The sequence below is a fragment of the Callorhinus ursinus genome, unplaced genomic scaffold, assembly GCF_003265705.2.
Source record: "Callorhinus ursinus isolate GAN/ISIS: 27379988/994484 unplaced genomic scaffold, GSC_fseal_2.0 scaffold1, whole genome shotgun sequence".
NCBI classification, from domain to species: domain Eukaryota; kingdom Metazoa; phylum Chordata; class Mammalia; order Carnivora; family Otariidae; genus Callorhinus; species Callorhinus ursinus.
This window is the reverse complement of record NW_027397063.1, coordinates 145,674,934-145,801,705: the sequence shown is the minus strand read 5'-3', so window position 1 is coordinate 145,801,705 and position 126,772 is coordinate 145,674,934. Positions and strand designations below refer to the sequence as shown.

Sequence of the window (126,772 nt, the reverse complement as noted above, 5' to 3'; positions counted from 1 at the left end):
CCGCTGCTTGTACTCTCTCTCTCTCAAACAAATAAATAAAATATTTAAATCTTAAAAACAAAAAAAAAGACTTCAAGTGTCCACCTGGGGAGTAAGTCATTTCTGGCAGGCTCCCCCCCCAGACCTAGACACAAACTCCCACATTCATGCTGCCAGAGGTCTCTGTCAAACCACACTGCAGGAATTGTATACGTGTCTGTCTCCCATATAAAAGGGCCAGCTCCTTGGAGGTGAGGGCTAAGGCACAAGCTCTGGTCTGGACACCAGTGGCCCTAGTGACTTTTCATTGAATGATGGCCTCTGGATGCACAGATGACCATGTGTTTTCAGTGACTACAGGAAGCAAGTACCTTAGGTCTTCCCAGTCTGGTCACAGACCTCTCTCTTCGGGGGATTCCTAATTCCTGAGCAGAGGATTGGCACCTCCTGCGGTGTTATCAGGCAGAAGGAAACCAATAAATGTCCTCAGATATGAGCATTTTGTTTATTTCCCTATATACCACCCCCTTTCTTTCTCTCTTTTTTTAGCTTTTATCTCTTCTTAAGCTTATTTAGCTTTACTTATTTTTATTTTTCTTTACTCTGCATTTTGAAATAATTTTAAATGTAGAGAAAAACTATAATAATAACCCAAAGAATTCCCATATATCCTCACCCAGAGTCCCTAAATTTGTATTATTTGCTTATTTGTATTCTCTCTCCCTCTCTCCCTGCCTCCTCTATGTGCCTATATATAGATTTATTTTTTTTTTAAGATTTTACTTATTTGACACAGAGAGAGCACAAGCAGGGAGAGCAGCAGAGGAAGAGGGAGAAGCAAACTCCCCGCTCAGCAGGGAGCCCAATGTGGGGCTCGATCCCAGGACCCCAGGATCATGACCTGAAGCTGAAGGGAGCCATTCAACCGACTGAGTCACCCAGGTGCCTGATTGATTTTTTTTTTTTTTAAGTAACCTCCAGACCCGGTGTGGGGCTCGAGCCCATGACCCTAAGATCAAGAATCACATGCCCCACTGAGCCCAGGTGCCCCTATACATTAATATTTATACGTTACATGTACATAATATGTATTATACACATCCTTGAACAACATGGGGGTCAGGGGCATCGCCCCCTGTGCAGTCGAAAATCCACGTACAACATTTTTTTTTTTTAAAGATTTTATTTATTTATTTGACAGAGAGAGACAGTGAGAGCAGGAACACAAGCAGGGGGAGTGGGAGAGGGAGAAGCAGGCTTCCCGCTGAGCAGGGAGCCCGATGTGGGACTCGATCCCAGGACCCTGGGATCATGACCTGAGCCGAAAGCAGACGCTTAACGACTGAGCCACCCAGGCGCCCCCACGTACAACATTTGATTTCCGCCAGAATGTAACTACTCAGCCTGCTGTTGACCAGAAGCCTTACCGATAACATACACAGTCGATTAGCACATATTTGGTAGGTTATATGGATTATAAACTGTATTCTTACAATAAAGTAAGCTAGAGAAAAGAAAATGTCATTAAGAAGAGAAATACATAATAAAAAAATAGAAAAGACATTTGTAGTACTGTACTGTATTAACGGGAAAAAATCCGCACAGAGGTAAGCGGACCGGCACAGTTCAAACTCGTGTTGTTCAAGGCCCAACAATATGCTTGTGTTATGTGTGTGTGTGTATATAATTATATATATATAAAATAATTTTATATATGTGATTGTTTTTCTGAACCATTTGGGAGGAGATAGGATACCCTTCTATTTCTAATCACTTCCTTGTGCATTTCCTAAACATACAAATATTATCCTACCGAGCCAAAGTATAGTTATCAAAATCAGGAAATTTAGCATTGATCCAGTCCGATTACCTAATCTGCAGACCGTATCCACATTTCACCGGTTGTCCTAATAATGTCCTTTCTAGGCACGTTTGTTTTTGCCTTCTCGGGCCCTGCCAGGGCACATGCTGCCTTCGGCGTCCCTGGCTCTCCTGTCCCCGTTAACCTGGGACAGACCCCCTCACCCTTTTCGTCTTTCAGGCCAGTTGTTTTGTTTCCTCACAGGGTTCAAATGCCCCCCGAAGATCTTACCTCTTGCCACCCTGTTACCAAACTCTTCTCGTCCAGACCCAGGGGAGGGGCTCCTTTCAGGGCCTTGTAAAACCTTAAATAAACGACATGAACAAATTCCACTTTGACCACTATCTTGTTAAAATTCCTTAAAAAAGTTAACTCGTTGGGCCCAAAGTACCTTAACAAAAGCCAGGCTGTACTTCTCCTACTATTCACTGTTCCTCAAAGGGTTTTATGTGCTGTTTAATGATTTTTCACAAATAGTTTTTCTTGCCCTTAAAGTTGGATTAATTGAATTTTAATTCAGTAGGATCACCCTCTAAAAAAAGAAAACACTGGCTAGGCAGGTTAAGACTGCTAGACTAATGAAGACCTTTTCCGAGCAGAGTAGGATTTGGAAGGGTGGAAAATCTAGCCACGCAGCACCCTGAACTCACCTTTACTTTGGACTATAATGAAAACATCCCCTTCTTCTCAGAAGGGAAACCCACCACTGCGGCCTTTTTGGCTATCTCTACTCATCCTTTCGGTGGGTAGCCCTCCACCACTCCTGTGGCCCAAGTCAGCCATTTGTGACCCTTTCAGAAAGCCACTCTCATTTAAAGCAAGCAAGGGGCGCCTGGGTGGCTCAGTCGTTAAGCGTCTGCCTTCGGCTCACGTCATGATCCCAGGGTCCTGGGATCGAGCCCCCCATCGGGGTCCCCACTCTGCCGGAAGCCTGCTTCTCCCTCTCCCACTCTCCCTGCTTGTGTTCCCTCTCTTGCTGTGTCTCTCTCTGTGAAATAAATAAAAATCTTTCTCATTCAAAGCAAGCAAACAAAACCTTTTTATTTTTATTTAAAAAAAATCTTTGAACAGGGACTCCTGGGTGACTCAGTCTGTTAAGCATCTGCCTTCAGCTAAGGTCATGATCCCAGCATCCTGGGATCAAGCCCCATGTCAGGCTCTCTGCTCAGTGGGGAGCCTGCTTCTCCTTCTGCCTGCTGCTCCTCCTGCTTGTAGTCTCTCTCACTGTCAAATAAATAATAAAATCTTGGGGCGCCTGGGTGGCTCAGTTGGTTAAGCGACTGCCTTCGGCTCAGGTCATGATCCTGGAGTCCCGGGATCGAGTCCCGCATCGGGCTCCCTGCTGAGCGGGGAGTCTGCTTCTCCCTCTGACCCTCTTCCCTCTCGTGCTCTCTATCTCTCATTCTCTCTCTCTCAAATAAATAAATAAAATCTTTAAAAAAAAAAAATAAAATAAAATCTTTTAAAAAATCTTTGAACAGCTAAAACATAGTTGAAATTCCCCAAATACAAAAGACTATACCTAGAAAAATCTAGACCATCCTTAGCTTTTTCTGCTGGCTTAGGCAGGTTTCCAGGGGCCTTGAATCCCATTGTGGTATGAATTTTACGTGATGAATCAGTGGATGAGGGACCAAAGTTTGTCATTTCCTCCCAGAATCCTGCTCTCTGTTTTCATGACCAGCCTAGTCTGGACTTGAGTTAAAGATGATAGATGGACAGACAGATAGATAAATAGATAAAACAACCCATACTCAGAGCTCTATAAAACATTCCAACTTGAAGTGGAGAGGACAATTATCACAGAAGTACCAGGCTAGCCATTAGCCACTCCACTTCTCTGGCCTCTGAGGGGCTGACAGAGGTCAAATGAGGGGCTGCTAGTGACCTCTGATACCTGATCCATGAAGCCACTGTTGGGTTTTTCAGGGGTTTTCACACTGTTTTTATGAAAGACCAGAAAGGAAGAAAAAGCCCATTTCCTTCTCTAGGAGGGAAAACATGGAAAAGTCAGAGGCCCAGGCAAGGATCAGGCCAGGGGAGGCCCCTTCTGACTATTCCTTCCACAGGCAGAAATCAGAATTTTTTAACAAGCAGAAATCAGAAACTCAAAGAACCACTCCTAAAATGACTAGAGGTCATTTACTGAGCTGCATTTGCTAGGGAAGCACCCCTTCTTAACACTGCCCTACAAAGGGAGCCTTCTTTCATGTTATAGACATGGAAGCTGAGGTCCAGAGAGGGCAAGCAGCCTGCACACAGCCACGAAGTGGCAGAGCTGGGATTTGAACCCAAGAGTGTCTAGTTCCAACGCTCAAGACTTTCTCATGAGTCCATCCTTCTTCCTTTCCCACACTGTCTCGGAGGGCTGGACCCATGATCTCCATGTGGCATGGATAGCAGCCGTGCATTGACTTCCTTCATCTTCACTGACCTGGTACTTCAGAAATGCCGGGCACTGTTCCCAGAGCTTTACAAATATTACCTCACATAAGCTTCCGAACAGGCCTCTGAGGTTCCTATTATTATAATCCCATTTTACAAAGAAGGAAACTATAGCAAGAGAGGAGAGTAAGTTTCCCAAGGTCACACAGGAAGTAGCGCACCTGGGACTTGGACCTGGGTAATTAGTCTCTAGAGTCTGTACGTTTCCTACCTTCCCAGCTCCGGGAAGAGAGGGCAGACAAGTGGATGCATCCCATACAAATTAGAAAGAAAGCAGAGTGGGACACCTCCCAAAAGAAACCTGTTTCTTGCCCAGTTTGAGTGATGAGCCTCTCATTGGGAGTCATGCCTAGGCAATGTCTTCACTGGGCCCTTGCCAGCTCCGCCCTTCCCGGGGAGCCCTTTCCCACTGGGACAGCAGGAATCCCACAAGAGCAGGCTCCTTGGTCCTACTACTGACCATGGCAACAGGGGCCAGGGGGTCCAAGGATTGGAGGGAGGCTTCTTTCTTTATATCCCCACCCATCCCTGACCATTTGCAGACTCATAAAGCCCTAATGGGAGCTAGAGGCCCCCGAAGATCTGCCCCCACCCACAGATGGGATAATCCTAACTCAAGACTGCTGTCCACCCAGTGTTTCGCCAGATGTGGGCTGAGCATGAAAAGCCACGGCTAGCGGCTACTCACCGCCATGTATTTCCCCTGATCCCAGCAGCATTTTGGCTGTCGCCTGCGCCCACCTCCCCTTTCTCCCAGACTGTTCCCTTGCCAGGGTTCAGGGCTAATGAAAGCCACAGTAATTAAATGGCAATAGAAAATTGAGTTTCTCAACCTGGAAAATGTACCAGTTTCAGACAGGGAAATTTGGTCATCTTGGTGCTTTCCTATTGGGGTGTTTTGAGCGTGGTGTGGAGATAGGGCTGCTGGAATCTAGACAGGAAAGCAAGAGGAGAAAGCTTTGTAAGAAACCACAGTCCTGGCTTCTGAGCAGAGGTACTTCAGCTTGGGGGACAGACGGGTATCAGGCATCAAAACAATGGGCTTCCAACTCAAAAATGCATGTCCGATCATCAAGAAATAATCAGATGAATCCAGGTAGAGGAAAACTTCTCCAAGACCACTGGCCTGGAGCCCTCAAAACTATCAATGTCATGAGTGACCAAAAAGGCTTAGGGAATGTTCTGAATTAAAGAGGACCTATGACAACCAAATGCAGTGCAGGATCCTGAAGTGGTTCCTGGACCAAGGGGTAAAATGGCAATAAAGGGCATTGTGGGGGCAACTGGGAAAATTTAAATATGGATTATGTATTAGTAAATAGAATTATCTTATCGATATTAAATTTCTTGGGAACTATAATTGAGTTTTGTTATGTAGAGAATGGCCCTGTTCTTAGAGATACAGGCTGAGGCGTTCAGTGATGATTGTGTGTGCAACTTACTCTCAAAAGTTCACTAGATAGATAGTTAAATAACTGGAGGCATGTATTTGTTGAAGCATCCTAAAGCAAATGTTAGCCAAGTGTTAATTGGTGGATCTAGGACATAAAGGTGTTCATTAAACAGCTTTTTCATTTTTTTCTACATGTTTAATCTTTCTTAAAAGTGGGGAAGGTGGAAATTTAGAACTGCAATTCATAAAGCCTTCTAGAGAATCGATAGCAAATAGTGACTTATTCTCCCCTTCCCCAGAATAACACAGGACACACACGGTAATGTACACGGTCTTTCAGGGGACTCAAAAGCACTAAGGCCCTCTATGGAACCCACAGGACCACAGGGTCTAAGAACTGAGACTTCCCTGACAAAAGACCCCTCGCCTACCTCCTAATACAAACCACCCTTCCTCCAGCACCTGACACTCTCTGCAGTGTGACAGAGACCTTCTTTTCTGGTTTTCTTTATCTGGAATGTGCTCCCTATGGTCCAGTCATCTGCAGCAGTCTCCTGCCCCTCCCTATCTGCCCACCTGAAATGAGACTTTCTCCATGAAGCCTTGTTGCAATTCTTGGGTCCTTGTCTCTATTTGGCTTGGATCTCTTGAGGCTAGGACTATGTGCTCCAAACTTGACTTCTCCCCTGTATACTTGGCAGTATGTCTTGCTGAGAGCAGGTGCCTTGGCGTTTAGAAATCAGATTGTCAGGACTCACGATGAGTGTTTTACACTGTGCCAATGGGAGAAATATGTATTAATGACTTTCAGCCAATGAACACATTTCTCTGGCCCAATTATGATATCAAACCTTTCCTCGGACTTTTAGGTGTTTCAGATTTGGTTGTGGAGATGAGACAAACATCCTGAGTAGTTAGCTAAGGTAGTATTTTTTTTTTAAGATTTTATTTATTTATTTATTTGTCAGAGAGAGAGCACAAGCAGGGGGAGTGGCAGGCAGAGGGAGAGGGAGAAGCGGGCTCCCCACTGAGCAAAGAGCCTCAATGTGGTACTTGATCTCAGGACCCTGGATCATGATCAGAGCCAAAGGAAGATACTTACCCAACTGAGCCACCCAGGCATCCCCTAACGTAGTATTTGTTTTCACTATTTCTCAAAACTCAGATGCAGGAGACTACATAAGCCTCACAAAAGGATGAAAAAGGTATTCACTTTTTTCTTTCACCCACAAATAAAAAAAAATGAAACAAATGAGATTAAATTAAATGACATAAAATGTATAAAATTAAAATTAAATTAAGTAATGGACTAAAGAGAAATTAAAATAGACGGAATTAATGAAATAAAATTAGTAAAATGAAATGGATGTAATAAACCAAAATAACGAAATGGAATAAACAAAATAAAGGAAATAAAAAGAAAAATAAACAAAAAAAACCTAAATGAAAAACCAAATAAACATAAGAAAGTAAGTAAAATGAAAAAAATGAAATTAATCAGATAAACATCGCAATCATTGAAGGAAACTGTGTGTTAGGCAGGATGCCGTTCTGCCGCCCGCATCTTCGGGCTCCCCGGTGTCGGCCAGAGCTAAAGCTCGGCTCTGGGAAATGCGGGGTCCTGTCGGGTGGGGGGTGGGTTTCGAGCCGGGGAACGCGATTGCGCCGGGTGGCGGAGAAGGTGCCCTCTGGGCGTGACAGCATCCCTACTCTTCGGGGGCTCGCTCGCCGCGTTGACCAGGACGCCGGCAGGTGGCGCCCTGGGCTCCGAGGATCGAGTCCGCCTGGCTCTGCCGGGGCTTCCCGGGGCCTCCCGGACGGCGTCTGCGCTGGGTGCGCCGGTGCTGCGGGAGCTCCGGCCTCCTCTACAACCTGTGGGCTGTGTCCCCCTCCGTAAAAACTCTCTCTCACACACACCCCGCGGCTACCTGAGGTCCCTCGGTTGCTCACTCTGAGGAGGAAACGCGAAATGGAGCCCTTGCTAAACGTCACATGGAATGCAGGGTTCCTGCCACAAGGGTACAGATGTGAATGGTTCATCCAATAAGTTGTTTTATTGGAAATGATTGAAAGTGCTAAATAAAATGGAAGTCGGAGTAAAAAAAATAATTAACCTGCCCGGTGCCAGGGAAAAAGATATTCGTTCAGAAATTTCCAGAATAGCTACCTGTGGCCTGGTCGGGGATTAAGAGATGGCAGAGGACATTTGCAGGCGGCCTTTCTGCAGTCCCATAAGTCCTCAGCCCAGCCGTGCTGGGGGGATGGGAGGGATGGGGGTGGGGATGGGGACAAGGGGCCGCTCACATGCAAATGCAGCTGTGACAATCCGGCCGGGCGCCTCCGCGCCTCCGGGAGGCCGAGGCTGGAACAAAGCATTAGCATTTTCTACATGTGAAAAGCCCGCATTCCTGGGCAGGGAGGCCGCGAGGGCGCCGGCCCCCCCACCCCATTCACACTCCGGACCACACAGAGAGCCTCCCGCGCCAAATGCTCGAAGGTTCGTTTCAGCTTTTCTTTTGACCCGAGCGATGCATACGAAATGTAGATATTTCCCTAAACGCCAGGCTTTGACATTTAATGCGATCCTAAGTAGTCTGAAATGTGGACGGGATTAGGAGGAGGCTTGGGGCCCACAGGGACACTTGGCCAAATCCTCCTAAATCCTCCAGGACAATTGTTTGTCACCACACGGATCCCCTTGCCCCAAATGAGGGGGCTAATGAACTTCGCTGCCTCCTCCCGTGGCACCCCCACTCCTACCGCAGAGCCTGTATTTCTGTCTTGTTCTTCCCATGGAGAAAGGGAAGCTGAATGTGTAAATTGCTTGCTTTGTGTATGTCTGGGTTTGGTTACTTTAGGCTGCGCCAGCTGAGTTTGACCACTAACCCATCCATCCTGGGCCACTATTTAAATCTCACTTGATAAGGCTCAGAGGGTCAAGGATGCTGGGGCCCTGTGAACCTTGGGGTTATGTTAATAGGCCACTCCCACCTTGAAAGAAGTGGGTCCAGTGACACTGCCAGGCCTAAAAAGAAAAAACATCACCAAAAATTCTGTTCAGTGGACTTTGTTCGTTTAGAACAATCCACACACTGTATAATGTACAGCCCCGTCTTCAAAGTACTCGCAATCCCAGAGGGGGGAGAAAATAGCTGACCAAGAAGAGAAGGTAGAGTGTGCCTGAAGATTTGCCAAGTTACTGTGGGGCTCAACAAAAAAGCTCAGCAGCCCATAACACACCCTTGGTAAGCATGGCTGGCATGAACGAAGAGCTGGGGTTTAAGAGAAATGAATCTCCTTGGGGGTTAGGGCTGCGGAGAGGTAGTGTGGGATGGCTAGGATGTTGACATGTTGAGCTGAAAGAGGAATTTCTAGGGAGTGGGAAAAGGTGACTCCTTCGGGGCGATGGCAGAGAATCCAGTTTGGGTGACACCTGGGATGTAAGGGAGAAGTCAACAGAAACTAGGGAGGATGGAGCAGGTACCATGAAGAGCCCTTGCAGGTCTTCCTGAACGCTGGGCAAGAATCAGCACTGCCCTGGCGGGCGCCTGGTCATCTCACTTGGTTAAGCGACTGCCTTTGGCTCAGGTCATGATCCTGGAGTCCTGGGATCGAGTCCCACATCGGGATCCCTGCTCAGCAGGGAGTCTGCTTCTCCCTCTGACCTTCTTCCCTCTCGTGCTCTCTATCTCTCATTCTCTCTCTCTCAAATAAATAATATCTTTAAAAAAGAAAAAAAAAAAGAAAAAAGAAATAAATCTTAAAAAAAAAAAAATCACTGCCCTGTAGGCAGTCACAGGCTGGGCTGAGGAGGGACCTGAGGCGGGGAGACTTGTGAGCCCTTCTCACCCGAGGGCAAGGGCCTGGGCAAGGTAGGAAAGAATGGGATGAGAACACAACCACTACACCCCAGATACTGTATTAAAAACAAGACAACAGGGGCACCTGGGTGGCTCAGTTGGTTAAGCGACTGCCTTTGGCTCAGGTCATGATCCCAGGGTCCTGGGATCGAGCCCCGCTTTGGGCTCCCTGCTCAGTGGGGAGCCTGATCTCCCTCTCCCACTCCCCCTGCTTGTGTTCCCTCTCTTGCTCTCTGTCAAATAAATCTTTAAAAAAAAATAAAAAAACAAAACAAAACAAAAACCAGACAACAGGCTCCTAATAGAGTCACTTATGCTAAGCCCCTCATCACCAAACTGAGCCTCAACTTAGTTTTGTGTCTCCCAGAAATGGAAACTTAAACCAGTTAATCAGGAATCACCTGATCAGCCCTAGTTAAGTAATCTGCCTGATAGATCCCTAGCATCCCTAAAGTAACTTTACAATAACTTTTTTTGCCAGCATAACTTCCTTGTTCCCATTCCCTTCTGCCGTAAGTCTTTCATTCTGTACAGCTCCTCAGAGCTCCTTTCTGTTAGGTTGAATGCTGCCCAATTGAATCAATTTTTGCTCAAATAAACTTAAAATTTTTAATATGCCTCAGTTTATCTTTTAACATTGGACATATCCAAAGTGAAGATAATTTACCTACAGAGCCCTCCTGCCCCTACCAGCCACCTGCAGGGATACCTCAATAATGTAATAATGTATAACGTTTCCTTAAAGCAGGAAAACAGTTTCTGCTTTTATACCCTTTATATCACACAGTGAAAATCATGGAGCTCCCATTTGGGAGTTCAAGGTACTTCCAGAAATAACAAGGGCCAGGCCCTTAAAACTCATTCCAGCCCATTGAGGGTACTATTAGTATCCTTTTACAGATGAAAAAACTGAGGCACAAAGCAAAACAACTTGTTCCGGATTAAACTTGTCCCGGTATGTGAGAGAACAAGATTTGAAGCCAGTCAGAGTCTGGCTTCGGGTCCATGAAGTCATGAGTCACTTTTCTCCAGAAGGCTTCCAAAAAGGGGAATGGGTGGGAGACAGAACAGTCAGGGGAAGGAAGTGTGGAGGATGGCTGGACTGAGCAGGGTGCAGGCACCAGGAAGGGCACGTGAACTCACTGGTAGTCAATGTCCACCAAGTGCACTTTGCATTCATCACCTCGTTTTAATCTTCACACTGGGTCCTGAGGAAAGGCACCCTCATTTTGCAAACTGGTTAAAAACCTCAAGAGATCAAGTCATTGTCTTGGTCACTTGGGTTGAGTAAGGGGCAGAGCTCTAGCTAACTATCAGTCAGTGGAGTGTGAGTGGGGGAAAGATCAGGGTATGTTGTTATGAAAGGGTGGCACGGTTACAAGCTGGCGGAATGGGTGTGGTGCCCATGCACAGGCAGGCGGAAGTGGGCCAGGATGCCTGTAAAGGACTTGGGAGTGTGGAGCTCTGCAGGGGGCCATCCTATGGCATGAGGGCCAGGGGCATAATGCTCCAGCTCTTCTGAGGGTGAATGCCTTACAGTTCGGGGGACACTTGCAATCACATTCTCATTGGGTCTGTGAATTTTGCCCCTTTTAGAAGCTGAATGGGTAGTGGAGTTTGAACAGAAGCTGATGAGGCTCTTCTCAAAATTTACCACCTTAAGGGCACCTGGCTGGCTTAGTCCGTAGAGCGTGTGACTCCTGAGTTTGAGCCCCATGTTGGATGTAGAGATTATTATCTTATTTAAAAATAAGATCTTGGGACACCAGGGGTGCCTGGGTGGCTCAGTCATTGAGTGTCTGCCTTCAGCTCGGGTCATGATCTCGGGGTCCTGGGATCAAGCCCCATATTAGGCTTCCTGCTCCACGGGAAGCCTGCTTCTCCCACTCCCCCTGCTTGTCTCCCTGTCAAATAAATAAATAAAATCTTTAAAAAAAAAGATCTGGGGCACCTGGGTGGCTCAGTTGTTAAGCGTTTGCCTTCGGCTCAGGTCATGATCCCAGGGTCCTGGGATCGAGCTGCACATTGGGCTCCCTGCTCAGCAGTAGTGCTTGTCCCTCTCCCTCTGCCCCTTCCCCACTTGCGCTTGCACTAATAATAAAAGATCTTAAAAAAAAAAAGTTATGTATCAAGAGAGACCCAAACGGGGAAGAAATGGAAATACCTGGGAAAAATTTCAGGGAAGTGGCATTTACAGTCTTTTAGCACATTAGGATTACCTCACTTAACAAAGGTGGCATTAACAAATTGGGGCAGGAATAGGTGGGAAGGTGGCTTCCTGGCTGATGCAACTAGTATGAACAGTCATGGAAATGAGTTTACATTTAATGTGCTGGGATCTGCCCAGGGCAGGCTATGGAAGGCAAAGCTGGGCTGATGGAACATTCATTTGACAAGGCATCAGAAGGAGTTCGTAGGTTGGGAAAACACTTACCTGGCCTCCCTTTAAGATGTGCAGGGCTATCCTAGCCAACTGCAGCCGGCACTGTTAGTGACTTCTTTTCCAGCCTTCCCTGCAGCTAAGGATGGCTACCTGACTTGATCTGACAAAGGACGTGAAGCTGGGAGTTTGTTCCTGACAGTCTCCTATGAGAATAGGCTGCCTTTACCCTCTTCTTGCCTTCAATGCAGATGCAATGCTGGAACATCCTGTGACTGGGGACAAAAACCCAAATGCTAAGGACAGTGACATGGAAAATGGGAGCTGAGTCCCTAAGGGCATCCCTGAGCACTAGAACCAAGGCCAGCAGCTGCCTATGTGCCCACCTCTTAAGTGAGAGAAAAAAATCTTCGTTTATATCATGAATCCATTGTTTACTACTAGCAGCCAAATGTATTTTTTTTTTTAAAGATTTGAGAGAAAGCATGCGAGTGAGTGGGGGGAGAGAATCCCAAGCAGACTCTGTGCAGAGCCTGATGTGGGGCTCGATCCCATGACCCTGAGATCATGACCTGAGCAGAAACCAAGAGTCAGACACTTAACCTACTGCACCACTCAGACGCCCCAAATGTATTATTTAACACAGCAACATGGGGCCTGACCTGCCTCATAGCTATTCCTACTTTCCCATAAACCAATCAGCAAGCAAGGAAAGTTCTCATTTCTTGAAATTTCTCCAAAGATGTATTGTCCTAAGTACAAATACCAGGCCTTTTCCCACTTCACACTAACAAGACCCTGTGGGGTCCTCCAATTTATGAGGTCTGTGGACTCACTCTCCAAAAACTGTCCAGGCCAAGCAATTCTGTTACCATCTTGCAGCATATGAATGGGTCCCCCAGTGCTGCTGCTTGTCTGGGACTTGGGAATGCAGAGGCTACAGACTTGGACCAACACCAGTGAAGCTTAAGGGTCTTCCTCTCATCTGGAAACCGCTTTGAGAGGCCCATGGAAGCTAGGCCACTGTTCTCAGTATCTACCTAGAAAAAATTTACTCTGTAAAGATAAATTTTAAGAGTAATGTGGCTCTTAAAAGAGCAACAGAACCCCTATGTGCCCACCCATCCCATGTTTAATTGGAAAAAGAGGGCCTCTGGGTAGCACAGTTGGTTAAGTGTCTGCCTTTGACTTGGGTCATGATCTCAGGGTCCCAGGATCGAGCCCCACATCGGGCTCCCTGCTCAGCGAGGAGCCTGCTTCTCCCTCTCCCTCTGCTTGAGGCTTGTGTTCTCTGTCAAATGAATAAATAAAATCTTTAAAAAGTGGAAAAAGAAACTCCCCCCTTCTCTGAGTCCTTTGTGTGCAATGTCTATTACATCACAGATACCCTGTTCTAGTAGATATACCTATCTGAAGTGATTTCAGCAAGAGAATAAGATCAAGTCTGGGTAAATTATGTGCTTTGTTATCAAATACTTTCCTCTCCAGGCACGAAAGTGAGGAAGCATTCAGAGTCAGCTGGTGTCAGACTTCCCTAGCTGGTCTCCAAACTAGGGAACTGAAGAGATGTAGACAGCAGGACCCTCCTAAATAGCAAGCTTTGATGAACCTACCAAACATGATCTCAACCAGGAGGTCACCCATTTTTTCTTTCATTTTTCTTTTCTTTTTATTTTTTTTTTAAGATTTTATTTATTTATTTGACAGAGAGAGACACAGTGAGAGAGGGAACACAAGCAGGGGGAGTGGGAGAGGGAGAAGCAGGCTTCCCACGGAGCAGGGAGCCTGATGCGGGGCCCAATCCCAGGACCCTAGGATCATGACCTGAGCCGAAGGCAGACGCTTAATGACTGAGCCACCCAGGTGCCCCTTTTCTTTCTTTTTTTAAAAAAAGATTTATTTAGGGGCTCCTGGGTGGCTCAGTCAGTTAAGCATCTGCCTTCAGCTCAGATCATGATCCTGGGGTCCTGGGATCAAGGCCTGCATCAGTTTCTCCCTCTCTCCCTCTGTTTCCCCCCCCCCATGCTCTAATAAATAAATCTTTTTTAAAAAATGAAATAAAATTTGAGAGAGAGAACCTCAAGCAGACTCCCTGCTGAACACAGGGCCCAACCCCACTACCCTGAGATCATGACCTGAGCTGAAATCGAGTCAGACACCCAACCAAGTGACCCAGGTGCCCCTTTTTTCCAGAAAAAAATTTTTGGGGGTGCCTGGGTGGCTCAGTTGTTAAGTGTCTGCCTTTGGCTCAGGTTATGGGATTGGGCCCTGTGTGGGGCTCCCTGCTCACCAGGAAGTGGGCTTCTCCCTCTCCCACTGCCCCTCCCCCCAACTCATGCTCTCTACCTATCTCACATAAAATCTTTTTTTTTTTTTTTAAGATTTTATTTATTTATTCATGAGAGACACACACACAGAGAGAGAGAGGCAGAGGGAGAAGCAGGCTCCCAGGGAGCCCGATGCAGGACTCAATCCCAGGACTCTGGGATCATGACCTGAGCCGAAGGCAGACGCTTAACCATCTGAGCCACCCAGGCACCCTCACGTAAATAAAATCTTAAAAAAAATTTTTTTTATTTTTTATTTTTTATTTTTTAAGGAATCTGTACACCCAACGTGGGGCTTGAACTCAAAACCCTGAGATCAAGAGTTGATTGCTCCTCCAACTGTGCTAGCCAGGTGCCCCGAACCAATTTTTGCAAAGAAAGTGTGTATTACGACTTTTCCCCCCTAAAGTTAATGTATCAACCCTATGGACAAATTTTGGCCATGTTAATCCCACAACATATGTCTGTCTGTTCGAAAGAAGCTTTTTTTTTTTTTTAATTCTTTAAGTAATCTCCACACCCAGCGTGGGGCTCAAAGTCACAACCCCAAGATCAAGAGTCATGTGTTCTACCAACTGAGTCAGCCAGGCACCTGGGAAAGAAACAGTTTTAAATTTTTGTTTACATCTGCAAAGAGGTTAACAATGAACCTTGAGCTCCTTGCTAACAGACTCTAGAACCAGTGCCTCTGCCTAGGGGTACAGGAGGATGAACATGACCACTGCCCTGAACCTGGTTTGTCTTCATTTGTAATCTTGAAGCAAGTGATTCCTATCAGACCAGTCATCTCTTCTTAAGCCATTTGAATGGCCCTATGGGTTCTATTATGCATTTTCTGGTCCTTTTAGTCATAACCAGGCAGAAAACACATCAACTTCCCCTCCTCTCTGCCCCCAGACCAGCTTCTGGAATGGCTACTCATCTACTACTAACAGGTCTCTCAGGTTTTAAAACTTTAACACTAAACCTCAGATGCTAAAATTGTCCAACAGTTGCAAGAAAGACAAAATGTATTATACAAGACTGTTCTGATAAGACCATGTTTTAATTGCCTATGACATGGATACACCACATAATGGCTCAAAATGTAAGATTAAAGAAAAACAGATGAAAATGAGTTTGTGAATCCTTAATTTTAAGTAAGCTTCTGGCAAAAACAAAACAAAACAAAAAAACCCCAAAAAGCCAGGGGTTAGAATCATTTCAAAATTGTGTCTTCAAAACTAGCACCTTTCACAATCTGCTTTTATTCATTTTGCTGTGATACAACTAAAAAGGCCCGTAAATACTCCCCTGGGTCTCAAGTAACAGTTTTCCGAGAGCAAAAATGTCACTTTCTCTGTGCAGTGAAAGCTGGCATTTGGATGGGCTGGATCGGGTGGACAGGCTGGAACACTGGCTTCTTTCTCATCTCAGACAGTGTTTTCACTGTGGGGAGCAGTTGATTCCTTTTGATGATCTGTAAGGCCAGCTGGGTATTACCTATAAAAACACTTCCCATTAAAAAAAAAAAAGCATAAACAATACCATGTGCAAAGCAAGCCATCAGCATCATGCAAGGGAAGTAAAAGATGGTCTGGGAGAGCAGTGGTCTGCAACCTTTGCTATACACTGAAGCCACATCATGCTTCCGTCCCATCCCCAGAAATTCTAATTTAAGAGACCTGGGGTGTGACCTGGGCAAAGGGATTTTTAGGGGCACCTGGGTGGCTCAGTCGTTAAGCATCTGCCTTCGGCTCAGGTCATGATCCCAGGGTGCTGGGATCGAGCCCCACATCGGGCTCCCTGCTCGGCGGGAAGCCTGCTTCTCCCTCTCCCACTCCCTTGCTGTGCTGTCAAATAAATAAATAAAATCCTTAAAAAAAAAAAAAGGGATTTTTAAAAGCCCTAAGGTTTTTCTAAGGTATAACCCAGCTTGCGAACTTGTCTCCAGGTAGACTACATGGAAGAAGGGCACTAGGACCAGGGCACTAACCCTATTTACACCTTTCAGGAGGCCGAGGCCAAATGGGTACCAGGCACTTAATGCTATAAAAAAGCTATCAAAAGAGGGAACCATGTAAAGATTCCCATGATCAAAAGGAGGCATGACTTAGAACTCTTACTGTTTCTGTTTAATTTCTTCCATTCATGTCTCTTCTCTACTTCATGCTCTCTTATATAGGGCCCACAGTCATTTTTCTCAGAAGCCACGACCTTAAAGGTTGTATGTGCCCCAGAGGTCTAACCTGGATTTAGGTCTGGATAACTGTCAGCAAGAACTGGTTTACCGTAAAACTCATTAATGACACCTATGTTCAAAATACTACAGTGTACAACTCTTAGCAACTGGCATTCTGCCTCATGTTCTCAATTCAAGTCATTTGGCTGCCTAAGAGAAAGGTTAATTAGTAGGGATTAATTATAATTGCCAGAAGTTATGCTTTCCCATATTTTCACAGATAAAAGGAAATACGGTTAAGTCACAAGAAGCAGGAATTTGTAAGATACCAAAAACTCCCTAGCTACATTTTTTTCTAGAAGAACTTGATGGGTAATATCTTCAAGGAAGGCAAAGTTTCAAATTCGAAGAGATAAATCAGACACCCAAAACCTTGGGCTCTTTGAAAGGATACAGTCCTTTTGTTTTTGCTTTTAAACTTCTATTTAAGTAATCTCTACACCCAACGTGGGGCTCGAACTCACAACCCCAAGATCAAGAGTTGCATGCTCTTCCAACTGAGCCAGTCATCTCTGAAGGGATACAGTCCTGACTAAAGAGAATTACTTACCATTTTGCAGTTCAAGGTAGACTGCCAGTAGGATGGCTTCAGGGGGCACCTCTTTAGGATGGATCATCGAAGCCGCCTTTGCTCAAAACAAAAAACACCCATGAAAAACCAAAAGCTTAAGACACAAACTCCAAGTAATGCTGGGGGTGAGGGTGGGGGGAAGCCTACCAATGACAAGTTAGCAAACTCATTCCCACATGACCTCCTAGCAACTACTATCATTCTGTTCTGATGTCCCTCAGCTACCTTTGTCCTCAGCCCTACTGATTAAACTAGACATGTAATTTTTTGTTAAATGATTCACTATTTTCTCTTACCTAGTCCATAATGAGTTTTTAATAGGGGAAAGCTTTTCTTCCCTCTTGTTTTCACCTGCTTGGGGTTCTTCTTCCATGTTTTGGCTCTATTTGGTTTTGAGAAGGGTGACCAGACACTCTTGATTCTGCACTCCAGTCATTGGTCCAGGTCTGTTGGTGGCTCTTCACCACAGACATGGTTGCACTTATATTAAAATCTGCATGTCCATTTGTTTTCCTAAGTAACAACTCAGTATTGCAGGTCTCAAGTTCCCAAAGTTAGCAATAAGAATTCAAACTTAAAAAGTTGGTAACACAGGGGCGCCTGGGTGGCTCAGATGGTTAAGCGTCTGCCTTCGGCTCAGGTCATGATCCCAGGGTCCGGGGATCGAGTCCCGCATTGGGTTCCCTGCTCCTTGGGAGCCTGCTTCTCCCTCTGCCTCTCTCTCTCTCTCTCTCTGTCTCTCATGACTAAATAAATAAAATCTTAAAAAAAAAAAAAAAAGTTGGTAACACAGAAAAAAAAAATACCACTAAGCATGTTCAATGTCCCCATTTTTAAGGACTGAAACAGTACAATTTTGTCAAATAAAATAATTTAATTGTTTAAGCAACATGCTGTTCTTTCCTGGATCTGAGAGTCACTTCCCTAGCTAGCAACTTCTCTCTGACCTAGTCGTGAAAAAGGAAGCCTGGCCTGCTCTGGTCAATGGTGCTGAGATCATAGGTTTATTTCCTCAGTCTGGGCCTCTTTGGGCTGCAGCCTTTTCTCACACCTTACTATCAACGTATTCCCCCATCCAGTCTCAGGTACTCTGGCTTCCAGGCTGCCCTGCTTCTTCCCTTCATCTTATCAAAAAGTGTACTTGTATAAACATTTACTGATCAGAGGTGAGTGTGTGGGTAAGACGGACTCATCCTGACAATAAACAGGCATGCAAACAACTAACAATAATCCAAACAAATTTACCCAAATGCTAGGGAGAGAAGGGAATGAATGTACTGTGAATATGAAGAGAGAAAAATGTTTCTTTTGAATGGAGAGCTTCAGGGCAAGGGGCACCTGCCTTAGTCCTTGCAGGGTGGATACTGGGTAACAGAAAATGGGGAGAAAGGCCTTGGAGGCCAAGCTGTGAAGATGGGAGATGTGTGGTGGACCAGAAGCTTGCACAAGGTCAAGTTTCCAGCAGCCTCAGAAGAGATCTTGGATGAGCAGGTACGCTCTCATCCAGGGCACACCCTTAAGCTCTTCATGAATGAAATAGGGAGGCTTTTATTTCTCTCACCACATCATGGAGGTATAATGACTCCATTCAGAAAATGAGATTTTACACTTCTAGGCCAAGCTTCATACAGGCAAGATCATCTTTACAGCATTTTGTGGGTATTAAAATCTCCATTTTGGGGCACCTGGGTGGCTCAGTCATTAAGCGTCTGCCTTCGGCTCAGGTCATGATCCCTGGGATCGAGCCCCGCATCGGGCTTCTTGCTCGGCAGGAAGCCTGCTTCTCCCTCTCCCACTCCCCCTGCTTGTACTCCTACTCTCGCTGTCTCTCTCTGTCAAATAAATAAATTAAAAAATCTTAAAAAAAAAAAAAATCTCCATTTTGCCTTCAAGTGGCTGGTTAACACAGGTCATTTATTGTTCTTTGCATTGATCACAGTCTACAGCTTTCTCTAAAATACAGGCATTCACAACAGCAACTTTATGAGACTTGATGGTGCTCTGCTTACTGGCTGTTCAGAATGGCTACTGGCAGGCAGGCAACCTCGGAAACATCTCCGTGGAGCCCTTTCCAACTCTTCACGTCACTGTCCTGCCCTCCCAGGCAGGGTGGGCCTCCCAATTAACAAAGATCCAGCCAATGGATTAACCTAAAAACCAAGGGACCAAAACAAAACCCCCTTCAGACCCTGAGCCAGGCCTGAGCCCATCTGTCTCTCCCAGCGTGGCAGCCACCACGGCCACCTGCTGTACGAGAACCTGAGCCAGACCGTGCATACTGCAACTTTAGATCAAAAGTCCTATTTGTTGGGTGCCTGGGAGGTTCAGATGGTTGAGCGTCTGCCTTCAGCTCAGGTCATGGTCCCAGGGTCCTGGGATTGAGCCCCGCATTGGGCTCACTGCTTGGTGGGGAGCCTGCTTCTCCCTCTCCCTCTACTGTTCCCCCTACTTGTGCTCTCTCGTTCTGTCAAATAAATAAATAAAATCTTAAAAAAAAAAAAAAAAGTCCTCTTTGCGGTAGTCAACTCCTTCCCAATCAACTGGTGTAACTCAACTGCAAGATAATAGCAAACATGTTTCCTTGGATAGTCCATCACTTAAAATTTCTGATTTTGGATCGGAAGTGCCGACCAGATGCCACTTTAACTAAATATCACTCGTGGTTATTTTGCACATGGTAAGATTCTTCATAGCTCTACACGACAAGTGGTCTTCATAGGAAGAACATTTCCAGAAGCCACCAAATCTCTTGAGAATAGGTGTAATTTCAATGTTAGCTACTCTGATAAGCATACAGGGACATGGGCTCTCTCCTGTGCTGCTGGTGACTATACCATTTAACACAAACTTTCCATATTAGAAGTCTTGAAATTCTGCATACTCTCTGACCTCGCAATTCCATTTATAGGCAGGGTTGCATCACGCCTACCTATTTTTACTGTTTTATTCCCATGGCTTACCAAAAAGTAGTGCTCACATGCTTGCTGAATTAATATCTTTTTGAGGAATTACCCCTTTCTGAGTTTTTGACCCAGCCTCTGGAGCTGCCACTGGTGCTATCTGGTCACCTGGTCCCCTACTGCAAGTAAGGGTCCATGTACATGACTGCTCCAGGGATGCGCAGGAAACCTAAAGAGACTCAATCAGAATCTTCCCAGAGACCTACTGATGATACATCATATCAGTGGTAGAATTCAGAGGTGTATTTTAGTTATATGTTGCCAGTAATTTTCTTTAGCGTATGTGGAATTTCTTTGGCACCAGCTTTCTTCTGAAGTCTCCCGTATTAGTGCTCCAGCCACACAGTACTTATCCTGCTGCCCCATAACCAGTGTTGGTGGTTTCTAGTCTGTCCTTTCAGAGCTCTTGTATGCATATACACAACCGTAAAGCAACAGTTTCAAATCCTGGTCTTTTCACTTAGTGTATCTTGGATACCTCATCATTTCAGTACAGAGTTTATAGCAGCACTGTGTTCGGCTGTGTGGGTGCACCATTATTTAGATAGTTCCCAATCTTCTGAAATTTTAATTATTAAAACCATTGGGAAAAATCCTCCATTAAGTGCCTAGGTTCATTTGTAATAGCTGATCAGTTGTTTACCTTGCAAGAATATTTCTAAGCTTGGAAAAGTAATATTCCAATTTTTAACAAATTGACCAGAACCTCAAACAAAATAACAAAACCCAGAAACTCCAAACCCTTTGCTGGCTGCCTTACAAGAGGGCTTAGCCCCACCACTTCTAGCCTCACCTGGTGGAGACACTTTCGGGCTTTGTCGTATTCGCTCCTCAGGCAGTAGGCGCTGCCAAGATTGAATAGCATCACGGTCCTGGCAGAGGTGACTGAACTGGGGTAGCACTGAGGGGCCCGCTTCCCAGCTGGGGAAAAAGAACGTGGACCCTGGTGAAGAGGCCGCGTCAAGGGCAAGGGGGCAACCCAATCCACCGCCCCTGCAGCTGCTCAGACTAAAGCACAGCGCTACTTCTTAGGTTGACAAATGGACACAAAAGGCTTGAGCCTACATCTCTGGGATGCAAAGCCAGGCTATTTGAAGTATTTACAAAACTTCTTACTCACAGGATTCCATTGCTTCATTTTCACCTTTGTCTGAGCCTACAAAAACATGAAAATAAACCTGAGGGAGAAGGACAACAGAGAATATTTTCTAGAAACCTAATTTTGTTTATGAAATGGAAAATCTAGTATCAAAGCAATCTGTCATGTCACAGTGTTTACTTTTCATGTAGTGGAGGTTCTATTAGAGGACACCAGAAGGTACCACCCACCACCACCCCATTCCTGCATAATATCTTAAATAAAGTAAATGCCAGTCTTACTTTCTTAAAAACTTAGGCATGATTTAAAACTAACTTTTGAGGGGCGCCTGGGTGGCTCAGTTGTTAAGCGTCTGCCTTAGGCTCAGGTCATGATCCCAGGCTCCAGGGATCCAGCCCCACATCCGGCTCCCTACTCAGCAGGAAGCCTGCTTCTCCCTCTCCCAATCCCCCTGCTTGTGTTCCCTCTCTCGCTGTGTCTCTCTCTGTCAAATAAATAAAATCTTTAAAAATAATAATAATAATAAAAAATAAAACTGACTTTTGAATGCTTATTTCTACTTTCCCCTAGACTGCAGAGTCCCTTTAAGGAGAAAAATACAGTATGATAATCAAAACAAATTTTTCTACTACCAGCCTTTCAAAAGTGAGAGTCTATTTATTTCTTTAAAATAGTTTTTCTTGGGGCACCTGGGTGGCTCAGTTGTTAAGCATTTGCCTTCAGCTCAGGTCATGGTCCCGGGGTCCTGGGATTGAGCCCAGCACTGGGCTCCCTGCTCCACAGGGAGTCTGCTTCTCCCTCTCCCACTCCCCCTGCTTGTGTTCCCTCTCGCTGTGTCTCTCTCTCTGTCACATAAATAAAATAAAATCTTTAAAAAAAATAGTCTTTCTTGGGGCGCCTATGTGGCTCAGTCAGTTGGGTGTCTGCCTTCAGTTCAGGTCATGATCCCGGGGTCCTGGGATTGGGCCCCACATCAGGCTCCCTGCTCAATGGGGAGTCTGCTTCTCCCTCTGCCCCTCAACCTGGCTCATGCTGTCTCTCTCTCAAATAAATAAAAATCTTAAAAAAAAAAAAGTTAAAAAAAGAAAATAGTCTTTCTTTTCTTTCTTCTTCTTCTTTGGTCTATAAACTCTACAGCCAATGTGCTGCTTGAACTCACACCCTGAGATCAGAGTTTCATGCTCTTCTGACTGAACCAGCCAGGCGCCCCTCTAAAGTAAGCATTTAGACCATGTGATTATCAACTCTTAGGTCTACTCTACTCTACAAAATATGTACAGCCAAAAATGTAGAGAGCCAATCCAAAACTTCTTTCCCTTCACAACTGTGCCTTTAAATTTCCACACATCCAGGAAGGCAGTGGAAATGATGACCAATTCTGATCAAATGTGCCCTCACTAACCTTGGTCCTGCTCATTTGAAGAGATTCCTAAGGAAACATCAGTGACATTCTCTGGGTTCAAGTGAGTAATGGCATCAGATATTCTGTCCAGAGAGATGAGGGCTTCTGCAGCATATAAATGGCCCAAAAACCTAAGATGAAAAGAACAGATTCCAAACTGGTAAGTAGGTCATCACAAAACACCCAATGTACAACAAGATTTGGTGTACACATGCTTCACATATTTCTGATCTTTGATTTGAAATAGAAGTTTATAAATGGATCAATTAAAGGTCACTTAACTCTTACCTCTTTATATAAAAGTATCTTAAAATATACAATAATTTTTATATCAGCTAAGCTGGAACAAATGACACCTATCAATTAAGAAAAAAGTTCAAAATTGGTACATTTACTATTCTGTTTATGCAGAAAATAACATTAACATAAGGAAAGGAATGAAGTTCTAAAATAAGAGACAGGTCCGAGGATGAATCCTCCAGTATCTGCTGCTGGAATAGTCAGAACACATCAGGGTGCCAAATGGGACTGAGACCAGATTTGGGTTAGATCAACTTTACTTTCTATCCCAAAGGTTTCCTGCTTTTCAAATCATCTATTTTATGCCCACTGATGTTTTTAGGACAGATACGCATCCTCCCGGCTTATAAGAGCCTGCTTCTTCCGGTCTTTTACTTACAGGCCATTTTTCTCTATGATCACCTGATTGATTTTTCCAAAATTAAAACAGGATTAGGTATATTCCACCCTTGCTGAAAATCTTAATGACTTTTCCTACCTGAGAACAAAACTTTTTATCAACTTAAAGCTCTCCAAGTTTGGTCCCACTTTTCTATATCCAGTCAATATTCCCAACCCCTCAAAAATTGCTCTGGTCCTAACAGACAGTGTCCTGGGCAGGGTGTACCCGCTGTTCCCCCATGGCCTGGCCTTCTTGGGCAAGCCTGGCCTCATCTCCACAAGCCAACATCTATTCCTCCTTTTATTTTATTTTTTAAGATTTTATTTTCAAGTAACAACTTCACTTATATTTTGAAATAAGATAATTTAAAAATTTCATTAAAGTAGTATCCACAAGCCAGTAATCATTAAAAAACACAAACACATAAATTCAAAGAACTACTTCAAATTGTCTTCTATGAATTTACTTAAAAACATTTTCCTTTTTTAGCCAAATGAAATGCCTTCATGACACCCAAAGCCAAGAAATCTTTGACCAGGTGTACAGAAAGCAAAAAGCTGCAGGGTAAAGCTGCTGTGGTATGTGAGCTGCCAAATGCAGAATTACCTGCTTGTCTTTGCTGGGAAGACAGAGACTGGCCTTGTTATTAATTAAGAAACCAATATTTAGGAAAGAATAGTTAAGAGAATTAAAAAAGAAATCAAGAGAATTAAAAAAAGAAATTGCCAGACACAGCTTGGCCAATCCCTCGAAAGTTGATAAAGTTAAAAACCCTCCAATGAATGCCAAGTAAAGAATCTACTTGGGATTTGAGAACAGTGACCCCAATGTCAACCAAAGAAGTTGAAAAAGCAGTGGAGATTTGTGTTTCACTTCTGTTAAAAAGCAAAACAAACCGAACACTGCTCTAATCATGGCTGTGGCACCACAGGCCGAGTGTGGACTTCGGCGGCAACTCTGGGCTGCTACTTCACCAAGTTGGACGGTGGTGCCCTCAGAGGCAGCCCTGCTGCCTTGAACTGGAACTCGGGATCCCTCCAGGCCTGAATGTTAGACAAGGCTTTCTTATATTTGATTGTGGCAAAGCCTCTTATGTTACTGGATGTTCTTTTAATTATTATTATTATTTTTTGAAACACAAGGTATGTTTGGGAAACACTGGCCTAAAACAACCGTAATCATTGTTAATTTTAGATGCTTGTATAAAGTAATACTTTTTCTTTTCTTTTTTTTTTTTTTTAAAGATTTTATTTATTTGAGAGAGAGAGAATGAGAGAGAGAGAGAGCACGAGAGTGGTGAGGGTCAGAGGGAGAAGCAGACTCCATGCTGAGCAGGGAGCCCGATGTGGGACTCGATCCCGGGACTCCAGGATCATGACCTGAGCCGAAGGCAGTCGCTCAACCAACTGAGCCACCCAGGCGCCCAAAGTAATACTTTTTCTTAAAGACAAAAATAATTAAACATCAACAGAATTATTCCTCAGAGTATGATCTCCCAATTCTAAGCACTGCACATTATAAACAAAGACCACCTAAAGGCAAGAGTAAGTAATTATTTTTGGAGATTATAGGTATATACCCAAAGGATGAATGAAAAAACAAATGTTCTAATGTTATGCAGAGTATTTGTGGTTCTGAATAAAATTTCTAGCAGAGCATCATACAGAGATTCAAAGAAAGCTGCATCTCACTCAACCTCCATAAAAGGAAAGAGAGGTGCTTTAGCCAATTTTAGAATGATAATGACACTAATACTGAAGAGGCATAAAACTCAGGTAGTCAGAATTGTTATCTATTTAAATTGCATTCCTTGAAGCAGATTTATCATGCTGACTAAACTTATTTTTGTGGGTCTTCTTCCTGAGGACTCATCTTGTTTTGGGGACTAATATGTGAAAATATGCTCCAGTCAGGCCTAGTAGTGGACACTAGACAGTGCAAAGTTTCTGCCTCCTGATACTCCGTACAGCAAATGCTACTTCCCTTAATCCTTGAGGTACAACAAGGGAAAGGAACTACCAAATTAATGTTTCAGTCCGTTGCTCTGTCTAGATAATACATCCCACTGGGGGAGTAAAGAGCAGCAATATGTACCACAAACTAATTGAAAACCTCCAAACAAAATGACCCTGGGACACACAGGGGAAGTCACACTTACTTAAGCGATCCTGACAGCTTGGGCTGCTGAAGAAGTTTATCTGCGTGATTCAAAGCCATAAGGTTATCACCCAAAGCCAGAGCCACGTAAGCACTACAGGCAAGTATGGAGCATCTGGAACACAAAAGGGAAGGGTTGAAAAACCTGAGTTACAAAATTGACAATGGTTGTATTTGTTATTAAATACGAAAGAACGCCCTAATTATAGCTGTGACAATCTGGACACCAGGAAAGAAGAGAGAGGAAGTCACAACAGTAATGGTAAGAATTAGGATGATGTATAAAACTACCATCTGAGGGACAGTGTGGCTATCTATCCAAACCATCTTTAGCTTCCATCCAACTGACCCCCATCTCCAACAAAATAACCAAAAGGAGTTATAATATTTAGCCTGTAAAAAAATATGTAGTTAATGGCCTAGTGAGAATTTACTTCCCATAGAACATTTAACATCCTAGAAATAAAGCTCCAGAAGCAGATTACTATTCTTTCAAACTCATTTTGCCGAGAAACACAATTAACTCACTAAAAAATCCATTTAGCTTACTGTAAAGTGTTCTTCTCTGAACCTGTTAAGTCTATAGTTCTTGCTAAGCAACAATATCAAGAGTAACTAAAAGAATTTCATTCATACACATACTAGTACCCTAAATGAATATTCAAGAAAGAAATCAGGCTGAGTAAATACACGTGAAGATAAGAAAATTTAAGTTACATTGACTTTGCTAAGTTGCGTTGGAAAGCAAATTTGTTTGGTTTTCTACTTAACGGGCAGCTCATTTAAAACAGGTCTAGCTAAAGACTTGACACTAATAGATCACTTGAATGTTAAACAACCGCTCCAAAAAGCAATCTTAAAATAAACCCCTGTCAAATAGAAATGAGGTCTGAACGGCCAACTGCAAATGACCCAACTTAGATCCAGGGTTTTGAGTTATGTTTACAAATTACAGTACATATGTGTATCATTAAGTGCATTTGGGCTGTAATTTCAGTCTAAGGAAGAATGCAACCCCCACAGCCCTGTAGTTTTCTAATAATCTGAAATCCTTAACTAGAAATGGCCCTTCTAAAAGTGCCACAGCTGGGCAAATCAAACAGAAGTAGTTTGCTGTTTCTTCTTCACCGAATGAGTTCTGGTTGTTGGAACCTTGGAAAATTACCCCACTAAAGGCAAAGTAGTCCCCTCAGCTCCTCACAACACAGAAAAGTAGACTGGTCCCAGAGGAGACAAAAGGAAATTGAGATTTATGTCCTTAGGCTACAATGGTAGGGGCTGAAAGAGTGCCTAATGTCATCCTTTGTTTTAAGAAGATAGAGATTGAAATCCAAAGTCATTAAATATATTCTCTAGCTTGGAGTGTGTGATTAGAGTTAGGACTAACATTCAACACCATGGACTCCTAATTCACTGCCCTTCCCATCCTATCATATTGCTTCACTATCGGTTCACAAGATCACCTGAAAATAAAGTAGAAAGAAAAGATTATATTATGATTTCCTCAATGCATTCGTAACTATGCATACAAATGTAGGTACTTAAGCCTGTCTCTTTAAAAGGGAAGAAAACAGAATGTAATCCAAACTTTAAATTTTTTTTAAAGATTTTATTTATTTGAGAGAGAGTGCAAGCAAGAGACCCGACAAGCAGGGGAAGCAGCAGAGAGAGAGGGACAAGCAGACTCCCCACTGAGCAGGAAGCCTGCCATGGGGCTGATCTCAGGACCCCGAGATCATAACCTGAGTGGAAAGCAGCCACCTAACCGACTGAGCCACCCAGGCGCCCCTCCAAAGTTTAAATTTTTTTTTTTTAAAGATTTTATTTATTTATTTGAGAGAGAGAGAATGAGAGACAGAGAGCATGAGAGGGGGGAGGGTCAGAGGGAGAAGCAGACTCCCTGCCGAGCAGGGAGCCCGATGCGGGACTCGATCCCAGGACTTCAGGATCATGACCTGAGACGAAGGCAGTCGCTTAACCAACTGAGCCACCCAGGAACCCCAAAGTTTAAATTTTCTTACTGAGCACATAATTTAAAATCTGAACCCTGTTCACATAAGACAATAGTGCAGGCAAGTAATGTCCTACCCAAAGGGATTTTTTTTTTTTAAAGATTTTATTTATTTATTTGACAGAGAGATAGAGCCAGAGAGCACAAGCAGAGGAAATGGCAGAGGGAGAGGGAGAAGCAGGCTCTGCACTGAGCAGGGAGCCCAATGCGGGACTCGATCCCAGGACCCTGGGATCATGACCTGAGCCGAAGGCAGACGCTCAACCATCTGAGCCACCCAGGAGCCCTCAAAGGGATTTTTTTTGACAAGCTTACTGTCAATATCCCTATGTTTCCAAGAGTTGTCTTTACCAGCCAGGCTGTCCTGTGGCCACAGCCCCTGGGGGGCATCCTCTCTCTGATGGAAGAAGCAAGGGCCCAAAGAAGGGAGGCAATGGCTAGTTATCTACCCCGTGCAGTAGCTCCTCAGTGCTTAGCTCTGTGTCGTGAGATTAGGGTGACTTAATTTCCTCTTTTGGCTTATTTGTACTATTTTATTTATTTTTTAATTTTTTTAAAGATTTTATTTATTTGACAAAGAGAGACACAGCGAGAGAGGGAACACAACCAGGGGGAGTGGGAGAGGGAGAAGCAGGCTTCCTGAGGAGCAGGGAGCCAAATGCGGGGCTCGATCCCAGGACCCTGGGACCATGACCTGAGCCGAAGGCAGATGCTTAACAACTGAGCCACCCAGGTGCCCCTGTACTATTTTAAAATGGCAATGAACACAAATTCATCAGCCAGGTATGTACTGCTTAGGAAGAAAAGAACTTTTAAGGCCTAAGTCTCCAGAGGCCCAAGAAAACCTTCAGCTCAGGGCCTATATGAATGAAAATCACTAAGTTGAATATCCATTTTCGTCCGTAACTTGGCCAAAGATCAGACATAAGCCCCTTAAAAGCAGAAGCCAACCATCTTTTGTTTCCTGCACTAACACTGGAGCAATTCCTCAGCATCTACGCAGTAGGTGTTTAACAGATAATCACTGAAGACCACAGCTTTCAACATTTTTTGACTTACTGCTCCAGGCACGCAGACCTCCACCTGTCTTGTTGGCAGGCTGCCTCACTGATGAAGCCACCTCCTTCCCAGCTCCCACAGACAGGAGAGTCTTCCTGCATGCTTTGGGGCCTAGCGTCTAGGACAGCCACACCTCAGGCAGGCTTGCTGGGAAAAGCCTGCCCTGGCTTCTCCCGACAGTAGGGGGCTATTACTGCTCCAGCCCACTGTCAAGCCCACTTTGGGTCCAGAAATCAGTCATGTAAGATTGCAGCAGGTTTCTGCTGCCCAGGAAGTCCATACTGCAGTTATGAACCAGGTAAAAATCTGGTTTCCTCAACTTTTACCCTTTTCCCCCAGAAGATATCCTATCAAATCACAACAGGGTAGAAGATTCTACTAATAATCTTTCTTTTCAAAAATACTTAAATATGTCAAGCAGAACTCTGTGGCTGGCATTCTGATCAAGAGCTGTCAGGATTAAGCAAGTTTCATTGCTTGCACAAAACTAAAACTAACATTTATGGCCCCTCTTCCCTTAATGCCTCACAATCTATCCCAATCTCTCATCCTCACTCATCCTCCTTTTCCTCTAGGAAACAATACTCTACTCTGCATAATTCCTATAGAGTGGTAACACCAGAAACACATATAGCTCTATCTACTAAGCCCCTAGAGAAATCACTTTACTTTTGAGAATTGCTACTTAAAATACTGAACCCCCCGCCCCCCACTTCCCCGAGTCACTGTCCAATCTGCTTTACCAACCACACAGTGGATCTGACAGTTCATCAGACTGGAAGAACTATACCTCAAGGGAAGAGACACACTAGCTTTCCATCCTCTGCCCCCAGTCTACACCCCCCCCCCAATTGGAGGATCTGACATAACCCCACACTTTCTCTATATGTGGGAGGAACTTGCTCTAGGTCCACAGAATGCCAACCCTTGGAAAGGAAAGAACAGAAAAGAAACAAGAAAAGAAATGGGGGTAGGGACTTTGCTTAAAGCATCAAATTACAGCAACAAGGCATATAAGACTGGGCATTAAAAATCTGTCAAGCCACATATTCTGTGAGTTTAATGAATCTAAACCAAATGTCTGAAATAGTTTAACCCTTATTAAAAGAGGCTAAAATGGGGGTAAATCTAGTCAGTCACCATGTGTCAAAGGAAATTATAAAGAGATCTTACAGCAAACAAGTTTGAAAAATTGACCCAAAAAATCCAATAAAGAATTTCTTCCAGGGGAGATGCCTGGGTGGCTCAGTCAGTTGGGCGTCTGCCTTCGGCTCAGGTCATAGTCCCAGGGTCCTGGGTTCGAGTCCCACGACGAGAGGCTAGATGGGGAGCCTGCTTTTCTCTCTCTCTCTCTCAAATAAGTAAATAAAATCTTCTTTTTTTAAAGATTTTTATTTATTTATTTGACAGAGAGAGGGAACACAAGCAGGGGGAGTGGGAGAGGGAGAAGCAGGCTTCCCGCGGAGCAGGGAGCCCGATGCGGGGCTCAATCCCAGGACCCTGGGATCATGACCTGAGCTGAAGGGAGATGCTTCACGACTTGAGGCACCCAGGCACCTAAATAAATAAAATCTTAAAGAAAGAAAAAGAATTTCTTCCAAGCTGAATAGATTATATAATTTCAAAAAAATAATCAGGCGCCTGGCTGGCTCCGTTGGTACAGCACTCGACTCTTGATCTCAGGGTTGTGAGTTTGAGCCCTACGGTGGGCATGGAGCCTACTTTAAAAAAAAAAGTCTTTCAAGCTATTTCCATTATCTGTGATAATTTTGAAAATGTTAAACTTGTCAACTTTCAAATCTTAAAAGAAAATTTTTAAGTTTTTCACTTCCTGTGTTTTGTAAACATTTTGCTTTTCTAGTAACAGTTCTGTACAAAAAGCTTACTGACAAACACACCCCAAATCCAAAACAAATAGAAGCCCAACACAAAAAAGCTGAACAAAGTTTTTTCAACCAAATCTAGCATCTCAAAGGACCTAGCCCTAGCCTAGGCAGGAAATAAAATTCATAAAGTCACAGACACAGCATTTTATATACAGACGGGACCTGATGATCATCCGACCCAATTCATTTACTTGACAGAAAAGTAAGACCTACAGGGGTTAAAGGATTTGTCCAATGTCAGCAGTGGCCATATGGGGCTTCCACAGAATGGCAGACCACTGAAGAATTACTTGAGCCCTGCCCATATGAACACTGCTGCTAATGTGAAGGAAATGTCACATATGCAGGTTCCTTCTTTGGCAGAACTGATTATAGATGGATACATTTCAACAGGACTACACATTCAGTTGTAAGAGTAATAGGAGATTCAAAAGATTTTCAGCCATAATTTTGTTTTAGGTATGTCTCATGAACTATAATATAACCACTAGGCCAAAACCAAAAGAAACTGGATTCCTTAAGTACACTAGAACTGCCTATATTTATGTCATCAACCATTTGTTTGATTCATCTTCTCTCAAACACTGGGTCATGGGAGGTCCCCTTTAACTGAATGGGATATCATCACTGAGTGTTATATCAAATTCTAAATGAACTAATTAAAGTTTTATAATTTATACTTGTAGAACAACTTAACTGGGCTTAATTAAATGTGACCTGAACACTTCCTTTTATCCATTTTGGGGCCTCTTATTAAAAAAAAAAAAAAAGACAAATTGAAATTTCATTTTTATTCTTTTATTTTTTAAGATTTTATTTATTTGACAGAGACACAGCGAGAAAGGGAATACAAGCAGAGGAAGCAGGAGAGGGAGCCCGATGTGGGGCTTGATCCCAAGACCCTGGGATCATGACCTGAGCTGAAGGCAGAAGCTTAATGACTGAGCCACCCAGGTGCCCCTCATTTTTATTCTATATGTTGTGATTTTAATTTCTCATACAAACATTTCCCATGTGGGCCCCCAAATTACTTCCTGCCCTTTTCCAGTTCTGTTACACTGTTTTCCAAGTTCTAGAGCAGTTCCATTTTTAGTTTCAGAAATTAAAAATCACAATCTCAGAATGAATAACAAAGATGTCCTATAATAGGCAACATGTAAGAATCAGTACATATACCTAAGCTGGTTATTAAACCACTGTGCAACAATGTTAATATGTGACTAATTAGGCCTATGAACTTATTTCTTTCCTGTTAATAAGGTACTAGTATGCGAAAGAATTAAGTTGAGCACTTACTTCATATCATATATAAAAATTAACTGAAAAACAGATAAAAGACCTAAATGTAACAGGTAAAACTATAAAACTCTTAGAAGAAGGGCGCCTGGGTGGCTCAGTCGTTGAGCGTCTGCCTTCAGCTCAGGTCATGATCCCAGGGTCCTGGGATCGAGTCCCACATTGGGTTCCCTGCTCAGCGGGAAGCCTGCTTTTCCCTCTCCCACTCCCCCTGCTTGTGTTCCTGCTCTCGCTGCCTCTGTCAAATAAATAAAATCTTAAAAAAAAAAACAACCTCTTAGAAGAAAACATGGGGTAAACCTTTATGTCTTTGAATTTGGCAAAGGATTCTTAGGACACGAAAGGCATGGTCAATAAAAGAAAAAAGTAACGGGCGCCTCAGTGGCTGAGTGAGTTGGCTGGCTGGCTCTTGGTTTCGGCTCAGGTCATGATCTCAGGGTCCTGGAAATGAACCCATGTCAGGCTCTGTGCTCAGTTGGGGAGTCTGCTTGATTTCTCTCCCTCTCCCTCTGAACCGCCCCCCCATCTCACACTCTCTAAAATAAACCTCTAAAAATAAAAAAAAAAGAGGGTGCTTGGGTGGCTCAGTCGTTAGGTCAGGTCATGGTCCCAGGGTCCAGGGATCAAGCCCCGCATCGGGCTCCCTGCTCCGCGGGAAGCCTGCTTCTCCCTCTCCCACTCCCCTGCTTGTGTTCCCTCTCTCGTTGTGTCTCTGTCAAATAAATAAATAAATCTTAAAAAGAAAAAAGAAAAAAACAGGTAAGTTGAATTTCATCAAGATGAAAAACTTTTACTTCAATTTTGTTTAACCTCAATTAAAATTAAAAACTTTTGTGATTCAAAGGCTACCTTCAAAAAAGTGAGAAAATAACCCATAGAATAGGAAAAAATATTTGTAAATCATGTATTTGATAAGGGTCTTATGTCTAGAATGTATAAAGAACTCTTACAACTCAATAGTAAAAGGGTAATAACCCAATTAAAAAATAAGCAGAGGATTTGAATAAACATTTCTCCAAAGAAGATATATGAATGCCCAATAAGCACATGAAAAGAAACTCAACATCATTAATCTTCAGGAAAATGTAAATCAAAGTAAGAAGAGATACCACTTCACACCTACCACAATGTATAATCCAAAAAGATGGGCAATAACAAATGCTGGTGAGGATGTGAACAAACTGGAATACTCACACACTGCTGGTGGGATTATAAAATAGTACAGCCATTTTAGAAAACAGTCTGGCAATTCCTCAAATGATTAAACAGAATTACTATATGACCCAGCAATTCTACTTCTAGGTATATACCCAGGAAATATAAAAACATATGACTGCACAAACATTAGTACACAAATGTATATCAGCATTATTCATAATAGTGTAAAGAAAAAAACAATCAAAGGGTGTCTGGCCGGCTCAGTCAGTAAAACATGTGACTCTTGATCTCAGGGGTTTAAGTTCAAGCCCCACACTGGATATGGAGATTACATTTAAAAAAAAACCTTAAAAAAATAAAAATTTTTAATTTTTTAAAAAAATTTTATTTATTTGAGAGAGAGAGCAAGCATGCACGCACAAACGGGGAATCGGCAGGCAGAGGGAGAAGCAGACACCCCACTGAGCAGGGAGCCCGATGCGGGACTGAATCCCAGGACTCTGGGATCATGACCTGAGCTGAAGGCAGACAATTTAACTGACTGAGCCACCCAGGCGTCCCGAAAATTTTTTTTTAAAAAAGGCAAATAATCCAAATGTCTATCAATGAATGAAAGGATAAACAAAATGTGGTATATCCATATGATGAAATATTATTCAGCAATTAAAAACAAGTATGATACATGCTACAACTTGGGTAAACCTTGAAAACATTATCCTAAGTGAAAGAGGGCAGTCATAAAAGCCCACAACATTGATTCCATTCATATCAAAGTCCAGAACAGAAAAATCTATAGAGCTAAAAAGTAAATTAGAGCTGGGGAGTAGACTGGAGCAAAGGATGACAGCTAAAGGGTGCATGGTTTCTTTTTAAGGTGATGAAAATTTTTGTTTTTTTTTTTAAGATTTATTTATTTGACAGAGACACAGCGAGAGAGGGAACACAAGCAGGAGGAGTGGGAGAGGGAGAAGCAGAATCCCCTGCTGAGCAGGGAGTCCGATGCAGGGCTCTATCTCAGGATCCTGGGACCATGACCTGAGCTGAAGGCAAGCACTTAACCGACTGAGCCACCCAGGTGCCCCTTGTATCTACTTTCTAAGATTCATTTTTAAAGACAAAAGTTTTTCTGAAGAGATAGCTAAAATACATGGCATGTGAGAACACTGGCATAGTAACAATATTACACATTTGTAGAAACCATGTATCAGCAAACACTTCCAACACAGTTCTAAAAACTCAGAGCAGGGGTGCCTGGGTGCCTCAGTACCTTAAGCAGTTAAGAGTCTGACTCTTGCTTTGGTCTCAGGTCATGATCTCATGGATCATGAGATTCTGCCTGGCACTGGGCTATGCACTCAGCAGGGAGTCTGCCCCTCCCCCCATTCGAGCACAAGTGCACGCTCTCTCATATAAATCTTTTTTTTTTTTTTTAATATTTTATTCATTGGGGCGCCTGGATAGTTGTCATTAAGCGTCTGCCTTTGGCTCAGGTCATGATCCCAGGGTCCTGGGACTGAACCCCGCATTGGGTTCCCTGCTCCATGGGAAGCCTGCTTCTCCCTCTCCTACTCCCCCTGCTTGTGTTCCCTCTCTCGCTGTCAAATAAATAAATAAAATCTTAAAAAAAAATGTGATTAATCACATTTAAAAAATTAATATTTTATTCATTTATTTGACAGAGAGAGAGCACAAGCAGGGGGAGCAGGAGAGGGAGAGGGAGAAGCAGGCTCCCCACTGAGCAGGAAGGCCAACGTGGGGCTCAATCCCAGGACCCCGGGATCATGACCCCAGCTGAAGGCAGATGCTCAACCAACTGAACCACCCAGATGCCCCTCAATAAATAAATCTTTTTAAAGATTAAAAATAAAAACTCAGCAGCACTGTCCAATAGAAATATAATTGGAGCTGTAAGTATAATTTTAAATTTTTTCTTTTTTTTAGAAGATTTTATTTATTTATTTGAGAGAGAGAGACAATGAGAGAGGAAACACAGGCAGGGGGAGTAGGAGAGGGAGAAGGAGGCTTCCCGCAGAGCAGGAAGCCCAACATGGGGTTTGTTCCTGGGACCCTGGGATCATGACTTGAGCCGAAGGCAGATACTCAACAACTGAGCCACCTAGGCGCCTCTAATTTTAAATTTTCTCATAAACACATTAAAGTAAGAGAATCAGGTGAAATTATTTAGTTTTAACATATTTAAAATAATCTACTATATCTATCATTTCAACATATAATCAATATAAAAAATTACTGATACATTTTACATTGTTTTTGGTTTTAAGTTTTGAAATCCCTCGTTGTACCATACACTTAAACAGTGCACCTTTCATGTGCTTAGCAGTGACCTGGTAAGTGGCTCTGGTACTGGATACTGCAACCTTAGGGTCTAAGGAATACATGCTAACTACAAATAGGGGTTTTTTGTTGTTGTTGTTGTTAAGAAACCAAATTTTTCATGTCCTGCCACCTCGTAAGTGATATATAAGGGAAACTGACCATGTATCAGTCATTAGTGGTTAAATTATATTTCCCAAAAGAACATATTATTTTAGTTTTTTACTTGAGAGAGAACAAGAGAGAGAGGGAGAGAGAGCACAGAGGAAGAAGTAGACTCCTGCTGAGCAGAGTCCAATGTGGGGCTCGATCACAGGACCCTGAGATCATGACCTGAGCCAAAGGCAGATGTTTAAATGAGTGAGCCACCTAGGCACCCCTCAAAAGAATATATTTAGAATTATATTAATTTTTGTAAAATTTCAAACTACCTTAAAATTTTTAATTTTTTTTTACTATCTCTACACCCAACATGGGGCTCAAACTCACAACCCCAAGATCAAGAGTCATATGCTCTACTGACTGAGCCACTGAGTCCAACACCTTAAAATTTTAATGATATAATTTATATACACTAAAATGCATCACTTGAAGTGTACAGTTTGATGAGTTTGAATATATATATGTAACCACTAGCCCAGTTAAGATACAGAACATTTCTGGGCGCCTGGGTGGCTCAGTTGGTTGAACGACTGCCTTCGGCTCAGGTTATGATCCTGGAGTCCCGGGATCGAGTCCCGCATCAGGCTCCCTGCTCAGCAGGGAGTCTGCTTCTCCCTCTGACCCTCTTCCCTCTCGTGCTCTCTATCTCTCATTCTCTCTCTCTAATAAATAAATAAAATCCTTAAAAAAAAAGTTTTTAAAAAAAATAAATAAAAAAAGATACAGAACATTTCTATCACTGCAGATTCTTCCAGTCAATTCCTCCCAACCACTGCTGATTTCTATTAACATAAATTAGTTTTGTAGTTTTGCCTGTCATATAAATGGCATAAATGGAATCATACTGTAGATACTGCATATAAGAAACACAAAATGTTTTGAGAATCATTCATATTGACTTGTGCATCAATAATTTGTTGCTTTTTATAACTGAAAAGTATTCCAGTGTATATAGTGGATTATAATTTAGTTATCTGTTCTCTTATTAATGGTTACTGGACTATTTCTAGTTTTTCTCTATCATGAGTAAAATTGCTATATTTATTGTATGTTCAAGTTTTCATTTATCTTGGGTACGTACCTAGAAATAGAATCATCTTTTCTTTGAAAATTTTAAGTCATAGCATTCATTTAAGGCTGTAGAATGTGTGTGTATATATGTGTGTGCTTTCCTAACTGAATGAAACTGATGGCTTTGCAGAGCTCGGAATGATTCAGGAACTGAACAATACTCTAACAGTGTTCATCTGTTCATCTGAGCCTCACAATTAAACTGCTTAGTTGATTTCTGAGACATTTCCTGATGTGAGGTAAATTTCTGTTTTAATTGTGAGAATATTTTTCTGAAATCTATCTTAATTGTAATATAGAACCTCACAATTGCTTCACGTGTCATCTGTCTTCAAAAAACATTCTTGAAACTTGGTTAGAATGAATATTTTTTGGAACCCATCTTCATTTATGTACAAATGAAAAAAATGAAAGTACTCAAGAGGCTGTGAACCCATACCAAAGGAAGTGGCCATTATAACACTCATGATAATTTACTGCATATTAGTTATGCTGGAAATAGGAAATGAGGTTTTACATTGGTGTCTTGGGTATTAAAGGGCACAAGGGATCAAATATAATAGTCCATAAAAACTAAACTATACACTAGTCACACACACATTTCCAATCACATAAAAGAATTCAGGTCAGAAAAAGATGAAATCTCTAAGAATTCCATGATCTTAACAGAAAACCAATGTACTCAGTCTCCTTCCTTCTATAGAAGACAGCTGGCTCCTGCCACAGAACTGCCCTTTAACACGCCCAACTGCATTATGAGCTTTTATAGCTTTGAAAATTACGACACAAATCTTTTACGACTCCTTTCCTGCACCATTTGTCTCCACATTACCATTACTACTGTCTTGCATAGCAGTTCTTTTTATAAATCTACCCTAAGGCTCCTTCCCTCTTATTCCATTTCCTTTCTCCCATCTGCTCCATAAGAAAAATGTTAATATATACCAGCAAACCCATCTTTACCTCACTTTATGATGATGGAATTCCCAATGGAGACCCTTTGCCCCTTTCCACAAAAATAGGGAAGTAATTTTATTTTCTCTGAAAATCACCAATCCTCCTACTAGGGCACATGGAAAGCAAAGAGTTGTGCCTTGTTGGGTACAAAATTCAGAGAGGAAGTATGCCACTCTGCACATACCCTTCTCTTTAATGCCACTTTCAGAAGGCAAAATTAATTTACACAACTCTGCAGCTGTTCAACCATTAGAGAATAATATACTTGTTAAATTGCATAAAGCCATCCTAAGATTAGTACTCAAATAAATTTGTAAAAATTAAAATCAAATTTAAAATTTGTTTAAAATACCTTACTCATTAAGGATTCTCCTTAAAAACTGTGTACAATGATACTCACTGCAGCATTATTTGTAACATAAAGACAAACATTATAAACAACTAAATATAAAGGAATGATAAAGTATGTCATATCCATATAATACAATTCTATGCACCTATTAGAAAGAAAGAAACAGAGCTTTGTACCAATGCAGAGCAATCTCTAAAGATACATTGTCAAATGGGAAAAGTAGGGTATGGAAGAAGATGGGGACACTATCCAATTGCTAGTGTAAAAATTACCATATATACATATGCTGGCACAGGAATGAGAAATCTCACTGGAAGGACATACAAGAAATGTGTAACTGGTCACCCCTCAGGGAAGATCTTAGAAACAGAGGACTGGGTTGGGCCAAATTTTACTTATACTATCCAACTTTTTTTTCTTTTCTTTTTTTTTTTTAAAGATTTTATTTATTTATTTGACAGAGAGAGACACAGCAAGAGAGGGAACACAAGCAGGGGGAGTGGGAGAGGGAGAAGCAGGCTTCCCGCCGAGCAGGGAGCCTGATGCGGGGCTTGATCCCAGGACCCTGGGACCATGACCTGAGCCGAAGGCAGACGCTTAACGACTGAGCCACCCAGGCGCCCCGCAACTTTTTTTTTTCTTTTTAAGATTTTATTTTTAAGTAATCTATACACCTTAACATGGGGCTCAATCTACAAAACCCTGAAATCAAGAGTCGCACATTCTTTGACTGAGCCAGCCAGGCACCCCTACACTATATAATTTTTTGTACTAAGATTTTTATCACACACAATAACCTATTAAAAATAGATGAACCTCTGACCCTCCCCCCTCTCATGTGCTCTCTCTCTCTTTCTGTCTCAAATAAAATCTTTAAAAAAAATATAGATGAACCCTGTAGATAAATATAAAATCCAGGTGGATCCATGGGGCGCCTGGGTGGCTCAGTTGGTTAAGCGACTGCCTTCGGCTCAGGTCATGATCCTGGAGTCCCGGGATCGAGTCCCACATCGGGCTCCCTGCTCAGTGGGGGGTCTGCTTCTCCCTCTGACCCTCTTCCCTCTCGTGCTCTCTGTCTCTCATTCTCTCTCTCTCAAATAAATAAATAAAATCTTTAAAAAAAAAAAAAATAAAAAAAATAAATAAAATCCAGGTGGACCCATAAAGAAATACATCTCTAGAAAACATGAGGAACACTGGGGGAAAACAGTACATTTTTTTTTGGCAAATCAAAGCATTGTCCCAAATATTGTCCTGGCTGAGCACTACAATCCACCTCTTTCCCATGAGCTCATTTTTACCAAATAAAGATTAGCTTTACTTAATTTGCATTGTTTTTATAAATTTCCATTCAGGACAAAAATCTAGCATGGTTTTAGTTGTATGGTTGAAATTTGACTGTTTTTTAAAAAATTAAATTTTACGGGTGCCTGGGTGGCTCAGTTGTTAAGCATCTGCCTTCGGCTCAGGTCATGATCCCAGGGTCCTGGGATGGAGCCCTGCGTCGGGCTCCCTGCTTGGTGGGAAGCCTGATTCTCCCTCTCCTACTCCCCCTGCTTGTGTTCCCTCTCTCACTGTGTCTCTGTTAAATAAATAAAATCTTTTTTTTTTTTAAAGATTTTATTTATTTATTCAAGAGAGAGAGAATGAGAGATAGAGAGCACAAGAGGGAAGAGGGTCAGAGGGAGAAGCAGACTCCCCGCTGAGCAGGGAGCCCGATGTGGGACTCGATCCCGGGACTCCAGGATCATGACCTGAGCCAAAGGCAGTTGCTTAACCAACTGAGCCACCCAGGCGCCCATAAATAAAATCTTTAAAAAATAAATAAAAAATAAATAAAAGTTCAATTTTATTTCACTCAATGGCAACATTCTTCTGTATATTTTGTTATCACTGTTGTTTCACTGGTAATTTGTTTTTTGGGTTATTTTTTTTTAAAGATTTATTTATTTATTTGAGAGAGAGAGAGAAAGAGCATGCACACACCTGTGCGCACGAGGTGGTTGGGCGGGGTGGAGGGAGATAGAGAGAAGCTCCATGCTGAGTGTGGAGCCCAACATGGGGCTCGATCCCACGACCCTAAAATCATGACCTGAACTGAAATCAAGAGTTGTACACCTGGGTGCGTGGGTGGCTCAGTTGGTTAAGCGACTGCCTTCGGCTCAGGTCATGATCCTGGAGTCCTGGGATTGAGTCCCGCATCGGGCTCCCTGCTCAGCAGGGAGTTGGCTTCTCCCTCTGACCCTCCTCCCTCTCATGCTCTCTCTCATTCCCTCTCTCAAATAAATAACTAAAATATTTAAAAAAAAAAAAAAAAAGAGAGTTGGACACTTAACCGACTGAGCCACAGAGGCACCGCTGCACTGGTAATTTGTTACAGTACTTTTATTTCCTTGCTATCTTATGACTCATCTGAAAATTCAAGAAATTTTAATATAAAGATTACTGAAGAAAACATTTATTACTTTTTAAAAAATTTTTTTAAAAAGATTTTATTTGACAGAGAGAGACACAGTGAGAGAGGGAACACAAGCAGGGGGATTGGGAGAGGGAGAAGACGACTCCCCACTGAACAAGGAGCCCAATGCAGGGCTCAATCCCAGGACCCTGGGATCATGACCTGAGCCAAAGGCAGCCACTTAACTGACTGAGCCACCCAGGTGTCCCACTTTTTATTTTTTTTTAAAAGATTTTATTTATTTGAGAAAGAGAAAAACAGACAGCAAGAGAGAGCACGAGCAGGGAGAGAGGGAGAAGCAGGCTCCCCCCACTGAGCAGGGAGCCCGATGCAGGGTTCCACCCCAGGACCCCGGGATCATGACCCAAGTTGAAGGCAGATGCTCAACTGACTGAGCCACCCAGGTGCCCCCAAAAAACATTTAATTAACCTTGTCAAGTTTCAAAAAACCAAAACTCTACATTCAAAATCTTAAATGACCAACTCATTTCTAACTAAATGTGAGATTTAATCCTCCATATAATCAGAGGATTAATTCTTTCCTCAACATAATAAAACCCGGGACAGAGAGGGCATGAATGCAAAGTGGGAATTTATGGTACACTTCAACAGAATAAAATAAAAAAATAAAAAGTTGTTGTCTAGGTGAGAATGGTGCGTGGAGCCCTGTGCTCATGGACAGCAATGCCCTGGCATGAACATGCTGATCTGACAGAGTATGATCAGAAAAGCGCACATCCTGGGGACATCTGGGTGGCTCAGTCGGTTAAGTACCTGACTCTTGATTTTGGCTCAGGTCATGATCTTGGGGTTGTGGGACTGGGCCCTATGTCAGGCTCCGTACTTGGGGTGTAGTCTGCTTGAGATTCTCTCTCCCTCTGCCTCTGCCCCTCCCCCTGCTCTCTCTCTATCTCTCACACACATACATACACACATTCTCTCTCTTTCAAAATAAATGAATAAAAATCTTAAAAAAAAGGGGCACATCTTTATTTAAATGGAAAAAAAAAAAAGAGAGAGAGAAAAGGACATATCCTGCTGGCCAATATTCCTCCAAAAACACTAGGTATGCAAGGAGGAGCTTCACTAACATTAATGAAATAGCTTCCTTTTTAAAGAGTTAGAAAAAACAGATATCCAATAAGAAAATAAAAAACATCAGTTATTCCACCATTCGGGGATAACCACCATGAAGGTTTTGATATAGATCCAATTTTTTCATGCAAATAAACCTATACATTTTATTAAAATGTAATTTTAAACTGTTTAGACATAAAATCTTAACATTTTATAGTTCTGTTGCATGCTTTATTTGAAAGTTAAATGAAGTTAATCAAATGGACTATACTATGAAAAAAATTACACACAGTAAAGATAGATCCCGACCTTATTCATTTCTATAAAATACATTCTAGATGAAACAGGAATTTATATTGGTGGTTGTGACAGTGCTACAACACATAGGTGAATTATTCTCTCATCCTTGGAGGCAAGAAGGCCTTTCTACACATTACACGAATACTTATGGAATTCTGTTTTACAACTAAAATCATAAATCTCAGAAATGATAAAAGGCCAATTTCTGTAACATCAAAAACTCTTACAAAAAGGATGAAAAACCAGATATGAAAATGGTAAATTCTATAAACAGGAGGTTCACAGAAAAAGAAATACAAGCCATCAGTTAACCTTGGCATCAGATTGAGCACCTTGAGCAGACTGAACAAAATGTAAAATTTTAAAATGAGGTCATTTTTTACTTCTCAGGGTAATAAAATATCACACGAAAAAAAGAGACACCCCAAATCTCACGACCTAATAACTAAGATACAAATTAAAATCATTTTGTCTTAAGTGTTTGCCATCTTTTTTTTTTTTTAATATTTATTTATTTGAGTGAGAGCAAGCGTGCAAGCTGGGGGAGGGGCAAAGGGAGAGGGAGACAGAAGCAGACTCCCCACTGAGCGTGGAGCCCCATGTGAGGTTTGATCCTACAATCCTAAGATCAGACTTGAGCTGAAATCAAGAGTCGGACACTCAACCAAATAAGCCACCCATATGCTCCTCGCCATCTGCTTTTGAAGGCAGTGTTTTTTCCTCTATCTCTAATTCCTCTGTACCTTTCACAAGGCTAGCACTGTTTGTCAGAAAAAAATGGGAATAAATGAAATGTTTTCCAAAAGTAATCCATCAATTGACAATGCTACGAGCAACATATATATGTTTAAATGTACTTCTGTCACTCTTTTGCAATAGGCAAAACATAAGAAATCATGGTTCTTAAAAAAATAAAATAAAAAAATAGTAATAATAAAATAATGGCTTTTTTTCATTTTAATTTTCAGTTCTATTATTGAAATCATTCTTAAAAGTAATGCTATATCATTCAGCCTAACTCCAAAAATAATATGAAGAAATTATGGTCAGGGCGCCTGGGTGGCTCAGTCATTAAGCATCTGCCTTCAGTTCAGGTCATGGTCCCAGGTCCTGGGATTGAGCCCCACATGGGGCTCCCTGCTCCACGGGAGGCCTGCTTCTCCCTCTCCCACTCCCCCTGCTTGTGTTCTCTCTCTCGCTGTGTCACTCTCTGTCAAATAAATAAATAAAATCTTAAAAAAAAAAATTATGGTCAAAATATATCAAATTTGTTGAAAGATAAATTTATAGACTTAAAGTCAGCGAACTCCAAGGCAAGAGTAAAAATGAAGAAAATCACACTCAGACTCATCATAGTCTAATTGGTGAAAAACAGAGACAATCTATAGATAGAAAAATGGCACCTCAGTACAATGACTATAAACTTCTAATCAGAAATAACAGAAGTTGAAGTTAATGCAGTGACCTCTTCAAAGAGCTGACTGAAAGGAAAACCAAACTCTACCAATCTAGAGTTCTGTTTTCAGTGAAAATATCCTAAGAATGAAGATGAAATAAAGACAACTGTAGATTTAAACAGATAAAAAAAACCCAAAACCCTAGGAAAATTAAGACCTGTATTGTAAGAAATGTTGAAGGAAGAGCCTCAGAATGAAGGGAATATCTTATGGAAACTAGCATCAGTCAGAAGTGGTAATTATGTGGCTAAATGTAAAAGATGGCCTTTTTTCTTTTAGGATTTTATTTTTAAGTAATCTCTACACCCAACGTGGGGCTCAAACTCACAACCCCAAGATCAAGGGTTGTATGCTCCACCAAGTCAGCCAGCCGGGCAAGCAAGAAGCAAATATTCTTAACAAAATACTAAAAATTTGAATCCAACAATTTATAAGAAAAGATAATACACTGTGACTAGCGGGGTTTATCACAAGATTGAAAGGTTGGTTTAACATTTGACATTCCATCAATATAATTCATAACATTAACAAAATAAAGATTAAAAATAACGTGCAATAGATGCTATACTCATTTTTGTTTTAAAGATTTTATTTATTTATCTGACAAAGAGAGACACAGAGAGAGAGGGAACACAAGCAGGGGGTAGCGGGAGAAGGAGAAGCAGGCCTCCCGCCGAGCAGGGAGCCAAATGCAGAGATCAATCTCAGGATCCTGGGACCATGACCTGAGCCCAAGGCAGAAGCTTAAGGACTGAGCCACCCAGGCACCCCTAATTTTGTTTAGATACTCACTTTAAGTTTTCTAATTCCTGTTTTCTCAATGGAGAAGAAGGTGGAGCTGGAATGAATTTATCTCCATCATGGCTTTTACTGCTAAAATAAAGACAGACTCTAAATTATGAAGAGCAAATAAACAATTAAATATAAAATTGTTTCCCTACCCCCACTCCCATGCAATTTTTTATCCCAAAAATATACAAGAGCCAAAAACAACAAATGCAAAATGCTTAACCACTGTGCTAAAGCTATACTGTATTTCACTTTCTTCCCTCAAGTACATGGTGCTGTTTTTTAAAAATTTCTAATTGTAAACAATATCTCTACAAAGGAAATCACTCCTGTATTTTCACACATTTCTTGGTCTTCTGATTGCTTTTTATCAACTACAGTAAAACATAACCCCAATGGAGGAAAAAACAAAAAAACCCCACAATTTTGTTTCATATTTTCTTTAATACATGTATTTCTATCATAATCAAGAAAAAAACGCTGGGATGAAAGACTTGAATTTAAAGGTGCCATGTGTAAAAACAACTTTATATATAATGGTGTTTTATTATTAGGAGAAGCTCTCTTAATTTCTAGAGACTGGTTAATATTTAACTTATACTAAAAAACTAGAAATTAATAGAAATATTCTGGAGGTTAATAGTTTATGGTATGTTAAGAGAAAAGGCATAGGTTAAGAAAAAAGGAGAAGTTTTAGGATTTAAGTATTTATTTTAATAAACATAAAAACAAAATGCTATCTCTGAGAGAGCAACAGGATTTCTTCACAACTATTCTTCCTATCTATGAAAAGTTGTTTCTTTCTACTTTTCTTAGGTTCTCTCCTCACTTAGTCTTCACAGTATTTCTCTCTTCCAGAAATACTTAACATTCATACTTTCCTTTCTTATTACTCAAAACAGGGGATTTAGGAAAAATTCGGGCTTGAGATTTTAGGAATCATCTAAAGGCCAAAGAGGCTTACTTAAATGAAGTCCTGAGGGGTTTCACCAAAGAGGGCCAAAAGGATTACAAAAGGACCAGAATACCTGCAAGTTTCACTGCTTTCACTGCTCTCCGTGTTCCCACCTAATTGATTACTATTTTTAGACCCATTTTCCTGCTTCGGATCTTGCTGTTCTTCGGGTAACAGCAACAAGGCATTTCTGAGACAAATGGCTGCAAACTCCATACTGGCTACAGGAATGGCTGAAGACTGTCCATCACTTAAAAAATGAAAACAAATTAGCTAAGTAAATAACTTAAAAATAAATAAGGCTTTTCTATTATCAGGAATAAAACCAATATAATTGGAAATGAAAATTTGCTGACAGGTAGAAATTTGAAAATAAGCAGTTATAAGAGAAACGTAAAGAACCTAAATCCTAAATATTACACACAAAAATTTTAAAAGTATGAATAATACATAGCAAGTATACACATCATACAAGATGTATCTCTAGGAATGGGACTAAGGATGGAAACCAACTTGAAGGTTATCTGCAATGTCCTTGTTAATGTAACAGAAGAGTTATAGACAAGGAAAATTATAGCGAGGGCCAGGGTAAGTATAATAAGAATTGAAAAGAAAGAAGATTTTCACATCTGAGCCTTGTTTTGGTTGATCCTTGCTTTTGAAAATGCTTTATTTGTAAATTTGTCTTACAATTTTTTTGAGATTTTATATAACTTTCTATTGGTTCAAAAGGTGAAAAGTAGTAATAATTTTGAAATTGTAGGAAAATGATGCTTTATCTTAAATCTTAAAAAAAAAATCTGCATTACAGTTGAAATAAATTAAGACCAAATATTGTGTGCCAGTTACTATTTTGAAACTTTGGGAGAATTTTTATTTATTTTTTTTAAAAGATTTTATTTCTTTATTTAATTGACAGAGAGAGAGAGACAGCGAGAGAGGGAACACAAGCAGGGGGAGTGGGAGAGGGAGAAGCAGGCTTCCCGCTGAGCAGGGAGCCCGATGCAGGGTTGGATACCAGGACCCCGGGATCACGACCTGAGCTGAAGGCAGTCGCTTAACCAACTGAGCCACCCAGGTGCCCCTGGATTAACTTTTAAATGGTAGTGGAACATTTTTATTTTTTGGAAAAGAAAAAATACAATTTTCTTTTTTCTTTTTTTTTTACAAAGCCTACTACTTTAGAAATAATAGCAACTCCAAATTGGGATCTTTATACAAGATAAAGATGTTCATACTTAAAAGTTACTCAACTGAAGGTTTACATGTGACAGCTTTATAATGCTTTGGTTACTTTATGTATTAGTACTTTTCTCTCTAAATACTAAGAATTAGCTTTAGGGACTATAAGAAAATACCTAAATAAAAAGCATCAGTGATAAATTATATAAAAAAAGAAACATCAAGATGCCCTCTCCTGGACATTTTGAATAATGGTATTGAATAGACCAGGGTCTCAGGCCATCAACAGTTTCAGCACAAATGTAATTAAGTGAAATCTTATGTCAGATAATATTCACTGTGAACCTATATATAGGGATCTATTTGTTGAAGTAGCAATAAAACCTAGTTACAAAATGATTTCTCCTATAAAGTTATGTCTTAAAAATATTTTTATAAATAACATTATGTGAAATATTAAATACCTACAGTTTCTCTTTGCAAAATACTTACTTATATACAGTATTCTGTATGGACTGTGATGCCAGAACTATTTTACGATGATAGCCTTGACCCACAATAGACTGTACAATTCCTTTCTTACTCGGAAGGCCTTTAGTTTCTTGTTCAGCAGTCTACAAAATACAAATAATTTCTAATTAACTTAATGCAATTATAAGATAGGATGTGAAAAATGATCTAATACTTTTCCGGTTACTCCAAGGAAGTTCCTAAGATCCACTGATGTGGAGCGAAATATGCTCCATATTGAAGAGTAGTTAGTTAGTACATGGAGTGGGAAGTCTGTGATGGATGCTGTACTTTAATATGAACTTTGAGGTAATTCTAAGGAAAAAAGGCAATTCAAGAATGACTCAAACATTTATTTAGAATGATTTATTTAGAACATTCTACATCCTAGGGACCATGATGCATATTACAGGCACTTTGACATCAGATTAAGGAAACATATAGAGCCACAAAAACTCATGAAAAAGGGAAGCAGCTCTACTTTCTAAAACACATATCTTGTGCTTCTTCATTGAAAGCATTAAATTGTCAACAACTTATAAACTCGGACAAGCTATATGTTAAAATTTACATGGGCACAATTCTTGCCTTCTAGAAAATTAAAACCCTAAAGCCCTGTAAAACATTACACTGAAAAGAGTAAAAGCTACTTACATATATATAGTATTTTAGGATATTTCACTAAGATGCATCATCTTACTACGGGAACTTGATGATGTCAACTACCTCTATCTTCCCTTTCACTCCAAGTCTCTGAGTTACCTGCAGGTGGATTCCCGAGTAGTCATATAAAGTCAGGCAGATTCTCATATGCAGAATAAACTTGAGCCAATCCATGAACTCACAGAGCTAAACTCTGCCCTGCAAAAAGCCCTTCTCTAAGCACAATGTTTCTGTACTGTTACTTAATTGCTCCTACTATAACTTCTATTTATGACTTCTAATAAAACAAAGATTCACTTGCATATTCATTTTAAACAGAAAATATTACATAGTGCTTAAAAAATACAACATGCCTGGGTGCCTGGGTGGCTTAGTCGTTAAGCGTCTACCTTCGGCTCAGGTCATGGTCCCAGGGTCCTGGGATTGAGCCCCACATCGGGCTCCTCACTCTGTGGGAAGCCTGCTTCTCCCTCTCCCACTCCCCCTGCTTGTGTTCCCTCTCTCGCTTTGTCTGTCAAATAAATAAATAAAACCTTAAAAAAAAAACCACAACATGCTTAAAAAATACAACAGAACTGCTCTGATTGAAAACTTTTTTTTAAAGGTTTTATTTATTTATTTATTTGAGAGAGCGTGAGGGAGAGGGAGAGAATCTGAAGCAGACTCCACACAGAGCACAGAGCCCAATGCAGGCCTTGATTCCACAACCGGGAGATCATGAACTGAGCGGAAAAGAAGAGTTGGACCCTTAACCAACTGAACCACCCAAGCGCCTCTCTGATTGGAAATTTTCTGTCAAGGATGCAGCCAAGCAACATTAATGAAAAATTACAGATAGTGGATATTCTGAACCACTACTGGGAAGGATTTCCATTCTGACTTCTTTTCCTAGTGGTGGTGATAAATTTATAATGATTCATCCATACATTCTTTCCTGATCCTTAAGGTCACGCAAGCCGATCAATCAGATGGCTAGATGTGAAGATGCAACAGATGAAAACAAAAATGGAATGGAACTAAAAACCCACAATAATAAACTAATACTTTCAATAATACACCAATAGCCAGAACGTGTGTCAGATCAGTCATGATGTAGAAGAATCATATGTAATTAAAATATTACTTTATAGTGCCATAACAACAATAGCACTCAACATATTTGAATTTCAGAACTAAGAAAAATAAATGGTACATTTATATACATATATATATTTTTAAAGATTTATGTATTTGACAGAGAGAGACACAGAGAGAGAGGGAACACAAGCAGGGGGAGTGGGAGAGGGAGAAGCAGGCTTCCTGAGGAGCAGGGAGCCCGATGCAGGGCCCCATCCCAGGACCCTGGAACCATGACCTGAGCCGAAGGCAGATGCTTAACGACTGAGCCACCCAGGCGCCCCACATTTATATATTTTAACAGCCTTCTCTTAAAATGCTTAAATACTCTCCCTGCAATTAAGTCTACATTTGATAATTAGGAGATTTCTCACATATTATATCTACCCAAGTAAGCGTAAGCTGTGCTTCTGACAAAAGCGGTCTGAAGCAACGTGCATCAGATAAACAGGACATAAATCATCTCCTTAGCATCACCAATTTAACAATTAAGTTCATTCTTTTTATTAAAAAATGAACTTATTGGGGGCATCTGGGTGGCTCAGTCATTAAGTGTCTGCCTTCGGCTCGGGTCATGATCCCAGGGTCCTAGGATCGAGGCCCACATCAGGCTCCCTGCTCAGCGGGAAGCCTGCTTCTCCCTTCCCACTCCCCCTGCTTGCGTCCCCTCTCTCGCTGTGTCTCTGTCAAATAAATAAAATCTTTAAAAAAAAAAATCTTTAAAAGTAAATACATTCATTTTTTTTTAAAGATTTTGATTTGTTTTTTGACAGAGAGAGACACAGCGAGAGAGGGAACACAAGCAGGGGGAGTGGGAGAGGGAGAAGCAGGCTTCCTGCTGAGCAGGGAGCCCTATGCAGGCCCGATCCCAGGACCCTGGGATCATGACCTGAGCTCAAGGCACCCCAATAAAGAAATAAAATCTTTTTTAAAAAATTAGAAATTTGTACAAGAAAATGGAGGGATGGGGATTTCATAATAAAATCCACAGAATGAAAGACTATCCTAAAGGTACTATTTCTAAAAATAAGTAATTTTAAAAGAAAATATTAAACCTTACTGTATTTCTCTACTCCTAGGAAGATCTAATTCCCTGGTTTCCAATAACTGTCCAAATGAGAGGTCTCCAACACTTAAATTCATGATTGAATTAAAGAGAATAAGCAATTTCTAGAGATTTTTTTTTTTTAAAGATTTTATTTATTTATTTGACAGAGAGAGAGATAGGAAGAGCAGGAACACAAGCAGGGGGAGTGGGAGAGGGAGAAGCAGGCTTCCCGCTGAGCAGGGAGCCCGATATGAGGCTCGATCCCAGGACCCTGGGATCATGACCCAAGCCAATGGCAGAGCCACCCAGGCGCCCCAATTTCTAGAGATTCTTGTTTTAAAAAAGTATAAATACCGCCTAAAATTGTCAGTTAATTTAAGAATTATCCAATAAGGAAGTTCTCTTTTAGGGCACCTGGATGGTTCAGTTGGTTAAGCATCCTTCTAGGCTCAAGTCATGATTCCGGGGTCCTGGGATTGAGTCCCACATCGGGCTCCTTGCTCAGCAGGGAGCCTGCTTCTCCCTCTGCCTGCTATTCCCCCTGCTTGTGCTCTCTCAAATAAATGAAATCTTAAAAAAAAAAAAAAGTTGTCCTTTTTTAAAAGGCAAATTACAATTATATAAATGATTAAAGCCCTTCAAAGATAGCACTTATCTCTTTCCCCAGTGGTATACCCAAATCATGAACAACTTAAGTATCATGTGTGAAAACTGCCAGGCAAACATACTTCTAAATGCTAGTTTTTGCAGCTGCTTCTCAGAAAGTGCTGTTCCACAATAGGAGCAGCAAAAACATCTATATCACCTATGGCAGACAAACCCCAGGTGCCAGGCCTCCCAATCTCCACGCAGCCAAAGAGCGCAGCAAGGGTGGGGGGTGGGTAGGAAATGGGGTGATACAGGCATCTGGTAATTCTGATAGAACCTGTCTTTCTCCTACTCCCACTGAGCACTCCCCACTTGAGATTCCAAAGGCTTCTACCAACGACCACGTGCAGATGTTCTAGGCAAGGACACCCATGTAAACTGGCCTATTTCTCACAGTCACTGTGGACAAAGGTGTGAGAGAGACAGCTTGATAATCCATGAACTCTGAACCATTTACTGAATCAAAAGTAAAGCCCCTCCCCAATGAAGGAAATGCAATGTTGTACAGTTCTTTCCACACTCATGGTCTTAGTCCTTCTCTAACCACTTGGTGCACACACCATTCTCAGGCCAGCAGATGATATGGCCCCTGCCCCAGCAGCTAGCAGACCACTGTTCCAACAGATATGACCCTCTCGTTGGCTTCACCTCTTTAATGTTTACTGCTGATACAGGTTGCTATACTTTAAGAACCAGAATGTTAATAAATGACTTTAAGAAACTAAATCTTTTGTCCAACTGTTAAAGAACAGACTATCTTTATAAATTCTGAGTTATAAAGAATTTGAGGTCTTGTGTGTTTTCAAGTATTTTCTGTTTTCTATGTAACAAGTTGGGGGGGAGTGTATAAGATACCCAAGGAGCACTCACCCCCTTATTTGCAGCAATGCAGCATTCAGCCAACCTTAGCCAGAGACGGGGATTTGCATGATAAACCTGAACAGCTTCAATCAGACACTCAAAGGCAGCAAGAGGTCTTCCAATGTGAAGTAGCTGAATGCCACAGTTATATAGCAACTCATACCTCTTGTTGGTTAGTAATGTACACATGGGTCTTCCCGAAAATTTCTTGCCTAATGATACAAATTAGGTAAGAAAAAAAATTAGATTAAAAATAACAGTTACACTGAAAACATTTATTCCACTAAATACTTAAATACTACTTTGTTTAATACCAAGGACCCCAGTGTGAAGTTTTGTGTTTTTTTAAAGATTTTATTTGACAGAGAGAGCACAAACAAGGGGAGCATCAGAGGGACAGGGAGAAGCAGACTCCCGACACAAAGTTGGATCCCAGGATTCAGGATCTTGACCTGAGCCAAATGCAGATGCTTAACTGACTGAGCCACCCAGGTGCTCCGGCCCAGTGTAAAGCTGTAATAGCTCTCTCCTAGTGATGATCTTCATCCTCAACCCCACAAATATTCTCCAGGTCATCTCAGTTGCTTGTGCTGGTATGGCCAGAGATGTCTCTTCTCATTTGCCAGCTCCCCAGGTAACAATGGTCCAGAAAAGCAAACAAAATAGATAGGACCCACTGACTCCTATGAATCTTTAACCACCTTTCCACCTTTTCAGAAGATTCACTTTTTTAACTTTCATTTTGGTTAGCCATTTTATTGTCATGTGCTTTATTAACCAGAAGTATTCAGCTAATGTTAGCAGAAGTTTGGGAACTTTACTATGAAAATAAAAATTAATATATTATACCTACAAAGACTATGGTTCACTCACTTATTCAAAGTTTCACAGTCTACAATAAGACTACTTATGATTTTGGATACACTTTTCACCAGTTTTTTTATGGTTAAAAAAGCTAAATAATTGCTTGATTTTAAGCATTCCAGGTCAAGGATCCATATCATATGAATATTAAAGTAAGAAACTTCAGGAATTTGCTCCAAGATTGTCAGATGCAAAAAAAATAAAAAAATAAAAAAGATTGTCAGTTGCTGCCTATAACATCCCATGTGAAACCTTGGAAAGAAGCTATAATAAAAACTAGTTTAGGTGCACCTGGCTGGCTCAGTCGGTAAAGCATACAACTCTTAATTTCAGGGTTGTGAGTTCAAGCCCCACATTGGGCATATAGCTTACTTAAAAAACAAAACAAAACAACAAAAAAAAAACACCAAAAAAAACTAGTCGAGAAATCTTAGCAACATACTTTGCTTTGTAACATTACCATGTGTGATTACTGATTTTCAAATCCATGAAAAAGTAAATATAATTTAAATTTCTTTGATAATTATTCCTACCACCTTGCTATTTGAAGTAGCCGTATCTATCAAAAATCCCCAGAGTCAAACCCGTTGGTCAGGGTCAATGTTAATTGTAGGCAGGCACATATGGATGCATTTTGACCAGACACTTGATCACTATCTACCTATTTATTCTTTACCAAAAAAAAAAAAAAAAAAATTACTTTTTAAATTCCAGTATAATTTACCTACCTTGTTATATTAGTGTTAGGTATACAATATAGTGATTCAACAATTTTATACATTACTCAGTGCTCAGATGCTTGCTCTTTAAGATCATGCTCTCAAGTAGTAAAATATGAACTGTCCCCCAGCAATGGGCTCACCTGGATCAGTGCTGCCTGCACTGAGCTGTGCACAAACATTGTCATTCTCCTGTAGAGCCTTTTTAAAGTAGAAAATTCCCAAATTGTGCTTGCTCATGGCAAAATGGATGCAACCAAGATTATTCCAGAACATGCATCTCAAGCATTCACCTGACAAAAACACAAATAAATTTGTCCAAAAATGTTACTGTTGACATACGCCACACAAGAATTGGCAATGCAACAGCAATTCCACCTGGTCCTTACAGAAAAGTTTATAAGGCATCTGAAATTCAGGACATCTGAAAATTTTCTAAGTTCCTTTCCTTTTAAAATCTTTTTTTTTTTTTTAAAGATTTTATTTATTTATTTGAGACAGAGAGAATGAGAGAGAGAGAGCACATGAGAGGGGGGAGGGTCAGAGGGAGAAGCAGACTCCCCGCTGAGCGGGGAGCCCGATGCGGGACTCGATTATTTATTTATTCATGAGAGACAGAGGAGGAGAGAGAGAGAGGGAGAGAGAGAGAGAGAGAGAAGCAGAGGGAGAAGCAGGCTCCCAAGGAGCAGGGAGCCCGATGCGGGACTCGATCCCAGGACCCTGGGATCATGACCTGAGCCAAAGGCAGACGCTTAACCATCTGAGCCACCCAGGCGCCCTAAAATCTTTTATTAAAGGTGATAAACCCTAACCATTGATTTTGTTAGCCTGCTTAATCTTTTCTTCTGATTTTTAAATAATTGTAGACAATATAATAATGCAAAGGACAAAAGTATTTATTAGTAACATTATATGCACCGCATCCACACAACAAAATATTATGTAGAAACTGGAAAGAATCAGTATATATGGAAACATACTAAATGAGTAGCAAGAATACATTAAACAATATATAAAATCCTGCTTTTGCTTGTTTAAAGTCTTCACTGTTAGTTCACACTTCTTTAATTATCACTAAGGCTGAGCATCTATCTTCTCAAGCTTGTTAGCATTTTTTTTTAAAGATTTTATTTATTTATTTGAGAGAGAGAGAATGAGAGACAGAAATAGAAAAGCACGAGAGGGAAGAGGGTTAGAGGGAGAAGCAGACTCCCTGCTGAGCTGGGAACCCAATGTGGGACTCGATCCTGGGACTCCAGGATCATGACCTGAGCCGAAGGCAGTCGCTCAACCAACTGAGCCACCAAGGCGCCCTTGTTAGGCATTTGTATTTCTTATCCTGTAATACACACACTGCTTCTTTCTGTTCTTTACCCATTTTTTTATTTGGTTACAGATGTTTTTCCTATTGGTTACCTGTTATTATGTTATAGAAACCTTCTGTCACATCTGTTTCAAATATTCCCCCCAAAGCCAGTGTGTCATCTGTCTTATGACCTGCTTCAGTGTGTATGTGTGTGAGTTTAATCATAAAAAGTTTTACATTTTTATGTGGTGAAATTTAATCATCTTTTCGGGGCGCCTGGGTGGCTCAGTTGGTTAAGCGACTGCCTTCGGCTCAGGTCATGATCCTGGAGTCCCGGGATCGAGGCCCACATCGGGCTCCCTGCTCAGCAGGGAGTCTGCTTCCCCCTCTCATGTGCTCTCTCTCTCATTCTCTCTCTCTCCAATAAATAAATAAAATCTTAAAAAAAAAAAAAATTAATCATCTTTTCTAAAATCTATGGTTCTTGCATTTTGGATAAAATTTAATCAAGTCTCCCATCCCCCCCAAATTAAAATATTCAAGTTTTCTTTAGCTGCTTTCAACCCTTCATTCCTCTGGGTTTTATTTTGGTGTAATGAAGGAAATCCAAGCTTTAGTTTTCTTCTTCTAAACTGCTTCCCAAATACTCCAAAACAATTCACTGATAGTCTGTCTTTTCCACAATGATATAAAATACCGATCAGACTGACAAAATTAACACTCAGGATATTCAATGCTTAATACTAAAATCTAAAGATTTTCTTCTGATGTGTTTTTAAATTGAGCAATGGTATTTTAAAAAGACAAATAGTAGGCTTCTGGGGAAGACAGTAGGAAATACATTAAAATGTTTATTTAAAGGAGGCTACTTCTGGTAGTGGCATTGTGAACAATTTAAGAAAATTCTATTCCTGAATCTTTTCCAATAAGCATATTTCATCAGCAGCAAAAAATAATTTTACATGAGAAATAAAATATTTTTAAATTAATAACTGTAAAAAATTAGTACATAAAATATATAACTACTATATAAAAATCTTTCCCATTAGATCATCTTAACTGTTGAGTAGTCAACTATATGTCCTGCTCCTCACTCCACTGTAGAGCCTAAAAATATTGATTCTGAAATCTGTATCAAGACAATCCTAAGCAAAATTTTCTCAAAGGATACTGAAGTTTTAGTCCTAAAGATCATTTCAGTGTCTGGGTGTTATGGGACTCTGAGGGGAAATTATGACAATAAAAACAGCAAAAATGAAAATTTAGCACAATTAAAAATGGGTACTCAGAATAAACAGAATATCCAAGAGAACTGTAATGGAACAAATTGCTTTTCTCCATCTTTTACAACCCCACTTAACAGAACAGGTAAAGGGGGGAGGTGAGTATGCCTGCAGGTATGCTTTTTTTTTTTTAATTTTCTTTATTTATTTGACAGGGGGAGAGAGAGAGAGAGAGAGAGAAAGAGCGCATGAGCACAGCAAGGGGGAGCAGCAGGTAGAGGGAGAGGGAGAAGCCAACTTCCTGCTGATCAGAGAGCCTGCCTCCGGGCTTGATCCCAGGAATCTGGGATCACCACCTGAGCCAAAGGCAGCCGTTTAACCGACTAAGCCACCCAGGCGCCCCTGCAGGTGTGTTCTATCTTCGTATCTGGATAGAATCTAAAAGAAAGCATCCCCAAAAAACTTATTCATCCTTTGCATTTTAAGATTTTATTTATTTATTTATGAGTGAGTGAGTGAGTGAGTGCGAGTGCATGTGAAGGGGGGCGAGAAGCAGAGGGGGGAAAAAAATCTTAAGCAGACTCCACGCTGAGTGCAGAGCCCAACCTGGGGCTTAAACTCACAACACTGAGACCATGACCTGAGCTGAAACCGAGAGTCAGAGGCTTAACCAGCTGAGCCACCCAGGTGCCCCCATCTTTGCATTTTAAACTTGGGATAAATCATTTTCAATAGTTTGACTTCATTTCTTGAATAAATGGATTTTCCTCCTTTCTCCCCATAAAATAGCAATGATGTGAACTTAAAAGCCCCAAATTTTACCTTCCATTTTACCAAGAGTATTAAGCAACTCATTAAAACTTAAAAAAAAAACAACTTTCTTTTTTAGACACGGAGAAGAGCAGAGGGAGAGACAGAATCTTAATTAAGCAGACTCCACACCCAGCACTGAGCTCGATGCAGGCCTCGATCTCATTACCCTGAGATCATGATCTGAACCAAAATCAAGAGCTGGATGCTTAAACAGACACTTAAACCTCATTAAAACTTTCTAGGGGCACCTGGGTGGCTCAGTCGTTAAGCGTCTGCCTTCAACTCAGGTCATGATCCTAGGGTCCTCGGATGGAGCCCTCCATCGGGCTCCCTGCTAAGCAGGAAGCCTGCTTCTCCCTCTCCCACTCCCCCTGCTTGTGTTCCCTCTCTGTCAAATAAATAAATAAAATCTTTAAAAAAAATAAAAAATAAAAATAAAAAAATTAGCAAAAATCACACTGAAGAGCACTGTAGGAAATAACAAAAGACAGAAGAACTAGAAAAAATACTAGAATTTCACAATTTTCTTTTACCTGTTTTCATGAATCCTGGATGTTCAGCAATGTTTGAACTATTTAATAGCTTCACAGCTTTTCGATAATTGCCTCTTAAGTACTCAAAATTGCTTTTAAGAAATAGAGAGGGTGCAGACTGTAAAGAAAATATAAGTTGCTTATATTTTGTTTTCAGATGTCTATTGTGAGATCATAATCATACTGCCGTATTGGCATGTATTCAAGAGCATAAATGAATCAAATCATGCTCACAAAAAACTATAGCAATTTTTCATTGCTTTCACGATCTAAAAATATTAAACCTATCAGAGAGCACCTTATCAACTGAATTAAGGGTCTGCCTAAAAAAAAAACACGCAGTACCTATGTATAAGAATATAGTCTGCAGATCATCAACAGACTGTCTTCATCTATTATACTACTACTTGGAAGCCAATTTAACTAGGTCCTTCAGTTCAATGACTAGAGAGACTGGAGGTCTCCCTTATTTTTTAGGGTACAGATGCACCTTCATTAGAACCCAAAGGGACACAAATAATCCAATGACTTTCCAAATAGGAAAAAAAAAGTGTCATTCTATGGATGGAAGAATTGCCTAACAGAATGCCTTATTTTCAAGAGTTAATCTTGCTTGTGACAAAGATCACATTTTCAATGGCAGACCATGTTTCACTTCCCCTAAGAAACCTAGTGGAGGATCATCTGTATCATACCTATTTAGAATGCAAAAGCATGCATAGATCTGCAGACTGAACATCCATCCAAGAGGACATCAGGAATCCTGGTCTCATCATTTATTCACTTTAGCTTAGCTATAGGCTTTTCTTCTAAGTCCTTGTTCATGCTCTGCTCTGCCTCCTGGTCATTGAGGAACAAGGGCTTCCAAAGCTTATTCCGGGTAGCAATACTTCCTCCTGATTTAGGTATTACTACTACCCTGCATTACAATTATCTATTTTCCTGTTTCTCTCTCCGCTGTGAGTATAGCTTCCGTTAAGGCAGGGATCATGTCTTTTATCTCAAAAAAGGTTTGATAATGGTTAGCTGGCTAGTTAGGCTTTTCCCTCTTAGCCTCAAGTCTACCCCCTCAGACTGTGGCTACAATTTGTTCTCCTCAGAAATCACTTGAGTACTGACCCAGTGACTAATCTGGATCCTGCCTAGGATTTCTAGGGTCAATTATCCTGAACCATTCCTACTACAAACTGTAGTACAAACTACTACAATACTTCAAAGCCAAACTATTTCACCCTATGACTTCATACTTAAAATTAAGTTTTCCCAAAAGCATCAAGAATGTTCACAATTCTATCTTTTCCTTCCACAGTCTTAAACGTTATGTATCAGTGGAGGAGTGGAGTGGAGGGAGTGGAAGGAAGGAGTAATTTTATCTCAAATACTCTAGCAACATTACTCAAATTGAGGTACTGTCAAGTCAAAGATCATTTGGAAAGGGTAGGTTTGGGCTATAGCTGAACTGTTAATCTTTAATAAATGTTTTGAGTATAAACTAATAAGATTCTAAAGTGTCTAATAGTAAATGTTTACATGACTTGTGATAAACAATTTCCAGAATACTAGATAGCTATTTAAAATGGTGGTTTTGAGGGCTACACACCAAGGGAAAATGCTTGCTATAATTTTAAGTGAGAAAAGTATTAAATTACAGACACAGTATGATCATCACTTTACAACTCAATGTCAAGGATTATATGTAACAGTATATATATACAATAGACTAAAATAAATTATTTAAGACTCACAAATACCTACTATCCAAACAAGAAAGTTTTAGGACATAAAAGTTACAAACTGGAAAAAAAGAAAAGAAAATCAAGAAGAAACTTACATTTCCAGCTGTGTTCATGACTGACTTGATTTCCCTTTTGCATGCTTTCAGGGACTTCATTTGGATATAAGCTCTTACTTTATACTATCAAAGGAAAATGCTAGTATGTGAGAACTATGATGGATTTACACATGCTGAAGTAGTTTTACTTTCTAGTTAAATGAAATTTCAATCCAATCTGTTTACAACATAGTTATACCAGTTACTTGCAAAACTAAGTTTTAAATTATCTTAATCTATTTTTACTGTATTCTTAGAATGCATTCTAAAAAAAAAATGGTAGAAAATTTATACTTAAATTTCAAGCAAAAATCCTAACAATTCTTTTATTTTTTAAAAAACTAATTTATATTTTAATTCCAGTATAATTAACGTACAGTATTAGTTTCAGGGGCACAATACAGTGATTCAGCAATTCTCTAATTCCTATCATTTTTATCTGTACCTGGCTAATTAAGAATGAATTTTAGTAATCTACAAATGATTTTATCATTCAATACATTCCCAAGCCATTTCTCTCAATCTTTTATCAAGTAATTAAAAGATACTGCATTATCATTTTAAGCAAATATAATTAGAAGGATAAATATGCTTTTAAATTATAATACTTCAAAGCCAAACAAATATACATGCCTTGAATTATTTACTGCTTTCAATGATCTATCACATTCTTCATCATTCATAACTATTAGCAAATATACGTGATGCATAACCTCTCTGAGAATTTATGCTACCTGATGAATCTTTGATTTTGCAGCTTCTATTAGGGCTCCACTTTCAGCTTTATGATTTGATCCATCTTTGTTCGTGTTATTACCAGTCTGTAAGGAGGTAAAACAAAGTTAACGAAAATTAAAAATTTTTTGCCATAATTAAATCAGTGATTTACAAGTGAGCTTATCTGAATCACCTAGAGAACATTTTAAAACTACAGAATCCCAGGTCTCACCCCCAGAGATTCAGGTATAATAGTCTGGAGTGGGTAACAGGAAAAAAAAATTTTTTTTTAAGATTTTATTTATTCGACAGACAGCGAGAGAGGGAACACAAGCAGAGGAGTGAGAGAGGGAGAAGCAGACTCCCCACTGAGCAAGGAACCCAATGTGGGGCTCGATCCCAGGACACTGGGATCATGACCTGAGCCAAAGGCAGATGCTTAACTGAGCCACCAAGGCATCCCTTTTTTAAAGTTTTGATGTCTACATTTAAAAAAAAAAGATTTTTATTTATTTATTTGAGAGAGAGAGAGAGAGAACGAGGGGGGGGTATGGGACAGAGAGGGAGAAGCAGACTCTCCACTGAGCAGGGAGCCTGAAGTCAAGCTCAGTCCCAGGACCCCGAGATCATGACCTGAGCCCAAGGCAGACACTTAACAGACTGAGCCACCCAGGTGCCCCCATGTCATTTCCCTCTTAAAAACTTTCTGTGGTATAAATACTGCCAACATCATATGCTAGATTCCTAGTAATATCCAAAACCCTTCACAATGTGACCAGTATTTGAGTTGCCAATCTCATCTCCTGATCTCCTATACCTACATTTTTCAGGTGTACTATGCATTTCAGGTTACCAGAAATTCCTCCAACATACCACTCTCACACCTTCTGTGATGTTTTCTCTGCCGTGCCAGTTACTCTGCTCCATCCTTCTGCTTCTGACTCATCGAATTATATTACATCTTTCAAGGCCGAAATCAAACATCCAAACTTCTCCAAAAAATCAGTATTTATTTGGAGGGGGAGCAGAGGGAGAGGCAGTGAGAATCTCAAGCCGACTCCACATTGAGCACAGAGCCCTACATGGCGCTTGATCTCATGACCCTAAGATCACAACCTGAGCCGAAATCAAGAGTCGAACATTCAGCCGACTGAGCCACCCAGGCGCCCCTAACTTCTCCAAAATCATCTCTACTCGCCTTCTTCCCAGTCCCTGGACAGATGCTGCCCATCTTTCTCCTCTCTCACAAAGTGTGAACTATAAGGTTTTTATTCTTTAATATCTAGCAGAGGACACAAGCATCTTTTGAACGGAATTATATTTTATCAACTCTTACATACTGAATATAAAAACAAAGTATTTTACCACACAGTGTTTAGGAATAATGCTAAGATGATTTAACTGAATTATTTTCTATCTACACCTGTTAAATTGTAGAAAGTAATGCTAGATGTTTACTTTTATTTTTTTTTTTTTAAAGATTTTATTTGACAGAGAGAGACACAGTAAGAGAGGGAACACAAGCCAAAAGAGTGGGAGAGGGAGAAGCAGACTCCCCACTGAGCAGGGAGCCCAACGCAGGGCTCAATCCCAGGACCCTGGGATCATGACCCCAGCCGAAGGCACTTAATGCCTGAGCCACCCAAGTGCCCTAGATACTTACTTTTAAACTTCGAGAACTTACACAGGTATAAAGGAAGGTATTAACAATCTGTTTTCTACAAATATTCCTTTTTTAACAAAAGGGCCGTAACAGGAAGAGAGAAGGACCATCCCTTGACAACTAGAGAACAAGCAAAACAAAAAACAAGAGGGGCACCTCATGGTGGCCACCTCCACTGGCTAAGTCAGGTGAGTTTGTGACTCTTGAACTCGGGGTTGTGGGTTTGAGTCCCATGTTGGGTGTAGAAATTACTTAAAAATAAAATCTTGGGGCATCTGGGTGGCTCAGTCAGTTAAGCGTCTGCCTTCAGCTCATGTCATGATCTTGGGGTTCTGGGACCAAACCCCATGTTGGGCTCCCTGCTGGGCAGGGAACCTGCTTCTCTCTCTCCCTCTGCCCCACCCCACCACTCACGCATGTGTGTGTGCTCTCTCAAATAAAATCTTCACAAATATAAATAACTAAAAATACGAATAAAATCTTAAAAATAGAAAACCCATGAGGGCGCCTGGGTGGCTCAGTTGGTTGGGCGACTGCCTTCAGCTCAGGTCATGATCCAGGAGTCCTGGGATCGAGTCCTGCATCGGGCTCCCGGCTCAGTGGGGAGCCTGCTTCTCCCTCTGACCCTCTCCCCTCTCATGCTGTTTCTCTCTCTCAAATAAATAAATAAATAAATAAAATCTTTTAAAAAAAAAACAACCATGAGATCTAAGAAGTATTCTTAATGTACAAGTCTCTTATCCCAGAATATGTCATAAATATGCACTCTTTCTGAAGAACTTAAATGATGAAATTTTCTCTAGTGAAAACTGCCCTGGGTGCCTGGGTGGCTCAGTCATTAAGCATCTGCCTTTGGCTCAGGTCATGATCCCAGGGTCCTGGAATGGAGCTCCGCATCAGGCTCCCTGCTCGGCAGGAAGCCTGCTTCTCCCTCTCCCACTCCCCCTGCTTGTGTTCCCTCTCTTGCTGTCCCTCTGTCAAATAAATAAAAAAAATAAAATCTTTAAAAAAAAAAAAAAAGCTGCCCTGTTTATCCAGGTTATGGATTTCTATTGTCTTAATTCTAATCTTTACATTCTATAAAACATTTCACACAGGAAAAGATGCAAACACACACCCTTAGTAAGCACAGAAATTAAGACCACTATGAGATACCACTTTACACCCATTAGGACGGTTACAGTGTAAAAAAAAGGGGGCGCCTGGGTGGCTCAGTCATTGGGCGTCTGCCTTTGGCTCGGGTCATGGTCCCAGGGTCCTGGGACCGAGCCCCGCATCAGGCTACCTGCTCCGCAGGAGGCCTGCTTCTACCTCTCCCTCTCTCCCTGCTTGTGTTCCCTCTCTCGCTGTTATCTCTGTCAAACAAATAAATAAAATCTTTAAAAAAAAGATAACAAGGTTGACAAGAATGTGGAGAACCTGGGATCTTCATGAAAGGCTGGTAGGAATGTAAAATAGTGTAGCTACTCTGGAAAACAGGCTGGTAGTTCCTCCTAAGATTAAACATAGAACTGCCGTATGATCCAGCAATTCCACTCTTAAACATATACCCAAGAAAAATGAAAACATATATGCCTCCACAAAAATATGTACACAAATGTTTACAGCAGCATCATTTATATTAGTCAAATGTGAAAAACAACCCAAATGACCATCAACTGATGGATAAAAAAAAATGTGTCAAAAGCATACAGTGGAGGATTATATGGCCATAAAAAGGAATGAAATACATGAAAAGGTAATGAAGTACATGTTACAACCTGGTAAACTTTGAAGGTATTATGCCAAGTGAAAGAAACCAATCATAAAAGGCCACATACTGTATGATTCCATTTATATAAAATGTCTAGCATAGTCAAATTCATAAAGATAGAAAGTAGATTAGTGGCTGCCAGGGGTTGAGGGAAGGGGAAAAAGTGCTAACAGGTACAGGGTTTCTTTTTGGGGTGATGAAATGTTCTGGAATTTAGATAGTGATGACTATCTAAACTCAGTGAGTATACTAAAAGCCACTGAATTGTACATCTTAAAATGTTAAATTTTGTAGATGTGAATTATATTTGCTTTTTCAGGTCACTGATCAAATTAGTTTTTTAAATAAGTAGGCTCCATGCCCAATGTGGGGCTCGAACTCATGACCCTGACATTAAGAGTCACATGCTCTACCAACTGAGTTGGTAGAGCAACAGTCAGTTGCCCCCATTAATCAAAATTTTAACTCATCTGTCTCTCCCTACCTAGCCTGTGGGCCGCCTGAGGGTAGGCGTAATTCTTCTGATTTTTATTACAAGAATTCTTAAATTGAAGTATAACTGACATAAACACTATTAGGTATACAACATAATAGTATTTGTAAATACTATGAAATAAGTCTAGTTAAAACATCTATCACTATACTATACATAATTACAAAAGGTTTTTATTCTTGTGCTGAGGACTTTAAAGATCTACTCTCTTAGCCATCTTCGAGTATGTAATACTATGGTATGATTAACAATAGCGACCACTCTGTACAGTGAATTATATTTCAATAAAGCTGTTAAAATATTTAATAACTCCAAATATTAACCACAAATTTTAATCTGATCACCTCAGAACACTTACCTCATTCTTCCCATTTTTGTTATTGTTGCCTTGTGAAATCATTTTTTCTAGGACAGCAAGAAGATGCAAAGCTTTCTCAGCTTGATAGGTTAATATATATAGGTCTACAAGCAAAAAACACACTGCTTGGGCAAATTTTTCTTCTGGGGGAAAAAAAACAGGAAAAGAAAAGTTATAATCCAAAGTGAAGCGAACATTTCAGACCACTCCTTCCCAAAAAGTTCTAAAGAGCAAAGACTCAGTCTTTATTTAAATGACTGTTCATCACCTAGAGCCATGAATGGAACAACGTGCAATACCAACAATGCTATTCTCTTCTGCATCTCAAGGCCTCTCATTGCAGGGTTCCTAGTGACAGATCCTCCTTCGACAAAATATCCACCAAACACCAACACATGAAATGAGGAATATTACTTTAGGAAGAAGGAAACCTCAATTCCAGTACTCGCTTAGCTACTTACTAGATATGTGGCCTCTACACATCACTGAGCTAATTTTTAGACCTCAGCTGGCCAACCTGTAAAATGGGGAGAATACTTCACCTGCCTGAAGGCAGGGGGGTGAGCCAGGTGATCTTTTGAGGTTCCTTCCAACTCTAAGAAGGACTTCAAAGGAAGAAGAGCCCAAAAAGAAAGGAAGGGTAACCTGGTATATCATTTTCTTTTCCTTTCAGAAGAAAAAAGGAAAAATAAGGTCTAAAAAAGAATGCTAAAATCAAGAACAGAAATTTCAAAAGCGCTTAAGAGAGCCTCCTAACAAGTCTTCCTGATTCCATTCTTGCTTTTACACAGCAGCCAGAGTGGATTCCATTTAAAGCTAAAATCAAGGTGGTTGATGCGCAAAGGTCACCCACCACTCTTAAAACAGTTAAGTCCTTACCTAGGCCACAGGACTTCACCTATTCTGCCCCTTACTACTTACGACTTCATTTGCTTCTGTTTCCCCCACCTAGTTCCTGTCACAACGACTTCTGCTGTTCCTCTCACTAAACTCAAGCTCACTACAGGTTCTTCACATATACTATCATCTCTGGCTGGAATGCCTTCCTCCTCAAGAGCCATGGCTCACCTCTTAAATTCACTGTCTCTTTTCAAATACTGTCTTATCCCAGGCCTTCCTTGACTGCCTTATCTAAAAATAAGGTTCCCAATCCATCTCTATCCTCTTACCCAATTTTAGCTTTTCTTCATGGCATTCAGCTACCTCACAAAACATATATTTATTGTGTTGTTCTCTCTCCCATTAGAATATAAGCATAATGAGGGTAAAGACTTTATTTCATTCACTGCATTAATCTTCACATCCCAGAACATTTTTTTTTTAAAGATTTATTTATTTATTTGACAGAGAGAGAGATAGCAAGAGCAGGAACACAAGCAGGAGTGAGAGGAGAAGCAGGCTTCCCGCCGAACAGGGACCCTGATGTGGGACTCGATCCCAGGACCCTTGCCTGAGCCGAAGGCAGCCACCTAACGACTGAGCCACCCAGGCGCCCTTTCCCAGGACAGTTCTGGTCCACAGTATATGCTCAATAAATACACGTTGCAGAAGAACCTAGTAGTAATATTTTTATTTTTTTCTAAAGATTTATTTTAGAGAGAGTGAGTGCAAGTGTGCACAAGCTGGGACAACAGGGCAGAGGGAGAGGAAGGGAAGAGAATCCACAAGCAGACTCCCTAGTGAGCATGGAGTCTGACGCAGGGCTAAATTGCAGGACCCTGAGATCATGACCTGAGCTGAAACCAAGGGTTGGACATTCAGTCAACTGAGCTACCCAGGCATCCCTCAAATAGTAACATTTTTTAAAAATAACAATAATGGGGGTGCCTGGCTGGCTCAGTTGGAAGAGCATGTGACTCCTGATCTTGGGGTTCTAAGTTTGAACCCCATGTTGGGTGTAGAGATTACTTATAAATTAAAAGAACAATAATAATTTTCAAAGAAGAAAAAAAATTTGAATTCTACCTAGTTGGTTGTTATATTCCATACTCAGCCACAGTATGGATTAACAGGATTTCATGAACTGTTTCAGAAATTCTAAAAACCAGCTTTTTACAAAGGGGCACCTGGCTGGCTCAGTTGGTAGAGCATGTGACTTTTGATAAGTTCAAGCCCCACTTAGGTGTAGAGATTACTTAACAAAAAACAAACAACCCTCCCCGCTTCATAGAAAAACACATCTGTGTCATCCTAGAAGTATAATTCTGGTTTCCAGCTTTATAAAGAAAGGTCACAATTTACCCCATCTTCACCAGTGGTGTTTCTCCTGCCCAATCTACCCACCTACCATGCCCTCAGCACAGAAGAGGAGCACCTTGAAAATGCCCCCCTGGATCCTCAGCAAGCAGCTGTTAACAGTTGGCAGCAAAAGGGGACCCTGTCATTCTTCCCAAAGCCCCACAGAGGAACCATCACACTCCACCTCTTGTCCTGTGGGGACCACATCAGCAATCAGGCATTTATAAATCAGGAATCGGCATTAGTGTTTTGAATTTAAAGGAGAGTAACATAGATAAAAAGACAAAAATGTGAATCACAACTGAAATCTGACTGCCTGTGGGCTGGAAATAAACAGCCCTCTTTAACAACCATTTCCTGAGTCTGCCTTTGCTGCTTTGTTTGCTCCCTCTTTGTTCCTCTGCCCTCACCTTTCTTACTATACTTATTCAAGGCTAGTAACTGTAAGATAAGTAACTTAAGATACCAAAAAAGCTAGCATAGTCTGTACTATCTATTCTTTGATTACCCACAAAAACATCAGTGAGGCAATGGACAAAATACTTCACTGTCCCTTAAAATCCCCGAACACTCCTTAATACACTGCTCAAGTAAGAATGGATTGGGTACACTAGGCGGTATTTAAAGAGCAGAGAAAGAACAAAAATCACTAAGTCTTTCCAATCAGAAACATCATTTCTAACAATCATATTTAAAAACTGAGGGGTGGGCAGGGGTGCCTGGGTGGCTCAGTCAGTTAGGTGTCTGCCTTCAGCTCAGGTCAGGATCCTGGGGTCTTGGGATCGAGCCCCACATCAGGCTCCCTGCTCAATGAAGAGCCTGCTTCTCCCTCTGCCTCTGCTGCTCCCCCTGCTCGTGTTCTCTCTCTTGCTCATTCTCTCTCTCAAATGAGCAGATGAGATTTAAAAAAAAAAAAAAACATTGAGGAGTGGGGGGGGAAATGCTAAAAGAAAACTTGGGTTCATCTAAAAATGTCATTTTTATCTTTTCTAGCTATTAAGAAAACCTACACAGCTTTTTTTCTTTCTTAAATACTAATAGGCAACTCCCTGATTTAGGTTAACTAGGTAAAAGTACCAGAGGCCACTGCAAATATGAGAATTTTTTTTTTTTTTTTTAGAATGGGGAGGGGCAGAGGGAGAGCGACAGAGAGAATCCCAAACAGGCCCTAAGCCCAGTGCATAGCCCGATGGGGGGCTCGATCTCACAACCCTGAGATCAAGGGCCACTTAATTCACTGAGCCACCCAAGTCCCCTGATGACAGGGAGAATTTTGACAGAACATACCAAAAGGTTCTATGAACTGGTAAAGTTTTTCACCAACTGCTATCGCTTCTGTGTACTGCCGCAGATGATAAAGAATGACTGCCTGATTGTAATACAACATGCTGTTCTCAACATCATCTAATCCATCCATTTCTTCAACAGCCGAATGGACCTATGAAACAATCAACAAAGATCGTTGTTGTTCTCACAACAGTAAGAAAATAAAGAGCAAAAGTGAAAGAATCTATATGAACAAACAGAAACACAGGCCAACATTTCTTACTCTGAATTTTTCCACATTTTCAACAGGACCTCTAGATTTTAATTATTCTCATATATTCAAAATTATTTTATTCATAATAAAATTTCATTAAGTAAAACATTTTCATGGACTTTATGTAGTACTTAGCACAAAGCAAGGCAAGTCTCTTCCTTGCCACTGTGAAGATATCATCAATGTCTTAACTGCCAACATGGCTTCCGAGATGGTTCCCTACTTTCTAGCCTCCCTGGCAGTGGGCAAAACTCAAAAGACCTTTCCCATATGCACTATGTTTTATACACACACACACACATACACATATGTATAAATAACCTTGATTTCATTTTGTAAAAACTAAAGTAAAATTTAAACATTAATAAACAATAGCTAACTACTTAATTATGTGCCAGGTCCACTATGTTAAACCTTTTATAGAGAATACGTCATTTAATCCTCACAATACCTCCAGGACATAGATATTATCATTTCCGTTTTATAAATAGGAGACCAGCACAAAAAATTTAATTATCTTGCCCAAGGCTTTATAACTAGGGAGTATATTTTCTGATATTCCTCTTAATTTCAGGTTTTGTTCATATAACTAAGTTATTTAAAGTAATAAACAACAAAAATAGGCTTTTAATGGCTTTGCTAAAACACTAACATTTACATCTGATACCAGATAAAAAAATCGCTTTGCATTTTAAAGCTAATGACTACCTGCATATCCCCTCCCTAAGCTGTAGCAAAGGCTTGCAAATTTTAATCGTTTTGCAAACATTCTGTAATTTCATTTAACATACAAAACTGGAAATCTATCTGTATTAAAACTAATTTTTCTTTGCCACTATTAAGATTGGAATAAATTTTTTTTTTAAGGATTTGAGAGAGAGAAGAGTGCATGGGGAGGAGGGAGGGAGGGAGGGAGAGTCCTAAGAAGACACTGCACTGAGCTTGGAGCCCTACATGGGGCTCAATCTCATGACCCTGAAACCACAACCTGAGCCAAAACCAAAAGTCGGACTCCCAACCAACTATGGCACCCAGGTGCCTCTAAAGATTGGCACAAATTATTGAGCAATGGTAAATAATTAATTCTAAGACTGACACTTCCCTATATTAAGCAGTGGGACTTTGATATACATGATGAACTTAACCTTGGTTTGGCTGATGGCAAGGAAGCAGAAAGTTCATGACACAGAGTAATTTGTAATCAGACACCTGAGACTTCAGTCATCCACATGGTGAGCTTGACAGGGCGGTTCAAATGTTAACAACTGGTCCTCTCTGATCACAAGCACTTGCATCTCTGTTGAGTTTGCAGGTTCTGTATAATCTTCACTTACCAAGTCATAGTCTTTCTAGTGACTAAGAAAAATAGTACTTCTTGGTAGTAATACAATGAAGAGAGAATGAGCTAAGAAAGGGTTAATTCTTAGCCAGAAAAGGGGGTTTTGGACAAATTAAGGAATTTTGGATTCAAAAATGGTTGAACATTCACCTATACAAAATAGCCAAAGTAGGCAAATAAATAGACAAAGCAAATTACTAGCTGCTGGGCGCTGGGAGTTTGCTGTCAAATGGCAGGGACTGCTATGGGTTTGTTTTTAACACTTGGTTGTTTTTTTTTTTTAAGATTTTATTTAAGTAGGGACACCTGGGCGGCTTAGTCGGTTAGGCATCTGCCTTCAGCTCAGGTCGTAATCCCAAGGCCCTGGAATCGAGTCCCACATTAGGCTCCTTGCTCAGCAGGGAGCCTGCTTCTCTCTGCTTGCCATTCCCCCTGCTGGTGTGTGCGTGTGAGTGCTCTCTTGCTCTCTCTCTCTCTAGCAAATGAAGAATATAAATAAATTCTTTTTTTTTAAAAAAAAAAAAAAAAAAAACGCAAAAATGGTTGAACATGACATAAATAACAGCAACATCTTCTAGGACTTACCAAAAACATCTAGTAATTGCCCCAGCCAGAACAAAAACTACTCATTAAATGAGATAAAACATTAATAAAGGTGAAATAGGTTGTAAAGATATGTAACTACGCCGAGGACAGAAGACTCTGAATGGAAGTGTGATTTAGATAAAGCTAGGAGACACAGGTACAAACACTTCTAGGAAATGCAAGAGAGTTGGATGGCATGAGGGGGATTATTGAGCCAGCCTTATCAAGAATAAAAACAAACAAACAAAAGAATTAGGACTAGCGAAAGGATTTCAAAAAGCAGTTTTCTTGGCTTAATAGGAAGTTTGCAGGAGTCTCTTACTCTAAAAAAGGGTTTTAAGGATGAACTTGTGCTCAAAGACCAAATAAATATTCCCTGGAAGAAACAGTCTATGGGGTCATAGGACATGTGTACTAGATATCCACAAACATCATCTTTCCTTTGATTCTGGAGCTCCAGATAAAGTCACAGTTACTAAGACTAGAGAAATAAAGAAATGTGATATATAAATTTGTGAAGACTGGGGTAGCTATGAAAACAGGCTCAAAAGTCAGATGGTCTGGGGGTGCCTGGAAGGCTCAGTCTGTAGAGCATATAACTCTTGATCTTGGGGTTATGAGTTCAAACCCCACATGTAGAGTTTACTTAAAAAAAAAAACCAAAAACCAAAAAACAACAACTCAGACGGTCTGGTTCAAATCTTGCTACTCCCCTTCCTGGCTATATAAATTAAAATTATTAGGCTCCCTAAATCCCAGTTGTACAACTGAGATAACAAGTACCTATCTTAAGGGTTGAATGTGAGGATTATATGAGATAAAACATAAAAAGCATTTAATGTGGAATTTGGAATCACATAAGCATTTAATAAACGATGGCAATTATTCTCATTTTCTTTTTTTTTTTTTTTATAAGTAATCTCTACACCCAAGGTGGGGCTTGAACTCATGACCCCGAGATCCAAGAACTGCATGCTCCATGGATGGAACTCGAGGGTATTATGCTAAGTGAAATAAATCAATCAGAGAATGACAATTATCATATGATCTCACTGATATGTGGAATTTGAGAAACAAGGCAGAGGATCATAGGGGAAGACAGGAAAAAATGAAACAAGATGAAACTGGAGAGAGACACAAACCATAAGACACTCTTAATCTCAGGAAACAAATGGAGGGCTGCTGGAGCAGAGGGGGGTGGGGGTTGGGGGGCTGGGTGATGGACACTGGGGAGGGTATGTGCTATGGCGAGCGCTGTGTATTGTGTAAGACTGATGAATCACAGACCTGTACCCCTGAAACAAATACATTATATGTTAATAATAAAAAAAAATTGCATGCTCTACCAACTGAGCCAGGCAGGCACCCCTATTATTCTCATTTTCATTGAGAAACTATAATAGGGTTGAAAAATCACTCCTGTAAAGAATTAGGAAGAGCGTGAGCAGGTTACTTATTTCTAACAATACCACGTTTAGGGTGATACTGTAAAGTAGCTTTGCTCCTATAAAAAATTATGAAGACCGTGAAGGGGTCACTTATTTCTTTCTTTTAAGGTTGAAGTGGTTTTTTTTTTTTTGTTTTTAGAAATTTTATTTATTTGAGAGAGAGAGAGAGAGAGAGAGCGAGCACATGAGAGGGGGGAGGGTCAGAGGGAGAAGCAGTCTCCCTGCTGAGCAGGGAGCCCGATGCGGGACTCGATCCAGGGACTCCAGGACCATGACCCGAGCCGAAGGCAGTCGCTTAACCAACTGAGCCACCCAGGCGCCCTGGGGGTCACTTATTTCTAACTATATCACATATTAGGGTGATACTCTACTGTATAGTGGTATTCATGAACAAGGACAGGAGCTCAAAAAGGTCTTAAGACCTTCTACAGCACGAAGCAGTAATCAGAAGCACAGACCCTAAAGTCAAACAGGACTGGGTTGACGGAGCTCTTTTCATTTAAGAGCTTTGTGTCTTTGGACAATTTATACAAGCTATCTGTACCTCAGCTTTCCCATCTGTAAAATGAGAAAAATTATAGTAGCTGTTTCATAGGACTACTGGGAAGAATAAGTGACATGCTGCATACAAGGTTCTCAGCAGGGCCTTGTTCCATAATGCAATAAATGTCTGCTATCTGATACTATCATCATCCTCATCATCAGCCCTTTTGACTACCAAAGCTCTAACTCTGTGATGTGAGAAATGTTGCTGGTATGATCAATGACCAAGACAAGCCCCAAACCATTTATGAATCAGAATATCTTCTACTGAATCAATTAATCATGTCCTGATCCAAAGTGCTAAAACAATTTGACATTATTATAATCAGATCTTTGCAGTTATAAAAAAAGAATCTCAGCGGTTAAGCTTTTTCATATATTTCCACTTTAATTTTTTCTCAACACTCCAAAGCTCATTCAAATTTGGTATATTAATCTATTCTGTTCAATTTAAAAATACAATAGAAAATAAAATTATACAACATACCTTCCATTCCCTGGAATAATAGTTTTATAAAATTAATGCAAGTATTTTAGATACATTAGAAATTGTGCTATCAATACCAGACATGTCCTATTAATTTTCCTTAAGTATTTCTATTGCACAATTGAGAGAATACCACAGTATTTTTACAGCTAAATTCATTTGCGTATCACCTGATTCTTCAGCTGGTTAAGTGTCTGTCTCAAACTATCTGTTGTCATTTGGTTGTTTTTAAAAAACTCAGTCACTGCTGTATTCAAAATTATTTTATAATCATCTTTGTTTACTTCTTGTAGGCAAGCAAGGTGTTGTAGACAGGCATCATAATTTCCAGCCTAAGACAAAAAAACAGACAAAATTATGTATCAGCTTTAAAACCATACATTCATTTCCAAATATATTTCACTCTTCATTGAAAAACTCTTTAAAGGGGTGCCTGGGTGGCTCAGTCGGTTAAGTGTTTGCTTTCGGCTCAGGTCATGATCCCAGGGTGCTGGGATCGAGCCCCACATCAGGCTCCCCTGCTTCTCCCTCTGCCTGCCGCTCCCCCTGCTTGTGCTCTCTCTCTAGCTGACAAATAAAGATTAAAAAAAAAAAAATTTTAAAAAGACCTACAACAAAAAAGGAAAGAAAAATAAAAGGACCTACAATTCCCCTAAATATACTAATTAAAGTGACTAGATGAAGCAATATTCATATCAATTAAGAAACTGGGATATGTCAATTATATCTCAATAAAGCCGGAAAAAAATTGTAGATATTTCCTAAGACTCAAACTCTAACACCAATACTTGTATAAGACACATACATAGACACATAGGTATACCATACATCTCTATATATGTATAAAACAACATGCTATATACACACAAATATATATGTATATAGTTGTCTATTGCTAGTAGGACATAGTAGCTGAGACTGGCCAAGAAAGGTAATATGATTAATTATTCTAATTTTTAATTTCCAGTAAATACACTTGGAATATCCAAGTATCAAATTCTTCTGCTTACATGTAACTTGACAATCAAACAAGGTTTCTTTTCATATTGTTTAATGTCAAAGAGTTAAAGTTTTGACAAGAAACCTTTGGAATTCCATTTTAAAGCATATTCAAGAAAAAGAATTGAATAAAGCAGTGAATTGAAGAGTGACCCACATATTTACAAATCTAAGTTTTAAAGACTTTTTTTTTTTTAAGATTTTATTTATTTACTTGACAGAGAGAGACACAGCGAGAGAGGGAACACAAGCAGGGGGAGTGGGAGAGGGAGAAGCAGGCTTCCTGCCAAGCAGGAACATAATGCGGGGCTCAATCCCAGGACCCTGGGATCATGACCTGAGCCAAAGGCACATGCTGAACCAACCAGGCGACCCTAAGTTTTAAAGACTTAAAAACAACACTGTAAGAGTTAAAACATGTTTATGAAAACACAAAAACTTGGTAATGGCTCAAATTACTCCCATTCCTTTTACCATATTTAAACTCTAATTTTTTTAAATATTAAAACTAAACCTACTCACTAAACTTAATTCTTGAATTATTACAGAACAAAAATTATGTTTAAAAATTCATTGTGGAAAGATTCGTATTAGACAGATTCTAAAAATGGGAGACAAAAGAAAAAAAACCACTGCTTACCGTGAAAGCTTGGAAAGCGCTGGTGGACAACTCCTTCTCTTGATCAGTAATCCCAGAGGACTGACTTGTCCCTTCATGCTTCTCTGCTCCCTGATCTGCAAGCACAAAAGTTTTACGGTTGTTTAGAAATAAAGTTGTACAGTGAACATGCCCTAGTTTTCTTCTGTCTTCTTCCTAATGAAGGTGCCACAGTTAGGGCTTTCTCAACAACAATGGCATATTAGTGTTATAAGTGAGTTAGAAGCCACTCCACCAAAAACTTAAAGAAATGTTTCCCTTAGCCATGGTCAAGCACAATGAAAACCCACCATCACTTATGTAAAGATTACAGCTCTGTCCATCCTGGGCTGAGAATGTTGTGTTCACTTAAAAACATGAGATCTGCCCCCCAGCAATATATCAAAGTCCTACATATTCAAGAAATTATGCCAGACTCTGGAGACAAAAGGAGATTATAAATATATATATAATACCTTCAAAAAGTTTATAACCCAGTTGGAATATAGTAACATTTAACAATTAGAAAACTACTCTGAGGGCGCGTGGGTGGCTCAGTTGGTTGGGTGGCTGCCTTTGGCTCAGGTCATAATCCCAGAATCCCGGGATCGAGTCCCACATTGGGCTCCCTGCTCAGTGGGGAGTCTGCTTCTCCCTCTGACGCTACCCCCCTTTTGTGTTTTCTCTCTCTCTCTCTCAAATAAAATCTTAAAAAAAAAAAGAAAACTACTTTGATAAGAACTCATACTAAATTTCCAGGCCAAGGGGCACCTGGGTGGCTCAATCGTTAAGCATCTGCCTTCAGCTCAGGTCATGATCTCAGGATCCTGGGATGGAGCCCTCCATCGGGCTCCCTGCTCAACGGGAAGCCTGCTTCTCCCACTCCCACTCCCCCTGCTTGTGTTCCCTCTCTCACTGTGTCTCTCCTTGCCAAATAAATAAAATCTTTAAACAAAACAAAAAATTTCCAGGCCAAGAATACTTTCATAGGCTTAGAAATCCAAAAGCCAGAATTAACACATTTAAAAAGCTTCCTTAACATGATTAAGCATCCATATACCTTTTAAGATTAATGATTCCTGCCCCACAACTCAGTATTTCAAAATTAGATTTTTTTTAAAAGATTTATTTGACAGAGAGAGACAGAGAGAGAGAGGGAACACAAGCAGGGGAAGTGAGAGAGGAAGAAACAGGCTTCCCGCGGAGCATGGAGCCAGATGTGGGGCTCAATCCCAGGACCCTGGGATCATGACCTGAGCCGAAGGCAGACGCTTAACGCCTGAGCCACCCAGGTGCCCCGATATTTTTTATTTAAAAACCAAATTCCAAAGTAAACAAAAATCTCTGCTAAATAAAGTCTAAAACTACTCAAGTTCAACACTTTTAACTGTCCTGACAAATGCTTCAAAAAAAAAAAAAACTTTTTCTGGGGTGCCTGGGTGGCTCAGTCAGTTGAGTGTCTCACTCTTGGGTTTTGACTCAGGTCATGAACGCTGGGTGGTGGGACTGAACCCCTCATCCGGCTCTGGATTCAGGGGGGAGTGTGCAGGAGAGGCTCTCCCTTCTCTCAAAATAAATAAATAAATCTTTTTAAAAAATTGTGTATGCAGGGGCGCCTAGGTGGCTCAGTTGTTAGGCATCTGCCTTCGGCTCAGGTCATGATCCCAGGGTCCTGGGATCGAGCCTGCATCAGGCTCTCCACTCGGCGGAAAGCCTGCTTCTCCCTCTCCCACTCCCCCTGCTTATGTTCCCTCTCTCGCTGTGTCTCTCTCTGTCAAATAAATAAATAAAATCTTTTAAAAAAAATTGTATTTGCCAGAAAGCGAGCAAGCGAGCGCACATGCACAAGCAGGGGGAGCAGCAGACAAAGGGAGAAGCAGGCTTCCCGCTGGGCAAGGAACCCCATGAGGGGACTCAATCCCAGGACCCTGAGTCAAAGACAGACGCTCAACCGACTGAGCCACCCAGGCATCCCAAAATAATATTTTTTCTTTCATGAAAGAAGAAGCATCATTGATCCCAACATTTGTGAGCACAATTGCAGTCAAATGATACCATCTCTTTTTGTTCACAAGAGATCTTTCTGGACTAAGCCTCATTTATATACTGTGGTAGATGATTTTTTGGGAGAGGGGCTGGCAGAAATCTTTCTTATTCTTGGGATTTGGGGCCTTGATGTCAGATAACTGACAGGAACCTAAACCATAATATCACACTCTGGAGACAACATCATGCTTATCCAGTTTTCACAAACTTTTAAGTTTCCTCGGTAAAATTACATAGCAGTAGCCACAAAACATAGTTTCCAGTCAACACTAAGAAACATACCTGAGCTTTTATTTATTTATTTAAAGGAAAGGAGACAATAAAGTTATAAAAGTTAGTAAGAATAAAAGGTAAGCACATCTACAGAGCTCATAAAAATGTAGCATCTAGTGTATCAAGGGACCGTAAAAAATGTTAAATCCTTTAAATCTTTCAGCCCTTTTCACATTTATTCAATGCCGCCATCATCATCATTATAAAGACTTCGGGAATAGGAACGCAGGGAGGGGAGGAAGGCACCCTGAGAAGGTATAGCCAGCTATAATGCTATGGATTATTTTAGTTTCATTTAATCTCAAATTAATCATGACATTTCTTGGTTTTTCCTGAGGTACTAAACTCAAAATACAAGTTGTACTTAATCAAGATCAGTCTTTAGAAACAGTCCTCTACAATTTACCAATATTTCCCACTGAGAAAACTTTCTTTTGGGACTCCTCGATGGCTCAGTCGGTTAAGCAGCTGCCTTCGGCTCAGGTCATGATCCCAGGACCCTAGGATTGAGTCCCTCATCAGGCTCCTTGCTCAGCAGGAAGTGTGCTTCTTCTGCCCTGCTCTGCCTGCCGCTCCCCCTGCTTGTGCTCTCTCTCTCTGACAAATAAATAAAATCTTGAAAGCAAGCAAGCTAGCTTTCTTTTGATTTTTTTGGATCTTTTTTTCCTCCAACTTCCTCCCCCAACTTTCAATTTTGAAAATTTTCATACCCACAGAAAAGCTGAAAGAATATACAATGAAAATGAACACCCAGGAGCACCTGGTGGGGTAGTCGGTTGAGCATCCAACTCTTGGTTTTGGCTCAGAATGTGATCTCAGGGTCATGAGACTGAGCCCATCAGGCACCGCACTATATGTAGAGTCTGCTTAAAGTTCTTTCTCTCTCTCCCTCTGCCCCTCCTGCTCATGTTCTTTCTCTCAAATAAATAAATCTTAAAAAAAAAAAAAAAGAAATACAATGAACACCCATACTGTCTTCACCTAGATTCAGTTTTTTACATTAAGCTTTTTATTCTAAGATACTTGTTAATTCATATGCAGCTCTAAAATAATATTGAGGGGCACCTGGGTGGCTCAGTCAGTTGAGCATCCCACTCTTGATTTTGGCTCAGATCATGATCTCAGGGGTTGTGAGATTGAGCCCCACGCCGGTCTGGCCCCGTGCTTAGTGGGGAAGTCTGCTTCTCTCCCTCTGCCCCTTCCCCTGCACATGAACGTGCATTCTTTTTCTCTCTAAAATAAATAAGTCTTAAAAATAAATTGAGAGATTCTTTGTATCCTTTACCCAGTTTCCCCCAATAGTAACATCCTGCAAAACCATACTAGGGTATCACAACCAGGATGCTAACAATGTTATGGCCAAGAAACACAAATTTTCATCAACAGAAGTATCCTTCCTATTTTTTTTTTAAAGATTTTATTTATGTGACAGAGAGAGAGGGAGGGAGAGACCACAAGCAGGGGGAGGGGCAGAAGCAGGCTTCTTACTGAGCAGGGAGTCCGACGTGGAGCTCGATTCCAGGACCCCGGGATCATGACCTGAGCCGAAGGCAGACGCTTAACTGACTGAGCCACTCAGGCGCCCCTAGTATCCTTCCAATTATACTTCATAGCCACACTCACTTCCTCTCTGCCTCCCTACCCCTGGCAACCACTGATAGGTTGCTCTCCGTTTCAACAACTGTCATTTCTAGAACATTAGTTATATAAATGGAGATTCATAATTTTTAACATTTTGCCACATTTGCTTTCTCATTATTCACGTATTTCTTTCATTGAATCATTTGAAAGTAATATGACATTTAACTCCCCTACTTCAGCATGTCTCTCCTATGATTTAAAACATTCTCCTACATAACCAAAATAAAATAATCACACTAAGAAAGGTAATAATAATTCAATAGTATCATCTAACAAATAGTCCACTAATTTCATTCAAATTTCCATGATGGTTCTAAGACATGTCTTTTTTTTTTTTAAGATTTTATTTATTTATTTTGACAAAGACAGACACAATGAGAGAGGGAACACAAGCAGGGGGAGTGGGAGAGGGAGAAGCAGGCTCTCCGCTGAGCAGGGAGCCCAATGCAGGGCTCGATCCCAGGACCCTGGGATCATGACCTGAGCTGAAGGCAGATGCTCAACGACTGAGCCACCCAAGAGCCCCAGTTCTAAGACATGTCTTATAACTTTATTTTTCCTTCCCAATCCAAGGACCAATCAAGGCTCACACCTTTCCTCAGTTAAATAGCTTTTGTTTATTTTAGTCCAGAACACTGCCTTACCATTTTTTGCTTATCAAGCCACTGTTTTTTCCCTAAAGATTTTATTTATTATTTATTTGAGACAGAGAGAGTACAAGCAGGGGGAGCAGCAGGCAGAGGGAGAAGCAGAGGAAGCAGGTTCCCCACTGAGCAGGGAACACAATGCGGGGCTGATCCCAGGACCCTGGGATCATGACCTGAGCCGAAGGCAGACGCTCAACCAATTGATTGAGCCTCCCAGGCGCCCCTAGCTTAGACTCTTTAAAATAATTATTGAGGGCGCCTGGGTGGCTCAGTTGGTTGAGCGACTGCCTTCGGCTCCGGTCATGATCCTGGAGTCCCGGGATCGAGTCCCACATCGGGCTCCCTGCTCAGCGGGGAGTCTGCTTCTCCCTCTGACCCTCTTCCCTCTCGTGCTCTCTCTCTTTCATTCTCTCTCTCTCTCTCTCTCAAATAAAATCTTTAAAAAATAAATAAAATCAAATAATTATTGACTTGGGGCACCTGGGTGGCTCAGTCGGTTGAATGTCTGCCTTCGGCTCAGGTCATGATCCCAGCTGGGGTGCTGGGATCGAGCCCCGCATCAGGCTCCCTGCTCAGCGGGGATTCTGCTTCTTCCTCTGCCCCTCACCCTGCTTATGCTCTCTCTCTCTCTCAAATAAATTAAAAAAAAAAAGAGGGCGCCTGGGTGGCTCAGATGGTTAAGCTTCTGCCTTCGGCTCGGGTCATGATCCCAGGGTCCTGGGATGGAGTCCCGCATCGGGCTCCCTGCTCCTTGGGAGCCTGCTTCTCCCTCTGCTTCTCTCTCTCTCTCTCTCTCTCCCTCTCTCTCTCCCCCTGTCTCTCATGAATAAATAAAATCTTAAAAAAAAAAGAAATATATATTTCAAAAAAAAAATTAAAAAATTAAAAAAAATTAAAAAAAAAAAGAGCCAAAGCTAGTTGCCTTGTAGAATGTTCCAAATTCTGGGTTTATCTGATTGTTTCCTCATGCATACAGTCTAACATTTATGGCAAGAGTATTATGTCAGTGATATAAATATTAGTCATTTTTATTTTTTTGAATATTAATCATTTTAAAAGTTTTTTTAATTTATTAATTGACAGAGAGAGATCACGGCAGAGGGAGAGGGAGAAGCACACTCCCCACCGAGCAGAGAGCCCAATGCAGGGCTCAATCTCAGGACCCTGGGATCAAGACCTGAGCCAAAGGCAGATGCTTAATCAACTGAGCCACCCAGGTACCCCAAATATTAATCATTTTTAATGTTAATACTTTAAATTGCTTTAAAAATCTAACTTTTCTTTTAAAAAGGTGTCTTTTATGTTTCAATATCTCCCAAAGAACATTCTGGTTTTTTAGTTTTACTCACCAACAAAAGCTCCAGGCATCATTAATGGAATACCAATAAAAAGAATATGACCATTGCACGAGTATGATGCAATGGGCTGCAAACATAGACATGTGAGGGTGATGCCACTGTTTATGACTCAGAATAAAGAATTCTTTAAACTATCAAAATCTTGTGATATTTGAATTTTTTTTTTAAAGATTTTATTTATTTGACAGAGACAGACACAGCAAGAGCGGGAACACAAGCAGGGGGAGTGGGAGAGAGAGAAGCAGGCTTCCTGCCGAGCAGAGAGCCCGATGCGGGGCTCAATTCCAGGACCCTGGGATTGTGACCTGAGCCAAAGGCAGACGCTTAACGACTGAGCCACCCAGGCGCCCCGATATTTGAATTTCTTATATAGATTTTTTTTTCCAGATAGAATTGTTGCTTCAGCCTTGAATCCAAAGACCTCCAAAGCTTGAACCCAGGTGCAAAATGGGGATAAGAAAACATTTTTTAGAGTTACTGGGAGGCTTTAAGAATATATGTGAAGTGATTGAAATGTATCTGGCAGACAAAGTCCCCATATGTGGCATGGTAGTACAGACTTTATTACTTTCAACATACAGACAGGACCAGGTAGTACAATGAGGTGGAGACAATACCTGGAAATAAAATACGATGACCAAAACTCTAGTGCCACTTTTGAAATTAAACAGATACAGAAATGGAACTGGGGCAAATGTCAGCTTCCCTATTTACTAAAATGAGCATCTATATTAGATGGCTTTTAGGGTACCCTCCAACTCAGAAATTCAGTCCACCCAAACAAGCTTCTATAAAGAAACATCTATGTTTGTTCACAACGCAACACATATCTAACTAAGGTATCAGTGGAAGACAAATCTCCACATGGGGGGAAATGGCAGATCATCTTGTCCCCCAAATTTACTACTCAATAATTCCTACAACCACTACCATTACCATCAGCCCAAGTTTCTCAGAAGACATTGTTCACTCTTTAACTTTGGCCATGGTGAACACGGAACACTTGCCTGGGAGTTATTTTTTTAACTGTGATAGTTTGGCTTATTGTGATAAATTCAAGCCATGCATTCAATTAATAAATAGCTGAGAGACTACTATAGGTCAAGCATTGTTCTAAGTGCTTGGGATGTAAATGTGAATCACACAGACAAGGTTCCAGCACTTGTGAAACTAAGAGACTCTGTGGGGAGGTAAGATATAAATACATGACTCCAGATGTGAATAATGCTATGACAATAATAGGGGGCTGTGAAAGAGAGGGAGTGGGGATGGGAGGTGAGGCTGGACCTAAATCAGAAGGTAGGCATGGAAGTCCTGAGGAAATAGGGCTCCATGTGTAAACTGCTTGCAGTTCTGAAACAACCATCATTCTTTCCAGCCCCTACTATGCCAAGTTCTATCTTGAGAAACTATTTGCTTCTCCATCTTATACTACCCGCAATTTCTGCCTAACTGTAACAATAGCATCCAGCCTTTATTGAGCACTCACTATGTGTTAGGCATGTAAGCACCTCAAATAGCTTAAACTCATTTAATTTTCAAATCAATCCTTCAGGAGTCTAGTGACTGCAAGATGCATACAGGGAGCTTCTGGGTGTGTGAGGAGTCATTAAACTCTATTTACATTCATGATGTGGGCTTTTTTTTTTTTTTGGTTAACATTCCAAATATATATAAAAATATGGAACACTTCACGAATTTGCCTGTCATCGTCACACAGGGGCCATGCTAATCTTCTCTGTATCACTCCAATTTTAGTGTATGTGCTGCTGAAGCAAGCACGATGTGGACATTTTTGATAACTATCTAGAAACCTATATATTCCAAGAGCATTTCAAAGAACCAGTCCTCCACAGAGCTGACTCCGAGAGCCCTGGCCAGGCACATGTTGGCAGTCAGTAAAGACTCCCAATTTCCCTCTCTCAAGAGGGAAACACAGTGCAATGAAAGCAGTATAAGCCTTGGAATCAGTCACATCTCCGGTACGGTCTCCCCTTGGCTATCTCTCTGCTTGAAGATGCTAAATAAATATTACCTCCCTTCCCCTTTCCTTTTGACAAAACAACTAAAGATTCTTGCAGTTTCTCACCAATGGAGCCAGCACTGGTAGATTGCACACTCTTTTGAGAATCACCACTTAACACCAAGAACAAAATATAACTTGTGCTTAAGTGAACTTATCAAAGACTTAGATCTGCTCTACAAAGAAAAGGTATTCTGGTATTTGGGTTTTTTAGTATTACTTCTGATAATTAAAGTTAGCAGATAAGGGGCACCTGGCTGGCTCAGTCAGAAGAGCATGTGACTCTTGATCTCGGGGGGGTCATGAGTTTGAGTCCCACACTGGGATACTTATATATATACTTAAATATATAAAACTTTCAAAATATATAAGATAAATGAAAAAAAGAGTTAGCAGATAAATTAGTATTTCATTTCCACTTCAGCATACAGATAAGTAAGAATTGAGTCCTAACAGGGAGGAGGAAAATGAATAGTTTATTAGAGAAAGTTTAAAAGGACACTATTAGGGGCACCTGGCTGGCTCCATTGGTGGATCGACTCTTGATCTCAGGGTTTGTGGGTTCAAGCCCCTTGTTGGGTGCAGAGATTACTTGCTTTTTCTTAAGATTTTAACTATTTATTAGAGAGGGAGAGAGTAAGCAAGCACAAGTGGGTGGAGGGGCAGAGGGAGCAGCAGACTCCCCGCTGAGCAGGGAGCCTGACGTGGGGTTCAATCCCAGCACCCTAGGATCATGACCTGAACCAAAGGCAGATGCTTAACCAACTGTGCCACCGAGGCGCTCCAGGTGTAGAGATTACTGAAAACATAAAATCTTAAAAAAAAAAAAAGGATAGCTTTTTCTTTAGAAAGCCGTGACAATGAGTTATTGTTAACCTGTTTACACAATATATCTGTTTTGCAAAACTTTAGGTGCATAATAACAGTAAGGACCAATTACTTTTATTTATTTACTATTATAATTTTTTAAGATTTTATTTTGGGAGCACCTGCTGGCTCAGTTGGTAGACATGTGACTATTGATCTGGGGGTTGTGAATTCGACTCCCAAGCTGGGTGTAGAGATTACTTAAAAATAAAATCTTGGGGCACCTGGGTGGTTCAGTTGTTAGTCATCTGCCTTCGGCTCAGGTCATGATCCCAGGGTCCTGGGATCGAGTCCCGCATAGGGCTTCCTGCTCAGCGGGAAGCCTGCTTCTCCCTCTCCCACTCCCCCTGCTTGTGTTCCCTCTCTCGTTGTGTCTCTGTCAAATAAATAAAATCTCCTTTAAAAAATAAATAAATAAAGGGCGCCTGGGTGGCTCAGTTGGTTAAGCGATTGCCTTTGGCTCAGGTCATGATCCTGGAGTCCCGGGATCGAGTCCCACATCGGGCTGCCTGCTCAGCAGGGAGTCTGCTTCTCCCTCTGACCCTCTTCCCTCTCGTGCTATCTCTCATTCTCTCTCAAATAAATAAATAAAATCTTTAAAAAAAAGATAAAAATAAATAAAATATTTATTTATTTTGGATTTGAAAAAAAAAGATGTTATTTCAGAGAGAAAGAGCACGCATGTGAGCAGGGGGAGGAGCAGAGGGAGAGGGGCAAGCAGACTCTGCACTGAGCCTGGAGCCCTATGTGGAGCTCAATCCCATGATCCTAAGATCATGACCTGAAACGAAATCAAAAGTTGGACATTTAATGGACTGAGCTACACAGGTGCCCCAGATTTTATTTTTAAAGTAATCTCTACACCCAACTTGAACTCACAACCTTGAGATCAAGAGTCGCATGCTCTATTGATTGAGCCAGCCAGGTGCCCCAGAACCAATTACTTGTAAATGTGTAAAAATAGGACACAGGATTTCAGGACTCCAGAAATCAAAGAATGAGTTTAGAGTGAAGCAGAACCCTCAACTGCATGTACATCTGTCATAAAATTTTAACAATGAACACAAACACTTTAAAAAATTTTAGGAAACCCTAAGTGTTTACAACATTTATCTTCCCTCATAAGGAAGTACACAAAATTTAAACCAAATGCCAAAATTTCTTAATGTGCCATCAAGTTATCTCCATAGCTTCTTCTAAAATATACCCTCTCTAGGTTATATTCTTTTATGGGACCTCTGGGCCCAACTGCCAAAGAGTGATTTATATATACTATGAAGCAGGGGGAAATAACCCAATAATTCACCAATGCACTGAAGAGTTTAAGCTTCTACTTTCCTCCAGGAACTGTAAAAGCCTCCTATAATCCTCCAGGTAAAGAGAGAAGCGAACTTTAAGAGAAATAAATAAGCTAGACTCTAAGGCTTACAAGAGACTCTAAAATTCTCATTTCTACAGATATTTTGGAGAACTAAGCCCAAAGAGTAGCCTTTTCTAAGTTAACCAACCATTATTTTATCTGCATTTTTACTTCAAGATAAAACTTTAAAACAAAAATACTCCAATGGGATTACTATTTTTATTTTCCATTATATTCTTGTTTTCTGTAAGGAATGGGTGTTATTTTCATAATCAGTTTTTAAAACAGTATTTGTAACTGCTGAGTTCTTACCAGAAAGAGTCTGCACATAATTCCATAATGTGTCTTTATTTGTCCAAAAGTAGTCTCCATTGCCAATTGTAAGAGTGTATGGCCGTTCATCCATAAGCTTGACTTTCCTTCTACTCTGGCCTAACGAACATGTCTGACCTTCCAGGCGCACAGAGCTCTTAGGAGCAAAAGCCTTGACACCCTTTAAGCCAACAGGCTTCATTTTGAACCAAACAATTGATTTTAGGTTTGAACTAAGTAGAAAAGAAATACACTGCTATTTCAAAACTGAAAGAAGTCAGTTAACTGAAAAAGCACAGTAACATTCTAATACAGAATGTTAACAACTGAAATCTGATTGGAGGAGGGTCTTCCACACAAGCTACACTTTTCAAAATATAACTCCAATGATGTTCAAGAAAAGACATTTTTTTCCAAAGAAATAAGGAATGTTAAAGACTAAGAAAACCTACTAGTATGGTCACAAAGTAGTATTAATGCCTTTGGGAAGACAAGTTTTAAAAAAGGATGCCGTTTCAAAGAAACATCATTCAGGTTTGCCAAAGTCACCATGTAACTGAAGTTCACACACCTCACCTGTGGTTTTCTAACACTTGAACAAGTGTCTCTGACTTACCAAAACCCTACACATATAACAGCTGTGATTACTACACAGCTCAGAGAAATAATATGTGGCCAGCAATGCCTCAGACTTGAGTACCCTGTCCAGCACTACAGAAATAAAGGAAGAGAATATCAAGAATCAATAATAGGGGTGCCTGGGTGGCTCAGGTCATGATCCCAGGGTCCTGGGATGGAGCTCTGCATCGGGCTCCCTGCTCCACGGGAAGCCTGCTCCTCCTCTCCCACTCCCCCTGCTCGTGTTCCCTCTCTCGCTGTCTCTCTGTCAAATAAATAAATCAAATCTTAAAAAAAAAAAAAAAAGACTCTAGGGAGCCTGGGTGGTTCAGTTGTTAAGTGTCTGCCTTTGGCTCAGGTCATGATCCCAGAGTCCTGGGATCAAGCCCCACATTGGGCTCCCTGCTCAGCAGGAAGCCTGCTTCTACCTCTCCAACTCCCCCTGCTTGTTTTCCCTCTTCTGCTTTGTTTCTCTCTGTCAAATAAATAAATCTTTAAAAAAAAAAAAAAAAGAATCAACAATAACATGCTTTGGAAAAGACAAGCAAAGCAGACCTCTACCATGCTGAGTATTTTTTTAAGATTTTAAGGAATCGCTACACCCATTGTGGGGCTCAAAAAACCTCAAGATCAAGATCACACTCCACTGACTGCCAGTCAGGCACCCCTGCTGAGGAGTATTTTAATTTTCATACTGGAGAGTTTTTATGCACAGAAAAGAGATTTACTCTAGTTTTCAAATTATTAATACTTGATTTATTAATGTTATAAATTCAGAAAGCCTAGATTTCCCTTAAGCTTTTACATTCAACTTAGACTTTTTTTAAGATTTTATTTGTGAGAGAGAGAGAGAGTAAGCACGCATAAGCAGAGGGAGAGGGAAAAGCACGCTCCCCGCTGAGCAAAGAGCCGGATGTGGGACTCAATCCCAGGATTCTGGGATTATGACCTGAGCTGAAGGCAGATGCTTAACCAACTGAGCCACCTGTCCCACCTTTTTCTTTTTTAAGATTTTATTTTTAAGTAGTCTCTATGTCCAATGTGGGGCTTGTACTTACAACCCCAAGATCAAGATTTGCATGCTCTACCAACTGAGCCAGCCAGGTACTCCACAACTTAGACATTCTATTTGGGGTTTTAATTTTAAAGGGCTGTGATGAATGTTTGATCTCCCTTACAAAGTTAGACACATTCAGACATAAAATTTTTACTACTTTAATATATTCAATTTAAATACAGTTGACTTGAAAAGAAAATTTTCTGAGAACTTTAAATAACTTATAAATCTAAAAAAATTTAACTTATGAAAATAGTGACTCAGGTACTCTTTAATGTCCATGCAAAAATATATAGTTAAGGTTTCAACTTAAGTTCACAAGTACAAATCAACTATACACTCAATTATATATTTAAAATTGGAATCGTAAGACCAATACATTACTCTAAATTCCTAAACATTAAAGACACTTGAGATATCAAATGTAGGTCACTATTATATCAACTCCTTATCCTGAAAACTAGTAAATGAAAAGGATGAATTTTCAAGTTTTTTAACATTTAACATGCCTTTCTGGGAAGAGTTATAGTTCATTCCCAGTTGATATGAGAGAGCTATTCTTTATATAGTATCAGCAAATAAATGTAAACAGTAACAGAACTAGGAAAAGTGTCACTGTGCAACCCCCAATGATATAACTGATCAATGGTGGATGTTTACATGATTCCAAATTATTACCCCACAGATTACTTCTAATTGCAATTGGAAAAAGATGTTCCTGTCACTACCTTAACAAATTGATGAAATTTAGCATCACTAATGGTGGACAAATGGAAACTGACATTATGCACTTTATATAAAGCATACAGAATCATCTAGAAAGTATCTCAAAAATATGGTAAACCTAAATCTAATCAAGTCTGCAGAGGCAACAACTTTCAGTTCATGGAAAATACAGAAGACAAGGAACTAATTAAAGGATACTGAGAAGAAACAATCAGACAAATCCAGAATGTGGGAATTTTACAAGACAATTGATTCAAAAATCACTGTCATACAACAAAACAAAACATAAAGGAATACTGGGAATTAATACACTGAAGAGACTTAAAAAAATATATATATATATAATGTGTAAACCATGACTGGATCGTAGTTTGAAAAGCACAGCTTTTTTTAATTGAAGTTTAATTAACGTAGTATTATATTACTGTCAGGTGTACAACATGTTGATTAAACAAGTCTATACATTACTGAGCGCTTGCCACAGTATGTGCAGTTAATACATTATTACAGTATTATTAGGGAACTATGCTGTGCTTTTCACCTTTTTAACTTACTATTATCTTTTAACTGATACTTTGCCAGATAAGCACAGCTTCTTTAAGTCTTTAAATAGCATTTTTGGGACAACTGGGAAATTTAATATATTCAAATATTAATTTTCTAAAGTATGACAATGGTTAGGTGAATGGCCTTTTTTTTTTTTTAATTTTATTTACTTATTTGACAGAGACAAAGAGATAGTGAGAGCAGGAACACAAGCAGGGAGAGCGGGAGAGGGAGAAGCAGACTTCCCGCTGAGCAGGGAGCGGGGAGCCTGATGCGGGGCTCCATCTCAGGACCCTGAGATCATGACCTGAGCCAAAGGCAGATGCTTAACGACTAAACCACCCAGCCACCCCAAATGGCTTTATTTAAAAAAAAAAAAAATGCACGGTGAGGGGCGCCTGGGTGGCTCAGTCAGTTAAGCATCTGCCTTCGGCTCAGGTCATGATCTCAGGGTCCTAGGATCAAGCCCTGCGTTGGGCTCCTTGCTCAGTGGGGAGCCTGCTTCTCTCTCGCTCCTGTTCCCCCTGCTTGTGCTCACACACTCTGTCAAATAAATAAAATCTTTTTAAAAAAAAATGCATAGTGAAATATTTAGAGATGAAGTGTCTATAACTTATTTAGAAATGATTCAATACTAAAAGTTGTAGCCAGAGATAGAGGAAGTAAATATGGCAAAATGTAACATTCGTTAAACTAGGTGGTGGGCATATGGATACTCATTTTTTCAATTTTTTGGATGTTTGAAATCCTTTGTAATACAAAGTTGAAAAAATTTCAAATATGCACAGATTCCTTACTGGACCCTGAAGAAAGCAAATGGTAGGACAGTATTACATAATTTCCTCACCAGCACATATATATATATTTATTTATTTTTAAGAGTGAATTTATTTGAGAGAGAGAGAGGGAGAGAGAGAGAGCGTGCGCACGTGCACGCATGCAGAGGAGCAGAGGGAGAGGGAAGGGGCAAAGAATCTCAAGCAGACTCTGCCCTGAGCATGGAGCAGGATTCTATCCCACAACCCATGAGATCATGACCTGAGCCAAAACCAAGAGTCCGAAGCTTAACCAACTGAGCCACCCAAGCGACCCTGCACAAACATATTTATAAGTCAATATGAGCTTGGGTAGGAATAGGAAAAGTCTGGAAGAACACACAAACTCAGTATAAGCTCCCTGGAGGCAGAGGCCGGGTAGAAGCAACAGAGAATTTGATACTTTTTACCTTATACATTTAATAATAATCATCAGTTTTGGGTGTCTTTAATAAAATAGCCTTGGCTTAAATTTTTCCCATTTGTTTGTTGTTCTTATCATTTCTGTGGCCATCCTGGCTCAAAATTTCAAAGCCATTTGTAAGTACTCTTCTCCTGATTTCATATTACCCATCAGGTCCTATCTTTCCCTTATTCATAATATTGTCAACCTTTTCCTATTAAGCCTACTACAGCCAGCCTCACAGTTCAAATTCTCAGATAAATTCAAATCTAGGATTTTGTGTCCGAACTCCAGCCATTTTATCCCTTCAGATAACCATAAAAAAATAAGGTCAAATAAATCATCCTAAAACGCTGTTGGTACTTCCTTAGTCAAAAATGCAACCAGTTTCACATCACTTTTGTATGTCATATAGGGACATGGACCTTGTGAACCTCCCAATGCCCCCCTCAATCTTTGTCTCTGGTTGGTCCCCCATCCACCCCCCTCTACAGTTTGGCTGAAATACAAATCAGAGCATGAGAACCGCTGGCAGATCAGTCACTGAGAAGCCACACAATCCAGAAGCACAGGTCAATTTGTTTCTCAGACAGTAAGTCTTTACCAGTTGGAAACAGGAAATGGGAGGAAACTGGACAGATAAATTATCCCTTTTTTCTCTCTTCATATGAACTATTCTGAAGTGTAGTTTCTCCTCGAAACTCTTTCAGAAAAATCCCTTATGCAAGTGACATGCTCTGTCTCTTAGCTCAAGGTGAAAAAGGAGCCAGGTATTAATGTACTGCACCTTCCTTTGCCTTACTTTTTTCTCTCTCTCACTTTTACTATCTTGAGTTTGCACCTTCCAAATAAAAAGCACTTTGACTTCTGCTTCTCAGAGGATGTGAGCTAAGTAATACACCTTACCTCAGCTGATACGCTTAAGCTACAACCCTATGAGATAAATAAAAATGCTATTAGGGGGGCACCTGGGTTGGCTCAATTGGTTGAATGTCCGTCTCTTGGTTTCAGCTCAGGTCATGATCTTGCAGTTGGGGGACTAAGCCCCGAGTCAGGCAGAGTCTGCTTCAGATTCTTTCTCCCTCTCCTTCTGCCCCTGCTCCCCCTGCTTTCTAATGAATAAATAAAATCTTTTTAAAAAAAAATAAAGGGACACCTGGGTGGCTTAGTCAGTTAAGTGTCTGCCTTTAGCTCAGGTCATGATCCCAGGGTCCTGGGATCAAGCACCACGTCGGGCTCCCTGCTCAGTGGGGAGCCTGCTTCTCCCTCTCCCTCTGCAACTTCTCCTACTTGTGCTCGCTCTCTTTCTCTCTGTGTCAAATAAATGGATGAAATCTTAAAAAATAAAACAAATGAAATAAAATAAAATAAAATGCTATTAGAAGTTAGGGGGCGCCCGGCTGGCTCAGTTGGTAGAGCATGTGACTCTTGGTCTTGGGGTTATTAAGTCCGAGCCCCATGTTGGGTATAGAGATTACTGAAAAATAAAATCTTAAAAAGTTAGAAAACTGTTAGGACACCCATCTTACAAATGAAGAAACTGAGATTCAACGAAGAACCTTTCCTAAGGAACAACGCTTTCTGCTCACTTACTATACCCAATTAGTTCACAAATTCTGCCAGTTTTACTCCCTAAACGTTTCTCATATCTGCCTCTCCTTGCCATCCTACCGCTTAGCCCAAAGTAATATTAGCCCACATTTAAAGAAAAAAATCAGGCCCTGAGATGATGTCATTTTAACCCTTTCTTAATGCGGAGACACAGATACTGTTATCATTCTCATTTTACACAGAGGAAAGCTGACGCTTAAAAAGGGTCTTAACGTTTAACCAAGGGGTGCATGGGTGGCTCAGTTGGTTAAGCATCTGACTCATTTATATATTTATTTGAGAGCGCACAAGCAAGCAAGCAGGGGAGAGGGGCAGAGAGAGAATCTGAAGCAGACGCCCTGCTGAGCACAGAGCCCCACATGGGGTTCGATCTCACAACCCTGAGATCATGACCTGAGCTGAAATTAAGAGTTGGACACTTAACCAACTGAACCACCCAGGCACCCCAAGAATCTGACTCTTGATCTCAGCTCAGGTTTTAATCTCAGGATCACCGAGTTCAAGCTCTCTGTTGGGCTCCATGCTGGGTGTGGAGCCTACTTTACAAAAGAAAAATTGCCCAAGGTCACATGGATACCAAGTGGTAGAGCTAGGAGGAACCCAGGGTGTCTGGTTTCAAACCCCTTGCTTCTATCTCTTCATCAGTTCTCACCTACCTCAGTTAAAACATAAATCAGGTCACATGATGCTCTTGCTGAAATCTCCCAATGGCTTCCCATTAGAATGAACTCAAACTGACATAGGCCAGCCTGACACAACTGAATTCATCTCTTTCACGCTCCTTTGCTCACTATGCTATAAATACGTATCGAGTGCCTCCTATATGCCAGCCATTGTTCTAGGCATTGGAGATAAGAGCAAGACTAACACAGATAAAAGTACCTTTCTTCGAGGTGCTTATATTCGAGGGGTCTTCTCACTCTTTAAACATTTTCCAAGGGGTCTGTACATTTGTTGCTCCTCTTACCTGGATCATTTTTCCCCCACATGGCTGGCTCTTTATATTGAGGGTTCCAATGTTACTTCTAAGAGAGCCCTTCCAATCTATTCAAAACAGGGTCCTTGCTCTCAGTTATCCTCTGTCGTCCTATTCATTTTCTTTTTTGTCACAATATTTATCACAACTTAAAAATCACAATTATTTCTTATTTTGTTTACATGTTTATCTGTCTTTCATACTATAAGCTTCAGGATTACAGAGATTATGTTAGTGCCTGGCAAAGCAGGCCATGGATAAATATTTACGGAATAAATTAATATCACAACATTAGCTGGCTTTAGCTATTCCCTGGGCTTCCAGTCTTGTTTCACTTAAATCTACCCCCTCCCACACTATGATCAGGTCACTTTTTTAAACGCTTTCATGGGTCTCTTTTCTTACCTAATTAAGAATAAGCACACAATACCCTCCGTGACAAGGGCTCTGAGCTCAGGAGCTCAGAGATGAAGCAGCGTATAAACTAGACTTTGAATGAAGAGAATGTTTACCAGATTGAGAAGAGAAAGGAAGATACCACTTTCCCTTCTTTCCTACCCGTCAGAAACTCAAAAGAACACAATGCTTTTCAAGAGAGTCATTTCTGGTGTGAAGAGCTAGGTGTGTTGATATAGAAACATCAGCTGGGAACAGACTGTGAAGTTTCACAAATGACATTAAAGAGTGAGGATCTGATGCACAGAGGATGGTACAATCTTAGAAAGTTTACAGGGGTGGGAATAGTATGTTCCAATTCGTGTTTTAGAATAAAAAGACAGCAGTCAGAAGAATGGACTGGGTAGGAAGAGAAACAAACACCAGTCAGAAGGCTGCTTAATGTGAAACAGACCCCATTAAGAGATGAAGGCTAGAATCACAGCAGGTGAAATGGGGATGGAGAGGAGGAGAGATTCAAAGGAACCACATTAAACACTCATCTACTTAATACAAATTTAACATTATCTAGGTTAAGAATTTCCTACAACATGGCCTATAAACTTCAACCAAAGACAGTCCCAAATCGCCCTGGACCTTACTCCTCCACTACACGTATTACAGAGTTACGTTACGTGGCTATATTACATACGTACTACCAAATGGATGTGCCACTATATTAGGTCTCTCACAGACTGAGCAGTAGGTCTTCAAAGGCAGGGAGTGTGTCATATCCATTTCTTCAATATCCAAGGCAGTGCGTGGTACTCAATCTTTGTGAGTGAATGAACAAGTAGAAGAATGCTTAATGACTGAGGTAGGGCTTGAAAACCAGATGGGCTTTAGGTCTAAAAAGGTCATTCCAGGCAAGCGCAAAAGATATGGGCACGGAGGAATGGTAAACCTGGGAAACAGATAATGGCCATCAATTAAAAAGGAAAATGCTGGTCCCCTTCGTCCAGCCTTGGACAAGTCATGCTTATTTCCTGCCTGGAACATTCTCCCTATCCACACTAACCATTCCATATGGCTCTCTCTTTCATTTCATGTGGGTATCTGCTCAAATATCACTTCACCCGAGTCTTTCTGTGACCAGCCTACCTAAAATTCTACAGCATATTCTATTATCCTCACTTTGTAAACCTTTTCTCTGTTTTTCTTCTCAGTTTACTGAAGAGATTTTTTTCAACAATTTTATTCATCTGTACCTATATTAGGATTGGCTCACTTTCATTTCAAATCAAGTCCATCTGTCCCTTACTGAAATCAAAATCTACAGAATATAGAGACTATCTTTTCTTTTTTTAAAATTTCACTACAAAAAGTCTTAGTGTTGACCACTTCTAAGATCTGTCAGTTAAGCTCTCCCAACATAACTGAGATGCCACAGAGAACATTAATTTCTTAAAAGACACATATGGCAGATCGTCCCAGAGGTAGGCAGGATAGAATTTTACATACCCTAATGGAGAAGATTCTAGGAATGGAGCAGTAATCCATAGAGAAAATAATCGAGATTAAATTAATTAACCTTGAGGAACTACGGGAAAATAGGTTCTAAACGCAAGATATCTGAGAGCACAGAACGAATAGAGACGCTCTAATTTTGTCTACTTAAACACATAGTTTTCACAAAACTAATTACATAGGACATCGCTGACCAGAGGCAGGCTTATGTAGGGCAAAACAGCCCAGGTGAGTCTTATCCTGAGCCAGGGGACTTAAGGCAGCTGTGTGCTCCAGGGTGAACTTTGCTTGTTCTGCCTTCCCCACTGGAAAACCGAAAAGCCTGTGAAGTGGTTAAATAAATTTAAGTTAGATATTCTGGAGAGTGGGGCAAAGGCGGTCAGTAGTGGCTTCATACTGCACTTAGATTAAAAAAAACAAAAACAAAAACTATCGATCTGGGGCCCAAAGACTCACATTTGGGACGGCCGAGGGAGAGGACGGGGGAGAGAAATGCACACTCAAATTAAAGTCGCCCTCGGGTCCCCATCCCCTAGTCCCCACAGACTCAGCGCCAGGGTCGGCCCACCCCCGCGTGTCCCACCGCTTCAGCACACGGGGCGTGGGAGCCTCACCTGCAGGCTTGTCTGCAGCCATCTTCCCACTCCAGCTTAGGTTCTTCCCCGCAGGTGGCGTGGCCTCGACTCCAGCTGCCAAGCTAGCTACGGTCCTGGACCTCGGAAGACGAGCCCACCCCGGCTCCGGGCCCTTGGGTTCCGGCCTGGGGAATGGGGAGGCGGCGGGCTGAGGAAGTGACGAAAGCTAGTTCACGTCGTCTAGCAACAAGAGGCAGCGTCTCAGGCCGGGTAGCCCCACTGTCTCCCGCCAGGCACAGCTTCCGCTCCACGGCATCCTGGTACACACCACTTCCGGGGGCCGCCCCGGGAACTGCGGCTGGCCCCGCCCCACGCAGGCGCCCCCGAGCGCCCCGCCCCCGGCGGCGTGTGCGTGTGCGTATGCGTGCGCGCCCGACTGGACGGATGCTCAGTTGTGGCTGTGGGCGTGTGCTGGGTCGCCCGGGAGGGATCTCCACGCGATTACTTCTTGCTTATCGTGGTTAAAATTCCTGAGTGTCAGAGCTTTCCTCCCGCATTTTACGTAAAATCACAATAACACCTGACACCTGTACGCTTTCACTGATTTCTCCCAATTCTGTGAGAAGACACTGTTGCAGTTCCTGTAAACAAAACATTTTATTTTAGAATAGTTTTATATTTACAGAAAAATTGAAAAGAGATACATAGAGTTCCTGTATACTCCTCACCTAGTTTCCCGTGTTGTGAGCATCATAGATTTTGACTAAATAACTGGTACATCTGTCACATCTAAGAAACGACCTTGATTGGTACATTACCATATATTTTTTGTAATTTCATCAATTTTCCCCACTGTCCCCATTTTGTTCCAGCATTCTGTCAAGGACAACACATTACATTCATTATGTCTTCTTAGGCTAGTCTTGACTGTGATAGTTTCTCAGATTTTTCTTGTCCTTGATGATTTTGACAGCTTTAAGGAGTACTGGTCAGGATTTTTGAAGACTGCACATTTGATTTGATTTATTTTGTTCATGGTTATGAAGCTGGCACCCAGACATTCATCCTGTCAATTCAGAACAGAAGCAGTCAAATTGTCCCCAGGCACAGCTGGACCAAACAAGGAACACATAGGCCTAGCCTCCAGGGATAGGAATGCCTGCTTTATCTTTCAAAGCAACCTGTGGGACAAGTAGTTAATCAGCACTATCCTAGAGATACAATTATCAAATATATCTAATGAAATATTTAGCATAAAGAATAAAGGTATATTTTAGATTCCAAGTCTCTTGAAATGGAAAAGACCAACAGAGGACCAGACAAAGTGGCATCAGGACACCTCCTAACATGACTTCATGGGCCTTCAATCAACGGGGTCTACCTTCTCAGGACACTCCTGCCCCTGTTACCTAGGATGCAGCAGGGAAGTTACTTAGATCAGAGGCTAAAAGCTCTCAGTAGAAGGGAGGAGCAGGAAGGGACAAAAGCAGGGGAGGAATGTGTTTTGTTTTGCAGAACCAGCAGTTCCAGCCAAGGAGACTACCCGGCTAGGTGTTTCACATGATAGCCCCTTACATGAGCCAGTTTGAGCAGGACTAGAGCTGAGGATCTATGCAGAAGCCCCACTGAGTTGTCTTTATTTTTTTTGGAGATTGTATTATTTTATTATTATTTTTGTCATTATTATTAGAGAGGGAGAGGGAGAATCTTAAGCAGGCTCCACGCCCATGTCACAACCCTGAAATCATGACCTGAACCAAAATCAAGAGTCGGACACTTAACTGACTGAACCACCCAGGTGCCCCCAAGAAGATTTTATTTTTAGGTAATCTCTGTACCCAACATAGGGCTTGAACTACAACCCCGAAATCAAGAGCTGCATGCTCTATTAATTGAGCCAGCCGAGAGCCCCTTTATTTATTTATTTATTTATTTATTTATTTATTTATTTATTATTTTCTCCCAAGTTGTCTTAAAGTTGCCTTTAGCTCATTATAATACTAAGATCTCTTCCTATAGGTGGGGTTTTCTGCCATTTTTTGAACATACCTATATGCACTAGCATGTTAATGTGTTAGACAAGCATAGGTGAAGCAAAGAGCATAAGTAATAGAATATGTATAAGTTCCTTAATGTATTTGCAAGCTACCTGCCCTGCCCACTGATACAGTGACTAAAAGCATCCTGTACTAATCCATGGGAAGACAGTGCTTTGAGAACTATCTGTCTCCTTACAAGTAACAAGTAATAAAAAGTTCTTTGCTTTTGGGGCACCTGGGTGCCTCAGTTGGTTAAGTGTCTGCCTTTGGCTCAGGTCATGATCTCAGGGTCCTAGGATTGAGTCCCACATCAGGCTCTCTGGTCAGTGGGGGATCTGCTTCTCCCTCTCACTCTCCCTCTTTGCTCTCCCTTCCTCTCTCTCTCACTATATTAAATAAATGAAATTTTAAAAAAAATTTTTGAAAAAAAAAAGCTCTTTGCTTTCAACACTTCTTTGGGTTATGTTCAATTTGATGCACCCCAAATGCAGCACCCCTTGAGTTCAGTTACAGTTAGACTAGGATTATGGGTTTTTAGGAGGAAAACCAGAGGTGACTTGCCATTCTCATCACATCAAATGAAGATTACATGCTAGCAAATGATGATGTTAACTTTGATCACCTGGCTCAGGTAGGGTCTGCCAGTCTTCTCCACTGTAAAGTTACTTCCACATTCTACTCTTTGGAAGTGAGTCATTAAGTGCAGTTCACACTCAGGTTGGGGAGTGGAGGATGTTTTAAACTCTACCTCCTGCAGTGAGGAGTATGTATGTAGATAACCTTCTCTAAGGGAGATTTGTCTCTTCTCATTTAGTTACTTATTTAATCATAAATTTTATGAGTATGGACTCATGATTGTGTTTACAATTCAATATTAAGTTACTTTGTTGCTGAAATTGTTTCAGCTTTATTAATTGGGAGCTTTTTCAGGTAGGCTCCTATGTCCCTTTTAAGTGGTTGTCCACTTTAAAAAAAAAACTTTTATTCACATTAACGTTCACATAGAAAAGTGCACAAATCATAAGTACGGTTTATCGAATTTTCAACATATCCACCTAACTAGCGCCCAGAGAAAGGACAACAAACTACCTGCAACTAGAGGCCCCCCTAATGCCTCCTCCCATTTCTCCACAAGGGTAGTCACTATATTGATGGCTAACACCATGGATTCAAATTTAATACAAATGGACCATACAGCATATATATATTTATTTTATTTTATTTTATTTTTTTAAAGATTTTATTTATTTGACAGAAAGAGACACAGCGAGAGAAGAACACAAGCAGGGGGAGTGGGAGAGGGAGAAGCAGGCTTCCCACAGACAAGGGACCCCAATGCAAGGCTGCTGGGATCATGACCTGAGCTGAAGGCAGACGCTATCAACTGAGCCACCCAGGGGCCCCTATATATATATTTTTAAAGACTTATTTATTTAATTTAATTTTTAAAGATTTTATTTATTTACCTGAGAGACAGAGCAAGGGAGAGAGAAAGCACGAGTGGAGGAGGGGGTAGACGGAGAGGAAAAAGCAGACTCCCCACTGAGCAGGGAGTCTGATTCAGGGCTTGATCCCAGGACCCTGGGACCATGGCTTGAGCCAAAGGTGACTGAGCCACCCAGGCACACCTTATTTATTTATTTTCGAGTGAGAGAGCATGTAAGAATTGGGGGAAGGACAGAGGGAGAGGAAGAAAATCTCAAGCAGACTCTATGCTGAGCACGGACCTGATTCAGGGCACAGTCCCACAAACCTGAGATAATGACCTGAACTGAAATCAAGAGTTGGACACTTAACCGACTGAGTTACCCAAGCATCCCCATAGAGTATATTTTTCTTGGAGTCTAGCTTCATTTGCTCAACAATATGAGATTCATCCATGTTGTTGAGTTTGTAGCTTGTTTCTCATTGTTATGTAATGTTCCATTATGTTAATTATTATGTAATTTATATGCTTATTTTATTGTCTGTATTGAATAAGGCCAATATGAATATTCTAGTATATATTTTGATGTATATGTTTGAAGGGGCCAAGGGCAGGCTGACCCAAGATGGGTCACTTTGGCATAGGGCAAACATCTTTATTTTCCAAACATCTCTTCCCACCTTCCTGCTAATGGTCTTTTTCTCCCATTGTATCTTCAGACCCCTACCCCTTTCCTTAGCTCATATAAGCCTCATGTGACTCACTGTCTTTGGAATTTCCATGTCTGTGTGGACTCCTCATATGTATGCTATTAAAGTTGATTTTTCCCCACTAATTTGTCTCATCTCAGTTTGATTCTTAGTCCAGCTAGAAGAACTGTGAAGGGCAGAGGAGATTCTTTCTCCCCAACATGTTAGAGCTCACATAAAATGATGCCTGAAGTGCTTACTGATCTTGCTTAAGGAAGGATCCTCTCAAGAAAAGGGAATTAGGCAGAACCTCTTAAATAATCTGGACTTGTGCTGGATGATTTTAAAGAGGGATTAGGCAGGTGGAGGGGGCAATTTAGAATTAGATTCACTCAGGAAACAGGCAGTTCAGTGATTAAGGGTCTTAATCTTTATCTAGGAGGCAGGAGGATTAAAGCAAGGCTAGAGTTGTCATTGGTCAAGGGGCAGCATTACTCATGTTAGAAGAAGGGGGTGTTCCCTCATTTTTACAGTTGTGGAGGGCTTTGTTTTTTGTCTTGTTCCAAACACAGTCATGCTGTAAACTTCTCTGAACATTGTTTATATTCTGTGATTGCTTATGTCCATTTGGGAACATTCTGCTATGAAGAATTATTTTTATTTTCTTAGCAGGACCTAGATGTCAACAGAGTCATTTTTCAGTTTCTCACAGGTGGTCACTTTTCTTGTTCTTGTTCCTCATTTCATAGATAAGGAAACTGAGGCACAGGAGTTAACCCACTTTCCCAAGTCACAAGACAAGTGACTATTATCTTAACCACCACACTCAGCTTTAAACGTTCTAGAATTTCCTACATTGAAGACAATTTAGGTCTCTTCTCTCAACTTGCAGTATTGGCAGCTATCCTTTGTTCACAGATAGGGTGACATCAGTGATGGAAAGGTGTTAATTCAGAAGTGGGGGAGGGGGCACCTGTCTGGCTCAGTCAGTAGAGCATGAGACTCTTGATCTTGAGGTTGTGGATTTGTGCCCCACATTGTGTGTAGAGATTACTTAAAAAAATAAAATCTTTTTTTTAAAGATTTTATTTATTTATTTGACAGAGAGAGAGAGGGAGAGAGAGAACACAAGCAGGGGGAGTGGGAGAGGGAGAAGCAGGCTTCTCGCTGAGCAGGGAGCCCAATGCGAGGCTTGATCCCAGGACCCTGGGATCATGACCTGGGCCAAAGGCAGACGCTTAACGACTGAGCCACCCAGGGACCCCCAAAAATAAAATCTTAAAAAAAAAGTGGGAGGTGGAAAATCTCAGTGGGACTCTGTTGTATCACCAACCTTGGCACTGCACTTCCCCTCCAGCCAGTGAAGAGCGCCTCAAACTGGATGTGGTCCTTGTCACTTGTGCAAGACTGTCTGCAAAGATAGTTGTCAGCAGTTACACCTGTCCCAATAAGCACATGCTGTTCTCCTTCTCCCTGTGAAACTGAGCTGTGACTTGTTCTGACCAACAGGATGCAGAAGTGATGGTGAGCCAGTTTTGGGCTAGTCATTCAAAAGTATTGCAGTTTCCACTTTTCTTCCCTTGTTCTCAGCCACCAAGGTGTAAGGAAGCTCAGGCTGTCCTGCTGGAGAGAGACCACATGAAGGAAACCCAAGATGCGTCAACTGACAGCAAGCACCAAGGTTCCAGACATAAGAATGAAGACTTCTTCTTTTCTTTTTTTTTTAAAGATTTTATTTATTTATTTATTTATTTATTTATTTATTTATTTGAGAGAGAGAGTGAGCATGTGTGAGCTGGGAGAGGGGCAGAGGGGGAGGGAGAGGGAAAGGGACAGAGGGGGAGGCTGAGCATGGAGCCTGACACCGGGCTTGATCCCAGGACACAGAGATCATGACCTGAGCTGAAACCAAGAGTCCGACATTCAACTGACTGAGCCACCCAGACACCCCAAAAATGAAGCCTTCTTGAAACTTCCAGCTCAGCTCAGCTGCCAGCTCAATGTAGTCACATGAATGATCCTATCCAATACCATACGAAATAGAAAAACTGCTCAGTCAACCCCCAGGATGGCAAAAAATGATAAGGCATTGTTGTTGCATTTCTTAAATCTAATTTTAAAAATTAAGATATAATTAACATACCATACAATTCACCCTTGTAAAGTGTGCAATTCTCCCTTTGAAACTGAGCTGTGAAGTCGTACAATCACTACCGATTTCTAATTCTAACATTTTTTTTTTAAGATTTTATTTTTAAGGGACGCCTGGGTGGCTCAGATAGTTAAGCATCTGACTCTTGATTTTAGCTCAGGTCATGATTTCAGGGTCATGAGATCGACTCTTGGGCCCAGCTCTGTGCTGGGCGTGGAGCCTGCTTGAGATTCTCTGTCTCCCTTTCCCCTCTGCCCCTCCCTGCCCCCTCCCTCTCAAACACATGCGCTCTCTCTCTCCAAAAAAAAAAAAAAAATGTTTTTGTTGTTGTTGTTGAGGGGGGAGCAGATAGAGAGGGAGAGAGAGAATCCCAAGCAGGCTTCACACCCAGCTCAGAGCCCCACACGGAGCTCAATCTCATGACCCTGAGATCATGACCTGAGCCAAAATTAAGAGTCAGACCCTTAACCTACTGAGCCACCAAGGCGCTCCCCCCAACCTCATTCTTTTGCATGTGGATGTACAAGTTGTTCTTTTAAACCACTAAATTTGAGGGTGTAGCAATAGATAACTGAAACACCATCTCCCAGTTCTTCATTCCCCATCTGGTTCAACCAGCCAACCGAGGTCTATGGATTCTACCTCCTCCATATGATGGATCCTTCCATTTTCACTGCCACTCTATTCCCAAGTCATTATCGCCTCTGAGACAAGTGCCACAGCAACCTTGTCATCCTGTCTTTTCCCCTTCCAGAATGTCTTCATTTAGCCAGAAATAGGTTTTTTATTTTTACTTTTTTTGAAGATTTTATTTATATATTTGACAGAGAGATAGAGAGCACAAACAAGCAGGCAGAGTGGCGGGCAGAGGCAGAGTGAGAAGCAAGCTCCCTGCTCATGGGGCTAGATCCCAGAATCCTGGGATCCTGACCTGAGCTGAAGGCAGACGCTCAACCAACTGAGCCACCCAGGCGCCCCGAGATAGGTTTTTTAATGCTAATCTGATCCTGTCCACATCCATTTAAAATACTTCATTGCTTTTAGTACCAATTCCAAACTCCTTAAAATGACTTTTAAGACCCTTCATGACCTGCCTATAATCCCTTTTCAGTTTCCATCCCATACACACCCTCCTTTGTAGCTAAAGCCGTTTCCTTCCCAGGAAACATGGGCATCATTTTCTCAAGAAGATGTTCCTGATGGCCAAAGATTATACCAGCAATACGCAAATCTTCTCTTGCACTATGGAAACAATCTCTCGATATGAATCCCCTCTCCATTACCTCAGTTATAATCTCCAAATACTGTTTTTAAATATCATCCTTATATTGATACTTAGTAAGCATGCCAATATCTATGAATGCAACAGGACTTTACGATAATGAGAATTCTGGGGGGCCTGGGGGGCTCAGTTAGTTAAGCATCCGACACTTGATTTCAGCTCAGGCCATGATCTCAGGGTGGTGAGATCGAGCCCCACATTGGGCTCCACACTGGAGCTTAAGATTCTCTCTCCCTCACCCTTTGCCCCTCCCCCCTCCAAGATGAGAATTCTTCAGTGTATCAGGAGTTTTGACACTTCTGAATGGTCTTTTACAATTTCATAATGAGGTTTTGCAATGATTGTTTCTTTTTGTCCTCAACATTGTTGTAATATGGATATTCAAACCCATTTTGAGGGTGAAGAAATTGAGGCTCCAAGAAGTAAATCAATGAATCAACTTGCTCAGCTAGTAAGTGTCACAACTAGAACTTGAAAAGAGTTCTTCGACTCTAGATCTGGCTTTTTTTTTTTTTTTTTTAGGATACAAAGGGTTAAATCAAGTGTTATTTCCATAATCAAATTTCTGGTGGAAACTACAAGTTTTTTTGCAACCAATTCATCTCAGTGAGTAGATAATTACCAAGAAATACTACAAAGATGTGAAAGCATAAATTTCTACCCACTTTGCCAAAGCAGTAACATTCACAGGGATGGACATCAAGCTCCTCTCCCAGCTTCACTTTTCATTCACTGGCTATTCAAATCAAGCTCCAAAGGCAAAACTATTTGCCAACTTAAAAGTTGCCAGTAATCATTCGACCCAAATCTGGCGAATTTTGTGTAACCCTGAAATGGATCCAAACAGTGCTGAACACTCATTTCAGGTGGAAAAATTTAAGGAAGTGCCAAAAAATTCCATAATCAAGACAAATAGTATTTTAAGGCAATATTTTTAGAAATCAGGAGTTAATATATTCATGATGAACAGTACATCAATATTTTAAGTAAAGACAGGTTTAAAGTAAGTAAAGACTGATTTTTCCTTTTTTCTCAGGTTTCAATATGTCTCAGCACACACTGTTACTGATCCTGTCATATTAAAATTTTCAATATTTTGTTCTTTATGGATTTTTTTGTATTCATTTTTATTTAAAAATATTCCATTAACATATTATTTATCTTGATTACTTACTAAGTTTTTTGGCACCCCATTAAATTTTGCACCCAAGGTCAGTGCCTCACTTGCTTTACCCTATGTCTGGCCCTGTATCCAAAGTCTCTGTCACCAGAATGTTTGGAGCACAGTGGCATTATCTAATTTTGTGAAATAGTCTTTCCCACTGTCTTACAGATGTGGAAATTAGGATAAGTTCTGTTTTTTGTATAGTTGGGTGTATAAGTTAGTTTTGTTTTTAAAGCATTTCATTTATACTTGGTATATGGTACACAGTGTGCAAGATACAATTTTAAGGACAGGATGCCCAGTTAAATTTGAATTTCAGATAAATACCAAATATTTTTTGATATAAATATATTCCAAATATTGCATTGTTTATCTGAAATTCAGATTCAACCGGCATCCGTGTCTCTCCTTCCCACTCCCTAAATGTGGCAACTCTGGGTATATAGGAGTTGAGAACCATTTTATCTTATTTTGTTACTATTTTTTAAAGATTTTATTTATTTAAGAGAGAGAGAGCCAGAGAGAGAAAGCATGAGAGGGGGGGAGGTCAGAGGGAGAAGCAGACTCCCCAGTGAGCAGGGAGTCCGATGGAGGACTCGATGCTGGGACTCCTGGATCATGACCTGAGCCAAAGGCAGACGCCCAACCGACTGAGCCACCCAGGCGCCTGAGAACCATTTTGGAAAAGAAATAGGAGAAACAAGAAAATTTAACTATAACTAATTAAGTTTACAACTAGTGGGATGGATCCTCTCTGCCCTCAGATCTCATTTTTACCCTCGCTCCGCTCTGCTGTGCTTTCAGGGGGCTGACTCCTCCTATAGGCTGTTTCCCAGGATCCCAGGTCAGCTGATTTCTGGCTAAGTCCAGCCAATGGGAGGCGTCGTTGGGAAATCAGAAGGCAAGAGGAAGGGAGAAACCAGGGGTATTTCTCCTCTTCTTTCTCTGCCTCAGGTAGTCTTTCTGGGAAAGGCTCATCCCTCAACAGGCTCAGGGTAGTTCTGGTTTTGCTCAATGACCCCAGCCCTTGGACTCCAGGAACACCTCCTGCTTCCTTTCTTTCTCCCCCCTCGCTCCAGCAGGAGGCAGTAATGTTGTCCTGCTATTTTAAGGGCTGGGTTGCCTCACTGCCTTGCCAGGTTTCTCGGCTCCTCTATCCAATTCCCTGTATTAGGTTCCCTCCGGGGTTTTCTCCCCTGTTTTCAATGCTTAGAGTGGTTTCTATTTTCCTGGTTAGACCCTGACCAATAGAAATCTTTTGGCAAAAGTCTTAAAAACAACATATTGAGTCGGGGAGCCTCTTCTCATCCTAAGGTTCTTTATTCCTTCTGGAGGTGTCCTACAAAGTTTGTTGGCTTTTAGATTTGTGTCCTTATCATTATTTCTGAACCACTAATATGCAAATACAAGATATTGTTGATAGAAGTCTTAATAGTATACATGGGATTTTCACAATTATAGCTAGTACCGTTAAGAGAATTAGTCTGTCGCATAGCCTAGTGTTTTTCATGACTCTTTGGCGCCATCTCCAGTGGACATTTCTAATTTGCAAGTGAAAGAAAAAAATGTATGTATGTTAAACATACTTTTATTGTGCTCTAAACTATGACTTTGAGATTGTTTCAGTTATAAACATGGAAAATTTAAGTAACTAGGGTTGTTGTTTTTTTTAATTCTTATTTATTTATTTATTTGACACAGAGAGAGAGAGACAGCTAGAGAGGGAACACAAGCAGGGGGAGTGGGAGAGGGAGAAGCAGGCTTCCCGCTGAGCGGGGAGCCCAATGCAGGGCTCCATCCCAGGACCCTGGGATCATGACCTGAGCCAAGGCACCAAGGTGCCACCCAGGCGCCCCCCCAGTGAGTATCTTTAGCATATCCACTATGCTAAAGATAGTATGTATCCGGGGCGCCTGGGTGGCTCAGTCATTAAGCGTCTGCCTTCGGCTCAGGTCATGATCCCAGGGTCCTGGGATGGAGCCCTGCATTGGGCTCCCCGCTCAGCGGGAAGCCTGCTTCTCCCTCTCCCACTCCCCCTGCTTGCGTTCCTGCTCTCGCTGTGTCTCTCTCTGTCAAATAAATAAATAAATAAAAATTAAAAAAAAAGATAGTATGTATCCTTCTAGTCCATGTTTAAAACATATAAACAACACATTATGAATCATTCAACTTTATATAAGTATTGCACAGATATTATTCTGAAACTTGCTTTTTTTAACTCAACATCATCTTTTTGATATCGAAATATATATTTATAAAATACATAGTATTCATATAAAATATGTTTATATTTATATAAATATATGTTAAAATATAAAAAATATATATTTTATTAAACTTTATAGTATATTTTAAAATGTTCAGTATTCTACTAAATGATTATCACTTCAGTATACTTTTCTAGCATGATTCCTAAGTAAAAGTCTTATAAGTAATATAGGCATTACTTATCTCATTGATGGGAATCTGCAAGTAGAATGTTCCATTGCTAGATGAGTGACTCAGCAATGTCTGGATGCAACTGGACATCCCTGGTATCCTTTTTGTCTCCCCCTGGTGGTCCCAGATAACTGCCACAGCTGTGCCCTTGCCGGACAGTATCCAAAGCAAGAAGGGGAGCAAAAAGAATTTCTATTTTCTCGGTCCTCCATTCGATCCTCCTATTTATTGCGTCGCTGGGGAGACGCCAGGGCCTCGTCCACCCTGTGAAGGCCGGCGGCGCAGGAGCCCCAGCCCTGGGGCCCCCATGATGCAGGGGCCTGTGGAAAGGAGCAGTCCAGGGCGCCCGGGCACCCATTCTGTGTTCGTCTGCATTCGTTTTTCAAGAAACATGATTCATATTGCTGCTTGGAAAAAAAAAAAAGAATTTCTATTTTCTAGCCTTATTCTCTAACAGATAGGTACCACATTCCATCCATCAATGGGAAGGCACATGTTTTTTTAACTATTAAGAAAACCAAAATTCCGACACTTAAACTGACAGTATTTTCTTATCCCTTAGAAGTTTTGTTTTATACTCTTAAAAATAACCCTTTTAAACTTAGACATAACATTTTTAAAATTATATATTACTCTTGAGTATACAAAATAGGAAGGTAGAAATGAAATAAATTGGTTAAGGGTATTTTCAGAATGTCTTCTCACCAGAGTTCCACTCTAAATCACTTTTCAAATCAGATCCTTCCACGTCCATGTTTCCCCCCAAAATGTTACCCTCTGGGCTATAAGGAACTGGCAGTGCAGTATCTCCTCACGGAATGTGCCACTGTGGTCTCAGGAACACCCATTCTGCAAGTTGTAATTCTAGTACTTTCTGGATCTTACCAGATGTCACAAAGGGTAGGTTTTCAGATAATGTTTGTACACACGCAGGGTTGACAAACACACTACACCAGCCGTCCAGCAACATGCTATCAGTTGTGAGAAGCCTGCAAATTTCAGAAATGAAAGAAAGATTGTGTGCCTTGGAATCAATGAAGTATGGTGGAACTTCCCTAGACTCTCACCAAGATTTCCCTTTGTTTTCATTGGCAAAATTGTTGCCTGCCTGCCACCGCATCAATTACTGGTAAGAAGAAATGAGATTCCAAAGCATGCCTTGGATCCATCACACAGTATTCACAAAGTATTTCTGTGAGGGATAAATAAAATCAGGATTTTGTTAACTAGGAGGAATGGGGTATGGCTGTTGACACTTTACCCTATTTATCTCTTCTTTTATTCGCAGACTTTGAACTCATCTCCAATTTTCATTTTACAAAGCACAACTCACTCTTGAACATGTGCACAGCTGTAAGAGTTTCTCTAGGATACATTCTATACAGTGAGATTTAGCTGAATAATGGGGTACCCATATTTTTGGGATTTTTATTGTGAAACTTTCCAAACATGCCCCAAACTAGAAAGTATAACAAACCCCATGTGTTCATCCCTTAGCTTCATTTAACCATAGACTTGTTTCATTTACTCCTTCCCCCTTGTTATGTTTTTTGTTGGAGTAGGAGTATTTTAAAGCAAATCCCAGACATTGTACCATTCAGTTCTAAATACTTCAGTATGCAACTCAAAAAGAAATCTCCAAATATTTTCTTGCATGACCACAATCCATTATCACATCTAACAAAATGCAAATAATTATTTAATATTATTCAATTACCAAGCCATACTCAAATTTCCTTGATTGTATAAAAAATTCTTTTTGTAATTTCTGTTTAAAATCAAGATCAAACAGGATCTGTTTTATTTGGTTGTTACGTCTCTCGTGTTTCTCATAAGTCTTTTAAGTCTTATGTTTCTCTTAATCTAGAACAGTCCCCTCCCCTTTTATTTTTCCTTTCATTGACTTGCTGATGAAATTAGAGTCTAATATAAAGTCCCTCCTTTGAGATCTTGTATATTGCTTCCTTGTGGACTGCGTCCTTTATGCTCAGTGTTTCCTGTGGACTAGGGGTCAGTTTTAAAGGTTTGACTGCATTATTATTTTATTTATTTATTTATTTTTTAAAGATTTTATTTATTTATTTGACAGAGAGAGAGAGATAGTGAGAGCAGGAACACAAGCAGGGGGAGTGGGAAGGGAAGAAGCAGGCTTCCCACCAAGCAGGGAGCCCAACGCAGGGCTCAAACCCCGGGATCATGACCTGAGCCGAAGGCAGATGCTTAACGACTGAGCCACCCAGGTACCCCTATTATTGTTTTTTAAATATTTTAATTTTTAAGTAATCTCTACCTCCAATGTGGGGCTCAAACTCACAACCCCGAGATCAAGAGTCACACGTTCCACTGACTGAGCCAGCCAGGTGCCCGGTTTGATTGTATTATGACTCAAAATTTTTTCCTGAGAATCCTTACTAAGTCGTGCTATGTACTTTCTGTACCCACTCAGGAGGCATGCGATGTTGGTTGTCTCACTTTCTGTAGCATTAAGAGTGATGATTGGGTTTGGATGGTGACAGCCTGATTTTTATATGTTTCCTATCAGTTTTTCTTGTAGTTGTTTTAGCAGCATTAATTACTAGTGCTTGAATCAGTTATTTCACTAATGGTTGAAACGATTTTCTAGTTTGGACACTCCTGCATTTATTAACTAGAATCAGGGCAAGGTGAGTGCCTTCTCAAATTTTCTACCCTAGGCACTTGACTCACCTTACCCTAGTCCCAGCCCTAACTGGAATTCTTCTGTTTTGAAACACTTTCCCTTATCCACGGGGATATTAGGTTATACTGAAATTCTATTTATATTAGAAAAGCAGAAATGTTTAGTTCTTTCCCTATAACTAACAATTTTCAGAGGAATAAGTTGATGGCCTGGCTATCTCCAGGACTATTTGCTTTCTAAAAAATTATTCTGAACTCATGACTTTTTATATATTCAATATGTTTTTTTTTTTTAAGATTTTATTTATTTATTCGACAGAGAGAGAGAGACAGCGAGAGAGGGAACACAAGCAGGGGGAGCGGGAGAGGGAGAAGCAGGCTTCCCGCGGAGTGGGGAGCCCGATGTGGGGCTCGATCCCATGACCCTGGGATCATGACCTGAGCCGAAGGCAGCCGATTAACGACTGAGCCACCCAGGCGCCCCTATATTCAATATGTTTTAATCAACTGCAGTCCTTAACCTTTTTGAAATTAAAATTATCCCATGTGTGCCTGTGGAAGCACACAACCCCAATGATTGTTTGATATTATAATTCTACCATGCTTTTATTATTTATTTATTTTAAAAGATTTTATTTATTTTTTTGACAGAGAGAGACACAGCGAGAGAGGGAACACAAGCAGGGGGAGTGGGAGAGGGAGAAGCAGGCTTCCTGCTGAGCAGGGAGCCGGATGCGGGGCTCGATCCCAGGACCCTGGGATCATGACCTGAGCCGAAGGCAGACGCTTAACGACTGAGCCACCCAGGCGCCCCTCTACTGTGCTTTTAATCCCTTATTTCATTGTTGTTGTGTATGTATTTTAGGTATATCCTCATGTTCGCCAGTTTCTTTGCTCATTCTTGTTTCCTTTTTAAGGAAATAGCTATATTGAGATATAATTCATATTCACGCACTTAAAGTGTACAGTTTGGTGGGTTTTAGTATCTCACAAAGTTGTGCAACCATTACCACAATCTAATTCGAAAATATTTCATCATTCCCCAAAGAAATGCTGCACGCATTACTAGTTCTCTCCTGCTCCTCCCACGTCATGGCTCCCGGTAATCACTAATCTGCTTTCTGTCTCAAATTGACTATTCGAGGATTTGCCTAGTCTGGACATCTCACACAAAAAGAATCATACAATGTATGCTTTCTGTGACTGGCTTTTTCACTTAGCATGTTTTCAAAGTTCATCCATATAGTAGCATATATCAGCACTCCATTCCTTTTCATGGCTGACTAATATTCCATTGTTTGTGACTACCACATTTTGTTTATTAATTCATCAAGTGATGGCCATTTGGGTTATTTCCACTTTGGGGCTATTAAGAATAAAGCTACTTTGCCCATTTTAATTTATTTTATTTTGTTTTTAATTTTTTTTCAAGCAATCTTCACGCCTAACATGGGGCTCTAATTCATGACCCCAACACCAAGAATCACATGTTCCACCAACTAAACTGGTCAGGTTCCCCTCTTTGCCCATTTTAATTAAAAACTTTTTAATATTTAATATTTTATTTTTATTTTATTTATTTATTATTTTTTATGTTAAAGATTTATTTATTATTTTAGAGAGAAAGACAGAGTGTGGGAGGGAGAGGGAGAGAGAGAGAATCTCTAGCTGATTCCCCTCTGAACACAGAGCCCAATGACATGGGGCTAGATCCCATGACCCTGAGATCATGACCTGAGCCTAAACCAATAGTCAGTAACTTAACCAACTGAGACACCCAGGAGTCCCATTTATATTTTATTTTTAAAAATTTCTGCTTTCCTTTTGTCTGGAACTGCCATCTTCCAGTAATTCACTAAAATGATCAAAACAAAGGGAAAGAGGAGAGATACCCACTATATGTTCTCTAGGCCTTTTAGAAAACATGGAGTTGTTCCTTTGGCCACATACATGGGAATCTACAAGAAAGGTGATATTGTGGACATCAAGGGAATGGGCACTGTTCAAAAAGGAATGCCCCACAAATGTCACCATGGCAAAACTGGAAGAGTCTATAATGTTACTGAGCATGCTGTTGGCATTGCTCTAAATAAACAAGGGCAAGATTCTTGCCAAGAGAATTAATGTACACATTGAGCATATTAAACACTCAAAGAGCTGAGATAGCTTCCTGAAGTGTGTGAAGGAAAATGATCAGAAAGAGAAGGAAGCCAAAAAAAAAGGTACTTGGGTTCAACTGAAGTGCCAGCCTGCCCCACCCAGAGAAGCACATTTTATGAGAACCAATTGAAAGGAGCCCAAACTGCTGGAAACCATTCCCTATGAATTCGTGGCATGATAAATGTAAAGAAAATAAAAAACCTCAAGACTGTTAAAAAAATTTTTTTTCTTTAAAGATTTATTTATTTAAGAGAGCACCAGAAAGGGGAAGGTGCAGCGGAAGAGGGAGAGACAGAATCTGAAGCTGACTCCCTGCTGACTTCAGAGCCCAATGCAGGGCTTGATCTCACAACCCCGACATCATGACCTGAGCCAAAACTAAGAGTCAGTTGTTTAACCAACTGAGCCACCCAGGTACCCCTTAAAATTTTTAATGTAATCTCTACCCCCAATGTGGGGCTCAAACTCACAACCTTGAGATCAAGAGTCATATGCTCTTCTCCAAAGAAGACAGCCAAATGGCCAACAGACACATGAAAAAATGTTGAACATCACTTGGCATCAAGGAAATACAAATCAAAACCACAATGAGATGCTACCTCACACCAGTCAGAATGGCTAAAATTAACAAGCCAAGAAATGATAGATGTTGGTGAGGATGTGGAGGAAGGAGAACCCTCCTACACTGTTGGTGGGAATGCAAGCTGGTGCAGCCACTCTGGAAAACAGTATGGAGGTTCTTCAAAGAGTTGAAAATAGAGCTACCCTATGACCCAGCAATTGCACTACTGGGTATTTACCTCAAAGATACAAATGTATTGATCTGAAGGGGCAGTTGCACCCCAATGTTTATAGCAGCAATGTCCACAATAGCCAAACTATGGAAAGAACCCAGATGTCCATTGATAAATGAATGGATAAAGAAGATGTGGTAGGGGCACCTGGGTGGCTCAGCCGGTTAAGCGTCTGCCTTAGGCCCAGGTCATGATCCTGGGGTCCTGGGATCGAGCCCTGTGTCGCGCTCCCTGCTCAGTAAGGAGCCTGCTTCTCCCTCTCCCTCTGCCTGCCATTCCCCCTGCTTGTGCTCTCTCTCTCTGTCAAATAAATAGGTAAAATATATTAAAAAAAAGATGTGGTATACATATACACAATGGAATATTATGCAGCCATCAAAAATGAAATCTTGCCATTTGCAACAATGTGGATGGAACTAGAGGGTATTATGCTAAGTGTAATAAGTCAATCAGAGAAAGACAATTATCATATGATCTCACTGATATGTGGAATTTAAGAAATAAGGCAGAGGATCATAAGGGAAGAGAGAAAAAAATGAAACAAGAAGAAACCAGAGAGAGAGACAAACCATAAGAGTCTCTTTTTTTCTTTTGATTTTTAAAGATCTTATTTATTTATTTGACAGACAGAGATAGCGAGAGCAGGAACACAAGCAGGGCGAGTGGGAGAGGGAGAAGCAGGCTTCCTGCGGAGCAGGGAGCCCGATGCGGGGCTTGATCCCAGGACCCCGGGATCATGACCTGAGCTGAAGGCAGATGCTTAATGACTGAGCCACCCAGGCGCCCCGGGAGACTCTTAATCTCAGGAAACAAACTGAGGGTTGTTGGAGGGGAGGGAGGTAGGGGGATGAGGTGGCTGGGTAATGGACATTGGAGAGGGTATGTGTTATGGTGAGTGCTGTGTATTGTGTAAGACTGATGAATCACAGACCTGTACGCCTGAAAGAAATAATACATTATATATTAGTAATAAAAACAAACAAACAAACAAACAAATAAACAAATAAATAGACCCCAGACACATGGGTTTGTTTCTGGGCTCTCAATTCTATTCATTGATGTTTATGTCTAATCTTAAGCCGGTACGATACTGTCTTGATTACCATTACTTTGTAGTGTATTTTGAAATGAGGAAATGTGTGTCCTCCATGTTTGTTCTTTTTCAAGGTTGTTTTAGGTTTTTTCAGAAGCTCTTGAAATACCATATGTAGTTTAGAATCAGCTTGTAAATTTCTAGAAAGTCAGCTAGGATTCTGATAGATATTGCATTGAATTTGTAGATCAATTTGGGGAGTATTGTCACCTTTATAATATTAAGTCTTCTGATCCATGAATATGGGATTTTTTTCAATTTATTTAGATATCCTTTAATTTCTTTCAACAATATTTTATAATTTTCAGCATATAATGTTATATTTGTTTTGTGAGTGTGTTTCTAAGAATTTTATTCTTTTTGATGCTATTTCAAATGGAGTTATTTTCTTAATTTCATTTTCATATTGTTCATTGAAAGTATATAGAAAAAAATTGATCTTTCATTCTGCAGCCTTGATGAAAATAAAACTGTTTCTCTTAGTTCTAATAGTTTTTCAGGTAATTCCTTAGGGTTTTGTATATACAAGGCCACATCATCTGTGGATAGAGATAATTTTACTTTTTCCTTTCCAATCTGGATGCCTTTTTTTATCCTTGCCCAATTTCCCTGACTAGAATCTTCTATTACAACTTTGAACAGGAATAGCAAGGGTGGACATCCTTGTCTTATTCCTGATTTTAGGGGGAAAACATCCAGTCTTTCACCATTAAATATGTTAGTTGTAAGTTTTTCATAGACGCTCTTTTGTCAGGTTCCCTTCTGTGCCTAGTTTGTTGAAGTTTGTTGAGTGTTTTTGTTTGTTTTTTTTTAATGACAAGTTGTTGAATTTTATCAAATGTTTTTTTGTGTCTATTGAGATGATCATCGGTTCTTTTTTCATTTTAGTGATATGATGCATTAAAATAGTTATTTTTCAGATGTTAAACCAAACTCGCATTCCCAGGATAAATCTCTTTTGGTCATGGTGCATTTTTATACATTGCCGCATGTTTGCTAGTGTTTGAGGGGCCATGTTTTTCTCTTCATGCACTTTAATTCCTACTTTTATGTTTTAAATTCACCAATAAAGAGTGAACCTATAAAACCCTAGGCAACCCACTCCTGACCCCAATAAAGGCAAAACCCCAGGCCCAAGCTCTCTCTGTCTGTACCCCTGATCTCACTGTATGGCCTGGATGTGCCATGTACCCTCCAGGACTTCTCAGTAATAAACCTTGTTTTTTTTCAAGGTTTCCTGATGGTTGTTACTGAGGTGCATCTTGCAATCATAAGAACCACATGGGCTGGTCTGGCCTCAACACTGGGGAAATGGTGTTGTCCCAGGCCTTTCTAGCCAGTAGCTTCACTATCTGTAGGCTGGGACAACACAAAACAAATGGCTACTAGGAGGGTTTTGTTTGTTAACTCTGACATCTGGTTGCTCTCACTTGCAATATCTGTTGCCTGTTTTTTTGTTTTTTATTTTTTTCAATGTTAAGTCATCCTTTGTTTCTTTGCATGTACCATAATTTTTTTTTGTCAGAAACTGGACATTTTAGATAATATCGTAGTAACCCTTCCAATAGGGCTTGTTATTGTTATTTGCTCATTTGTTTGTTTAGTGAATGACTGGATTATTTTAGTGTAGTCTATTCTCTCTCCATCCTCCCCTTTCCCTGTGGTAAACCTCTAATGTTGTCCTGAGGCTGGCAGAAGCCCAATCATCCATAGTCATCCTGGGACGTGGAGGTTTTGACAGGGCTTTCTTTAATATCTCTTCCTCGGACCACACCGCTGTTAGACTCCACCAATTGCCCACTGGTTACTCTATTGTTTTCAGCAAAGCCCTGGTGCAAAAATTGCTCCCCAGAAGAACCCAATCCAATTCAGTCTCCTTTGATGGGATAGATTTTTTTTTTTTAAGATTTTATTTATTTATTTTGAGAGAGAGAGAGGGAGAATGAGCTTGGGAGGAGCAGAGGGAGAGAGAATTTCAAGCTGACTCCACACCAAGCGCGGAGCACTGAGCCCGACACAGGGCTTGATTTCAAGACCCTGAGATCATGACCTGAGCCAAAATCAGGAGCGAGACCCTCAACCTACTGAGCCACCCAGGTGCCCTGATGAAATAGTTTTTTGAGAGCAGTATTTTTTTTTTTTAAGATTTTATTTTTTTGACAAGGAGAGAGAGAATACAAGCAGGGGGAACAGAAGAAAGAGAAACAGGCTCCCCACTGAGCAGGGAGCCCAATGTGGGGCTCGATCCCAGGACCCCGGGATCATGACCTGAGCTGAAGGCAGACGCTTAACCGCCTGAGCCACCCAGGCACCCCTGAGAGAAGTATTTGAGTTTATTCGGATCCCAGGCAGGCTCTTCCCCACTCCCTTTCCCAGGTTTTCTAGCTGGCCTATACTTTGCCTATATATCCAATAAATATGTCATTCTCCTCCCAGTTGCCTTTCACCACCATCTCCACTGTTTCTGAAAGAACCCTCAGGCTTGAACTTCTCCACATTGATAGCAGATGAAATCAGTGTCTTTGGGAAGAAAATAAGAGCTGTCTTTTTCATCCTGCTTCTTCCCTTAGGCAAAACCTCTGAGCCATTACTCTGAAGGGGCTGGGGACTGTGGCACACTTCTCTCGGAGTGACTCTCTTGCCCTAGGAATTGAGTATTCAGTAGAAAGGGGGTGGTAACATCACATCTTGGCTTGCCTCTTCCGGCTTGGAACCACTGCTTGGTGAGCTGGGGCAAGGACAATCAGAGCTTTGTGGACTCTCAGAGGTGCCACATCCAGGGTAGAGAGCCTCAGTCCCATGAGCAGGATCTGGGCAGACGAAAGGAGCCCTCATTTCTCAGCCACACTCACAGGAAGTGAGCCTCTGCAATAGGTTGATGGGGACAAGATGAGAAATGCTGATGTCCTGCTGTTCGCAGGAAATAGCCCTCCAACTGGGAGCTAGAGGGGTGAGAGAGCCCTGTGTTCTTTCTTGGATGTACCAGTCTTGAGTGTTCATCTTGCCGAGTGGGAGTGGGGGAAGGAGGAGTGGGTCTCAGCTTAAATACCATAGACTCAGTGTTTGTACTGAATTTTAGTAGTTTTTGTTTGTTTTGTTTTAGTAAATGTTTCTTTCTTTTCTTTTTTTTTAGAAATTTATATATATATTTTTAAAGATTTTATTTATTTGACAGAGAGAGATGCAGCGAGAGCAGGAACACAAGCAGGGGGAGTGGGAGAGGGAGCAGCAGGCTTCCCGTGGAGCAGGGAGCCCGATGCGGGGCTCGATCCCAGGACCCTGAGATCATGACCTGAGCCGAAGGCAGACGCTTAACAACTGAGCCACCCAGGCGCCCCTTGCTTTCTTTTCTTTTTATAGGCTATATGTCCTTAGGACCATTTCTAGAGATTTTAAATGATTTTGTTGTTTTTTCTTTTTCAACAAGAACCAAGTTTTTCATTTGTTCATTTCTCCCATTTGAAGTATTCCTCGATCAAGTTTTTCATTTGTTCATTTCTCCCATTTGAAGTATTCCTCGATGACATCCTTGGCCTGAGACTCTTTGCCATGGTCCTTAATCACCACACAACTGCAACCAACCACTTGGTGGGGCTTTCCCTCTTTGTCAACTTTACGGAGGCTTACCCATCCCCCTAGTTTCTTGTTGTCACCAGCTTTAATTAGGTTGATTTTGGTGTTCAGCACAAAGGGCCTCCACCAAATTGACATACATAGGCTCATCACAGTTGCATGCAAACGCACAAAGATGGGCTTGGAGCTTGTCTAAGGCTTTGGCCGCTTAGTGAATTCCATGTGCTAGGCCATTGTGGATGAAGGTGGTCTTCAGTACCTCTTGAAAAGCAGCAGTATGAACACCCATTACACCTCCAGCAGTCATGCCTTCCTCAGCAATGGCAGTGGGTTACTGGTAGAGCCGAATCTTGAATGCACCTGAGCCTCCGCGCGACTCGCTGACAGCGGCAGGGAAAAACAAAAACTGGGGCGCCTGGGTGGCTCAGATGGTTAAGCGTCTGCCTTCGGCTCAGGTCATGATCCCAGGGTCCTGGGATCGAGTCCCGCATCGGGCTCCCTGCTCCTTGGGAGCCTGCTTCTCCCTCTGCCTCTCTCTCTCTCTCTGTCTCTCATGAATAAATAAATAAAATCTTTAAAAAAAAAAAACAAAAACTGATTTTATGTTTGTTTTTGAAAAAGGATGTTCACCAATTTCACTGGGGAATGGGTCCACGATGTCTTAATCTTGCTCGTGGAAATCTTCCCCTCCACCATGGTTTCTTGCATTATACCTCTACTTTCTTAGTTTCCTTTCCTTTTTCTAGAAGTCCGGAATATGTTTTTGTTACAACTTTGTTAGATTAACATTTTTGTTGAAGAAATGCAAGATGTGGATGTTGCCATGGTTCAACAAAAGATTATGAGAGAAATTGAAAGAGAGGATTATTACTCACAAGATCTGGAGGAAGGGGACGCCTGGGTGGCTCAGTCGGTTAAGCGTCTGCCTTCGGCTCAGGTCATGATCCCAGGGTCCTGGGATCAAGTCCCACATTGGGCTCCCTGCTCAGCGGGGAGCCTGCTTCTCCCTCTGCCTGCCGCTCCCCCTTCTTGTACTCTTTCTGTCTCTCTCTCTCTCTGACAAATAAATAAATAAAATCTTAAAAAAAAAAAAGATCTGGAGGAAGTACACAGTATGTGTCAAGGGGCCACTTGAGCACTCAGGAAGGTCAAGGTAGGGTGCAGAGAGGGAGAGGACCTGGGGCATATGCCTTCATCATTCTCTGTGGGTGGGGAGGGCTTTGGGGTTCCTGGGCTAAGGCTGGATTGGTCAATTCAAACCCAAAACAGTGTGGTCTGGGGAAGCTCCATGGGGAGTTTTTTTTGTTTTTTGTTTTTTAAGATTTTATTTGTCAGAGAGAGAGAGCACAAGCAGGGGAAGCAGTAGAGGCAGAGGGAGAAGCAGGCTCCCTGCTGAGCAAGGAGCCCGATGTGGGACTCGATCCCAGGACACTGGGATCATGAACCACCAGAACCGAAGGCAGACCCCCAACCGACTGAGCCACCCAGGCATCCCATCCAAGGGGAGTCTTCTCTATGGGGTGTACAAGAGAAAGGCTCTGGGAGAGAGGACAGACAGTTGGTCACAAGGGCTGTTGAGGAAGTCATGTCAGGAATTTACATTTGCTTGTGACTCTGCAGGCCATTACCTAGGTAGGACATGTGCTTGCTTGTATGGGGGGTAATGTCAGTTAAGCCTGCTGGCAGGCTGTTTGGCTAAACAAAATAAATGCTAAGGCAGCAATAGCATGGCTAGCTTAGCTAAACTCCTGACATATTTCTTACTAAAACATAAGGCTGTTACAGGATTTCTTCTCCTCTAAGTGCCCACGGTTCCTGGCCATGCTGCTTTTAAGAACGAAGAGGTAGACCAGACAGACTGGTGGGCAGCAACACAAAGTTTACTGAGTGATAGCAAAGTGATAGTACAAAGCTACCAAAGAGGGAGGGGACCCGAGAGGGTTGCCAATTTGACATTTAGTTCTAGGGGTTTTTATGGGCTTATTGGTGGGCTGTTTTAATCTGATTAACCCTCCCTGTGCCTGGCATCCAATCAGATTTTTGTCATCTATCTATTACGTGGGCAAGGTTGGAGGGCTCCTTCCAAGGTGGTGTAAAATCCTTTAAAGGGTGGTTTCCTCTTAGGGTCGGGGCCCCTTGTCTGCCTGCCTTTCTTCCAACTATCCTTCATCAAAGCAACAATTTTAACCCCTTCCCTTTAAAACAGTATGAAGTATATTTAATAACAACTGTTAGATATAATAAAGTATTCACACCAAAACATGTTTTATTTTTTTACACCACATCTGACATTCACATTCAATTTATTATTTTATTTTATTTTATTTTTTAAGTAAGGTCTAGGCCCAACATGGGGCTGGAACTCATATCCCCAAGATCAAGAGTGGCATGCTCTACAGACTGAGCTAGCCAGGTACCCCAGAATCATACCTTTTAAAAAAAACTTTATTTGGGGCACCTGGGTGGCTCAGTTGGTTAAGCATCTGCCTTTGGCTCAGGTCATGATCCTGGGGTCCCAGATGGAGCCCACTTTTCCCTCTCCCTCTGTCCCTCCCCCCCGCTCATATGAGCGCTTTCTCTCTCTCTCTCAAATAAGTAAATAAAATCTTAAAAAAACCTAAAACTTTATTTTTAACCAATTTTAGATTTACAGAAAAGTTGCAAACATAATTCAGAAAGTTCCCACATATTTTCCACTTAGCTTCATCTAATTCTAACATCTTACATGACCAAAGTACAGTGATTAAAACCAAGAAATTAACCTTAGTATAATACTATTATCTAATATACAGAACTTACTAGAATTTCAGTAGTGATTCACTGATGTCCTTTTCCCGTTTTGGGATTTCACAGAGCATTGAGTTGTTATTTCTCCTTAGTGTCTTCTAATCTATGACGGTATTGTAGTTTTTCCTTATCTTCCAGGACCTTGACATTTTAAGGAGTATTGGTCATGAATGTTGTTAAGATATCCATCAATTTGGGCTTGTTTGATGTTTTCCTGTGATTAGAATGAGGTTATGCATTTTGGACAAATGATTTTTTGTCCTTCTCAGTGCTCCGTAGTAAGGCGTTTATGACATTGTTATGTTATTACACGTTAACCTTGATCATTTGGTTAGGGTGCAGCCTGTGAGGTTTCTCCACTGTAAAGTTACTATCTTTCCCTTGTCTTCATAAATAACTTCGAGTAGATATTCTAAGATTATCTAAATATCCTGTTTCTTTTTTTTTTAAAGATTTTATTTATTTATTTGAGAGAGAGAGAATGAGAGATAGAGAGCATGAGAGGGAAGAGGGTCAGAGGGAGAAGCAGACTCCCCGCTGAGCAGGGAGCCCAATGCGGGACTCGATCCCGGGACTCCAGGATCATGACCTGAGCCCAAGGCAGTCGCTCAACCAACTGAGCCACCCAGGCGTCCTAAATATCCTGTTTCTCCTCAAATTTCTGCCTGCTAATTTTATTTTATTATTTATTTATTTTTAAAAAATTTTACTTATTTATTTGACAGAGAGCATAAGCAGGAGGAGTGGCAGGCAGAGGGAAAGGGAGAAGCAGTATCCCTGAGGAGCAGGGAGCCCAATGCGCGGCTCCATCCCAGGACCCTGGGATCATGACCCAAGCTGAAGGCAGTCACTTAACCAACTGAGCCACCCAGGCTCCCTGCCTGCTAATTTTAGTATCCACCTTTCCTGCAAGGAATTAACACAGTGGTACTTGCTTAATATTGATTTTTTTTTATTTCCCTCTTTCTTTCTACACACTTTAGTTGGAATCCTTCTATAAGAATTCTTTTCCATTTATTTATTTATGTCAGTACAGATTCATAATATTTATCTTATTCTATGGGTTATAATCTAACACCATAATTTATTTATTTTAATGCTCAGATTGTTCTAACTTTGGCCATTTAGAGCTCCTTCAGGTTTGGTTCCTGTGTCTTTTTGACATGTCCCTTCCTTTTTTCAGCACAGCCTTACTCTCTGGCACTGCAAAATATTCTGGATTCATCGTATAATTTCTCTGTCCCAGCCCTTGAATCAACCACTCTCCAAGGAATCCTAGTTCTTTTACTGAAGAATGGTGTATAGAAACCAATATCTGGGTGCTAAGTGTGCTCACTGCTACGAGGTTCCTTCTGTGGAAAAGCTAGGAAATACATGTATCTCTACTAAGCCATGCACACATGCATCTGTATTTTTTTTTAAAGATTTTATTTATTTATTTGAGAGAGAGAGAATGAGAGATAGAGAGCACGAGAGGGAAGAGGGTCAGAGGGAGAAGCAGACTCCCTGCCCAGCAGGGAGCCCGATGCGGGACTCGATCCCGGGACTCCAGGATCATGACCTGAGCCGAAGGCAGTCACTTAACCAACTGAGCCACCCAGGCGCCCTGCATCTGTATTTTTATAGAACTCTATCTGTATATATATTTTAAAACTATGATTTTATGCTGATACCTCTGATTCCAATCCAATATTATGCGGCTTCTTATTTGTAACTTTTTTTCCTATAGTGAGAAACCAGGCTCTCCATTGTATATAATATTCTTACTTATTTATTCATAAAGTACACATAAAGTGGTGTCAGAATTGTTAACCCATAGTCCTTTGAAATACACATTTTTATTATAGATTATAGCATTTATGTAGTTCTTTTTGTCTTTAGCCTCTTTTAAAATTTTTTAAAGATTTTGTTTATTTATTAGAGAGAGAGAGGTACAAGTAGGGAGAGTGGCAGAGGGAGAGGGAGAAGCAGGCTGAGCAGGGAGCCCGATGTGGGGCTGGATCCCAGACCACCGGGGTTATGACCTGAGCTGAAGGCAGATATCTGACTGACTGAGCCACCCAGGCACCCCAACATTTTAATTTTTTTAAAGCTTTTATTATATATATATATATATATATATATATTTGAAGATTTTATTTATTTATTTGAGAGAGAGAGAGAGAATGAGAGAGCATGGTGGGCGAGGGTCAGAGGGAGAAGCAGGCTCCCCACTTGAGCAGGGATCCCAACGCAGGGCTTGATCCCAGGACCCTGAGATCACGACCTGAGCCAAAGGCAGATGCTTAACTAACCCAGGCACCCTGTCTATAAACTTGTGTTATGCAGACAAGATTCTGTTTTTCAAGGTTACTTAGCATAGTTCTTTTCTTCCTCACCCCTTCAGCGAGATTTTGTTTTTTATTATTAGTACAGGTTCATGTGTTACTGTTTGTATTATATCTTGGATTCCCACCACATCTGCATAGGTCTGAATTGCTTGTTTTTTTTTCAGGGGAATGTGAAGGGCATGTGAAACATGACTGTGGTTCTATAACAAAAAGGTATTCTTGAAGAAGTGTAACTTCATCCTCAACTGTATTACTCCATTTCCATTCTCCTCTTTTTTTTACTCCTTTCCAACCACCCCTTGTAACCAATTTCTTAAATTTCTATGCAGTCCCTCCCATTTAAAAAATAGTGTAATATGTGAATCTGTCTGTAATAGAGACTGTTAGCTACCTATCCCAACTTGTCTTCATCTGCCAAAGTCATACAGTCTCTGATTTTAGCTGATCACATAACTGCCTGGATCAAATGCCCCCATTTTTCCAGTGTCCCATGCAGCTTGGTGTAGCCACATGGCTAAATTCTTGCCAATGAGATGCAAGGAATTAAAGTCATATGGCAGTTTTTGGAAAACTGCTTTAAAAGATTGATACATATCTTTTACTCTGTCTCTCACTTTTCACCTAGTATTCCATCCTGCTGCCTAGAATGTAAATGTGATGGCCGGAGCTCCAACAGCCATCTTAGACCATGAAGACAAGAGTTCTAGTGAGGCAGGAACAGAAAGCTTGAAGAGCCTGTGTTCCTGATGATATCTTAGAGTCTCCATATCAATTCCAGACTGGATTTGTGTATATATGTATATGTGTAATGATGAAACCTTATCACATGCAAGACTTATTCATTTTTTTAATTTATTTTTTTTAGTAATCTCTACAGAGTGTGGGGCTCAAACTCATGACACTAGATCCAGAGTCGCATGCTCTTCTGACTGAGCCTGCCAGGCACCCCAAGACTTATTCATAGTTAATTTGGATTTTCTATTATATGCAGCTGATATTAATCCTAACTGAGTCAATATCTAAATCAAATTAAGCAAATAGATCTAGATCTGATTTGATTTTTGCACATATTACTTAAATTTTTTATTTAATTATTTACAGTCCCATGTAAATCCTGTAATAGGTCAGAATGAGAGCAATGTTTATGTTAGGACCCTTAGCATTGTGGGGGTGCGTGGCCGGCTCAGTTGATAGAGCATGCAACTCTGATCTTGGTGTCGTGAGTTCAAGCCCCACATCGGGTGTAGAGATTACTAAAAAAAATAAATAAACTTAAAAAAAAAAACGCTTGGTATTGTAATACAGGCAGGGTTAATATGTAGTTGGCGTTGATATGTATAGTTATGCTGGTTATTTATGGCTATCTCCAGTACTGAATGAGAAGTGTCCGTGCCATATTAGTTGTTAAGTATTTTGAAAATCACCCCAAATAAGAATTGCATTCACTGATATACATATTTAACAAATAGTTATGGAATGTATTGTGCTAGGTGTTGATGCAATAGAGAATGAAAATGAACACAGACCCTGTCTACTTATACACCAATGAGGCTACAGACATTAAACAAAACAATTGTGTGTGTATACATCTATTATGACAAATGAGAGGTAGAAGGATGAGAAAAATGCTCTTCTGAGGGTACATATTTGTAGGAGGGAGTGTGAGAGTACATATTTGTAGGAGTGTGAGAGTACATATTTGTAGGAGTGTGAGAGTACATATTTGTAGGAGTGGAAAGCTTAAAGATTAGGGGTTCCTAGTCAGAAGATCAGGGACAGCCTGAAGAGACTGAGATCTGAAAAGCTGGGTAGAAGCTTTTTTTGTTTTTTGTTTTTAAAGATTTTATTTATTTGACAGAGAGAGATAGCGATAGAGGGAACACAAGCACAGGGAGCTGGAGAGGAAGAAGCAGGTTCCCTGGCTCCATGCGGGACTCGATCCCAGGACCCTGAGATCATGACCTGAGCCGAAGGCAGACGTTTAACGACTGAGCCACTGAGGCGCCCTGCTGTGTAGTAGTTAAAAAAGGTAGAGGGAAGAGCAAATGCAAAGGCCCTGTGGTGAGAGGGATCTTGGTGTGAGGGATGAACACATGTTCAGTGTGGCTTGAGCAGAGAGAACAAAGCACAAGATGAGGTCCGTGAGGCAGGGAGAAGCTAGACTGTGCCTGGCCATATAAGCCATATTAGAGTCCCATAGGGATCACTGTCCTTTATCACCTGATGTCCAATATTTTGAAAAGCATTATTTTTCATGTATTTTTGTCTTTTTGTTTTTGTTTTCTCTACCTTTTCCTTAATGATTACCTAGGATTCTATGTTATGGATGTATCTTGATTTACATAGCCAATCCTCCACAATATTCATTGAGATATTTTCCAATTTTTTGCTATTTCAGTGTTACAATCAACATCTTGATATATTTAACTTTCTCCCACTGCATGACAGCTGTGCAGACATATGTCGGGAGAAGGTGCTGATGGAGGAAAAACCAAATGCAGACACTCTCTGGGTGAATTAAATAGGGTTTCTCTTGTGGTCATTTTTCTTTCCAGAACCTGCTGTCTCTTAGTATAGTCCAGCCTCCTCCGGGAACTACCAGTTCATTAGGCCGGTCTGTACCTGTCCATCTCAATTGTGAATGGTTTTAAGTTCTTTTTGTGTTTAGGACTGCTGAGCCATTGCAAATTAAAAGGTGAGATTATGAGGGATGCCTGCCTGGCTCAGTGGTGGTGCATCCAACTCTTTTTTTTTTTTTTAAGATTTATTTATTTATTTATCTGAGAGAGAGAGAGAGAGAAAACAAGCAGGGGGAGCAGCAGAGGGAGAGGGAGAAGCAGGCTCTCCACTGAGCAGGGAGCCTGATGCGGGGGCTCGTTCCCAGGACCCCAGATCATGACCCGAGCCAAAGGCAGACACCTAACTGACTGAGCCACCCAGGTACCCCCCAACATGAATTTAAAGAACCTTATAGCACGTAACCATATAGTGAAACTGGTTGTGTTCTGTCACTCTGTTCCTCCCCTGTTCATTCTGTATTTATTGTCTACTACAGATTAGCCACTGCCTTTCTGTAGAAATGAGTCTTATGACTTCTTCCTTCTTCTTTTTTTTTTTTTTTTTTGTCATTTCTTATGATTTACTTCTATCTGGACTACCAGATATCTCTGTCCATGCCAATCTCATGAGTCTCTGAGTCTCCTCCTTAGTTCAGCTGGTTTGGTGTCAGAACTTTGCCAAGGGGGAGTAAACTTCCACCTTTGCTCTTTCATTTATCAGTAAAACAGAAGGAAGAACAATAGGACCACAAATCCTTTCCCTTAAGCAAATACAAGGAAGCCAATGCCACGCTATTTATAGCAAGCAATGCAAGAGGAAATAAATCAAGATACCTTCTCTTTGTAGGTAACTTTGATTGTTCTGTTTCCTTGTTACTTTTTCACTTCCTTGGATGATTGTAGCCATATTTCATAAGCCCGGCAAGCAGCTGAACCTTGCTCAGTGGCACCAAATGCTGGGAAATCTGACCCAAGTGTCCTTCCATCTTGTCCCATGGCACTTGCAATGGACAAAGCTTGCTATCTGACTTCCTGTCATGGCTTTTTGCTTTATTTCATGTCCCTACCATTCTTGATTCAATGCATTTTCAGCCCACAGTATATATCAAGACCCCTTCTGGAACTGTACACGGGCCCCTCTGTGAAGGACTTTGCCTCTGGCAGAGTATTAGAGGACGCAGAGGATTTGAAAGTAGAGAAAGTGGAGGAAGAGATTGACGGGTTAGTTTCAGCGAGAAATAGCAGCCCCACTAACCAGTGTGGGAATCCCTTGCTGGTTTGCATTCTCTGTTAACTCTTTCGAGAGAAAAACGGAAACTGAGAAACCAGCAAGGTACGAAAAGACACTTTGGGCTAACCTACTTTTGGTTTGTGGGATTCAAAGCAGTTCTTGTTTTCTGATCACAAACCTCAGGTTTATCGGTGGATAGTAATTTGTACACACAATGCAGAAACAACGTAAGGCTCTGACTTTATTCAAAGTTTGGCAAATAAAATGACAGCGGCTGAGGTTAGCTATGAGAAGTCACTAGACAAACTAGACTGTCACCTTGACCCAGGGTAAAGAACGAGGTTGGCAGAAGGATGATATTAGGAAGAGAAAAGCAACAGGTCAATTCAAGGACCGGTGGAAATAAAGGAACATAGTGACTGCAGGAAGATGGAAAAGTGAAGGTCAGAAGTCCAGGTCCAGCACTGTCCTGGATGAGCAAGTGCCCTGAAATTCAGACCTGACTGACTTCTTTGTTGCAAATATAAAGGCTGCTATTTTCATCTAGGCCTCCTTTTCTTTATCTGTGAAATGAGGGGATGACACAAGACAATGTAGGGAGAGATATGAAAGACGTTGAAACAGAGCAAAATGATTACCAGGTGCGTTCAATGGAGAAACAGGTGAATATCATCGAAACACACCCTTCTGGGTGATCCCTGTCCTTGAGCTCTTTTTAAGTCTGTGACTGTAGACGGCCGAGAGCAGTGTAAATGGCTCTTACCCACAGACATGCAGATAAATTTTGACATGTGGAAATGCAACTGAAGTCCATTTCTCCTGGAGTTCTTCCAATTTTGCACCAATTTATAAACTCATTTCAGCATTACTGACTGCTTATACATATGTGGATCTTTGAATTATTCTTAGAACCAACTGTAGTATCTCAGTTGTCAATGAGTTAAATTACATCCTTGACCTGTTCTTCTTTTATATTTGCATAAGAGCCGCGAATTTATCCTGTTGAAAAAACAATCCATTAATGACAATTGCTCAAAATTCCCATGATTACAAATTGTTTGGTCAAGAAACCATATATATATATTTTTTGACCAAAAAATATAATTTTTAGTAGAATACTGTGGTGAAAGTGATAAATTGCTTAACGTAGTCCATGGTTATAATGATAACCAGGAATATGGACAAAAAAGATCAAGTGGTAAAGAGTAATGGGTTTATCAAGTACTCCAGGTGTCTGCTTTGAGTCATGTAGAACTCATGGTTGAAGGTGCTTTCTGAACAGAAATTTTATTGGCCAGGCTTGTATCTGAGATTATTCAGAGTGAAAAGACTCTTCCATCATAGAAACTCTTGGCCTCAGCTATACTTTAGTAATATGCCTTTGTAGTGTGCCATTTGTGTCCTCTTCTGGCTTTTTGCAGAGAGAAGTGGCTATGACTTACTGCACTGGAGTGGTCTCAACTAAGACCACGGTGCAAGAAATGATGCGGGAATGGGATTTGGGGTGGCCAGCCTTGAGGGAAAGGGTACATATGGGAGAAGGAATTCTCACAGGAATCTTCAGGAATCTGGAATAAATCTTATTGCTTTCCTTTACTGTGTATCTTTGAAAAGCTGATTCTATAATCTGAAAAAAAATACTTTTTTTTGAAAAAAATAATTTTTATAGACCCTGAGTATCTTAGCCTGATCCCCCTGAAATCAGACCTTACCATTAAAACTTATGTGTAGGTCATTTATTTGGGCATGTGATCCTAGGTGACTTTAGTAAAAACAGGGATGGAGGAAAAGCCAATACCTATGCTCATGTGGTATGTTAGGGCTGGGAACTAGGTAGATGGGACCATTCTATGCAAGGCCCCATCCCCTCCCAGCCCTGACAATGTGGTTGGGATTTCTCTAGCTTTCCCTTCAGAAGGAATATGTGCATTTGTGTAGGTTATGGCTTGGTATTAGGCAGATGTGGGTACCCCCAGTAGCCCTCTCCATGAACCGGCCTCAAGATACATGGTCCTGTTCCAGGACCCCGGCCACCTTGACCTGTGCAGCTTGCACACACACACTATGCCCTCCATCAGTCTGGCAAGGGGGCCGGGACCCCCAGACCTGTGTACCTGGTGTCAGCTGAGAATCACTTGCATGCCTCCAGGGCAAAGAAAATCCATCCCACAAAAAATCTTTCTAAGGCAGCATCCTTCAACTGGTGACAGTGCTCATTTAGATTGGCTGCCTGATGAAGTCCCATGCTTTCCAGTAATTAAGGCTCCTAGGTCTTTCTCATTGGGAGACTATCCCTGAAACCAGTCAGAACCCATCTTGGCAAGACAGTCCAAATTCTCCAGCTTTATCATTAGGGGGAATAAGTATGTACATTTGTGTATGTTAGACCTTGGAAAAAAGCCTCTCATTTTGTGATCAGCCTATCTGGACATTTGCCTGACGGCAGGTCCCTAGCTACCCTGACTTGCCATTCTCCTGAATGAGCACTATGACTTTTGACACTCTAGGATGGGTGGCCAAGACCCCACAGGCCTGAAGAGATCCTTTGATCCCGAGACACCTGCATAGCCCTGGGCAGAGGGATCCCAGCCTGAGTATATCAGGCAGCAGCTTAAACCTGGGGACCTACAGTCCCCAGGTGGACTAGCTGCCTGATGGGGATCCCTGGCTCACCCACCCTCCTTTGTGGGGGCATATGCTTCACAAGGAATAGCCTCCTAGAAAGGCTATTCAGGGGGTTGCAATACAGCCTGAGCTCCAAAAGCCTGAAGGGCACCTAGTACCACCAAACTTGAGGGACCAGGTTGCCCCAGATGAGCTGATGGGGTATATGTTGTGCATGTGCAAGGCAAGCAAATCAGGGTTACGAGGGACCCAAACAGAACAAGTGTCTAAAGAGACCAGGTCATGAGAGCAGGCTGTTGAACAGACAAAAAATATGCCTCCTTCCAAGCCCTAAGCAACACAAATGCACATACATCTTCCTTCCACAAGTAAAGTTGGAGGAGTCTGGACTGCCTTGACAAGATGACTAGGGACTCCCTAGTAGGGACGGGGCTCTCTTAAGAGGAACCACAAACACTTGATGGCTGGGGGAGTGAGAACTCCATCAGGCAGATGGGCCCAAAGGACAGCAACTGACACCTGCTGAGAAAGGTCAAGTCAGAAAAAGCTTCAGGGGTGGTCTCCCTCTTCCTGAGGACCTAGGCAGGGGGTGTGGGACTGGCCACAGCCCCTCAGGCCTAAACGGCCCCGTCGGAGCTAGGAGGCGGAGGCAGGGTGTATTACCCAAGTGCGGGCAACCAGGTCAGGGTTGGGGTGGCACTGGAATGCAACCAGGGCCTGGAGAGGACGTTCCCAGCAGCAGGCTTTTGGGGGGTACACGCATCTGCCTCCTTCCAAGCTCTAATCTACACAAACTCGTATGCAGAGTCCTTCTGAAGGGGAAGCTGTAGGAGTCTGGACGGCCTCGCGCAGCTGGGGCCTGTCGGGCTGCCGGGGCTCCTCCACCAAGGGACACGCTGGGAAGCCCGGGACCCCGGGACCTGCCTGGTCAGTGGAAATGGGTCCTGAGTGGGAGCATTTTCAAGCTGCCACCACAGAAAGATGTTTGGGTGTGGGCTCAGCCCAAGCACGTGGTTCGAGAACCAGTGGGCTGCTCAGGCTCCCCCGGCCTGGCTTCACGGAAAGGCTGACGTGGTGCATACTGCGCATGTGCCAGTCTCGCAGGGCCGGGTAAGTGCGAGTCCCGGAAGAGGCCCACATGGTGCGGGACAGGAGGTTTTGGGCGGCCGGTGGGGAAGGGGAATGTTTTCTGACAGCTGTCTAATTCCAAGTCCTGACCTGCACAAATGCGTGGATTTG

At 41.1% G+C, this 126,772-nt stretch overlaps 1 protein-coding gene, 1 non-coding gene and 2 pseudogenes across 6 annotated transcripts; 1 reads left to right on the top strand and 3 right to left on the bottom strand.

The window, feature by feature from the left end:
- Nucleotides 1–15,271: 15,271 nt before the first annotated feature.
- Nucleotides 15,272–92,837, bottom strand: CNOT10 (CCR4-NOT transcription complex subunit 10). 5 transcript variants are annotated; one of them, XM_025884672.2, is made up of 19 exons: nt 83,304–83,550; nt 72,780–72,874; nt 71,311–71,472; nt 66,486–66,636; nt 62,961–63,103; nt 58,711–58,797; nt 57,977–58,060; nt 56,146–56,263; nt 52,414–52,563; nt 50,697–50,899; nt 46,334–46,455; nt 44,733–44,909; nt 43,708–43,785; nt 25,339–25,452; nt 22,499–22,629; nt 21,118–21,153; nt 20,791–20,918; nt 17,017–17,092; nt 15,272–15,727 (listed from the first exon to the last, which is right to left on the bottom strand). In XM_025884672.2, exons 1-19 carry the CDS (start codon nt 83,503–83,505, stop codon nt 15,576–15,578), a joined length of 2,409 nt encoding a protein of 802 aa, XP_025740457.1. In that variant the 5' UTR covers nt 83,506–83,550; the 3' UTR covers nt 15,272–15,575. The 5 variants fall into 5 exon arrangements, with proteins under 5 accessions (XP_025740457.1, XP_025740447.1, XP_025740476.1 ...); XM_025884662.2 differs by having other exon boundaries at nt 43,708–43,788; nt 83,304–83,549; XM_025884691.2 differs by lacking the exon at nt 83,304–83,550 and adding an exon at nt 92,572–92,837 and having other exon boundaries at nt 15,473–15,727; nt 43,708–43,788.
- LOC112834298 (U6 spliceosomal RNA) lies at nt 80,417–80,523 on the bottom strand. Its single transcript, XR_003210830.1, has one exon. It is a non-coding gene; the product is annotated as a U6 spliceosomal RNA (small nuclear RNA).
- Nucleotides 92,838–108,242: 15,405 nt separating the features above from the next.
- LOC112823375 (large ribosomal subunit protein eL21-like) lies at nt 108,243–108,720 on the top strand (annotated as a pseudogene).
- A 5,198-nt stretch (nt 108,721–113,918) lies between these two features.
- LOC112823380 (small ribosomal subunit protein eS12 pseudogene) lies at nt 113,919–114,330 on the bottom strand (annotated as a pseudogene).
- Nucleotides 114,331–126,772: the final 12,442 nt, after the last annotated feature.

Excerpts from the sequence above, each read along its gene's own strand:
- CNOT10 (XM_025884662.2), bottom strand. The coding sequence starts at position 83,505 with ATGAAGCCTGTTGGCTTAAAGGGTGTCAAGGCTTTTGCTCCTAAGAGC. Across the intron at positions 43,789-44,732 it reads GAAAGCAGTGAAACTTGCAG|CAGTAAAAGCCATGATGGAG; the intron begins GTATTCTGGTCC and ends TCTTTATTTTAG. Across the intron at positions 20,919-21,117 it reads AAATGAAGCAATGGAATCCT|CTGGGAAGCGGGCCCCTCAG; the intron begins GTGAGTAAGAAG and ends CTTTTTCCCCAG.